The 144,179-nt window shown below is 46.1% G+C and overlaps 7 protein-coding genes, 1 non-coding gene and 3 pseudogenes across 9 annotated transcripts; 9 read left to right on the top strand and 2 right to left on the bottom strand.

The window, feature by feature from the left end:
- Positions 1-54,592: 54,592 nt before the first annotated feature.
- LOC136462035 (small nucleolar RNA R71) lies at positions 54,593-54,701 on the top strand. The gene has a single exon (XR_010760562.1). It is a non-coding gene; the product is annotated as a small nucleolar RNA R71 (small nucleolar RNA).
- A 4,841-nt stretch (positions 54,702-59,542) lies between these two features.
- LOC136460882 (LEAF RUST 10 DISEASE-RESISTANCE LOCUS RECEPTOR-LIKE PROTEIN KINASE-like 1.2) lies at positions 59,543-61,390 on the top strand. Its single transcript, XM_066460417.1, has 2 exons — positions 59,543-60,323; positions 61,347-61,390. The coding sequence occupies exons 1-2, from the start codon at positions 59,543-59,545 to the stop codon at positions 61,388-61,390; spliced, it is 825 nt and encodes a 274-aa protein (XP_066316514.1).
- Positions 61,391-67,093: 5,703 nt separating this feature from the next.
- Positions 67,094-68,011, top strand: LOC136460880 (LEAF RUST 10 DISEASE-RESISTANCE LOCUS RECEPTOR-LIKE PROTEIN KINASE-like 1.2). Its single transcript, XM_066460416.1, has one exon. It carries the CDS (start codon positions 67,094-67,096, stop codon positions 68,009-68,011), a length of 918 nt encoding a protein of 305 aa, XP_066316513.1.
- Positions 68,012-70,150: 2,139 nt separating this feature from the next.
- On the top strand, positions 70,151-71,475 carry LOC136460879 (LEAF RUST 10 DISEASE-RESISTANCE LOCUS RECEPTOR-LIKE PROTEIN KINASE-like 2.5). The gene is made up of 2 exons (XM_066460415.1): positions 70,151-70,985; positions 71,402-71,475. Exons 1-2 carry the CDS (start codon positions 70,151-70,153, stop codon positions 71,473-71,475), a joined length of 909 nt encoding a protein of 302 aa, XP_066316512.1.
- On the top strand, positions 71,021-77,987 carry LOC136456399 (LEAF RUST 10 DISEASE-RESISTANCE LOCUS RECEPTOR-LIKE PROTEIN KINASE-like 1.2; annotated as a pseudogene).
- Positions 77,988-78,304: 317 nt separating this feature from the next.
- Positions 78,305-81,919, bottom strand: LOC136456402 (uncharacterized; annotated as a pseudogene).
- Positions 81,920-89,289: 7,370 nt separating this feature from the next.
- Positions 89,290-90,207, top strand: LOC136460878 (LEAF RUST 10 DISEASE-RESISTANCE LOCUS RECEPTOR-LIKE PROTEIN KINASE-like 1.2). Its single transcript, XM_066460414.1, has one exon. The coding sequence runs from the start codon at positions 89,290-89,292 to the stop codon at positions 90,205-90,207; it is 918 nt and encodes a 305-aa protein (XP_066316511.1).
- A 2,139-nt stretch (positions 90,208-92,346) lies between these two features.
- On the top strand, positions 92,347-93,672 carry LOC136460877 (LEAF RUST 10 DISEASE-RESISTANCE LOCUS RECEPTOR-LIKE PROTEIN KINASE-like 2.5). Its single transcript, XM_066460413.1, has 2 exons — positions 92,347-93,181; positions 93,599-93,672. The coding sequence occupies exons 1-2, from the start codon at positions 92,347-92,349 to the stop codon at positions 93,670-93,672; spliced, it is 909 nt and encodes a 302-aa protein (XP_066316510.1).
- Positions 93,234-100,138, top strand: LOC136456400 (LEAF RUST 10 DISEASE-RESISTANCE LOCUS RECEPTOR-LIKE PROTEIN KINASE-like 1.2; annotated as a pseudogene).
- A 297-nt stretch (positions 100,139-100,435) lies between these two features.
- Positions 100,436-104,696, bottom strand: LOC136456401 (uncharacterized). The gene is made up of 5 exons (XM_066456250.1): positions 103,666-104,696; positions 102,022-102,058; positions 101,678-101,914; positions 101,553-101,600; positions 100,436-101,222 (listed from the first exon to the last, which is right to left on the bottom strand). The coding sequence occupies exons 1-5, from the start codon at positions 104,040-104,042 to the stop codon at positions 100,824-100,826; spliced, it is 1,098 nt and encodes a 365-aa protein (XP_066312347.1). The 5' UTR covers positions 104,043-104,696; the 3' UTR covers positions 100,436-100,823.
- Positions 104,697-133,736: 29,040 nt separating this feature from the next.
- Positions 133,737-137,383, top strand: LOC136458748 (uncharacterized). Of its 2 annotated transcripts, XM_066458687.1 has the most exons (5): positions 133,737-133,922; positions 135,098-135,158; positions 135,237-135,355; positions 136,373-136,422; positions 137,040-137,383. In XM_066458687.1, exons 1-5 carry the CDS (start codon positions 133,752-133,754, stop codon positions 137,080-137,082), a joined length of 444 nt encoding a protein of 147 aa, XP_066314784.1. In that variant the 5' UTR covers positions 133,737-133,751; the 3' UTR covers positions 137,083-137,383. The 2 variants fall into 2 exon arrangements, with proteins under 2 accessions (XP_066314784.1, XP_066314785.1); XM_066458688.1 differs by lacking the exon at positions 136,373-136,422.
- The last annotated feature ends 6,796 nt before the right edge of the window (positions 137,384-144,179 follow it).

Here is a 144,179-nt window from a genome sequence, read left to right as displayed (position 1 = left end):
GTAAATATTTAAACTTATTTTTGAATTAAAACAATTAAAATTCTGAATTTAAATGGATTTTGGACTGAGCGTACTATTTCTAGAAATTACAGGGTCCTAAACGAATAAAAATAGGGCCTAAAAGAAATTATTTTGAACTGATTGGATTGCGGGTTGATTACTGGAAAACGCGGGGGCTTTTCTGCAAAATGTCTGTGGCTTTGATTGCGGGTTGACTGCGACGCTGACTGGGCGACATGCGGTAGGACGTGATTGGTGTGGTGCACCACACGGGTGTGGGCCAGCGCTGACGCGTCGCTGTGGACCGTGTCCACGGGTCCACGGTGGACCGGTTACTTAACCCAAAGGGGTATCTAATCCTAACCGCTCAATCAAGATCTGACGGCGCTGGTGGGATCGGGTGATTACCCGTCGCGGCACAACGCCTCCGACGAGGGCGCCATGGCCGGCGGTGAACCGAGCTTGGCGGTGGGCGTCGGAGGGGGCGTTCTAGACCTCCCCGGGTCAGACCGAGCACACCGGAACGATCTATGGGCAATCACGAACACGTGCGGATGCAAACCGAGGGCGGGAATAGCGCATTGGGATGACAGCCCGCGGCGGTGCCATGGCCGATGTGCCAGGAGCATGTTAGCACGGCATTCTAGGGCGTTAACTACCAAAATGGGGGCACAGGGAGGTGGAGAATCTCACCGCGAAATGTTAGGAAGGGAGCTTGGCGTCCGGGAAGGCTCCGAGGGCATGGGTCGTCGACGGCGGCGATCTAAGGAGAGACAGAGGGCGCGGGTGAGATGGAATCGAAGCAAATCAGGGCTAAAACGGCGAATTGATGATACCTAAGGCTTCGGGGGAACACGGCGGAGCTTCAAGGCGCATCGGCGACGAGGTTCGGGCATCGAAGCAGCGACTACGGTGCGGCGGTGGCGAGCTTCGAGCGTAGCCGGGAAAAAGGGAGAAGGAAAGGGGGTTTGGCTCGGCTTTATAGGCCGGGGATGCTGCATGGATGGAAGGGGAGCGGGGCACGCGGGCGAGATGGGGCGCTTGCCTTGCATGCTCGATGGCGGCGGTCGCTTTCCATTCGGCGTGCGCCATTGCCGGGACGGAGGAAAGGAAAGACCAGGGGAGAAAAGGAAAGAAGGGAAAGGAAGGGGACGATGGGCGTGCGGCGGCTGACAGGCGAGACCAGCATCACAGCGGGGAGAAGGAAAACACGTGCGGGTGTGCGCTGACGAGCGGGACCCGCGAGGCAGTGAGGGAAAAAGGGGCGGTGAGTGGGCGGCTGACGTACGGGCCAATAGCGCAGTGAACGCTTGCGCGTGCGGCGTCTGACCGAGCAGGCTAGGGCATTGAGCAGGCCGCAGCGCCGAGCTGGGCCGGTGACGAGCAGCAGGTGCGTGCGGGTGAAGCCGAGGCGGGCCGCGGGGAGCTGGGCTGCGGTGCTGAAGTAGAGGCAGGCGCGGAGCAGGCCGACGCGGGATGGGCCGCGTGTAGGAAATGAGAAAGAGGGGAGGAGCGCGGCTAGGCCGCCGAGCAGCGGGTCGAGGCTAGGAAGAGGAGGGAAGAAGTGGGCCGGTTCAAGGGATGGGCTGAAAATGAAGAATAGGATATTTTTCAAATAAAAATCATTTTCTATTTCTGAATTCTATTTCTTTTCTTAATTCAAAACCATTTCAAATATGAACCAAATCAAGCATAAATATGATTTAAAATATACTTTCTAATTCCAACATAAATGAACCAATTTTGGGTAAGTTTTCCAAAAATAACTTTTTAAATTCTTTCATTTTTCTAATTCCTTTTCTATTTTTAGTTTTCAAATCCTAAGCCAAAATCAATCAAATTCAAATATGTTCTCAATATACTTTTCATCTCAAATATAAATGAGCAATTTTGGTAAGTTTCCAAAAATAGACTTTTCCATTTTTTTTTAAATCCTCTTATTTTCAAATTTTCTTTTCTTTTATTTCAAAGCCATTTTCAATTTCATTTCAAAAGCATTTTAACCATTTTGACTTTTCAATTAAAGTCACTCAACCAATAAAATCAAATGCAATGGCATGTATGCTCATACATGTTGCTACCTTATGATGTATTTTAATTTAATGAAATTTTTATTTTCTATATTTCTTGTGCACAAAAATTCCAACTTAAATCATTTTAACTCTATTTCAAAAGAGGCAATTTTTAGGGTGTTACATTCTTTGTCCATGGTCGCACTCGAAAAGCGGCCCTGGGAACCATCCCCTGGTGGGGGCAGCCACCAGTGACGATTTCATCCCATGCTACTCCAAACAGTCCAGTGAGTCATTTGCCTTCTCAATCAGATCGCTCTCCCCCTTATCCTGTGGGCTTAAACTTGGCTTGCATTGTGCAAAGAGACGTCCCATCGTCGCACGCCATCGCCAATCCCATTTGATCCTGGATAGTCTTCTGGTGATGCATCGTCAGACCACCAAGTCCCGTCTAACCCCGAACAGTCTTCGGGTGATGCATCGTCAGACCACAAAGAATACTTTAAGTTAAAGGAGGCTTACCTTAAGGTCACAAACTTGTACTCAGGGGCCAGTCTAGACGTCGACAAGCTACGTGATGAGCTAAAGGCCGCGCGCACCGCACTTGGCGTCACCCAACTAGAAGCCGCCCAGGTGCGAGATGAGAAGACAGCCACTGAGGCAGAGGTCGAGAACATGCTTGTCGACGCTACTGCCGCCTGTGACGTCGCCTTCTCGGTGCAGATAGTGGACGATCTGGTCACTGCACCAGAGGAGCGCCTCCGAGCCCTGCCGGCCTGCATTCAGGTCGTGGCATCCGAAGCCGTCCGTCAAGGGGCTACCACAGCGCTGGTCGCTGCCTAGCTTGAGTTTGGCGCAGTGGTGAAAGTCCGGGTGGTACAATAGGCTTTTCCACCGGCACCAGAAGACGAATATTATATTGATGATATGTTCAAGCGCGTCGAGCCGGCCGCCAACGCCATCTTAGTGAAGGTGAACGTAGATGAGATCCTACACGACTGCCTCAACCATTGATCTATGGGACATATCAGTAGCACAAGTCATGACTAGGTTTGGTCTATGGGACGACCGTATATGAAGTCTTAATTATTTGCATGCATGTGTATGTTAACTTTTGGTGAACTTCGTATTAGGTCTATTAAACTCTGTTGAGCATGGTGTAGCTCAATTCCTTTGGTTATTTGGTAACTTGTTTATAGCCCCTGTTGGTTGCTTTTGCCTACAGATTTCTTTTAGGTTCTCTTTCTGATCTGTAATATACTAATGGTGTTCGCTCTTTCTGATCGGAGGACGTGGGTGTATAGATGTTGAAATTTTCTTTGATAAAATTTGTTGAACTTGAAAGAACCATGCAGCGAGGAGTTCATCTAAACAAGTCTTGCCTTGATCTAATCCATAATAGATGAGCCATAGTTGTTGACTTTTACTACAAACACAAGAAAGTTCATCTGATGTGTATTTGATCTCATAGGACAGTATAAAGTGTCATAGCAATCAGTTTACCCATCGACTACTGTCACTGCTTGGATTGTAGTGAAATAAGTATAGAAAAGACATATCACAACCACACTAGGCATTCAAGTGTCAAGCGTGTCATGGTGGTCAAAAGCTCTTTTTCTTGATTCACTTCTTGTGTCCAGCTTTCCTACCGCATTCGCTTCACTCTCGTCGGCCATGCAAGGTCTATATGAAAGGAGCATCCCCCTTCCCTCATTCGATAGCGCGCATTGTATCAATCGCCTACCTTCTGGCTCCCCCTTCCCTCACCCGTTTGCATTTTCCCAACTGTGCTCCATGCTGGTTTGAGGATCTAGGTAAAGGTAACGTGCTTCATATCAAACCATACTATTTGTACGAATTACTATTGCATTCTATGCTGGTTTGAGGATCTCGATTGACATTTATTCTAACCGAAACCATGCTTACAGATGGAAACTAGTTACCATACCGGGGATGTGTACTCTACAACTATCGACCACAACTTTTCCCCGACCACGTCCCTCTAGTATATTAGATGAAATGACATTTACCTATTTCTTGTAAACCATATGCTCGCCTGATAGTCCAAGCAGCTTAAATTTGAACAGGCTAGGCATGTAACTCTTGTATAGCTATGAGTAGATCTTTTGCCTGATCGGTTGTGCTACAAACAGGAGCTGCACCGTCTGTGGCTGCAAGCATGAATCTTGAAGCGACAGCTTCAAACACAGCTGAGGGAGTGCAGATGATCAGAACCTATGAAACCATGTAATGTGGCCATCTCTAGCTAGCTACTGCCCCTCGGCTGCTGTGAGCCTACGATTGCTTGGATAGGACTGCACTATTGAAAGGTCCTAGTTGTAACACCTCTGGTGTTTTGACCTAACACTAAAATTTGACATGTCATCATGTGCATTGCAAAGCATTCATAAAGTAGAAAATTTTGAATGCATTCACTAAATAAGCTTTATTTCACAATGTTGTTATTTCATGTGATGTGATTCAAAACCCTAAGTAAAGATCATGACTACAAGGGTCAAAATTCATGTGATCATGTGAGGTCATGTGTTATTTGACTCAAATAACCCTAATGGGCCATGTTACTGGTCAAAAATCAAAATTTAAGTAAAAGGAAGACAAATCAAATTTGAATTCAAATTCAAATTATAAAAGTCCTTTTTGCCCCTTTTGACTAATTCAAAATCCATGTGGAATTTGGGGTTGAGGCAAAAAGCAAAGTTGGAGATTATTTTATGTGGATCAACTTTGGTATTCAAAGTTTTTCAAGTTTACATATAAAATTTGGAGTAATTTTGAAATGATTCAAATGCTCAAATGCACCCCAAATTCAAATTTCAAAATGGAAGCAGAATTTGAAAATGTTCCTAGAAGCAAAGTTGTAGAGTTTGAAAAATTGAGCAACTTTCATTTTTGGAGATTTTCAACTTCTTTAGAAAATTTGAGAGTAATTTGAAAAATGGACTCAGTGGCAGTTCTGTAAATATTTCCAAAATCAAAATTTCTATTCCTGTTGCCACCGGCGACACGCCGCTGTTCGCCGCCGACCTTCTTCGCCGCTTTCACGCGCGGTGACACGCCGATGCCTCCGTGGCGAGCTCGTGCGTGTGCTGTCGACACCGCACGCCTTCTTTCTTTCTATAAATAGGAGCACGCCGTCGTCGTTCCTCAGTTTTCCATCGACTGCTCGCCGCCGGTGTCCTGACCGCGCTCGCGAAATTCGTCCTCGCCGTAGTACCTAGGGCCAATTGCGTTGGCCAAAAGCTTCGCCTCGCCCTGCCGCTCATTCCTGACCTGCTCGTCTCGCCTTTAGCCGGTCAGCGCCACCGCGCGACGTCGTCTTCTTCGGAGCCGGCCGGAGCTCCGCCATCATCGACCTCACCGTGGTCCCGTCGATCCAGTACGTCTCCGCCTTCACCGAGTCTACCTACGTGATCACGGTGAGCTCCTGAACATGATGATCGTTTCGCTTTAGTCTCTACTGCAATGTCGCCGTGGTTACGCCGTACGCCGTCGTGCCCAAGCCACCATGCCCGGCGTGGAGCTATCTCCAGTGCGCCTTTTGCCTTTCTGAAAGCTAGGATCGGTTCGGGGAAAAGAGTAGGTCATGTAGGTGCGGTCTGCTTCGCCGGAGCGTCGCCGCCGGCGCGTTTTGCCGATCGGAGCAGACAGCGCCGCTGTGTGTCCTCTTTGGGTCACTGACGAGCGGAGCCTGGCTATCAGTGAGAGAGAGGAAGAAGAACAGTGCGATTTTGTATTTTCTGAAATTATAAATAGTGCTGAAACTTTGGGAATTTGTAGGAAAATAATAATAGCTCCAAAAATTCTAAAAATTTTTGTGTAGCTTATGTACATGCTCTAGTATGGTTTAAAAATTTTAAACTTGAAATTTGAATATATTTTTAATGTTCAAATATTCAGTCCATTAATTACTAAATGTAATTTCCATGATTTTTGTAGGTCACTGAATAATTCCAAAAATTATGAAATTTGTTTTGGTACACTAATTTGTCATGATGAAGCTTACATAAAATTTTCAGGTCATTTGGAACAAGTTCATTTTTGGACTTATTTCCAAATTAATTCAAAAATAAATAAAAGCAAACCCTAAGTGCTTGATTAGTGTTGAATCTTGGTTTGGTCATGTTTTGTGACTAGTAGGGTTTCAAGATTCATTTGGTCAAGTCACATGTGTGGTTCTTGATGGTAGGATTACAAGTTAGTTTTGTTGGCTTGCAACTATACCGTGACGGAAAATCGTATTCGGGGTGTTTTTACATTTCATGTACCGTGAAAGCATCATGTTTACATTATCATCATGTTAAAGCATATGTTATCATTTCGTGTAGAATCCGAGAGTGAAACGATTCTAGTTGAACAAGTTCTAGAAGAATCCCCGGCTGTCATGGGGTTCGATAATCGTGATACTGATCCGGAACCTGAGATCGTCAACGAAGGCAAGCCCCGGTTTATGCATTAAACCCTTACCTTGTTTACTTTGAAAAGTTTATCACCTATGTTACCTATTGCATTAAGTTGATTTATTCAAATGTTACCTACTTGATGCATTGCCTACCTTGTTAATTGTTTACCATCCTTGAAGATGATTTCTTTTACAAAGGCGTAGAATGCTTAGTATGCTTTATGATAGGCTTTCAAAATAAAAGTTTCGATACAATCAAAGATGGCATACTGGCCAAAGAAAGAAAGAAGATAGAATGAACTAGAGACTAGTCGGGTGACTTATCTTGAATTTTGGGTAATGTTGCCGACTATGTCGCTTAAAGGCCACTCATTGTGGATCTTCTGAACGAGACACTTTGTAGTACTGGTCACATACTCCGGTAAGCCTACTTCGGCTAATCCGATACTAAGACGAATGCCCATGCACTGGGAGTGGAGAGATGGTGGGAGTAGCGTGTACCCTCGTGGCTAGAATGTGGCCGGATTTGAGGTGTGTTGTGCTCTCGGGTGGCGTGGAGACGGCTTAGCATAGGAGGATCTGGTAGCGAGGTTGATATATGCCAGATTAAGTTCTACATATGTCATGTGATAAGGAATCCCCAGCTGGGACTTGAATCAATTTGAATTGCTGGTGCTCCATGGATATGGAGACTCGATTCATTACAGAAGCAATGCAGGACTGGTGAATTACTAAAATATGAGAAAAAGAATGGAATGAGAAGGAATGGAATATGGGAAAAGTACATTTAGTTTAAGATAATGAACTAAAAGGACTTAGGGGTAAAATTTGAGAATAGGATAAATATAGTAAGCTTTTGGCAAAGGACTTTGAATTTTGCTACATCCTTACCTTGTCCCAAACCCCTACATCTCTAAAGTCTTACACCCCGTTATGTCGGGTTAGTCTTGTTGAGTACTTTTGTACTCAGGGTTTGTTAACCCTTGTTGCAGGTGAGTCACATGCGTAGGCTTGTTTTGGTCCCTGCTGCATGTCGGTGTTTGAAGTCAACGACGATGAGGAGTAATGAATGACCTTTGGACAAGGCACTAGTTTGTATGATAAATAAAGTTAATGTAATATTATCCCGCTACTATGGTTGTATGACACTTATGGTATTGCAAGTTTGAAAACAACTAGTTTGTAACTATGTTATCTTAAGACTTCTGCTATCTTTTACTCTGGTATATATCTGAATAAACTATTGTAATCTGCAATGTCTGTGATTGGGATCCTGTTTGAAAAGAGAATCGTGGATGATTCGGGTTTCCTGAGGACACTCGACAGACCTGTTGAGTTGTTGGGAACTCATGTACGCTATCCGAGGTCTGTTAAGACAACGATAGGTGCACATGGGCCCAATTCCTTAGGAGGTTCTGCCACACTAATATGGCTAGAAGGGGGTGAATAGCCTATTTAAAAATCTACAAGATCACTAGAGCAATTTGATTAGTATGATAAATAGCGAAATGCAAACTTGCTCTAGCTCTACAAGGGTTGCAAGCCACCATCCTACAATTCTAGTTACTACGATCCTTAGGCACACAATTGGCTAACTCACTACTCACTAAGAGATCTCACACTTGCTACACTAAGGAGCTCCACTAGAAGAACTTAAGCTACAAAGCAAGCTCTCAATTCTAGCTACACTAAAGAGCTTGCTATAACTAGTTTGCGGGAATTTAAATAAGTGAGTAGGGTGATTATACCGCCGTATAGAGGAGTGAACCAATCACAAGATGAATACCAATTCAATCACCAGGAGAATACCAAAGGGCAAGGGACAACCAATTTTTCTCTCGAGATTCATGTGCTTGTAGGCACGCTAGTCCCCGTTGTGTCGACCAACACTTGGTGGTTCGGTGGCTAAGAGGTGTTGCACGAACCTCATCCACACAATTGGATACCGCAAGAACCTACCCACATGTGAGGTAACTCAATGATGAGCAATTTACTAGAGCTACCTTGCGGCTCTTCACCGGGGAAGGTACAAGACCCCTCACAATCACTGGAGCCAGCCATGAACAATCGCCAACACATGCCGAAGCTCCTCCACTGCTCTAGGCCATCTAGCTGGCAGCAACCACCAAGAGTAACAAGAAATCCATAGCCCCAACAATACCTAAGTGCCACTAGATGCAATCACTCAAGCAAATACACTTGGAATCACTCACAATCTCACTATAATGATGAATCAATGATGTAGATGAGTGGGAGGTGTTTGCCTAGGCACACAAGGATGTCAAGTATGTCAAAGTGTCAAGTGAGTGAGCCAAGGGATGGCCAAGACCTTTAAATAGGGAGCCAACCACGAAAGAGTCATTGGCCCCCTGCTCCCTGTCTTCACGGCCTGACCAGACGCGCAGGTGGTTCATAACTAGACGTATGCCCAAGCGTCCAGTCAACCACTGTCATCCATGTGTCACCTCCCTTCAAACCTTAGCTGTAGATCTTCAATGGTCAAGTCGATTGCTCACGCTATTTAGTGATGACCGGACTCACTGCTGACGCCATGCGACCAGAGTCCGGTTAGTTCTAGTAAGCTCCTAGAGCAAAGAAAAGTGATCAGACGCATCAGGTCAACGCCGACCTAACTCGCCCTAGCGTTCGGTCCCTTCACTGTTCCTTTGTGCGTGCAAGCCAGGGTGACGTTAGTGTATGTCACACGCCACCTGATTCAACCTCGGTGCGTCCGATCACCACTCATGCCACCTCTACAAGAGATGACCAGACGCGTAGGTGCCTGAAGCCCTGCATCTGATCACTCTCTGCCCCTCTCAGCCAGCTTCACACCAAAGTTTAAAAATGTTCGGACTCACCTGGCCAGCGTCTGGTCAGGACGAAGCTTACGTCCAGTCACAATGCAGCTCCTCCTTTTATTTTTCTAAGTCCACAACCACTTCACCCTTGCTTCTAACTTGCTAACCACAAAGTGTAGAACTTGTGTGCACATGTGTTAGCATTTTTCAAAGAATTTTACAAGGGTCAAAGTTAGCACACTATTTTCCTAAATGCATATGCAAAAGTCATGTCACCTAGTGGCACTCGATAAACCATTTAGCCAAAGATTTCCCCTCTTTATAGTATGGCTATCGATCTTAAGTCACTCACACCCTCTATAGTGTCCTGAGTGCAAAAACAAAACCAATCATATACCTTTGCCTTGATCATCTCAGTTTTTATTTTTCTCTTTCTTCTTTTTTAAGTTGAGCTTGATCATCATCAACACATGTCCATCTCCATCTCCATGGACTTCATCACCATGCTCCATCACTTGGTATGTACCAACCTTGCTCACATGACACTCTTAACAAAGGTTAGTACTTAGGTTTCATCAATTAGCCAAAATCAAACTAGGGCTTTTAATCTCCCCCCTTTTGGTAATTGATGACAACCTATTTACAAAGATATTCAATTGAAATCTTTTTGGATTTATGTTGCTTGCCCAAGCATATTACCATGTGTAAAGATTATGGACAAGTTTCATCAACCTAATTTGGTAGTATTAGCTCCCCCTACATATGTGTTAAGAGTTTGGATTTGAAAGCTTGCACATATGCATGGATTAGAAGTTTGGGAGAGTAATAGCTACCAAATGATGCTAAGGTGTAAAGAATGGACCTTTGAAGCATGATACCAATTGGAGTTTCCATTTGAACACCATCCTTAGCACCATGATTTGCTAGATACCACTTGAAAAGCAAAGATGAACTAGATACCTCATGAGATCAACATTAGAAGCAAGGCTCTAATACCACTCATAAAAGATCAAGGTATATCTAACTATCCTATGCATGCTAGTTTTCATTTCATCAATCATTTTCTACAATCTAGCATACACCACACAAGCATGGATATAGAATTAAAGAACTTGTGCCATGCAAGTAAACATATTCATTACTCGAATACTAGTAATGATGAATGTGGTGCGCTCACGATAGAAGCCTATTCCAGCCCTGGCGTCCCTGTGTGTATAAATCCTAGCCTCACTCCCATTGTTTGACTCCTACTGTTGCCCCCACTCAGAGGCCTCCCCCGCCTCCTCCTCAATCAATGTATGTTATGCCACTCCGCCTCTCCAGCCCTTTGGCTCGCTGCCATCCACATGTCGTAGCTCGATCCACGAGGCAATCATGTCGTTGATGGCACTAACTACCTAGGTGCAAATTGTGATCATGGGACACCTCATTGTGACCTTGGAGTGGCCCATGGATGACCTCCGTAGCCTATGGGTGACCTACTCGTCCATGCACCTCATCTGCAGTGACCTCACCATCGGTCGGTGTCAGGGTTATAACCCCAGGGTATCTCAAGGCATCGACTAGATGGCGGGCCATGTAGCTCACAACACAACAGCAGACAAGGGCCCAAATAAGAGGTCCAACAAAGCCGAATAGGCTAGGCCAGGCACTGAGGTTGGGGTTATCCACGACCCCTTCCACCTGCCTTGGTCTCACCATGCTTGTAAGGCATACGATCTCTCTCCATCGCGACCTCTGATAGAGATAGAAAGAGGTCATGCCTTACCAAGTGAGCCTACCCTAACAGGGGCAAGCACGCCGCACTAACCTGTAGCACCCGGTTTTAAAGACAAAACCAGATACACACTATATGTGAGCCTAGGAAGTCAAATCTCACATATAGCCACAAATAAGGGTAATATCAAAAGACAATACTTATTACATAACGTATTAGTAAAAGAAAAGTACCCTCAGAGTATAGACAGCGAAAAGTTGACTCCGATCTTCTGGTGAAGACTCCAAATTCACAGGGACGACTGACTGGTTGACCACATGCCTAACTCCTCCAAACCAGCGATCTAGTACCCATCTGGGATTTTTATCCAAAGTATAGAAAAATAAAAGCAAGCGTAAGTACATGTCGTACTTAACAATTATATCATGGGGTTCATGAGGCTCAAAAAGGGCTAACACTGGTTTACTGCGATTAGCTTTAATAGATCATCTTTTTAAGCAGTTGGGTGGCAAAGGATTTATCATTCCCTTAAACACATGATCAGGTAAACATGATTAATGTATAGCATAAACAATCAATTATTAGAACCATTATCCATTAGTGATCATCTCTATTCCATAAGGGTCCAAGGCCGCTCGTGTCCGTGAGCACGGCTGTTATAACAGTTTTATACTCTGCAGAGTTTGTACACGTTCACTGTGAGTTGTGATTTACCCTTTTGCCCGAGGTAGCTATTCTCTTGACCCACTTCCAAGGAAGGTCGGCAGGGTTCACTATGAAGCCTTTCAAAGAATTCGTCTAACATGTTAGGGCCACCAGGTGTATGTGGCCCATCTCTAGGAGTGGCATGCGTGGGCATCGCAGCACGGTACACACTTCCCAGCAGCAAAGGAAACATACCCTGCGCCTGAAAGGTAACCACTAACAAGTTAGAAAAGATCCTCATACTGAGCTAAAGCCAGAGCCATATGGCCCTCATAGCTGTACTGTAAGTCCCGGATGATCGCTTATAGATAAGTCCTTAGGGAGAGGAATCTGAAGCATATAAACACTCTAGCCCCCTGATTCCATGTTACTAAAAAGTCATGTTTTAATGTTTATTGCATATACCATTAGTCAAGTTACAAGATCATGATTTTGATTAAGCACTAGCAAAAACTATCCCAATGCATTATCCCAAAGGTTTTCAAGGAACAAGATATCAAATATCTAGGATATCCTTATTGGCAACCAAGGTAGACACATACAATATGAATTAAGTGGTTAAATGTGAATAGGTAACAAGGATAATCCCATGCTATACTTGCCTTAACTTGCTTTTCCCCCAAAGCAATACGCTCAAAAGCCTTTAGTATTCCACTTTCAATCTTCTGCTTCCAATTCTCAACTTCTAGTCTTCAGAGAACAGCTTCTTAATCACCATGTAAACCTCACCGATTGACTAAACCATATATCACCACACAAACATCCATACATGGCATACAAATAAAAATATATGAGAACAGTACATCAACCAATAAAATAAGCAAAACGGCATATCGCTACGAACACACAAACGCAAAAGACACGCTATATGCGATTCAACGAAAAAGCGACTATCGAAGCAACGGAAAATAAAACCTATCCATTTAACTTATTTTAACGGTAGAAACACATGTAAATATTCTCATTAATCAACTTGTTTCATTGCTTAAGAAAGAGCGTAGTACAAAACCTATATTGACTTTATATTCTGAAAATGATGCAAGTGATAGTATTAATACAATTAACTTTTTAATTGCCAAAACACATTTGAGTAACATGAGAACCACTAACGCCACTGCGTCGAACATGCCAAAACAAAAGTAACGCGACAAGAATTGCTCGATGCTAGGGTTATGAGATGCAAGAGACACTAAGAAAGGAGCTACGGTTAAAAGAAAACCACTATCAAAAGATTTATATTATATTATAAAAGAAACAACTACGAGCTTGTTTTAGATTAGCTAAGAAAAACTATATGAGCAATATTGATTTAGATTAATCACAACATATTTAGTTTTAAAAGTCGAGTTAAAGCTAATCATGTATTATTTATAAATGTTATCACATAACAATTAAACTTTACCTTAGCAAAGGAATTAAGCATGTGACTACATCTACTCGTACTTATCACATATGTATCCTGTTCAGCTAATCAAATTATATTCTAGAAACACTTTTAAGTTAACAATTAATCATATTAACTTTTAGGTATAAATCATCAAAGTTAAGCACCTATATTGCTTTTAATTCCAACCTGTGTGCAAATATACTAATCAATTTAATATTTAGCTATATATGGAAAAACATGTGACATGAAAAACAGTGCCCCTAACATATAGTTCACGTCAGCACGAACCAAACGCAACTTAAACGGTGCAAAACGGAATTAGAACTTAAATTGCTTTTAATACGAAAAACGGTGTGAGCAATAATATTAACCGATTAAGATTTATGTTGAAAACCATAAACATGGACATGGTGCATAGCATACAACGTTATGAAACAAACGCGGATGGAAAGCGGAACTAAAATCTAGATTGATTTTAGTTAAAAGGCCTAGCACTGGTTTGCAGAGCTGGTCGTATGGAGTGTCTGTCTGCTCCAACGCTCCCCATTAAAGGTAATGTTCATTTATCTATCTATACATGGTTCTGACAGTACCTTACGCGTACTATACGTTCATAAATACTGCTAGTACATGGCTTTATATATGATAGTACCTAAACACTAGTGATATATATAATTATATATCAGAAAGTTCCAGCTATATATCAGGTGTATAAATATTGTAATGTAGCATCCCAAAGTCAGAGATTTGGGAAAATCTTACGATTGTAATTGATGACGAATCATCATTAACACGTATCAAACGTTGCGATGCAACTAGCGCAATTAAAAACCTAAATCGATTTTTCTTAAACAGCGATTAATTAATTATAGCACAATTAATATTTTAATAAAATAAATTCATAAACATGTGACATATAAACTAATAACTCTACTGTGTAGATCTCGACGACACAAATCTAACGCAACTGGAATGAACTAAAACAGAGTTAAAACGGTTAAACGGCGGGAATTAACAGCAAATGGCAAAATCGTAATTACTCGCATCTTCTACCTTGGGCTTCATTCATCTTCACGAACGTTCTGGACATGAAGATGGCCTACTGCTGCTCACGCGCTGGGCAGGGAGGGGGCTCGGCTGGGGCTTGCTGGCCGACCAGCGGTGCAGTACCGGGACAGGGGCAGCGCAGGTCCACGGTAGCGCGGGATGGGCTGGGCCCGCTCGGCATGCGCCAAGGCAGCGACGCAAGGCACTCCTGCATGGCTTCAAGGCCGGCGGTGGCCCTGCTCGACTGTGAGCAGGAGCATGCACGCGCGATGGGTGGCGGCATGGGAGTCGCGGGGCATAGGGCGCTCGGCCCTGGCTACGGTGGTGGATGGCCAGAGAACTTGAAGAATAGGGCTGGCCATGGTGCTCTCACCAGAAAACTTCACCGAAAACAAAGAAACAAATTGGAAACGGTCAAACGGTGATGGATTCAATAAAAGGGATACACTATGGTATAGAGGACGACGAGATCTACCTTGTGGTGGTGGTGGTTGACGCCAGAACATGACGGTTTGACCGAAAAAGCTCACCGAAGAGTTCGCCGGAAACCTAGCTGTGGAGAACTTCGGCGTCCGATCTGCGGGGCTACGAGTGGCGGCTCGAAAAATGGGCTGTACTTCTGGAATCCTCGCGTCAAGGTCTACACCAGCATATATATATAGATACACAGGGTTTGTCGATTTTGGAAAGTCGAGATATTTTAGCCATTATTGATTTTCGGAATTAAAATAATTACAGAAAATTGGGAATTACTATTTAGGCTCCGAAAAATATCTCTGAGCTCCGAAAAATTCTATAAAAATTCCTAGGGGTAGATGGAAGGGTAAGGAACACAACCAAAGTGGTTTCAGCTCCTGAAAAGACTTTTGGATTAATCGAGAAAAAAAGACAAGGCTCCAAGAAATAAGAATTTAATTCCGAAAAAGGTCGGAAAGATTCCTGGAAAGAGATGCATCGTTCTAACGCGTCTTAAAACCTTTTCCAAGCCTTTGAATTTTGAAAACAAGACATCTTATCTAACTTTTGTTTTTACAAGTTTTCAAATTCTTTTTATACCACTACTTGAAAAATAATATTTTAAAGATTGAGATTTGAATTTACTTTCCAAACCACTCATCACAAAAGTACCATTGTAACGGCATCCAAACCACTCATCACAAAAGTACCAATGCAACTGCATGTATGCGCAAATATGTTGCTACCCTTATGTTGGATTTAATTTAAAGAAAGTTTTCTTTTACCTATATTTTTATGAGCACAAAACAATTAACAGAAATCGTTTTACTCTTTTTAGAAAGTAGCTAATTTTAGGGTGTTACAATTCTACCCCCTTAAGATGAATCTCGTCCCCAAGATTCGGAGAAGAAGAGCAAAGAAGAGAGGGATACTTCAACTTGAGATCTTCTTCACTTCCTTGAGCGACACCATCTTGATACTCACTTTGTGTTGTATGATAATTCATCATGTGGCTACTCTTGCAGATTCTTGTTCCATCTTATTTCAAGTCCGATCTTGTTGCTTCTCTTAATTCGTTCCAATGAATCTTATTATCCTTATGTTAAGCTTCCAAAAGATCTTGCTTAGCTTGAATCAGAACTTTGAATTCTATAGTTCATTTTTATGCATTTTGAAATGTTTTACTTTTCAAAAGGAAGACTTTAAATCAAAACCGAACAAATTTTCTTTTTCAACTCCTTTGAAATAGCTTTCAAAATATGTTTTATATTTAGAACTCAAGAAAATATTTCAACCATGTTTTGAAACTCTTTTGAATAAATGTTTTTAAGATTTTGAAATAAACCCAACCATTTTCAAATTCTTGGAAATTTAGGAAAACATACTAACCTTTGTTCTTCAAACTCTTTCGAAAACTCGACTTTATAATCAAATCTCAACTAAAGAGCAGACAAATCAACTCAGGTTCTTTTGAAATATGTTTCAAACAAGGGATTTTCAAGATTTTAGAAAACAAATGAAACATTCGAACTTCATTTTCAAATCATTTTGAATGAACTCTTTTGGGATTTCTGAAATCAAACCAAATCAATTTCAAAACTAATTTAGAAATAAAGAGAGTAAGTTTTCAATTCCCATTTTCTTTTGAAGTCAAACAAAAGACTTAATACACATGTTCAAGTTCTTTTTGGAATAAAACTTTTGGGGAATTAAATCAAATCAAATAGTTTTCAACCCTTTCAAACCATTTTGGAAGACTTCTTTTAGAAATACACTTTTGAAAGCAACTCAAACCTTTTCTTTTCAAGCTTTGTTTTGAAATCAAACTTAGTTCTAATTTAAAGCCAAAAGTGCTCCATTTCCAAATGCAAATTGTTGCAAACTTTTGAACCAAATTTTTCAATCTTTTGTAAAATATCTTGAAATATTTTGAACACCTTTCAAATAAAATTTGAACTAAGACAACTCAAGTTGTTTTTTTTCAATCGGTCTTTTCCAAACAACACATTTTAAAAACACTCTAGAGTCATTTTCAAAGTGTTTTAGAATAAAATGGTTCAAAAGTGTTTTTTTAGAATAACACTTTGAAGAGTAACCGAATACATTTTATTCTTTTTGAAATTTAGTTCAAAGCAAAGTGGGTTTTCAAATCTGATTTCACTTTGAAGTTTTAGAAATAAGATACTTTTAAACTTTTTATGAATATCTATTTTTAAACTAAAACCTTGAGTGAAGCAGTTCAAATCAAATTGTTTTCTTTTGAATGAGTTTTAATGCAAAAGAGTCTTTCAAACTTCAAATCAAAACTTTTGAATGTCTAAAATATAGTCTTTAGCAACTCTTTTTGAATCTTTTAAACTTTAATACTCTTTTCAAATCAACTCTTATTCTTTGGTGAAATACTTTTGAAATTAAGTTTCGAATACCAACTCTTGAAAATGAGAAAACAAACTTAAACCCTTTTTGAACTTAGTTCAAATCAACTTTTGAAGAAGTTTTTCAAAGTTCTTGAATCCAAAGGTTGTTAATTCATTTTCCAACATCTTTTGAAGATTTTATTTCAAGGAAAGAGCTTTAAATAGAAATCAAAACCAATCCAATTATTTTCAAGAGTTAATCTTAGTCTTGAGCATTCTTGCAACTCTTTGTATACGTCTATATCCTAGGTACGTGAAGATCGAACTCCCAACCATAGCTAGCTCGAAGATCAATCTAGACGTAGATCTGAACTCCTTGTGGTTCACCAACTCACAACACTCTTAGCTTGGCTACCCCCCTTAAGAAGAGATGAGATAGGGGCACCAACATCCAACATGTAACTTTCTTCAAGGTGTATTATCATCCTCTGACATCCTAGAGAGCTTGTGGACATAGATAAGAATAAGAAAAATCGATCCTTCCCGTAGATTGAAAACAGCAGCGCAGAAAAACATCCATATTTCGAGTTCCATTTATCCAATAAAGTTGCATCTTGAACCGTTGGAAATCTTATAAAATTCCCCACAACTTTCTTTTAGACCACTTCTTCAGATTTTGCAGTTAACTTGGTCGAAATCTTTGCTCAACAGAAACTATTCCAGATTCCAGACAGCACAGATGTATCTCCTTGTGATTTTCATATCTCCCAAACCAGAAATGCTATCAAGGTGACTCTTGCGGGAAAAGAAATATCTTGAAGTCTACTTTCACCCAGAATTTTCTCAGAATTTTTGGTTGCCCAGAGGTTGGAGACATAGGCCATAGAAGACAGACTGCTCTGGAAGACCGAAAGCAGGAAACAAGAGAAAGAGAACCCAGACTATTTATTTCCTTATCCCTTATACCTTAAACCTTTAATGAAATTGTGAGCATAACCCACAAATTCATTGCCGTCATTACAAAGATCCAACTCAACCATGATCATTAGGACAAACCACTCAAACACGAAATACAAGCTCGTTGCTAATTGTTCCTTCTAGCTACTTGGTAGGCATTCTTAAGGGAAAACTTTCTTATCAGGGCTTTGGTAATTTGAATAGAGGTGAGACTAGAAAGTTTTGCAAGAGATCAAGAACAACAACTCAAGGAGATAAGAAGGTATAGCTCAAAGGAAGCTATCAAGGAGTGGAGACAATAGGACAAGGATTGGAAATATTCAATTCAATCAGTCAAGGAGGTGGAGAAATAGTTTTATAGTAAAATAGGTTTTTAGAAACGACCAGTGCTAACTAGGCTTGCGTCCTACAGTCAGTATTGCTCTGATACCACTTTGTAGCACCTGGTTTTAAAGACAAAACCAGATACACACTATATGTGAGTCCAGGAAGTCAAATCTCACATATAGCCACAAATAAGGGTAATATCAAAAGACAATACTTATTACATAACGTATTAGTAAAAGAAAAGTACCCTCAGAGTATAGACAGCGGAAAGTTGACTCCGATCTTCTGGTGAAGACTCTAAATTCACAGGGATGACTGACTGGTTGACCACATGGCTAACTCCTCCAAACCAGCGATCTGGTACCCATCCAGGATTTTTATCCAAAGTATAGAAAAATAAAGCAAGCGTAAGTACATGTCATACTTAACAATTATATCATGGGGTTCATGAGGCTCAAAAAGGGCTAACACTGGTTTACTGCGATTAGCTTTAATAGATCATCTTTTTAAGCAGTTGGGTGGCAAAGGATTTATCATTCCCTTAAACACATGATCAGGTAAACATGATTAATGTATAGCATAAACAATCAATTATTAGAACCATTATCCATTAGTGATCATCTCTATTCCATAAGGGTCCAAGGCCGCTCGTGTCCGTGAGTACGACTGTTATAATAGCTTTATACTCTGCAGAGTTTGTACACGTTCATTGTGAGTTGTGATTTACCCTTTCGCCCGAGGTAGCTATTCTCTTGACCCACTTCCAAGGAAGGTCGGCAGGGTTCACTATGAAGCCTTTCAAAGAATTCATCTAACATGTTAGGGCCGCCAGGCGTATGTGGCCCATCTCTAGGAGTGGCATGCGTGGGCATCGCAGCACGGTACACACTTCCCAGCAGCAAAGGAAACATAGCCTGCGCCTGAAAGGTAACCACTAACAAGCTAGAAAAGATCCTAATACTGAGCTAAAGCCAGAGCCATATGGCCCTCACAGCTGTACTGTAAGTCCCGGATGATCGCTTACAGATAAGTCCTTAGGGAGAGGAATCTGAAGCATATAAACACTCCAGCCCCCTGATTCCATGTTACTAAAAAGTCATGTTTTAATGTTTATTGCATATACCATTAGTCAAGTTACAAGATCATGATTTTGATTAAGCACTAGCAAAAACTATCCCAATGCATTATCCCAAAGGTTTTCAAGGAACAAGATATCAAATATCTAGGATATCCTTATTGGCAACCAAGGTAGACACATGCAATATGAATTAAGTGGTTAAATATGAATAGGTAACAAGGATAATCCCATGCTATACTTGCCTTAACTTGCTTTTCCCCCAAAGCAATATGCTCAAAAGCCTTTAGTATTCCACTTTCAATCTTCTGCTTTCAATTCTCAGCTTCTAGTCTTCAAAGAACAGCTTCTTAATCACCACGTAAACCTCACCGATTGACTGAACCATATATCACCACACAAACATCCATACATGGCATACAAATAAAAATATATGAGAACAGTACATCAACCAATAAAATAAACAAAACGGCATATCGCTACGAACACACAAACGCAAAAGACACGCTATATGCGATTCAACGAAAAAGTGACTATCGAAGCAACGGAAAATAAAACCTATCCATTTAACTTATTTTAACTGTAGAAACACATGTAAATATTCTCATTAATCAACTTGATTCATTGCTTAAGAAAGAGCGTAGTACAAAACATATATTGACTTTATATTCTGAAAATGATGCAAGTGATAGTATTAATACAATTAACTTTTTAATTGTCAAAACACATTTGAGTAACATGAGAACCACTAACGCCACTGCGTTGAACATCCAAAACCAAAGTAACGCAACAAGAACGGCTCGATGCTAGGGTTATGAGATGCAAGAGACACTAAGAAAGGAGCTACGGTTAAAAGAAAACCACTATCAAAAGATTTATATTATATTATAAAATAAACAACTACGAGCTTGTTTTAGATTAGCTAAGAAAAACTATATGAGCAATATTGATTTAGATTAATCACAACATATTTAGTTTTAAAAGTCGAGTTAAAGCTAATCATGTATTATTTATAAATGTTATCACATAACAATTAAACTTTACCTTCGCAAAGGAATTAAGCATGTGACTGCATCTACTCGTACTTATCACATATGTATCCTGTTCAGCTAATCAAAAATATATTCTAGAAACACTTTTAAGTTAACAATTAATCATATTAACTTTTAGGTATAAATCATCAAAGTTAAGCACCTATATTGCTTTTAATTCCAACCTATGTGCAAATATACTAATTAATTTAATATTTAGCTATATATGGAAAAACATGTGACATGAAAAACATTGCCCCTAACATATAGTTCACGTCAGCATGAACCAAACGTAACTTAAACGGTGCAAAACGGAATTAGAACTTAAATTGCTTTTAATACGAAAAACGGTGTGAGCAATAATATTAACCAATTAAGATTTATGTTGAAAACCATAAACATGGACATGGTGCATAGCATACAACGTTATGAAACAAACGCGGATGGAAAGCGGAACTAAAATCTAGATTGATTTTAGTTAAAAGGCCTAGCACCGGTTTGCAGAGCTGGTCCTATGGAGTGTCTGTCTGCTCCAACGCTCCCCATTAAAGGTAATGTTCATTTATCTATCTATACATGGTTCTAACAGTACCTTACGCGTACTATACGTTCATAAATACTGCTAGTACATGGCTTTATATATGATAGTACCTAAACACTAGTGATATATAATTATATATCAGAAAGTTCCAGCTATATATCAGGTGTATAAATATTGTAATGTAGCATCCCAAAGTCAGAGATTTGGGAAAATCTTACGATTGTAATTGATGACGAATCATCATTAACACGTATCAAAAGTTGCGATGCAACTAGCGCAATTAAAAACCTAAATCGATTTTTCTTAAACAGCGATTAATTAATTATAGCACAATTAATATTTTAATAAAATAAATTCATAAACATGTGACATATAAACTAATAACTCTACTGTGTAGATCTCGATGACACGAATCTAACGCAACTGGAATGAACTAAAACGGAGTTAAAACGGTTAAACGGCGGGAATTAACAGCGAATGACAAAATCGTAATTACTCTCATCTTCTACCTTGGGCTTCATTCATCTTCACGAACGTTCTGGCCATGAAGATGGCCTGCTGCTGCTCACGCGCTGGGCGGGGAGGGGGCTCGGCTGGGGCTTGCTGGCCGGCCAGCGGCGCAGTACCGGGACAGGGGCAGCGCAGGTCCACGGCAGCGCGGGATGGGCTGGGCCCGCTCGGCATGCGCCAAGGCAGCGACGCAAGGCACTCCTGCACGGCTTCAAGGCCGGCGGTGGCCCTGCTCGACTGTGAGCAGGAGCACGCGCGCGCGATGGGTGGCGGCACGGGAGTCGTGGGGCATAGGGCGCTCGGCCCTGGCTATGGTGGTGGACGGCCAGAGAACTCGAAGAACAGGGCCGGCCATGGTGCTCTCACCGGAAAACTTCATCGGAAACAAAGAAACAAATTGGAAACGGTCAAACGGTGATGGATTCGATAAAAGGGATACACTACGGTGTAGAGGACGATGAGATCTACCTTGTGGTGGTGGTGGTTGACGCCAGAACGTGACGGTTTGACCGGAAAATCTCGCTGAAGAGTTCGCCGAAAACCTAGCTGTGGAGAACTTCGGCATTCGATCTGCGGGGCTACGAGTGGCGGCTCGAAAAATGGGCTATACTTCTAGAATCCTCGCGTCGAGGGCTACGCCGGCATATATATATATACATAGGGTTTGTCGATTTTGGAAAGTCGAGATATTTTAGCCATTATTGATTTTCGGAATTAAAATAATTACAGAAAATTGGGAATTACTATTTAGGCTCCGAAAAATATCTCTGAGCTCTGAAAAATTCTATAAAAATTCCTAGGGATAGATGGAAGGGTCAGGAACACAACCAAAGTGGTTTCAGCTCCCGAAAAGACTTTTGGATTAATCGAGAAAAAAGACATTTCCTAGAAATAAGAATTTAATTCCGAAAAAGGTCGGAAAGATTCCCGGAAAGAGATGCATCGTTCTAACGCGTCTTAAAACCTTTTTCAAGCCTTTGGATTTTGAAAACAAGACATCTTATCTAACTTTTGTTTTTACAAGTTTTCAAATTCTTTTTAAACCACTACTTTAAAAATAATATTTTGAAGATTGAGATTTGAATTTACTTTCCAAACCACTCATCACAAAAGTACCATTGTAACGGCATCCAAACCACTCATCACAAAAGTACCAATGCAACTGCATGTATGCGCAAACATGTTGCTACCCTTATGTTGGATTTAATTTAAAGAAAGTTTTCTTTTACCTATATTTTTATGAGCACAAAACAATTAACAGAAATCGTTTTACTCTTTTTAGAAAGTAGCTAATTTTAGGGTGTTACATAACCTCGAAAGGACCAAGGTGGCAGTAGTCACCATAGCCCAGTCAGACGCCAACCCTGTGCCACGAGGTGGTAACGGCGGGTACGATGACCGCCGACTGGGTATGGCCCACCAGGCAGGTATACGGCCCTATCCACCATGGAATGGAAGCCATGATAGGGGTGTCAGCATAGAGACCGACCATGCCGGATGAAAGCCCTGACCCCAATGATTGGGGTCATGGCCCTTAGCCCCATGAAGCGACCAGGCAATGCAATGACCTAGAGGTGGCTACCTACTATGGGTACGATGCCCCCAGGGGACCTGGAGACAATGGCAGAGACCATGATGGATACCGCATTGCACAGGACAACTGACGAACAAACACCATGGCTACAGTGCTGCCATGACCAGCATAGTGGCACCACGTCAGACCTAGCTGTGATGTGGCCATAAGACCATGATGATAGCCACGCCCAGGCGTGTATTAGAAGATGGCGTAGCTTGCAAGCCAAGTTAGCTAGGACCTCCCTCAGGCTCTCAACCCTTTGGTCAGGAGAACCTCTTCTTTTGTAATGAGCCCTGGCCCCAAACTCTATATAAGGGCAGCCAGGGCTCCCACATTCACACATTCTCATTGATCATCCTCTACCACTCCATCCATTCACCATAGCAGTAAGGCTCCTAGAGTTTCTCTTCAGGCTGCCCCTCGGCTAGCATAGGTTTTACCACCTCTTTCACCATTCTTGCACCCCCCATTGTAAGAACTTCAGAGCATTCAAGCGAGGAACACGCACTCAATCTTCTTTGAGACTAGACGTAGGGCTCCGGCTTGAACTAGTATAAATCCTCGTGTCTATTGGATACTACTATTGTCTTCCTAGAGCAGTATGGCAATCGTATAAGTTTACTAGTCCAGTTTATGAAACACTGACAATCGGCTTCTGGCACTGGGGAGGACATGGGATGACCCCATCGACTATGAAGCCCTCCTTGCTAGCCTAACCCAAGTCGACAATCTGGAGGCTTGCTTCCTCACCGGAATACAAACCATATTCATGGAAAAGCATAGGCCCAGACATGCCTCGATGATCTTGCCTGTGCTACTGATGGCGGGCATAATCTGGCAGCCTATCTGGTCGCCGTATTGCTCTATAGGCACAATGGCGATGTCAGCGATGATGACACTATGAGGTGGTACATAAGACGGGTTGAGGGTGAGGAAGTATTACAGGCGGTGGTGGTGGGCGACGGTGGTGGACCAACGAGTAGGTGGCTAAGGAACAAGGGGTGTGTGCTATGCCGCCTCCTAGCCACTGAGGTGGTCCTTCGAATGACGTGGGGCAAGTTGTCGCTGCCATCGTAGGCACAGGTTGCATCTACGGCTATGTAGATAGATGGGAAAGAAGGGATCTGTATTGCAGCGAGGACTGTAGGCTTTGCCAAGAAATCCATTTTTTGAATGGGAAATTGGATTAAGAAACTAGTAATTCACTCTTTTCAAATGTAGTGTATTCTGGTATTTGAAATTTGTCCTCAAATATAGTGGATTGAGATGAATACATGCGTATCTAAACAAGGCCTTAGGGATTCAACGAAAGTACTAGTACAAAATAGGTTTCCCTGTATAACATGAGACGTATCTGGCCCAATTAGATTTATAATGCTTGGACTTTCTTGTGTGTGCAGTAAACTTCGAATAGCTCTATGGCTCCTCCGTTAGGCATTAGATTGACGAGAGACTTGATTGGATGAATTCCGTTATGCATATTTACCATACTATAGATCAGAAAGAGAACCAGAAAGAAACTAGCAGGAAAAACCAACCAACAAGGGCTAGAAAACAGCTACCAAATGACCAAAGGACCTGATCTACACCACACTCAATAGAGTTTAACCCACACAATCGCTATGTCTGCGTTAACTTTTGTTGAACTTTGTATTAGGTGAGTTAAACTCTGTCTAGCCCCTATTGGTTGGTTTTGCATGCAGTTATCTTTCTGGTTCTCTTTCTGATCTATAGTATACTAACGGTGTTCGCCCTTTCTGATCGGAGGACGTGGGCGTATAGATATTGAAATTTTTTGGAGCCTAAGATAGTATGACCCTAGGAAATATAGACAATCTAGATCACTGAGTCGATGAACAACAAAATACAGTGATGGAAACTATCAGGGGCCATCCAACTAGTCCATAGAACCCAATAATTAGTTCATGATACAAACAGGTCTAGACTAATAAAACAACTAATTGGCTAATTTTTAGCCATGGCTAACTAGTCGCAGTTCATCCAAACAGGGCCTAAGACAGTCCGGTACTTAGAAATCTTGACAAGCCTGATAATAGTATTGATGAAACAACAAAATACAGATTGTGTCAACTCTTGCACTGAGTTCACCACCTCCATCCACCATTTGTCTTGCGCACCTCCACCTTCAGCTTAGCTTCATCATCCTCCAGCTCCTCCTCTTGTTCCTCATCGTGTTATTACTATAGGTGGCCTCACAGATCATGCTAAAGAAACAGGTGTCGTCGACATTGAGGTTGTTGTCAGCACAGAAGGTGCCCCACCCATACTTGAATGACACTCACAAGACTTTGTTCGTGTGGGTCCTCTCCAAGCCCACAAACTAGGACTACCTAGCCATCTGTAGCTCGACCATGCATCGCTACTTGTAGTCGTGCGCTCGCTCGAAGTCCATTGGCACATTCTTCACCTCGCACAAAAAAAGACTGATGACAAAGAGGACAATGGTAACTTGCGACATCCTCGGTACACTCTGCGTCTCACATGAGTGCTCACTAGATACTTCACTTTGAGGTGGTACTTCCTCAGGATCACTTCAAAACTCCTTGGCTCCACAATGGGTAGGGAGAACTGACTACCGTCGGCCTCGAAGTCATGCGGGTCTTGCTTGTGGCAAGTGGTAAGGTCAAAGACCTTGACGTTAATCTATGACCAGCCGTCATACCACAACACAAGAGAGAACCTGTCTTGGAGGTTGAGGGCATGGGTGAAGTGCTTCCATCCCTGGTGGAGGTACAAGTGACCACCGTCGGGGAACACCTCCACCTTCCACCAGGCCAGGCTCTACTCGTTGTCCAGACAAAGCTTGAGTTTCCGGTGACCTCTGATGGCTCGAGCCATTGCAACCGGTAGTTTCTGCATGCACAACGATCAACATAGCTAGATAGAGGGACAAGTTCATTCCCAAAGGCAAACCCCAGCAGATTAGATTCAGCACATAGAAAATGGGCACTTATCAATGTTTCTACATACAATCTAGGAAGAAGGATCTTCATGCACTCTAGGTCACTATGGCTCAGTCCTGCCATGTCTTGCAGCCCCGCCGTGCCAACTAGGGAACTTGATAGTCTTAAGGAATCCTTGCTGGTATGTCTCTGTTCTTGTTCTCCTCTCATGGTGGTGGTGGTGGTGGGGCTTTTCTTTTTCTGTGTTTCTGGTGTTGTCACAAACGCAACGAGTGTCCACACTATTGGGGCATTAGTGGAGGAGCTAACATGTAGTAAAAACTAGCGCTGAGACTGATGCCATCTCATCGGCATAAATGGAGGAGACATGCTCTGTTTCATCAGTGTATGCTTGGAAACATCAATACTCCAGCATCTTTGGTCGAACACGCCTTCTATGGTATGACTGGTTGAGGTTCCCGAGGGAGTATGATAGCACCCGAGGCAAAGCACACCGGTTGGAAAAAATATTTATCTTGCCTTGTCCTAGAGTCCCTCTAATGGTCTGAGCATTGTAAATCTGACCGAGCTGGACACACCTTCAGTCCGCCCCTCGACTGTTGTGACTACTTGGATTGAAATCAAATAAGTACAGAAAAGACCTATCACAATAGCAATAGGCATTCAAGTCTCAAGCATGGCAAAAGCTCCTTTTCTTGAATCACTTCTTGCATCCAGGTTTCCTAACGCATTTGCTTCACTCTCATATTTTACTACGCTCGTAAGAATGTCCAAATATGGCACATTTGATCTCGTCGGACACTATATAGTATAGAGCTATGAGTAAAACTATTGCCTTTGGAGTGCACTCGGTCACAACATTTGTATCAGTAGTAGTTGTAGTCATGAGTGGCTTTGATCTGTGTTGAACCCAACTCATCTTATTTCCGTGTATTTGATAAGATTTGTTAAACTTGCAAGTCAAGGATTATTTTTATTCAGAAATTTTATACTTTACAGGATCACACAAGGTCCGGCCATCTAAAATCTTGACTACCCGGACGACGTGCTCCTACATTTCCGCGTAGGCGCGCGTGCGTGGGTGGCATCAGTAGCATGTTGCAGCAGGGGACATCGCCTCCTCGCCCATCACATTGACATGACAGGGCAAAGCCCGGCGCCCACCCACACAAATGTCTCGGTCGTGGGGTGATCAACGGCACCCAAACTATAATAGCAGAGACAAGGGGCAAGAAGGAAGGTTATACCTGCTGCATTCTCTCTCCAGATCTCCTAATTCCATCCCAAAGCTTTTGCCTTCCACCCTACTGTGCCGCTGATGCCTCCTACTAGGACCATGGCAGAGCGGATGAGATCATCTATCAATGTGAAGTCCTCGGAGGCCTTCAACGTCGGCAATCCTCCACCGACAGACGGATCTCTCGTCGGCCTGCTCTCTAACCCACCAGTTCCCCCTTTGGAGGTGGATCATCACCGCTCTTCATGTTATTTATCTTCATTTAACCAGAGTATGCAAGTAATGCTCACACTTATTTGTGTTCATGCTGTTTAATTTAACTAGTATTTGGAATTTGCCTACCATCTCAATAGGTGTTCATGGGCATGATGGTGTCTCAAGCCTTGTTCGCCCTGGTGCCCGGTTCTTCATCCGTAGTCACACTCAGAAAGTGGCCCTATGAGGCATCCCCCGATGGAGGTAGCCACACGCGATTCCATGCCATGCTATGCTGGTCAGTTCGGTAAAAGTCATTTGCCTTCTCAATCAGATCGCTCTCCCTCTTATCCTATATGGGCTTGAACTTGGCTTGCATTGTGTAGCGCTTCCTCCAATGGCGATGCCATCCTAGGTCATGGGGCTTTCCCCTGGTGGTGCCGAAGAGTCATCACGTCGCCGCTTGCCACCGCTGAGCCCATCTGTCCCCGCATAGCCCTCTAGTTCTGAAGTGGGTGAATCATCATAAGAGCATGAATCCTTAGATGATGTAGAGTATTGTCAATTATTGAAGGATTACCACGAGGTCCAAGCGGATTTGTCATCGACCAGGCTGAACACTGAGATGTTGCGTAGTGAGCTAGATGTCATGCGCGACGCACTTCAAGCTTCCAAGAATCTGGCCTCCCAAGTGCGAGCCGACTTGGCGATAGCCCAGCAACAGGCCCAACACATGATGAACCTTGTTGTGGTACTGAGCATGCAGGTCAACACCCTGCAGATGTCCGTGCTAGCCACTTGTAATGCGGCCATCCCCATTGGAAGAGTGGATAATCTGTTGGCCACAGAGGAGCACCTCCGAGCCCTACTGACCCGAATTTGAGCTGTGGTGATCGAAGCCAATTGTCAGGGGGTTGCCATGGCACTAGCTGCTACCTAGTTTTAGATTGGCACAGCGGTGAACCTAGGAGTGGTGGAGCAGGGTTTTCCACCGTGTTCGACGAATGATGCCATCGCCGATCTGATCGAGAGTTTTGATCTAGCCGCCAACATCGTCTTACCGAAGGTGGACGTGGACGAGATCCTACATGCCAACCTTGACCCTTGATCTATGGGACATATCAGTAGTATTAGTAGTCATGAATAAGTTTGATCTACAGGACACCCTTGCAAAATATGTGAACTCTTATTTGCATGTTGGTGTTAACTTTTGTTGAACTTTGTATTAGGCCTTGTTTGGATGCATGTGTATACACATCAATCCACATGTATTGGAGTGGAATGGAATGGAATTTAGTTTAATTTCACTCCAATCCACTTCAACACATGTGGATCAAGATGAATACATGCGCATCCAAACAAGGCCTTAGGTGGGGTTAAACTCTGTTGAGCATGGTGTATCTCAGGTCCTTTGGTCATTTTGTAGCTGTTGGTTGCATTTCGCTGTAGATTTCTTTCTAGTTGTCTTTGATCTGATCTATAATATGCTAAACATTCATGAGTGCCTTTGATCTCTATTGAAGCCAACTCGTGTCTTTGATAAAATTTGTTGAACTTGAAAGAACCATGAAGCAAGGAGTTCATCTGAACAAGTCTAGAATATTGTTTTTGCTTTTTCTGTTGTTTTGTTTCAATTTTATTTGTTTCTTTTAGGGATTCAACGAAAGTACTCGTACGAAATAGGTTTCCATGTATGTTGATGAAATCTAGTCGGTGGTCTACCAAGGGGAATACCCACGGTAGTAGATGAATTGGTGGAGGTGCGCGTTGTGGGGGTATTAACCCCTATACCCTTACGGCTAGGCTTGGGCCGGCCCAGACCAGGGGGTTTGGCCCACTAGAAGACGACGTGTGGCCTGGCCAATCTGTTCGGAGTCCTGCATAAGGAATCAAGGCAGATTTGGAGATCAAGCAAGATCCTGGTCGGTTAGAATAGGAATCCTTATCCGGCCACCTATGGCAATTGTAACTGGTTAGGATTAGTTTCCAGATCTGTAACCCTGCCCCTCGGACTATATAAGGTGGGTAGGGGACCCCTCTAAAAAACATCTCTCATTGACATACAACAATACAATCAGACGCAGGACGTAGGTATTACGCCTTCACGGCGGCTGAACCTAGATAAAACCTCATGTTTGTCTTGTGTCACCATCTTGTTTGTAGCTTGCGCATCTGTCTGCCGATAATCTACTACCTTGGGCATACCCCTAGGTAGACTGCCGATCATATTTTGTCGACAGTGGCGTGCCAGGTAGGGGGTGTGCGTACTGCTCTCCAGGTGAACAAGATGGTCATCATCCCTGGTTCCATGGCTACGCTGAACGGCCTCACGTTCACCATCAGCCAGATCACCTAGACCACTGGCTCCGACGACTTCATCGCCATGACCACGGAGGAGGCACGCGTCGACCACTGCTTCACCTACATCAGCTACGGCTCTGACCACGGTGGATCTGGCTTTGGCCACGCCAGCATCGTCTTCAGCCATGTCGACAACCCGTCGTCCGCTTCCTCGCTACAAAGGGAGGCAGATCGACAACACCGACCTGCTTGACTCCATCGATCAGGTCAGCACCAAACTTACTGAAACCTTAGCTCTGGTAAGTTCGATTCAAAGTCAACCTAATGAACAGGTAACCACTACCCACAATAGATCTACCCGACCAGCTCGGGCCAGTCATCCTATACGACTTGGTACGGATCTCGTGGTCACATCTACTCCTGAAGGGCGCTCTGTTTGTCGCCGGCCAGCCCCCATGATGGGTCTCTGGCTCTCCGAGTACGAAGCCTCGATGGAGAACTACCAGGCCCAGCCCTATGGCCTGTGCAACTTCGTCAACATGGTCCGGATTGAGGATTATCAAGAAGGATTGGTCCACACAGTTCAAGAGGGTGGCTCAAGCTCCTCGTCCGGCATCGCATCTAATGCCTCTATCTACACCGAGCTCTAGCATCATGACAATGAAGGCGTTGAATATAATCTAGATATCCCAGACCATGCCCCGGGGTTCCCACGATTCCCATCCTTCCCACCAAGGCGAGGAGACTTGATCAATGTTGTCAGTAATGATGAACCACCGGCAGTTGGTGAAACAGAACAAGAAAGGCTAGCACGCGAAGCACGCAATATTGACCGGTTTAATCGCCAACAAATCGAAGCCGAGGCAGAAGATGAGGCCTGACGCATAAGGGTCCAGCCACGCGACCTTAATAATGCCTTTGACAGGGTGGGGGACAAGTAGGTCTTCAGGACTCCAAGCGCCAACGTAGCTATTGCTATGGCGACAATGCAACGACTACCCAATACCCCGGAAACCCAGGCAGTTCCTGATGATATACAAGCTTACCTGACAGCTGCTATGGCCTAGACCGTAGAGATTGTAAATCAAGCCCGGGCTCCATCCGTCTCAGTCGAATCAAGCCACAGCCGCCAGTACTAAAGTCGCTCACAGCCACCCAACCAACGTGGCTCACGCAACAACGACCCATCAGACAACCGTCAAGGCGGAAACAGTGGCCATGATGGTGGTCAGGACGACAACCGCCGCGACTATCGGGACGACAACCACCAAGACAACCACGACAATCGTCGTGATAACCGTGGTCGCAGGGTTAACCAGGGTGGCAACCGGGATCGCCGTGATGGCAATAACGATCTCTGCCATTACTTAGGAGAACGCGATCTGCGCGATCGCATTAACCAAAGAGCCAACGATCGTGCATCCCACGAAAGCTATCGCCGTATGGAATATGATACTACCCATGGCCCTCCGAGTTTGAAGCAGTTTACTCCACACCTTCACCAAGTTATATGGCCCAAGAACTTCAAGCTCGAAAAACTTCAGAAGTACGACGGCAAGGAGAACCCCGAATTATGGGTCATGCTCTACGAAACCGCATGTAGATTAGCCATGGCTGACGAGCACGTCATGTCTAATTACTTCCTAGTCGCCGTCGGCCATGCAGGCCACCAATGGCTGGTCAGCTTGCCGGTGAACTACTTTGATTCTTGGCAAGAGCTCAAGCAAGCATTCATCGACAACTTCATTGCTACTTCTGAGCAACCCAGCAACAAATATGATCTGAAGCGGATTCGAGATCACAAAGATGAGCCACTGCGCGAGTACGTCTGGCGCTTTTCAGAGATGCGCATCAAGGTCCCGTCAATCTCCGACAACGAGGCAATCGAGGCTTTCATCACTGGTCTCCACTTCCATGATGCCCTAAGGGATAAGCTCCTCCGCAAGAGACTTGAATCAGTCACAGCACTCCTGGCCACTGCTAAAAAATATGCAGATGCCAATGATGCTAAAAAGATAATCATCGAAGAAGCAGCAAGGGTTCCACGCTCTGACCACCCCCCACACCATGATGACTACCGCAACAACTGTGGTCGGAACGACAATTTTGATCGCCGCAACCAGCGCAATGATTCCCGCGACCACTGCAACCAGCGTAATCAGCGGCATAATTGCCGTGATGATTACAGGGGCAAGCGTGCTCAGGAAGACGACGGCGAGGTCAACACCGTTAAAAAAGGTGGCGGACGTCGCAACTATGAAGAAGACTACGCCAAAGCATTGAAAGGACCCTGCCAGCTCCATCCCAAGTCAAACCACACCATGGAGAATTGCCGTGTTCTCAAATCTATCTACACGCATCAACAGGCTCCGGATACATCCGACAAGCCTAACGACACAGGGGAACAGCGCAACAAGGACAACGATGATGAAGACACAGATCCCCGTCACAAGTACGTAAAGCCAACCGATCGCGTCCACACCATCATTGGGGGCAAAGTGTCCATCGAGACCAAATGAGAATGCAAGCTGCTCGCCCGCGCTTGCTTGAACATGGCCAACACCGACAACCTCATCGCCAATCCGTGGCTCCCTCCTTGGTCTCATCGCGAGATCTCCTTCAGTAGAAAGGACTAATGGGCTGCTATACCTGAGCCAGGGTGTTTTCCCCTGGTTCTCGATCCTTGTATCAACAAGGTTTAGTTCGACAGAGTGCTGGTTGACGGCGGCAGTTCCATCGATATACTATTCAAGAACAGTTTTCTAGCCCTGAAGATAACCCAGGCTGATCTCAAGCCATACGAGGCATAGTTCTGGGGTGTTCTCCCCGGACATAGCTCTACACCTCTCGGGTAGATCACGCTACCTGTGCAATTTGGTACCCCAGACCACTTCCGCACCGACTATGTCAACTTCGTGGTCGCCGACTTTGAAGGCACCTACCATGCTATCCTTGGTCGACCAGCGCTCACTAGGTTCATGGCCATACCTCACTACAGGTATTTGGTGCTCAAGATGCCTACTGAGAAGGGGGTTCTAACTCTCAGGGGTAATGTGTACGCAGCTTACACCTATGAGGATGACAGCTTCAAAATAGCAGAGGCTCACGACCTCTCTATTCGCATGGCCGAGACCACTTTCGACACCAAGAAGACCCTAGCCGATCACCTAGAGATCCCAGAGCTTGAGGCCCCATGCAAGAACATCAAGTCTAAAGAGCACAAAGAGATCCAGCTGATCGACGGTGATCCCAGCAAAATGGCCCTTATCGGGGCCAACCTGGATCCTAAATAGGAAGACGCGCTCGTCAGGTTCTTGAGAAGCAACATGAGTGTGTTCACATGGAAACCCACCGACATGCCCGGTGTACCTCGGAACTTGATCGAGCACTCCTAAAATGTCGATGGCAAGGCCAAACCCATCAAGCAGAACCTACGACGGTTTGCTCGCGACAAAAAGGAGGCTATTAGGGTAGAAGTTACATGGCTTTTAGCAGCCAGATTTATCAAAGAAGTGTATCATCTGGAGTGGTTAGCCAACCCAGTTCTTGTACGCAAAAAGAATAAGGAATGGAGAATGTGCGTTGATTACACTAATCTCAACAAACACTGCCCTAAAGACCCCTTCGGCTTACCTCGCATAGACGAGGTCATAGATTCAACTGCCAGTTGCGAGCTACTTTCCTTTCTCGATTGCTACTCTGGTTATCACCAGATCGCTCTCAAAAAGGACGACCAGATCAAGACAATCTCCATCATGCCCTTCGGCACCTACTGCTACACGACCATGTTGTTCGGGCTCAAGAACACCGGGGCTACCTACCAACGCGCCATACAGCCCTGCCTCAAGGATGAGATAAAAGACGACCTCGTCAAGGCTTACGTTGACGATGTAATTGTTAAAACCAAGGAAGCACACACCCTTGTTGACAATCTCGAACGTACCTTTGCAGCTCTTAACACATTCCAATGGAAATTAAACCCAAAGAAGTGTATCTTTGGTGTTCCATCTGGTATATTGCTCGACAACATCGTCAGTCACGATGGCATATGCCCTAACCCAGAGAAGGTAAAAGTTGTCTTGGACATGAAGCCACCTAAAAAGGTGAAGGATGTTCAGAAGCTCACCGGATGCATGGCTGCCCTTAGTCGTTTTATATCAAGATTAGGTGAAAAGGGACTGCCATTTTTCAAGCTGCTCAAAGCAACCGAGAAGTTTGAGTGGTCAGAGGAAGCAGACGCTGCCTTTACACAGCTGAAGCAATTCCTTACATCACCTCTGGTCCTCACTGCTCCTAGAGAAGACAAAACCCGCCTGCTTTACATTGTGGCAACTAATCGGGTGGTCTCCACTACCATGGTGGTCGAGCGCGACAAGCCCAGCCATGTCTACAAGGTATAGCGACCAATCTATTTCATCAGTGAGGTACTCAATGAATCCAAGACCAGGTACCCACAGATTCAGAAATTGATCTACGCCATACTGATTACATCCCGAAAGTTGAAACATTACTTCGACGAATATCGTGTGGTGGTCATGACCAGGTACCCTCTGGGAGACATCATTCGCAACAAGGATGCGAATGGGCACATCGTCCAATGGGCAATGGAGCTATGCCCTTTCTCCTTGGAATTTGCAAGCCGTACTACAATCAAGTCTCACGCACTTGTCGATTTCATCATCGAGTGGATAGACTTAAGCACACCTGCCTCTCAGGGGCCTACCGAGTATTGGAAGATGTACTTCGACGGCTCTCTCAACATCAATGGCGCATGAGCAGGAGTCCTTTTCGTATCACCATCCAAGAAGCAGCTCCGATATGTCCTCAGGATTTATTTCCCGGCGTCTAATAACGCCGCCGAGTACGAAGCATGCCTACATGGTCTGTGCATTGCGGTCGAGCTCGGTGTCAAATGTCTCTATGTCTACAGAGACTCGGCTCTGGTCATCAACCAACTCAACAAGGACTGGGATACGACCAGCGAAAAGATGGACGCATACTACAAATCGATCAGAAAGCTAGAAGGCAAGTTCTATGGCATCGAGTACATACATGTGGTTCAGGACAAAAATCAAGCAGCAGATGCGCTATCAAAGTTAGGATCATCCCGAGCCAAAGTCCCACATGGCGTATTTGTTCAAGACCTGCTCACGCCTTCCATCGAAGAAGAAGATCCAGCAGTCGACAAGCCTCCAGACCAGCTACTGGTGGCTACGGTTCTGGCGTCAAACACCACCGAACCACCCCTGACCACTAAGGAGCCTGACTGGAGAGTACCTTTCATCAAGTACCTAACAGATGGCAGCGGTTACACCGATCGGACAGAAAACGAACGCCTGATGCGCCGCAGTATGCAGTATCTGCTCGTCGATGGCAAATTGTGGCGCAAGAATGTGAAGGAGGAAATATTGATGAAGTGTATAACCCAGGAGGATGGTGAACATCTCCTAGACCAAATCCACTCTGGCTCCTGCGGCAACCACGCGGCCTCGAGAACGCTGGTTGGCAAGGCTTTCTGAGCAGGTTTCTATTGACCGTCAGCCGTAGCCGATGTAGAGAAGCTGGTCCACCATTGTGAAGGTTGTTAGTTCTTCGCCAAGAGAATCCACATACCCACACACAAGATTCAGACAATACCAACCTCTTGGCCCTTCGCATGTTGGGGACTGGATATGATCGGGCCTTTCAAACCGGCTCCTAGGAAATTTACATGCGTCTTTGTGCTGATCGACAAATTTTCCAAGTGGATAGAGTACATGCCCCTAGTCAAGGCATCTTCAGAAAAGGTTGTTGCATTCATTGACTAGGTCATCCACCGCTTCGGCATACCCAACAGCATCATCACTGATCTGGGTACTCAGTTCACCAGGAACGCTTTTTGGGACTTCTGTGATGAAAGGAGCATAGTAGTAAAATATGTCTCGGTGGCGCACCCTAGAGCTAATGGATAGGTCGAGCGGGCAAATGGTATGATCTTGGACGCACTTAAGAAGAGGATGTACAGAGAAAATGACAAAGCTCTCAAAAGATGGCTCAAAGAGTTACCAACCGTGGTCTGGGGCCTCAGAACCCAGCCCAATCGCAACACCAGCGTATCACCATACTTTATGGTTTATGGCACTGAGGCAGTGCTCCCAGCAGATATAGCCTTTAGATCAGCACGGGTAGAGAACTTTGGTGAAGACAAGGCCAATGAAGTACGGGAGCTAGAAGTGAATAGTGTAGAAGAGAAGCGGCTCGATTCTTGCGTACGTACAGCCAAATACCTTGTTGTTTTGCGCAAGTACTACAACAAGAACGTCAAGGAACGATTCTTCATGGTTGGGGACCTGGTCCTAAAGTGGAAGATGAATCAGGCTAGTGTCCACAAACTCGCAACCCCATGGGAAGGGCCCTTCATGATCAAGGAGGTTACACAACCAACGTCTTACAGGTTAGCTCACCTGAACGGTACAGACGTACCTAATTCATGGCACATCGACAAGCTTAGGCGTTTCTATGCTTAACTACTAAGATATGTACTCCTCTTATAATTTCGATTTAATTCAATAAAGCTATTATGATTTCTCCGACCACTCTAATGTGTCACTTTGAAGTCTATTGTTATTCTAACTCAACCAGTTAAAACCGACCACCATTCCTTCTCGGGTTTTCGGAGCAGGCCCTGTCTCCGGTTCCTCCCAACGCGTGCATGGGATCTGCTCTCTATGCTACAGGTGATCGACAGGTCCCCTCTGGTTTGACTTGTGTGTGTCTATGTGTGCACAAGCTACGCATCTCACACTCCGACCACAAGACAAACCAGGGCCATACAAACCTTTTAGGATAACGTGTCGACTAAACTGGTACAACTAAACAAAACGCTAACATGTTCTCACTTAGTTACACCAACACGATATCCAAGCTTAAATACGTTTTTTTACAAAACAAACAAGCTTATGCTGATCTACAGTTACGTTATTACAAGCTTGCCTGAAAAGGTCCAAGTTTACAATAACACAACTACATCTTCTTCCACAGCTATAGCCTATACTATTGGCTAGTCGGGGCACATGGCACCTGCTGCTCGCTGGGCCTAACATCGTGCAAGGGTCTCAGGGACTCTGGCATTGATTGAGCTGAAGAAGATGGCCCCACCGATGCCTGGCTGGTCGAGACCGTAGGCTTTGCCGATTGGCTTAAAAATGATAGCGCTTCCAGCTGACTTGTTGATGGCATTCCCTATACATGTGGTGTCATGCCTCCACACAGGTTAATGTCACCAATTATTTTCGCTGACAAGTCCAGCTAGGTCATCCATAGCTCCTTAGCCTTGTCTAGATCTACCTCCTTCGGGTATCCAGCCTCCAGGCGCTTGAGATCGATCAAGGGGTAGTGAGCACATACCATGCTTAGCACATGTGCGCCTGTGTACTCACCCGCTTCCTTCATGAACTCCTGGAACCATCCCCATGCCCTTCGGCATCTCTTGATCAATCCTAGCTGCGGCATCCTTGGCACATCCTCTGTTAGCGCCGGATCGATGAGGTTAAGGACCGGCAAAATGCCTGTTGCCACCTCATGGCACTGGTTTTTCTAGGTGTCACGATCCTTGGTGATCTCTTGGCACTGCGCCTTCCAGCCGTCACGGTCTTTTATCACGGCCTCCAGATGCTTCTTCGCATTGATTTTTATAACTGCAAACCGTACATGCTGTTAAGACGCTATATTACGCCAAACTATGGTAGGCAACAAAAATGAGCAAAGGGGTTTGGAAAACTTACTTTTTAGCTCCTCTGTCATCTTGGTCATGTGGTCCTAGAGCTGCGACTGGTCTTGCGCCAGTTTTCTGTTGTCCTCTTTTAGGCGATCACACTCCACGACCGCACGACTGTTCTCCTCTCGGAGATGGACCACTTCGGCTTCTAAGCCTGCACTACAGCTGTTACTACCAACAACGCAATAGCACTTGTCAGTAGTCGTTGTGATAAAGTGGCTACTTACTTGTTCTTTCCTGCTCTTTATTACTAAGCTGGATGACCAGGTTCTGGTTCTGGGACTCTTGCACCGTCTTTTCATGGTTGGCGGCTTCAAGTCGCTGGCGCAAGCATTCCACCTCCAATGTTAGCTCCTTGTTGCTAGCAGCGATCCCCTCAATCTGGTCGAAGCATTTCTTGCAGTACCTTGCGGTCTTCATTAAGTCTTGTGTGTAGATTGCTAAGTAAGATAGCTGCGACTAGACAGCGAGATCAGGAGGTGAAGCGAAGCTTACCTGCACTTCTGTCACCAGCCGTTTCGCCGCCCGTTCAACTTTCTTGGTCTCTTCGACCTCTGGGATTTCCTCATGGACAACCCATTGGTCGTTCCGCCAACACAACACATACACATGTTGTCGCTTGTCCTGCAGATGGCCCAGGACCTCCTCCACTTCATCCTCTTCGGGCTCTTCTTTGGGTTTCGGTGCTGGTCCAGCATTAGCAGCTTCTGCGGTCACTATGGCCTTCCCATGGGATGTAGCATCAACAAACGTGGTCTATGCTCTCACCTTCAGCCGCTGCTCCTTGGTCTGTTCCGTTACCCTTGACGCTAAGGTGTTGCCCTCAGCAGGTTTAGCGCTCGGAGCACTCGTGCTCGGCTCAGCTCTTCCCTTGACCCCCTGCTTAGGGACTGTTGTCTGACTATTTGTTTGCTAAGGCCCCGACAGATCTTCTGCTATGGGTTCCTCGATGGTCGGCCGCTGGGCAGTCTGCTCTGCACTTATTGGCGGCGCCACACTGCTTCTAGCTAGCTGGTTCGGTGGACGCCGAGCTAGTACATCCGAGATAAGTTTAGAAGGCAATCATATTCAATGCAAATTGCTAGCTTACATCAAGGTTACAAATACTTACATGTTGGAAGCACGGAATGATGTGGCGAAGGCACGTCTCTTTGGCCACGCTTGTTCCATGTGCTGTGCGGGTGACTCCTGGTCTCCCTCTACATCCAGCACTGTCGCTGGGCCTTGGTGCTCGACCCCTCCACCGCTTGTCCTTTGTGCTGCAGTGGCCGGTGGCGTGCTTGGTCGAGTTGTTGCTCCCGTCGCCGGTCGCGTTCCTTGCCCAGGTACTCCCGAGGTCGACCCAGCTGCATCCTTCACCGCCGTCGGCAATGTGGGTCCCATAGGTGCGGAGGAGACACCTTGCTCCATCGACTCTAGTTGTTTCCTCCTCTTTCGAGGGACAAGTCGAAAGGTGTCTGCATCCTCTCCCTCCACTACGTCATCGTCCGACCAGGCAAAAATCGCCTATCGACGCTTGCTGGCCGGTTTCTCCTTCGGGCCCCCCTTGGGCTCATTGATACTTAGCGCCACCCCGGTGAGCAGGGTGGTTGCTGATCTCTTCTTCAGCTGTTTGGGGTAGCCGGCTGCTTACCAGCGGCTAGGGCCGCTGCCTCCTCTCCAACTCCGAGCACCGCCCTGTTGATGTCCTTGTTTTCGATCTCGATGCTAGTCTGGGTGGTGGGACTAGCTCCTTGTGGCCACTCCACTCCAGGGGGTGGCGACACAAACACTGACGCTCTATCCTGATCATTAACCTGGGTAACAAAAATGGGTGAACACAGTAAGTTTCCACTTATCCTACCATAATATAAAACTACAGGTACAGGGCAAGACGAGTTACCTTTGGGGGAGGTCGGGCAAGCTTGAAAGCATGCTCGATGTCGTTCAATCTGGCATAATTTGGATCAGCTAAGTCAAATAGCTCTCCAATCCTAGCTTTGACTTTGATTTTGTCAAGCGCCTCCTGCCTCGTCCTCGTCGGGTCTGCGCTACCTTGATATTCATAGCCAGGATGTACTCTCCTCTGGCAGGGCTAGATCTATCGGCTGATGAAGTTCCCAACCACGCTCGGACCATCCAGTTTTTTCCATGGGATCATTCCAAATATTTTTGGAATTTGTTCTAGGTGCTCGGGCTTTTCTGACCAGCTTGTCCTCTTCTCCGAAATGTACCCCACGTCACACACAGTGTAATCGTGTTCGGCTCTTCATGGATGTAGAACCATTTCTTGTACCAGTCGTCTAGCAACGTGTTCCATGGGCAGTGTAGGTACTAGGCTTTCATGTCATCATGGAGGTTGGGGTACACACCCCTGGCTATCTTCGAACTACCACTTCCTTTCTTCCGCAGACAGAAAAGATGGCGGAAAAAATTGAAATGGGGCTGGAAGCCGCCATATGCTTCGCAAAGATGTATGAAAGTGGCGACAAGGAGGATCGAGTTGGGATGCAGATTGCAAATCCCAATCTCGTAGTAAAGACATAGCCCCTGAAGAAAAGGATGTACCGGAACCCCAAATCCCCGCTTAAAGAAGTCTTCGAACACCACGATCTCACCCGGTTGTGGATTGGGGAACCCCTCGCCCTCCGGTGCACGCCATCCTGTGAGCTCCTTGTTGTGGAGTACCCCCATGGCGACAAGGTCTTCAATGGTCTGCTCGTTGCTTCTTGATTTCCACCACTCCTTCGCCATGACTCCTCCTTTCTTCTATGTGTCACTTTTCTCCATGAATCTAGCCTTGCTGATGAACGAGGAAATGGCGGAGGATTGATTGGTGGTGATTTTGGAGGTATTAGGGTTGGCGAGAGGAAGAAGATGGCTACGGCTGTGAATGGCAATGGGTTCAGTAAAAAGTAACTTACCTATCCTATACTGTATTTAACCCAAGAGTTATGCCGTTTTGTCTGCCCAAGATTCTTGGGAGACGTGCACACGCGCCGCAGACGGTTGTTTTCACAGCCTCGAGATCTATGCCAATATATGTGCCTCTTCGTTGCCAGTGTATGCGCCTCTTCGTTGCCAGTATGAGAGGGCCCACACTGACGCACCTACTTACATGTGCCACGCAACTGTTTGCTTGAAAAGACAAAAAGGCAGTATGACGTGCTATACCCGTCTACTTTTTTGACCAGATGTGTCAGATTGGACTTGACAGAGCAAGTAAATAAATAAATACAAAAAATAATAGTACAAGTAGCATATGGTTTTTCGCGACTATCCTTGTGCTTGGGGACTGTCCAGACCACCATTGTGCTCGGGGACTGTCCAGACCACCATTGTGCTCGGGGACTGTCCAGAGCACCATTGTGCATAGGGACTGTCCAGACCACTATCATGCTCGGGGACTGTTCTAACCACTCTCATGCTCGGGGACTGCCCCGACCACTCTCCAAACATTGCTCGGAGACTGCTCTCCTTGGCTACATGTGATTTGTACTCACATACAGTTGAGAGGCATTTATTTAGACCTTGCTACAAGGCTGATATCTCACCTTCCAGCAAGCTCGGGGACTACATCGGTACGATGCACCTACCGGTGCATCTCGTATTGCTTGTACGACGATTGGATTCTCAACTTCAGTGGGAATTCTTTTTAGACCCTGGCACCACGTGCCTACGTCACCTACTACCAAGCTCGAGGACTAAGTGGGCACACTTCACCTTGCAGTGAATGTGCTTATTTTATCGACCCCTATGCTCTGACTGTTGGCCATAACTACTATTGTCCAAGGGTCACTTACATTTCTTTTTAGAAATACAAGTGGGCACACTTGATCAGGAAAGAAATCTTTTTCTTTTTTCTTTAGAGCACCATGCATTCTTCAGACAACTGGAATCTTCAGCTATAATCGTGGTCTACTGCTCTCTATTCTGACCAGAATACTGGCACATTTGATTGGTCAATGTTTCAACCAGTTGGAGATGACATGAAGACGGATCGCATTAGCCGAAGGAGATCGAACAGCGTGTCGCAGCATAATACATGGTGCTCGGGGACTAGCTGTGGGGGTATTAACCCCTATACCCTTACGGCTAGGCTTGGGCCAGCCCAGACCAGGGGGTTTGGCCCACTAGAAGATGACACGCGGCCTAGCCAATCTGTTCGGAGTCCTGCGCAAGGAATCAAGGTAGATTTGGAGATCAAGCAAGATCCTGGTCAGTTAGAATAGGAATCCTTATCCGGCCACGTATGGCAATTTTAACTGGTTAGGATTAGTTTCCAGATTTGTAACCCTGCCTCCCGGACTATATAAGGCGGGCAGGGGACCCCTCTAAAAAACATCTCTCATTGACATACAGCAATACAATCAGACGCAGGATGTAGGTATTACGCCTTCACGGTGGCCGAACCTGGATAAAACCTCGTGTTTGTCTTGCGTCACCATCTTGTTTGTAGCTTGTGCATCTGTCTACCGATAATCTACTACCTTGGGCATACCCCTAGGTAGACTGCCGACCATATTTCGTCGACACGCGTGATACGAACCAGATGGTAACAGAGACACAAGACACAAGATTTGTACAAGTTCAGGCCGTCAGCTTGACATAACACCCTACATCCTATGCTCTGTTATTTTGTATTGATTGTGTATCTAATTTGATATATCATCTAGGGGACCCCTACCTCTCTTTATATACTCTAGAGGGGTAGGCTTACAAGAAAACTATCCTATTTGGTATTATACAATAAATCACATCTTCATGTAGTCTTGCGGTGCATGACTTGATCTTGTGGATTGGGCCATGTTTAGAGCATGGCCCATGTCTTGTCTTGTGGATACCGGGGGGTATATCCCCCATAGCTAGTCCCCGAGCACATTGTATCCTTTGAGCAACGCTGTCTTGAACAAGTCTGAGTAGTTTGACGTGAAGTCGACCAGTTTAACTGGTGATCCGAGCGGTGGAAGTCAAAGCTGACCAGTTTAACTGGTGACCTAGGCGGTGAAAGTCTAAGCCGACCAGTTTAACTGGTACATAGATCTCAGACTTAGCCAAGTAAGGCTTACCAGAAGGATGTAAGGAGCTCAAGGTAAAAAATTAAAAATTCTCCAGCTTAGGCAAAGTGTAGCCACTTAGACTCTGTTTGCGAGATCAGAGTGTAAATCAGGAAAAAAGGCACTACATTCACCGCTAGGTGAAGTGTAGCCACTTAGTCCCTGAGCCTACTGGAAGATGAAGAATGAATCTTGTAGCAGGGTCAAAGAAAATAAGCCTAAAAGCTTGCCAATGTCATCTGTCATGTGCGTATCAAGACCCCAGACATGCTACCCAAGATCAGCACCCTGAACCAAACAACATGAAGCAAGTTGATAGCATACCGATGAGAAGTAGCAAGATCTGATCACCAAGGGAGTCCTCAGCTTAGCTGGCGACTCTTGCACGAAGAATTCGAACGCCGAGGAGTCCCCAGCTTGGCTAGCGAGCCCCCAACGTAGCTGACGATAAAACGATGGACAATCTGACCAGTTGGTTAGTGAAGAATTGAGCACCGAGCAGCCCAACCAACTGGTCGGTGACGAAGTGAGCGCCGAGCCATAGGGAGTGCCGAGCAGTCTACCAACAGTGCCGAGCAGTCCGACCAACCGATTGAGCCTAACGATCCAACTAGTTGGTCAGCAGTGAAGTCCAAGTGCTAGGTGGTGCGACCACCCAGATGATGATCCTCTTGTCCATCCCGACTGATCCAGTCCCCGAGTGTAAAAAATAAGCTCATCGACTGAACCTGGCCTCTGTAATATAAATATGTAGAATGGGTAGTAAATGATGTAAAAATATATGAACAACATATGTGACATTATGTTTGTTTTTTGTGTATAAAGTGTTCAAATTTAAAAAATAAACAGAGTCTGACCAGTTGGTTCTTTATCGAGTCACCATCCCTAGCTAGCCCATACCCCATGGCGTAGAGCGCTACTGCCCATGCACACTTAAGGGTACAGGCATCGCCAAGGAGCCACTATCGACCGCCCATGACGCAGAGCGCTACTGCCCATGCACGTTTAGGGAGAAATCAAGAACAGGGCCGTCTCTAGATAACACAAGTGAGAACATGACTGGTCGATGAGTTTACAGAGAATATGTTCAAGATATTGCATTATGGAGCATCTTAAACATAGAGATATTTAACGTGGAGATATTTAATTTTGGAGAATAACTGAGAAATAATAATTGAAGAAGCATGGCAAAAACTCAGAGAAAATAATTGGAGAAAGTTGTATTAAATGCAGATATAGGAGAGGTACTTATCTTTAGTCATAATATCTGATTGGCGGCATATGATGTTATCTAGTCGACGTCGATGAAATTGCTCGGCCCTCGAGCTTTCTAGTCTATCGTCATGGCAGCGGTCGTGGTCGTCATAGCGTTGTTCTACGCGGCAATCACTGCAACATGATAGGCGATCGAAACAAGTAGTCCAGGCGATGTCATCATTATGCCACTGGTTGGCCTTAGGCAGATCAGATATGGAGAGATCGTTGTTGTAGCCGCATTCAATCTGGTCAGAGAAGCGATGTTGCATGGCGGGCTCAGACTGCTTGATGCAGTCAGATGAACGCGCGGAATCATAACGTGAGATGTGTCTGGCCCGGTCAGATTTACGATGCTGGAACTTTCTTGTGTGTGCAATAAATTTGAATACCTATGTAGCTCCCTAAAGGAAACAAATCTGAGGAAGGTACATGTGACAACCATTACAATTTCAGCACCAGGAGCCAGTCTCGCACTTACAATCTGTTGAGCGTAGTGTAGCTCAGGTCCTTTGGTTTCTGTTTGTTTTTTATTGCCTTGGTGTCTTTGTCAATCTTTGTTGAACTTGCAAGAACCTTGCAGTGAGGAGCAAGTCTCACCTTAGTGTAATGCAGAGCAGAGGAGCCATTGGTGTTAAAATGTTATTGCACATGTAAGAAAGTCCCACCGCAAGTCTTGCCTCAGTCAATGTTATTGCACATGTAAGAAAGTCTAACCTCGATACATTTGAACGTGTCTAACAGTATCCTCCGTAGTTTTCCTCATCTTCCTGTGATGCTTGTTATTGTGTCATTTATGATTTTAAGTTTGGCAAACTTAATAGTAGCATAGCCTAGTAGTACAATATGGAGGGTGCATTGTAGTGCTTTTGAAGTGTCATTTTTGTGTATTTTGGAGTGCCCTCATCAGCATACCCCATGTACCCATGACATTAGAAATTAATATAAGTATTGTACTATAGCTGAATTAATGGATGAAACAACAACGGGAGCTATAACACCACCATAACACATGTGCGCACCAAACAAATAATTCAATTTGCAAACAAAATAAAGATGGCACTCTAGTTTAGCTGAAATAATGACAACATCCATCATTGAGGAGATTCACATGTCCATAGACAAGCAAACAACATTGGTCTATTTAAAATGCATGACAGAGAGATGCATCAATTGCAGCTTTATTTACTGCTCTGCTAATGAATCCAAGAATAAGGGAACATAAGGAAGATAGTATGGTCTGTAGATGAACTTTTTTTAACGGTGCGTCTACCATACCAAAAGACACCGACAGCGATGACATGAACTTTTTTGTGGTCCATGTTATATGCGATGATTGTTCCATCCTCCCTATCAAAGAAAATCAAATTCCATTCTAGGTGAACTGTGATCACTATGTCCTCGTCATCAAAATCTAGGTAACCAAATCTAATATTAATCCTTCCAAATAGGATCCGTATGGTGAGTGTATGCTTCATGTCTAATTATCAGTACCATAGTCTTTAAGGATCCAGATTGAAAGCTTGGAATCATTAGGACCATCAACAATACATACACACAAGTGACCCTAAGCTTGATGCATGGAGTGGTGAAGACCATCTGGCCTATCAGTTTTCCTCCATGTGTTTCCATCCATATCCACAGCAACTATCATAGAGTACCCCCTAGAGTGCCCCATAATGTGCAGACAACCGTTAAGAAACACACTTGGTTGTCTGTAAAATGTCACATTAGTTTGCTCGCCACATTCAGATTCCTTATAGATCCATGCTACAGTTTGAGATGAGTAGATCTCCACACATGTGCACACAGCGTTGACATCCACATATTCAATCACATGAAAGTGCGAGGAGGCTATCGGATCGAACGCCAAGCGAGCCTCACCAACAACATGGCCAACATCATGGGTGCTAGGCGGTAGAATTTTAAACTTTTGGGTCATTGGATTGTAGACGACATAGCGGTATCCATCAGCCCCAAGGCACCAGCATAGGATGAGGCCATTGTAGTAATCTGATAGAGCTACATTGTCAATGTTGAAGGGAAAGAATTCCAAGGACCGAGGGCGTACACCACGGATGATGCTGGTGAAGTTTTGATTGCCGTTCTCACTGTCATAGAAGAATCCGGCCATAGTCTAGGGCAGCTTCTTATGGTTGTTAGGGTCTGAGATGAGGTTTTTCTAGGAGTGATAGACACATTTGCAGCAAAACAAGGAGCAGGTGGGGAGGTGGTGAAGGATCTCGAAAATGACATCCTCCGTGAGGCTGGCCAGTGCGTTCCTCTTGTTGGGTGCCTCCTCCATTTCATCAATGTGCAGTATGATGAGAGCTTCCTCAGTAATGAGAGCTTCCTTAGTAATGAGACAGAATGTCCAAGACCTATGAGCTCAATGGACGATCGCAAAAAGCCTCATGACCACGAAGGAAGAGGTCGAGAAAACACTTTCTCGCGCTAAACCAAAAACCGCGACCCCAATCTCGTGACCTAAGGGCTCATCCTAGGTGCGAACGGAACATACAGAAAGGGCCATTCTTTTCACCCAACTCCGGGCAGAACAAGAGTAGTCAAGCCGCTTGAGATGCACTGAACCATGACACCATTGCCAAGGTGGCATTATCGAGGGCCTCGAAGGCACCTGCTACAGGTGCAGGAGGAAAAGAGGCGATAAATCGCCTCCCACTCCTCCCCGTAGCACCCCATCCTTACAGGCAGGGGAGCATAGGGAAGAAAGAATGGGGCGAGAACAAGCCCTCAGGCCACCACCATCATGCTTCAAAAAGCCTGAAGGGGACACCATGGGATGGCAACACCTCCCCTGAACTTAAGGCGGCTTTCCAAAGCCGCCTACAAGTGCGGGGAGAAACTAGAAGTTGTCCTTGGTGCTCATGCTCTAGCAACCTGAGACCTATGGGTCCAGGTAAGCATTTGAATCACAAAGCCATATGGTTAGCCCGAGCACCGCCCTAGTCCTTCCATGCTCGCAAATTCCCTTCTAGCACCAGTTGTTGGGAGGGCAACGCCAGCTCCAACCGCCATAGGAGACCCCCAAAGGAACACCCAACGGGAGCCATGCGGTCCCCCTTGAGTTTTTCTTTCTCACTTTCTCTCTCTTAGCACGAAGGAGGGAGAAGACTTGTAAGCGCAGCGATGTATGATTCAAACGATGGGGGGACCAGTACTTATATGCCCAAGGTGGAGCCACGAAAGCCACAACCAATGCCATTTGCCCACATAAGGTCAGGAGGATCGAGGCCCTCACAAAGGTGGACTAGTACAAATGTCGATAAGACTGCTCGGTTTCGCTTGGGTCATAAACCCCGATGCATGGCGCACTAGCAGGGCAAGGTTCAGCGGTCATGAACCACAATGCTAGGACATCCTGGCAAAGCGGAGCACAACGGCCACCCACCACATTGAATGTGTTAGCCTATAAGGGATTGAGCAATGAAGCTCGAGTGGGCCACGACCATGAGCCCATGTTTCATACAAGCACGCACATCAGCGCTTTCATGATCACTTCATGATCGCAAAAACGCTCAGGGGCTACTGTCGGGGTTATGACCCTAGGGTGTCTCAAGGCACCAATTAGTTGGAAGGCCACATGGCCCACAACCCATCGGGTTAACAATGGCCTGAATGACCGAGGCCTAGCTAGGATGAGCACGCCAAGCCAATGCCTATGCTAGGGTTAGCCATGACCCCTTCTCCTACCTTAGCCACATGGAAGACGTGTGACCCCTAGGGTAAGATGGGGAGAGATCGAGCGTCGCACAGTATGTCTACTCTAACAAGAGTAGGCACGCTGCATTGACCTCATAAGGACTGAGGGGACAGCAGTCACCTCGGTCCAAGAAAAGGTTTCCTAATCATGATGCGAGGTCATGGATGCGGAGGGTGGCTCAGCGTGTGAACCTAGGGGTTGTCGACCTCTCTTGGCTACATCATGTCTTGGCGGTGCCCTCTTGTAAATGGTCATGCGCCATAAATCATAGGCGCGTGAATTAAAAGATAATGAAGACAAAAGGTTCGATGCTTACTTGGGATATGTTGTCGTGCTGGCGCCCACTACTCAATCTTTTGCCTGGCCGCCTCCCCTGCGCTGCGAGAAGATGGTTAGTACTTGGCGGATCAAACATGCACATTTGATATACCTCCTATGACCGTTGCTGGGTATTATGCCGCCTAGGAGGCTAAACTGCCGCATCTTCTGCCTCTTGATCGCGAGTGCGTCTTGGGGTTTGCGCCCGTCTTGAATGTCGATTGTCGCCTTCTCTGCCTTCATCTTCATGCCACTTATTTAAGTCGAGGGAGAGGAGGGTGGTGCGCCTCATCCCCACTTCTCCCTTGTCTTCCGAGTTTTCCCTGACATCCAATCTGAGTGAGAGAACGGCTATCCCCATCAGGCGTCATGGTTCGTGGTCCGTCCTGGCGGTGGGAGATCAGGCTCCACCGTACCACACCGGTGTTCGTCCTCCATAGATGTTAGAGGGAGTTCTGCGAAGATGGAGAGGAACATTGCCATGGGGGGGCTTAGGCCACTAGGTTCCTCCATGGTTGGTGAGCATGCGGCTCCTAGCTCTAGGTCTGGGAGCATTCGAGCATCGACTCGATGGCCCGCTCGCTGGCTCATCATTGGGCATTCCTCCCCTGCTCTCTCAAAAGCGGTAGCAGGGCGGTTCCTAGTGGGCTCCTCTTCCTTAGATGTTAGAGGAAGCTCCGCAAGGTGGTCATACCCGAGGCCTCTTTTGATAGTCCTCTCCTACTCATGGTGCACCTCTGAAGGCTAGAGACACCATGTACCGGTCTTTCCACTTCATGAGATGTCCATCGCGAGTGAGAGGGGATCCAACAATTATTGTAACCTCAGTTCCATCTAGTCCTGTAATGTGCTAGACTAGGTGTGTTTGTTCGTGGCTTTAGAAGCTGATGATCCTAACATCTTAGGACAGTGTTGTAATCGGCAAGCACATGAGTCCTTGAGGCTTCAATCTATGCGTTGCTCTTTTAGATTTCCCTCTTGTCATTACCAATGTCAATTTTATCTCAGTGATCCTTGGCGTGAAGGGTTTTTTGCCCAAGTTATTCGCTCTTTGTGTTGTCGATTCTCGTGGATCATTCTATCTAGCTAGGCTCATTGTGGAGCCATTGTCAGACTATGGGAACTCATGTTCATGCGCCGCAGCATGTTTGCATTCCCCACTAGGCCTCCTTTTGGAGGAGCAGTTGACGCAGACCTAGATGAGGTGGCCTTAGAAGATCGTTCAGGTGTGCACCGAGGCGCTCGGTGTTCTCGAGTGGGTCATGTTTCTTAGAGCCATAAGGAGTCCTCAATAGTTTCGTTTGACTAGATGACGTGTCCGCTGTGGTTGTTCGGGCAAGCGCAAATGCTCCGTAGGTGAATCATGTCTGCTGACTCAGGCCTTGTCGAGCTCATCGAGCAGGGTTTGCTCTTTCCAAGGTCATTTGCTCGGTCTTCTTTTTCTTGAATGTGCGGGGTCAGCCATGAGCGACTATGTGCTTTCAGCTCGGGGTAGGCTGGCTTTCTCAAGCGCTTTGCGCGCTGAGGGTTGCCCTATTGTTGTGGTGCTTGTCACTTCCGCATGTGATGTTGCTAGCGTGTGATCCCACCTTGTCGTGTTGCCACCAGCGTCCCTCTTGTTCAGGTTAGAATGTGCTCCTTCTCAGTTAGCCTTGTGAATGTGGGTGCATGTTCTAGCCTGGGGGCTGGCCCATAGAGCTAAACGTTATGCGGCCCGATGTGGTAGTCGGGGCATCGGGGTCAGGTCGTCGATCCAGTTTGATGCAAGGGGAAAAAGCGAGCAGAGGGCGTAGGGCTTGATTTTTCCTAATCCACCTGCTCGGGCAGAGCGGCGCTCTATTTCCTTTCACTCCCTATCCATGTTAGTGCCTGACTTTGCCATGGAGCTGGTCCAGGAGGCTTGGTCTGAGAGGCATCTTGCTGTGGTGAGAAGTTTGGGGAACAGTTCGTCGTTCTGTCCTACCGTGGATACACGTGGAGAAGCTCGAAGCAGGTCTCTCGTTTGACGACAGATGGTGCTTGGGGTCTCTGCACCTAGAGTGCAATTGGCATATTCGCTTGTCATTATGCTGTTCTTTTACTTGTTTTCCGTTCAAATTGGAATGTGCTTCGTCCCCCTAGGTCTATGCCTATGAATGCACATCTTAGCCTAAGGGCTGGCCTACGGGGCTAAAATGTGAGTGATCCATTAGAACGATAGGACGGCGGAGGATGATCGTAGATCTAGCATGATGCGAGAAGAAAGCAAGAGAATGATATGAGCCCCCCTTCCTTTCGCTCCCCTGGTCCTAAGCGAACGGGTTTCCTATTTCCTCTCAGGCTCGTGCATAGGTGCCTGGCCCTATCCAGGAGCTAGTCCATTGGGTTGGCTGGGGTGTCCTAAGCGAGAGGTCAGGACGTGGGATACCGGCTCATCGTGGCCTGGGGAGCGATCAGAAGATGCTCGGGAAAGGGGTCACTGGGACGATGATAAGCAGTGCTACATCATGGGACACATATATGTGTCCTCGCGCGTGTCCTCCTCTGGTGACTTGTGTCTGGCCACCAGCCCAAGCTAGAGCGGGTCACTTGGGGATCTAAGTGGCTCCTGGATAGAGTGCCCGAGCGCATTGTTCTATGGTTTGCTCCATGAGTTGGTCGTGGTTTTCTAAAGCAAGGGGTGAGCCTACATGAGTATGTGGACGTGTTTGGGTACAGTGGCTAGAGCCAGAGATAATGTTACTGACTGATGTGTCGGAAGCCATTGTGGATCTAGTTGTCATAACTCAGGGTGCGTTGAGCCCCCAAGCATCTATTCGCGGTGGAGTTCATGCTTGAGGAGCTGCGAGCTCTTGAGCGTTTGTTTGCACTGGAGCTATCGTGGTCCCTAGGCCACAAACCGATGAGGTCATTTCTCCACCACTCTGAGCGGTCATAGCTAGCAAGGATTGACCCCTCAGGCAGCCTTGGGCCGTTCCTTGCTGGCTCGATATCCTTGATGGGCCCACGATCCCCCGAGCAGGGCCTCTTCATGTCCAACTTGATGTAGTTTCTGGCCAAGGGAGCTCGTGCGCTTCGGTTCTCGAACCTTCCCAGCGTGATGATGTTGTTGTCATCGCATCCCCACCTCTAGGCATAGTTTCTGCCCTCGATGAAGAGCCATCGTGACATGTCGTTGTGGGAGCTAGCTTTGAGTGCAACACTATTCGATCCGCTCGTTGCGACACACGGTGCATTCGGAGAGCTTGCTTCATCGGATGCAGGCGCACCCTAGTGATGGCTGACATTTGTAGGGGTGTGTCGTGTGGCTTGTCTATTACACGAGGTCAGACCTAGGTTTTGGGTTCGGCCCTACGTGGCGTGGCGCCGGTTGGCCACCTAAACACTTATGATGCCGCCGAGCGGTGGTGGTTGATTCTACTACTCGTGCACCCACCGGCTAGCTGTGTCCTGCTAACAGCGGAGGCGTTGTCCAGGGTGTGTTTTTACTATAGGATCTAGTTCCACCATGTGGCATGTCCATATCGGGTAGGAGCCGGTGACGGGCGTTGTTCTGCTGGTTTTGGGCAATCTTGTGGTACCCTGAGAGGATGTGGCCATCATAGGCTATTCCTCGAGCGAGGTCGCCAGTCGCCATGAGCCATGGACATCTAGCTCCCTGGGTGGAAGTCTTGATCGCGAATGGTGATGAGAGAGGGCCCCAAGCCCCCTATGTAGGTAAACTCTAGGATGCAGCCCCTATATGTAGTTTTGAGAGAACTCCTGCCATAGGCCACGGGACCCATATCCCTGAGGTGGAGGTCTCAGTCATGGCGAGGGGTGGACATGGGCGCTGTCCCTTTGGCGCCGATGAACCTGTAGTTTTTAGGGTGAATATGATCATCGTGGGCCATTCCACCTGTGAGTCCACCAGCGGTGTGAGGAGCCATCGCTTCCTTCCTCAATCAAACAAGAGTGCGTGATTGTCCCCTACCTGGTGCGACAACTATTGGTGTTTCATAAGCCTGACTAGTAAATTTATGCGATTGTCGTGCTGCTCTAGGAAGATGATGGTAGCATCCAATAGAAACAAGGATTTATACTAGTTCAGGCCAGAGCCCTACGTCTAGTCTTAGAGAAGATCAAGTGCATGTTCCTCGCTTGAATGCTCTGAAGTTCTTACAATGGGGGTGCAACAATGGTGAAAGAGGTGGTAGAACCTATACTAGACGAGGGGCAGCCCAAAGAGAAGCTCCAGGAGCCCTACTGCTATGGATGGAATGGTAGGGGATGAAGAATGTGAAGATGTCCCGAAGTGGGTGCCCTGGCTGCCCTTATATAGAGTTCAGGGGCCAGGCCTTGTTGCAAAGAGGAGGTTCCCCCGACCGAAGGGTCATGAGCCTAAGGGAGGTCCTAACTAACTTGGCTTGCAAGCTACACCGTATTCTGGTGTCAGTCTGGGTGTGGCCATTGTCATGGTCTTGTGGCCACGTCGCGGCAGAGCGAGACATGGTGCTACTATGCCGACCATGGCTGGCACTGTAGGCACATCGGTGGCTCATCAGTTGTCCTATGCAACACGGTGTCTATCATGGTCTTTGTCACCGCTTCTAGGTTCCCTGAGGTGTCATACCCGCAGCAGGTAGCTGCCCTAGGTCATCGTTCATCTGGTCATTTCTCGGGGCTGAGGGCCATGACCCCGATCGTCGGAGTCAGGGCTCTCCACAAGTCGGAAGGTCTCTAGGTCGAGACCCTTGTCATGGGTCCCATCCCGTAGTGCGTGGGGATCGTACGCATGTCCTATCGGTCTATATTCGGACGGTGGGTTTTGTACCCATTGCCACCGTTGTGTGGTGCTATCTCACTAGTGCGGCGTGGCACAGGGATGGCATCTAACCAAACCGAGATGACTGTTGTCCCCTCGGTCCTTGTGAGGTCAGTGCAGAGTGCCTACTCTTGTTAGAGCAGACATACTATGCAACGTTCGATCTCTCCCCATCCTACCCTAGGGGTCATGATGGGGGAGAGGTCACACGTCTTTCGTGTGGCTAAGGCAGGAGAAGGGGTCATGGCTGACCCTAGCCTAGGTGTTGGCTCGGCGTGCTCATCCTAGCTACTCCTTAGTCGTTCAAGCCATTGTTAACCTGATGGGTTATGGGCTGCGTGGCCTGCCAACTAATTAGCGCCTTGAGACACCTCGGGGTCATAACCCCAATAGTACCTTTTCTCTAGGGAATTGGAAGTGGACTTGTCCAGATCCGATGTAGATGATTGCACTGGTGGTGTTGAGGAACGGCCTTCTAAGGATGATGAGTGTATCATCTCCTTCTTCACCCATGTCTACAACTATGAAGTTGGTAAGGGCAAAGTGATCATGTATTCTTACCATGACATCTTTCGCTATTCCCTTCGGAAATTGAATTGATTTGTCCGCCATCTGCAATTGCATATATGTAGGGAACAAAGGTTCGTCACCAAATAAATATTCATTCATTACCTTGGACATTATATTGACACTTGACCCAATGTCGCGGATGGTCTTGTGGAATATTCTTTGTCCAATGGTACACTCGATCGTTGGTACACCAGGATCATCCCTCTTAGCAAGGAATGGTGAAGCAAGGAGGTGGTCGTACTCTGATCTGAGTGTGTTGATCATGTTGACTAATTCTTCTTGTGGCTGCCTAACCTTGTTCTTCCTCCTTCTCCTATTGTTCTTCTTCTTGGTCACTGTTGTTTTTTCAGGCAGGTATGGTGTTTGTGGATGTCCAGGAGATTGCAAGATACGGTTCTTGAAAGAAAACTTTTCCTTTTTATCCTTGATTATGAAGCAGATCTTAGCACTGTCCGTGTAGATGATGGCTTTTGCGGTGCTTAGGAAAGGTCAACCCAAGATAATGGGTGCCCTTATATCTCCTCATGTTTCCAAAACCACAAAATCTATAGGAACATATGATTGTCCCACTCGAACAATGGCTGATCTGCAAACTGCAAACGCATATTTGTGTACAACAAAGTATCTCCATTAATTTGATCATAAATTACTTTAGGCATGATGTTGACACTTGCTCTGAAGTCACAGATAGCTTCTTGGAAAATTTGAGGTCCAATAGCGATGAGGATGACATGTCTTCTTGGATCGCTCTTCTTTTCAAGCAAGGTATAATCTATCCACCTTCCCATCGATGGTTGTATACAGTAATATGTTGCATTGTGAATATCAACAAGATTTATAGTTTCTAGATCTTTCAGTTGCCCTAGAATTTTACCTTTGTCGGTCGGAGGAACAGCAACAGCCAGCTGAGCTATTTGTGATTCTATCATTTTATTAAAGCTATGCTGGTTTTAAATGGCAGAGGAGAAGCTATCCATTATATTGTTTATGTTTTCTAGAATTTTATCATTAGAAGCTAATTTTCTAGATAAGCCCTCCATAATTTTAGCTTGGCCAGAAATCAACACTCTCAAGGGTGGTTGATTGAAATTATTGAAAATATTACCTTGAGGGTTACCTTAGTAATTACCTTGGTAGTTTGGCCTCTGTTGCTGATTCCAACCTTGATTCTGTTGAGGATGAAAGTAGTTGTTGTTGACGAAGTTCACATCCTCATGAATTTTAGGGCAATTGCTCCCTGAATGCCAAGTGTTTCCACACTCTTCACATGTTATGCGGGAATCATAAATATGCATGACTTCTTGCTTCTCATTGGCTCGATCTTTGAGCTTCTTCATCAGTAGGTCCATCTAGGAAGACAACATGTCTAATTCCTTGAGTTAATGCATACCTCCCTCTCTCTTATGGGTCTAAATACGTTCTTCATTCCAACCCTAGTTGGAGGCCATCTTCTCCACAAGAGCTGTTGCAGCTGGTATGGTGAGTGATAGGAATGCACCCCCAGCAGCAGCATCCATAGTTTCACGGGTACTGTTGGTCAACCCGTGGTAGAAAGTCTGCATGAGTAGCCAATTATCCATCCCATGATGAGGACATTTTGCTATGTAGTCTTGAAAGCGTTCCCACGCCTCAGGGACAGATTCATCATGTAGCTATTGAAAGCTTGAGATTCTCCCACACATGGCATTGGTCTTGCCTATGGGAAAGACCTTTGCTAGGAAGGCAGTGGAGCAGTTATCCTATGTAGTATTTCTATCTTTGTTGGTGTAAAACCAATGCTTTGCCTTCTCCAAGAGTGAGAATGGAAAGAGGCGAAGTAGTATGGCGTCGTGGGTCACTCCTTTGATGGTGAAAGTGCTACAGATCTTCAGGAAGTGTTAGAGATGTGCACTCGCATCTTCATGTGCCTTTCCATAAAACTAGCTTGCTTGCACCATGTTGATGAGAGCTGGCTTGAGCTCGAATCCATTGTCTCCAACATTGGTTGTTGGTCTAGTACGGATGTTGGCTGTACTTGGAGCAGAGAATTCACAGAGAGTCTTGTCAGCCATAGCTTTAAATTCAGGTGCTAAGCTTCGCCTTATCTAGTTGTCTTCTGACTCTAAAGCTGAAACTTTCTTGAGTTTAGCTCTAGTTCTCTTAAGTAATGCTTCTGGATTGTTAATGTAGTTTGTCGGAAGGTCAAAATTGGTCATACATTACCCTGCATAAGATACAAAAGTAGACAAAACAAGGGTAAGCCTGTTTGAGCAGAGGTCAATGGTTATCTCGATCACATCAATAAGTATAAGTTTATGAATACTTCTTTTGCCTAGCTACCTTCCCTGGTAACAGGGCTAGAAATGATTGTTGGTATTTATTAACTTGTCACTTGTTTTAGTAGTCACCTAATATATGTCTACATCTCTTAACATTACTTTACCAGGTTGTCATCCCTAGTGATGATGCCAGAGATGCTTGTTGGTACTACCTAGCATTACTACTAGAGTAGTTCTTTATTATTTCATGTGACTAGGAAGAATATATAGATATATATATGAATGAAAGGAATTTGCAAGCGCACAGATAATATACCATTATAGCACTTCACCCAGGAGTATTCTAGGTATCATTATTTATATTTTTACCACATGGAAGGTCTAGCAAGGACATGTATTGATAATTTATACTATTGATGGAGAAGTAAATCATAACCAATATTCTACTCACAACAGGGGTAAGTCAAGAGGTAAATGTATATATGAATAGTGCATAATATCTAATCATTGATCACTCAGAGTACTCATTTCTATGGCATTAGCATGGTCAAGTAGAATATTAGAGGAATAATTCCTAAGTCATTCTTAATTACAAGTCAAAGCATACATTGATTAGTGCAATTAGACCTAGTAGTCATGGCTAAGATCAACTTCATACCGACACATAAGGGATATTACTAAGGAAGATTAAGAATAGAGCTTGTCTTCCTTCGTAACTAGATCCTACATGTATACCTATATTCAGGGAGTGGACTACAAAGGACTAAACGGGAGTGTCACATCCATGATCTACCACATGACCCAGAATATAGGGTGTATCCGTAGGTAAACAACATATAAGCACCATGCTTACACGATGTCGACCACTCACCCCTGGTACCTTAGAGTGAGCGCTATACGAACTTATGCATAAATATAAGGATAATCTAGCTATACTAAGTATATAATCAAAGTAGACCAAGAATATTATAACTAGGAATATGATAAATATGAAGATGAATGTCATAACAATTGTTGCAAACATATAAAAGTAATGAGAGATACAAAAGAGAGGGGGTACAAAGATTATACCAAACCACGCTCTTAAAACGATCAGGAATCTAAGCGAAATCTGCTTGCCTCCCTCTAGACCTAGCCTAACTAGCTATGCCCTAAAATATGGTGGAGCTCTGAGGATGATTAGATTTTCTATCTTCTCTTGAATGCAATGCCTGAGGGACGGGGGTAGGGGCAGGTATATATAGGCCAGAGCATCAATCCTGAGCCCTTGGATCAAACCGACTTGAATAAATGGCGTAGATGCAATCTAGGAGGTGATAGAGAACCGACATAGCAACGGTGGGCTGACATGTGGGCCCTAGGGGCTAGCCGGCCCCACCTAGCGGCGTCTCACCCCCCTGCTTCGGTATGGAGTCCTCTCGAGTCTTCTAGAACCTTCTGGTGTCCATTTTGTTGTGAGATAGCGCAATTAAGTCTGACATCTAGGTCCACTTTGGCGGTTTTCTGGATAAACCCTGCAAAAAATACAGATTCACCAAAACTCGTGGAATTTGTTAGTTTAAACCCCTAGACCTTTGTTGGTGATTATATCTTTGCCCTTATACATGTTATATTGATGGTTTATAATGATTGTTTACTACCGTCAACAAACTCCCCTAAGCTTAACCTTTGCTAGTCCCTGAGCAAAGCTAAACTCAGTAAATGGATCAGGAGTTGCTTCAATGCTTTCACTCCACAAAAGTACACATGCGTTCAAACAAGAATTCTCCTCTAGATTAGAATAAACCGATCTAACTTTCAAACTTACCCATATTACCTTCAACCATGGGGCTTCTTAGCCTTTACATGGGTCTTGAGCAATTGAAAGATAGAACGATCAAGTCAAGCACTATATCTCAAGTTCTTTGCTCAACCATTACTCCGGAGTTTTTATAAATTTTTTAAATAAAACTCAGAGCTTCCTTTGTATGACACTCTCAAGTCTCTTAATATATGTGGTTTTTATGGATCCTCACCAAGGCAATAGTGATGCTATGCCTTTCTCTTCCTACAACTAAGGCTTATGTGAGGTTATAGGAGTGAAAAAAGCATGAAAGAGCATACTTGTAATACATATATTGTAAAGTCAAACCTCGGATCCAAAGAGAGTTGAGTCATACAATCAAATCAAGATGTGCATGTGTAGGGATGTATGATGGATATATATATGGTGGCTAACCTAATTCTACTATACTCCTTGAAAACATGTCTCTTTGAAACTTTGGAAAATATTTTGCAAGAAAACATGGACTATCTTATTCATCTCTCTCTTTTTTAGGCGGGCATCTGAGTACCCATTGTTTTAGCAACGGGGGGCTGACATGTGGGCCCCAAGGGTCGGCCGTCCTACAGGTGGGGCTGGCTGGCCCCACCTGGCGGCGTCTTGCCCTCCGCTTCGGTGTGGAGTCCTCTTGAGTCTTCTGGAACCTTCTGGTGTCGTTTCGCTGTGGGATAGCGCGATTAAGTTTGACATCTAGGTTCACCTTGGCAGTTTTCTAGATAAGCCCTACAGAAAATACATATTCACCAAAACTCGTGAAATTTATTCGTTTAAACCCCTAGACCTTTATTGATGATTATATCTATGCCCTTATACACCTTTGTTGATGATTATATCTATGCCCTTATACATGTTATATTGTACTGTACGTGCTGAATTTATTCGTTGAATTTTTAGTGCCTACGTAAGAAAAATTTGTTATTGTTCCTAGACTTATACATCAAAAACTGGGAAACATGTAGTAATGACGGAAAGGCTAGCGCTCGAACATCTGACCGTAGGACTCGTCAATATGCTGCTCCCGTACATGCTCCCGTATCGCATCCCACACCCCCGCGCCCCGCATCCCATCCCATGCCGGCGCCTGCGTCCAAACGCAGCACCCTCGAAGACCACCACCCCAACGCCAACGCCAACACTGAGGCGAGACAGAGAGAAGGGAAGGGAGGTGAGGGAGAGGAGAGGAGAGGGCGAGGCGTGCCACGCGAGGTTGGAGCCGAAGCCTTGCGGCAGGCCGCTGTCCGCCAGCCACTGGCTCAATTGCAACATGTGCAACACACGATCTACTTTGAAACGTCCAGATGAAACATTTGCAATATACGTCTATCGACAAATAAAACACTTGAAACATGCATCTGAAACATTTGCAAAAACACCTGAAAACATATGAAAAGGCATTCCAAACATATGCAACATCTAGATAAACACACTTGCAACATATGTTTGAAACATATAGCGTTCAAATAAACACACTTGCAACATTGGTCTAAAAAACAGACGAAATATTTGAAACATACACTTACAACATACATGTATAGCTATTGTCATATGTGCAACATTTCAATCTACTTTTGCAACATCAAGATGAAACACATGCAACATCTAGATGAGATATCTGAAACACTTAAAACATATGCTTGTAACATGTGGTTTCAGGCAATATCACCTTGCAGCTTGTAGGAATGGAGGCTCGTCATTGCGGAGCTCGATGCTGGCACGAAAGTCGACGGTGGCACATGGAGCTCGTCGGTGCGGCACCGGCGCGGGCAACTCGCCTGTGGGGCGGCGTCACATGAAGCTCCTTGATGCGGCGGCGGCGGCAGCACCTCGACGTGGCGGGGGACGGGGCACGGCACACAACGGCAGGGAATCGGGCATGACGCACAGGGGCGGAGACGGGGCACGGCACAGCGCGGCGCGACGCAACGCAACGCAACGCGGGATGGGAGTGGTGCGGCGGCGAGGCGGCTTGGGGTGGGCGGCGCGGCGAGCCGCGACGAGCGAAGCGAGGGAGAGTTGGGGATTTATCAGTTGTTGCAGTGTAGAGATGGGAAAGAAAGCGTAGATGAGCAGGCCCGTTGGCTAATGTGCCCGATCGCTGCACAGACTCGGGGACGGGCATATAGACCCTCACCGGAGCATTAGCGTAAGAAAAACAAAACCTGTCCAATCCAGTGATTACTCATCACCGGCAAGCCACTCGCTGAAGCTGGATGGCCATCCGACATGAATAACTGGAGATGCAAGGACGACAGGCCGTGCCAAGGCGCGATCAGGTACCGGTTGTCGCTTGCGGTCCAGTACTCCAGTGTCGTCAAAATTTCCACATCCAAGTCGAAGAACAGGTCGTTGTCACCCTAACTTCCGTCACTTGACTCTCACGCACAGCCTCGCCGAATAAACCAGAACAACCCTCCGGGCCTCTCCCTCTGCTCCGCATTCACACACGCGATGGCTCCTCTGCTCCTGCTCCTGCTCCTGCTCCTGCTCCTGCTCCTCCTCACCGTAGCCGATGCCGTCCCCGATTCCTGCGCCAGAGCCACATGCGCCGGCCAGGACATCCACTACCCGTTCTGGCTCAGCTCCTCCGCGCCCGACTGCGGCTACCCCGGGATCGGCCTTGTCTGCCAGGACAACTCCACGCTGATCCTCCCCTTCAAGTCCCACAGATACAGAGTACTCCGCATCGACTACAAGACGCATACCGTCCTAGTCTCCGACGCCGACATCGTCGACGAGTACGCGGTCGGCTGCCCGCGCCTCCACGTGAACCTCACCATCGACACCGTCTGGCTGCGGCTGGCGCCCTCCGATTCCAACATCACCTTCCTCTACAGCTGCAAGAAGAGCATTACCCTGTCATCTGCCGTGGAGCTGAGTGGGTGCGGCCAACCACAACAACAAGACGGCAATCGGTCGTACGTGCTGCGGGACGGTGGGATCACGGGTGCCGAGGCGTACGAGTTCGAGTGCGAGGAGGTGGTGGTGGCGCCGGTGCTGGATGTACACAAGAAGGCAATCGTGGGCGCGCCTGACGGTCCGCCTCCGGCGAACGGATCGTTCCGTGAGGTGCTGCAGGGCGGGTTCGAGCTGAACTACGACACCAACAACCACCAGTGCGACCGATGCGAGGGCTCCGGCGGATGGTGCGGCTACCAGCGCGACGAGACGCACGCCGGCGGCTTGGCGTTCACCTGTTTCTGCGATAGCGGCCCGAGCTCGGATCGATGCGGTACGTGTGTCTCCTCTTCGCTCTTCCCCAGCGTTGGAATTTACTTCTCTTTGATTTTTTTTCCTGCTTTGGGTTATGGAATGTGGTGTGTCCGTTGTTCATTTGAGTTTGCGGGCGCATGTTTTTGTTTGTTTGTTTGTTTTGTGCTGCAACAATTTGTGGACTACTACTAGCAACAGAGCAAGTTCAGATGGAGAAAACTAGCCTTCTCCATGTTTTAGTCAGCCACCAGAATTATCAGCTGCTTTGTTCGGCAGTTAGGTGCGCCGCGCTCAGTTGTTGCCTGGACAGGACAGGACCTCTGTGGAAAATTAGTTCAGTGCGACATCACCCGACTGCCGGTTCCGTCAAAACCAGAAGCGGCGGCGGCGGCCCAGTGTTCTCCAGTGCATAGCAGCCTGGAGAGTGGGCACGGGCAAACCTGAAGCCAGGTGCCGCTCGCCTGCTCTGCCTTCGGTTATCACCATTCAGGAAAACGACTGACCGAGTGACGGCCTGACGGGACTGGAGCACTAAACGCGCGTCATTCGGATCATGTTTCAGAACGAAAAAATCTCGCCTGGAAACGTAGAATGCTCGCGAGGTTGGTTTCGTTTCACGGTAGCTGAAGAAACTGGCGGGAGAAGCTTACGGCCCTACGTACGGGTCCTCAGTCCATTGGTCCTTCAACGGTTGAACCCCGTGTTGAATGCATCTCCGACCAGTCGTTGCTTGTTAACGTTTGGGTTGGTAGTACTGAGACTTCAGCTAGTTTAGCGGACTAAACTCAGGTTACGGCACCTCGTTACGTCTCCCGTGATCTTCTCTCGGGCTGGACTCCACAGAAGTCAGCAGATCGAGGGATGAGCTCTCATTGGTTGGATTGGCATGGATGGTCTACAAAGGTTGTTCCGTTCATACTGAAGAACGTCACCTCCGCCAGTGACATGTTCAGAAATCAGAACTTCTGATAGAAGTGATATGTTCAGAGAAATCGGAGTTCAGAACCTGGACTTTGTTTTCTGCGATTTTCCTTTTTTTCAGAACTAGCTCTTCAGCCTGTTGGATGGGTCGTATTGGGCTTATAAGCCATGACTTATCAGCCAACGAACAATATTTTTCTCTCACACCAAACCAGCTAACAGTACTTTCAGCTATGGCTTATAAGCCAAACCAGCCCAAACGAATAGGGCACTTATGCTTAGAGCATGACCAGATCATCAAATAAACTACGCACACGTCGGTGTCATATTAATATTAGTAGGTTGCGAATTGCGATCCGCTGTCAGAAAAGTAGCTTTTGCGAACCTCCAATGCATACTGTTCGCAGAAAGGCCTAATTTCTCCGGTTCTGATTAAAGGCTCGTTCGGTTATCGGATTCCTGCCCAGGAATCATTCCTGTTTATCCACGGTTATATAAATTAGACTATCATTCCTAGCCGGATTCATTCCAGTTCACTATTTCACAGCAACCGAACGGGGCCTAATAGGATAGCGGAAAGATAGTATCGGTATTGCGCTGTGCACCTCAACTTGTACGAGTTGGACTCTAAGAGCATCTCTAGCCGTACCCCTAAATCAAGACCCTTTGTTTTATGAGTTTGGTTCTTTCGCTGGGACTCTTTTTTGCCTAGATCAGAGGGTGGTTGTACCATCTGAATTGGACTAAAATTCGATGAGATAGGTACAAATGCTGCAACTTATATTGTTTGTTTGAGTTGTACCAAATAGATCAAACAGGTCTTGGATTTATTTACCTGCATCAACCTTGGGCCCAGGCTCCTACACTCACAAGCAGCTTCTTCACGTGGCCCAAGGCCGCAGCATGCAAGCTAGGCTAGGGGGAAAATGAGATCCAATTTCGTTTCCCTGGGTCTAGATTTTTGGACACTTTAGAAAGCGTGCGGCCTAGCCCACTACTCCATTCAGGCAAACAAACAAAAGAAGATGCCTCCCAAAGGCTAGTTTCCGAATTGGTATAGACAAACAAACACACCACCATTGTCTCTAGCGGTACCTCTAAACTAGAGTTCATGTTCTTTTTTCTCTCCAATTTCAGCATTTTGACTATGTATTTGCATCATTCTGCCTCCACAATTAAAAATATTTTAATGCATAGATTTGAATTTGAACACCACAATTAAAATTTGAAGTCAAATTTAAATTTAAAGGATGTAGAACAAATATAAAATAAATAAAGTTTAAAGACAGTTTGTTCCACATGATAAACAAAAATCAAATAGATGCATCACCACCGAATCTATTATCAACAGCAACTCGACCACCACCATAGATGAGCTCGGGGCGGCCTGGGATCTACCAGGCCTGCCCACTTCTCTTCCAATGTTGGAGACTGCAAGTGGGGCTACAAAATAGTCAAGAGGGATGAAACATTTTGGAAGGAGGGGTGGATCTAGCCGATGGCAGGCCGAAGAGGCTAGTGAGGATGGATCTGCCACTTTCTCTTCCAACACCGACAAGCGCGTAGGAGGCTGCTAACCTCGTCGCCCCATCCAGCGTGCCGCTGAAGACAACCACTTTGAACCAATGGAGTTTGAAGACAAGGGCAAAATAAAAGTCGTTTCCCACAAGTTTATCTCCACAAGTACGAGAAATTAATAAAATAATCAGCGGGACGTGTTTTCGAAAAAATACACGCTTTCGACAATTTTTTGAGTTGACGGTGCCCATCAGCAAATACCATGTTTCTCCGATGTCGCTCAACAAAATTTTCTTTTTTTACTAAAGATGGACATGAAAAAACAGCTTGTCCCAGCTCCTTTCTCGCTCTCATGAGCCCCATCATGACCATGGTCAGATTTGCTCTCACGGACACAGACATGGGTTGCCGATGTGCACAGGCGTGGCCGCCAGGGCACGCGAACGTGGTGAGCTTTCGGGGTGGGGGCACAGGGCTTAGGCCCTGGAGCATAGGAGCGTCGGGAGAGGTATGGGGAAGAAAGAGAGGTTGTGTGGAAGAAAGACGAGAAAAAAATAAATAAGGAGAAGAAAAGATAAGGGCATTATGATCATTTCATTCTTTATGAGAAGTTGTTTTGCCAAACATTTTATCAAAACAGCTTCAACTTTATTAGTGGAGCTATCTTGCAACAGAATAAAAAAAACTACTCCGCCTGTGAAGTACTCCCTCTATCCTATAATATAGTGCATTCAAGGAAATTAAAGACAAATTAAGAGAGAACATAAAAGACGCATATACCCTCATTTTATTTTCTAATCATACACTATCATCAACGTGATTAATAGTGATTGATCGATAAATGGAAAGTATTTAATGCAAAACTAGATTTTGTTCTCTCGAATACCTTATATTTGAGGATAAATTTTGACGCATATACCCTCATTTTATTTTCTAATCAAACGCTATCATCAACGTGATTAATGGTGATTAAATGTAAAGTATTTAATGCAAAACTAGATTTTGTTCTCTAGAATACCTTATATTTGAGAATAAAATGCACTAGCTGTGCTAAATGGGCCTTGACACTCCCTCTGGGATCATCAATTGGATCTGGGGAAAATGGCCCAATTCGGGACTGGCTGTAGTTTGGTCCGTCAAGTCTAACCCGTTGGGGCATAAAAAAAGCCAACCTGTCGTATACTATGGGCAGGTTTATGCCAAAATTTAAAGCCTAAACCAGGCATGAACTAAATTTGGCTCAGATTGTTACATGTATGTAAATTTAGTTGGGTTACTTTGCCTACTCCTGGCGTATTTGGTTTAGTGCCGAAGCTAGCAATCAAATTTAGGGCCCATTTGAATACTAAAGCTGGGTCCTAGTTACGGCTAAAAAATAGCTAAAATCTATTTGGTTGGCTAGCTAGTTGGCTAATAGTTAAAGATTTGTTAAAAAATTAGCTCACCTATTAACTTTCCTGTCGAGACATATTTGAGCTAATTTTATTTTCTAGCTAGCTAGCAATTAGCCTAAATAGGCTCTTAATCTGAAGCCCATGCATCCGGGCGAGGTTGTTCTGTGGACAATGAAGGCTTGACTCGAAGGAGGAGCTAGCATAGCTGATAGCTGTGCCAATGAAGTCACGGTGCGATCGGTGACTAACAGAGAGGTGACTCTGTCCATCCCGGTCCCGGGTGAACGTAGTTTCGTGGAAAGGGCGAGGATATCCTACTAGTCGAGTAGACAAACAATAGAAAAGTGTGCAAACACGGAAACACCTACCGCACAAGCGCTGTCATTTTAAAAGTCGCTGGTGGCATTACGAATCATGAAGACCACTAGGTTTTTAATGTGAAAACAGAGACCTCTTAGGTGGAACAATTTTTTTCTTACAAATTGATATCACGAAATTAGGTTCTGGATAATAACCATCACTAACAACAGAGATTAGAGCCAGTGTTAACCAGCATATTACGATTTGTTCAGATGAAAGCGACTGTGTAACGTTAAGAGTCTATTTGAGGGAACCTGTAGAGCAGTTTACAGCTGTCGGGTCCATAAACCCGGGGTCCCTCGGGGATCGGCTTCTGCGCCAAGGCTCGGCCCAAAAGTCTAAAAACAACAGGGCAAGGGGACGGTCCAGCAACCGACCGGAAGGCCAGGCTCAAGAGCAACGCCCGCTCGTCGGCTACTTCAGCCCACCTATCCGACCGGGTCGCTCGATTCGGGCTCGAGCCGGCCTCCGATCGGAAGGCCTGCCCCCAGCCCTACTTCCGACTCCGACCCCGTGACCGGGGCTCGTGGAAACCCGGCTCACCGCTCTTCTCCGACCGGCGCACTCAGAGCCGACTGGAGCCATCCGACCGGGGGCGCCCCGTTCGGTAGGAACCAGAAGACGTGTGGAGAAAGGCAAGGCAAAGCTCACAAGTCAAAACCACTGTACCAGGGACCATACCCTGCACGAAACAGTACTCTGCAGCCACCCTGACACAAACAGTTTTGTAGACGCCGACATCTCCCCCTACAGTATTGTAGGGGCCGCTAAAACTCCCATACGGTAAGCCCCCCGCGTGTCTCTGGACATCGATCGCGGTATGGGCACCAGGATTTGCCATACCGTATGAACATAGGGTGACTCCTCACATGCCACTAGGCATCAAATAGTATTTGTAGGTATCGACGTCCATCCTTCCTGAAGAAGATAGCACGACCTCCCGTGCGCATCTGACGTTCTACAGCGACATCAACAGTGTTGGGGGCACCTACCATTATCCAATCCTCATCGACGTGGGCAGCAAGGCTTAAAGACATCCGTACCCTCTCCCTCTCACCTGTAGAGCCGTCCCCTTCATCTATAAAAGGGGATGTGCTCCCTCCAACAAGGGGACCGATTCAAGGAAGCCAGAGTTCCTTAGATCCACATCGACACCTCACAACCGTAGAACCACCAAGTTTCGACCGCAAGCACACGCTCGAACACCTAGCTCGTAGCGAAGTTCCTGTCACTCTCGGCCCTTCCGGTCGGAGCCGACCGGACCTCTTGTACACCCCATCTTTCTTTCTCTCGTTTGTAACCCCACTGCAAACTTCGAGCATCTGGGCTCAGGAATAAAGTCACCGACCGACCCCGACTGGACGTAGGGCACGTTGCCCGAACCAGTATAAATCATGTGTCATTGAGTGCTAGGCCACCTCCGATCACAACGTACAACAAAACTACAAATATTCACTAGTTGGCCACTTTCTGCACCAACAACAGCTGAATTGATCTGACCAACACCAAATCGGGTTAGGCCGAGAAAAATGATTAGATCGAAATGGTTGGTCCAAAATTCGACCCAATGCACCGACGGGTTGGGTCGGGCTACTTCTTAGAGTTTTTCTACTTTGGGTTGAGCCATGTGTCGAAAATCATGGCTTGAATCTGACCCGACACACTAGCTGATTAGGTTTTTTTTGAACAGGAGGTGTGAAGTGGTTTTTCGAAATCAATAAAAAAAGTTGTAAGCTGGAAAATGAATTGCTCCTGATTCATGTTTTTCCTCCACGGAATTTATCCAAAAAAAAAACTACTCACACACTTTCGGACAGATAATTGTTTCTCTCCGAAAGCTCCTAGGAAACCCAATTTGCAGCGCCGGTTCATCAATTAACAAAATGTGATTCTTGAAAAGGAATAGAAAAAACATCGTGAGCGAAGACTTTCATTATATACTGCTATATCCCTTTGATTGGCATACGGTCCAAATGGAAGTCAACTAAAATCATACTCCGTACCGAGCAGTAGTAGGGGCATGTTTAGTTGCCTGAATTTGGCGCCGCCAAAAACACCGTAGCAAATTGTAGCTACACTGTAGCATTTCATTTGTATTTGATAATAATTGTACAATCGTTGACTAATTAGGCTCAAAACGTTCGTCTCGCAGAGTACAATCAAACTGTGCAATTAGTTTTTGATTTCGTCAACATTTAGTACTCCATTCATGTACCACAAATTTGATGTGACGAAAAATCTTCTTTTTACATAGTGTCAAAGTTGGGAATTTAGGGTGAACTAAACGTGGCCTAGGTTAAGATCGTATCTTGCCTGACTGGACCAACAAGCCTAGGGAGGACGTAGCAGGCAGCCCACGATCAGTGATCAAACGGCTTGGCACGGACCGGGAAGACCGCCAAGTCCACGGCAAGTCTCAATCCGTGTTATCTCCTGCCCCACCTCCGGGCCCACCAGCAATCAACCTTCGCCGAAACCCGGTCAAGTCCATGGCACCTATAAACGGCGGCGGCCGCAAGTCACAAGCAACTGCGTGCCCAGTTGGAGCTAACAAAACAGCCAGATGAGCGCGAACCCACCTCGTCTTCTCGCCACCATGGCTGCTCACCTACCAGTACCACGTCTCCCCGTCCTCCTCTTCGTCTTCCTCGCCGTCCATGTCCATGTCCCTGCTTCCCATGCCATCTCTCCGTCGCTCCCGACCACCTATGACGGTTCGATTTGCTCGGAGTCGATCAACTGCGGCGGCGTCAATATCAGCTATCCCTTCTACCTCGCCGACGTGACCATAGAGACCGCCGATTACGGATACAGCTACTCCTGCGGCTACACCGACCTGAAGATTTTCTGCCAAGCCGAAAGGCCGACCGGGATCCCGGTCCCGGTCATCAGTCTCGGCGGCGAGAACTACTTCATCCAGAAGATCTTCTACGACAATCACACCATCATTCTGGCGGACAGCGACGTGTTCGTCGGCGGCAGCTGCCCTGCAGTCAGCCACAACGTCAGCTTCAACGAGACATGGCTGTACAACAGCAGCGCCTTCCACAACCTCACCTTCTTCTTCGGCTGCCACCTAGGCGATTCCATGACGCTTGACTTGGACGCATACAAAATCAAATGCGCGGATTTCAAGAGTCCGCCAGATGCTGGCCCAGGAGACTCCTTCGTGGTCATGACTGATGAGCATGAGCATGACTGGTATCCGGAGCAAGAATTGGCGATGAACTGCAACATGATTGTCACCGTGCCAGTGAACCACGATGTTCTGATGGCACCAAGTAACCAGCAATACCTCAGAAGCGGCGGGTATGGAGACGTGCTCAGGCGTGGGTTCGAGTTGGAATGGGAACGTCTCACAGCGTATGGGTGTCACCTGTGCGAGGAGTCGAACGGGCGATGCGCCTATAGCCAGCACAGGGACTTCCTGGGCTGCTTGTGCCACGGAGGGAAGGTGGGCAACCCGGACTGCGAACACATCAGCACCGCAACTGCATCACGTAAGTCCTCCTGAACCAACCCTTTGTTTTTTGCAATCACCAGAGCAAGCACCGGTTCCGTCAGTAGCTTGCAACCTCGTAGCTAGCTGCTAGCCCCGCAATGTCCCGTGTGTGCGCGTCCCGCTGCTCCTTCTTGCCTCGTGCTGATGGTGAATGCTTTGACTTTGATCTAGTCTACACTTCGTCGGGGTTTGCCTGGGAAATTAATGCTTGGGTAGGTACAGAGCTGGAAATTCTGGCTCCTGCTTGCATCATTCGACAAGGATGTTTACAGCCTCGCGACCCTCGTTCTGCTTTTTGCACCAAATCCGTCCTTTTCTCGTGAGCGAGATTCATCAGGCGGCCCGGCGGCCTGCCGTGTTCCACGAGCAGAGGCGGTATTGCCCCTGTTTCACTGTGGAACAAGGACCACGATGCTAAACGGCAGACGCAGCCCACAGGCGGACAGCCGGACAGGCCTGGTTCGCGTTGCCAAATGGAGAGGTTTGGTAGCGCTGGCTGGCTCTAGCTGTCTAGCAGGCGGGCAAACATTGTTTGGTTTTCGTTGCTGTTGGATCTTTGTTCCGTACGTATAAGCCATGTTTTAGTCCATCCGAAGACGTGTTTCCAGGGTTGGAGTTGTTAGTGAGTGTATGCTTTCTATTCGCTTTGATTTCAGTGGTTCACAAAAGAGGACTGACAACAGGAGGCAATAATATCCCCAGTTTACCTACCGAGTAGATGAGTGGGTTCAGACTCCACCACCTAGTTTCGCAAAGTAGAGTCGAGGTTTGAAGTCACGTTGTCCAAGTTGTACGAAGTTTTTGTTTTTGTTTTGTTTGTACAGTTCCATTTTCTTTTCTATCATCTAGACAAAGTTTTTGCCGTTCTTTCGGGGAAAAAAAAAAGAGGAGTAGGTCCCTGCTCTTTGGTACTCCTATGGTTATGAAGTGCTGAGCGCTGACCACTTTAGAATATTATAAAGCTAAATTTTCTTCTACGGTAGTAGAAGGCTTAGTGGAAACAATCATTAATTCTTCTAAGAAAAGGGATTATCAAGCGGAGATCCAAGACCACGCCCACGCGCCTTTGCTTCTAGTGACGGATGTAGAATGAAAGTTCAGTGAGGTCTGAAGTCGTCATTTTTAACCTTCAACCTCTTCTCTCCAAAGCAGCCATTGGCAAAATTCTTAGAGGGTTCTAGGGGACCCTATGGAATTAGCGACGGTATGGGGGCTTGAGCCACCACCCACTCGCCGCTGGATCCATCCCTGCTTGCTTCCATGACATTGTTGTTGTGCAAGCTTTGTATTGGAGCGACAGCAAACCGGTAGTGAGAGTGGAGACTGTCGTATGGAATCCTCTAATTGCTAGGAGTGTTTTTTTCATGCAAAGACGTGGTTCTTGGTCTTAGTCGTGATTCGTGACGTCATACTTTTTGTTTACTCCAATTTCATGGTTCCCAACCTTAGCAGCCGTGTTACTGGAACAGTGTTTTTCTATCATAATATTTTAGTATAAACTAAATTTCAGCATAAGCGGGCGGAGGGACGTGGAATAAGAAATGTGGTACTACATCATGTTTTTTAACATAATAGGAACATGAATAGTTTTTCCTGAACGAGCAACTTTCCCCGACACTTTTCCTCAAAAAAGTTCCCATCACTGCATGACAGAGGGGATCAGAGGACTGGGTCCTGACTAGGATCCTGAGTACCACTGCATTATGTAGTCGCTGACCATGTACATCACTGCATGACAGAGGGGATCAGAGGACTGGGTCCTGACTAGGATCCTGAGTACCACTGCATTATGTAGTCGCTGACCATGTACAAGTGTTCAACGCTAAACGCAAATTTTTTTTTATTATGGTTTGGTGTGGGAGAAAAATAGTATTCTAGTTTATAATTCATGATCATTTACGACCCAGCCAATAGGGGAGGCAGGAGTCATAAGCCGTAGCCGACCTTGCGTGGCAAGCGATTGGCATTTCGCGACACCCAGGTGGCTGGTCAACCACGGCTCTTCCGTCTGGTGGCGCCCTCGTCTGCCACCCAACCTTCCGAGAAGACTCCCCAGCCCCTTGTTGCCTTATAAACAGAGAGAGCCGAGGCCGGCGGCCACCGAACTAACGGGGAGGGAGAAAGGAAAAAAAAAACTCGACTTATTCAGCCATGGCCCTCTGCTCGCTTCGGCACCGACTGCCGCTGCCGCTTCTCCTTGCCGTCTTATTTGTCGCTTCCCGTGGCGATCCTTCCGACGACGATTACATGTACAACACCTCCATATGCAAGGTGCAGCCATACACATGCGGCGATGTGAATATCAGTTACCCGTTCTATCTTTTCGATGAGACGGCAGATGTCCTGGGCAACAACTCCTCCTCCTGCGGGTACCCTGGGCTGGCCATCGACTGTGTGGACGACAAGTATCCCATCCTGCAACTCGGCAGCGGCCCAGACTACTACTACAACGTGACGGGCATCGACTACACCAACTCCACCATCTCCCTCGCCGATCCCGATGTCCTCGACGGCGATGAGAGCTGCCCGGTCGACCACAACGTCACCGTGCCGCCCGCCGTGTGGCTCAACTTATTGCCAGAGTACACTGTTGGTTACCTCCTCTTCTTCGCCAACTGCTCCATCTCCACTATCCCTGGGCAGCCTTACATCAACCCGATCACATGTCCAAGTTCTTTGGATGGTTATTATTCTTTTGTGATTCCTTCGGAGGTGCCCCACCAAACTTTGTCACGGGAGTGCAAGCAAGTTATCCAAGTGCCGGTGCTTCAGAACGACTCCCTGACGATCGATTCGCAATGGAGCACCAACGGGTACCGCAACGCTCTTAAACAGGGTTTTCAGTTGGGATGGAACTCGAGTAGGAAGTCCGAGCTGTGCACCGACTGCGAGGGATCCAATGGACGTTGTGCCTACAGCAGATATGGGGAATTCGTGGCTTGCTTGTGTACCAACGGCCGAGTGAGCAACCATGAATGCACCAAAGGTAAGCCCTTTCTGTCTTGTAGTACTACCTTTTCTCCTTCCTTTTTTGGTTGAAACCAAGCCTTTTCTCCTTCCTTGGTGTCAAATTGCTAAGGGGGTCCATTAGCTTGCAGCTTCATCAACTGTAAGTAGGCAGGTAGCTCCTAGTTGTAGCTTCAGTAAAAAAAAAAAGTTTTTGTTTCAAATTTTACCTTGGAATCAAATCTTTGCTTGGCCTGAACAAAGAACTTCGATTGCTTTTTGAAAATAAAAGGTGTCGAAATGGATCTAAATTAAAGGATGAAAAATCTGTAAAAATCAATCAACCATGTAGCAATTTTAGACCTGTCCTTAACAGGACCACCAGCAGAAGCCTGCCACCAGCTTGCCATATTTTGGACCATCTGCATCTTATTCCCCTTGGGCCTTCAATGTCAGTTTCCTTCCAACCCAAAAATCTGCAGCCGCCGCTCCCTCGTGCTTACCACTCTGTAATGTTTTACATGAGTTAGGTTTAAGTTCGAAGTCGCATCATCAACTACCTGATTACAGTAAGCCGGCAGCTGTATGTGGGATGGAATGTAATAATGGCACGATTGGTTCGCTTTCAAAATTTGTCATACCACTGATCAATCTCTAATTTTGGCTAGTATTTGGTTTGCTACCAAAACTTGCTAAAGTCTTACATTTGTCTTGACAAATCTATAGCAATGATTTTACCCAACTTTTGGCTTGTCAAATCTTTAGCATGACAAATTTTAGATGTTAACCAGGCTGAAAGTAATAGCCGAACACGACCAGGACCAGCCACTCTGACCGATTCTTCCCTCTGAACGCGATGTGTTGTTGTGGACCGCTCTGTTCTCCTGAACGTCCACAACTTGGACCGCGCATGCTCTTATATTTCTCCACGGCTGCCGTCGGCGGGAATGAGACAGAACTTTTACAGCCCATCGCCGGCACATGCCTGCTGCTGCTGGAAGCCACACCGCCAGTGATAGGAGGAAGCGGCTCAATTTTCTCAAGCTGTCTTTCACGGCCATAGACTCGATCTTCAGGAACCACTGACCGAAGCATTTCTGCCGTAGCATACATACGGCATCGTTGAACACGCGCAGGAGAATAGGGCAACCATTCCAAAACGAAAATTGGAGGGGGGAAAAACAGCCACCTGCACAAGGATAATACCAGTATAGTAATAAAAAAAATAGACGACCAATAGCTCTTCCTTTTGACGCCAATTTGGAAAAGTGACTAGCCACGCCCCACTCTTTCTTTAGTTTGTCTGTTTTGTACTTGTACTTGTGTTTTACTGCATTTCATTAATTTGATCAGTAGGGGCTCCTTGACCCTCCTGTTTTTTTCAAAAAAAAAAAGCTCTGGAGTCGCCATGGGATAGGGACATGGGTCAGGTAACGCAGCGACTCTGGCAGTGTGGCGCGGTAGGCTGGCAACGTCGCGACTCGCGAGTCCGCTACTACGAGCAGGCAGGCCCCTCCTCAAGCCATAGTTTGCCCGTGTGTCCTTGCCCGTCGTCAGTGTCAGCCACCCAACCTTCGCCGGTACTGCACGGCTAGCTGCACTTGCCACTACCAAAGCGAGGCTTAAAACATCGCTTGACCAAAAAAACCGGAACCTGCCCGCCGTCCACCAACCAAAACTGCGCGCCAGAAATTCCTGAGACCTGAACAGAGCTGCCAGCTTCCCCAGCTGCCATGCTTTCCCTGAGCCACCACGACCGAGGCCTCCTCCTCCTCCTCGTACTCCTCCTACTCGCCGCGGCCGTCGCGTCGCGCGGCGATGACGACACGTACGCCGTCTCCGCGTGCCGGTCTCGGCCGTACCTCTGCGGCGGCGTGAACATCAGCTACCCGTTCTACCTCGCCAGCGACGACGCCAAGGCGGTCCCGGACCACGACGGCGAGTCCTACTGCGGCTACCCGGGCCTCGCCGTCATCTGCGACGGCGCCAACAACAAGCCCGTCCTGAAGCTCGGCGACGACAACTACACGGTCTCGGGCATCGACTACGCCAACCTGATCGTCTCGCTCGCCGACGCGGACGCCGCGGGCGCGGGCAACGGTGGATGCCCCGTCGTGGACCACAACGTGACCATCCCACCGGCCGTCCGGCTGTCCCTTATTCTCCACAGCGTCGACTACCTCTTCTTCTTCGTCGGCTGCTCCTTCGGCCCGGAGGCCGAGCCCGCTCCCAAACCGCCGAAGCCGCCGACCATCAAGCCCATCACCTGTGGAGACATGGACAAACCGGCTTCCATGACGTCTGGTGCTCCCGCGCGGCGAGGTGCCTCCCGGCGACTGGTCGAGCGCGTGCCGGCAGATATTCGAAGTGCCGGTGCTCAAGAGCTCCATCCCGCCCGACGCTCAGGACCCGGTGTGGAGGAAGGACGGGTACGGCAAGGCCCTCCGCGCGGGGTTCCAGCTGGGCTGGGACCGGAGCTCCGGCGGTCCGTGCGGCCAATGCGAGCAGTCCAGCGGCAAGTGCGGGTACAACCGCGCCGGCGAGTTCCTGGGCTGCCTCTGCCCCGACGGCCGCGTGGGCGACGGCGGCAGTTGTAGTAAGATCTCTGCTGACTCCTCCGCTCTGTCTTGGCCCGGTACGTAACAGCCATGCTTTCACCGTCCAAATCGCCATAGAAATGGTCGAGCCATTAGCCTTCGATGGCGTGCATTCATTCTATCAGGCTGTCATTACTACCTGCATAATTACACACCATATCGCTGCTAATAATCCATGGTTTCCTCTGCACGCTAACGCTTTCTTCTCTGTCCGGAGAAAACACTGTCGCGTTAGAAATACAGACAGACACTATCAAATATCTGGGTGTGAAACGAACCAGAGCTTAAAGCGCGTCAGTCCAATTAGTCCGGGCTCTGCTGCTCAGTAACCCGTCCTCTCTCGATAGAGATGTGTCATAGACTCATAGATAGCTTGAAAGCACCGCTCCGATCCGATGGCGCAACGGCACCTCGCGGCTTGTTTTCCAGTGTCTGTCGCCGGCGGGGCTGTTGGGACGAGTCGGCCTCCGAGATTTTATCCAGGACCACCGAGTTCGGTCGCGTCGCTCTCAGCACGACCACGCGTTGAGGAAAATCGATAGAGCCACAGCGACGGGGCTCCGTCTCGCCCAAGACTTCTTGTGTCTCGTCGTACGGCCAAGGAGCGGTTGAGAATTTGGAAGTACTCTTTGCATCCATCTCTCCTACCTTCCGTACCCTATATGTTAGCTGCTCCATGCAAGGCTGCAGCACCAAATCATGCGACTTCAGTACTGCTCTCTAGGCACTTATACATAATTAATTGCTTAAAAAGGACGGGGTTCCTTTGCTACGATCGATTGCCACATCACGGTTTGCATGACAGTAGCTTACCTTCATGTACAAGACTCGTAGGTGCAGCCTGTAGGCTGTTGCTGATTAAGCCTTACGACGTTTATGGCCGAAAACCCCACCTAACAGAGAGGCCCAAACAACGCTCCCCGGCAAGAGCTACTTGCGGAATTAATGGTTGCGCGTCTAATGACTTAAAGAGAGATCCATGCCCACCTGTCGATGTAGGAGCACAGCAGAAACTGATGCGCACCAGCGTAGTCTTGTTAATTTCAGCGACAGACATCTCGTCGCTCTAACTGAAAACCGCGACGCTTCAGTTTTTTTTGTGGTTGCATGAATCGCTGGTGTTCACATTAATTGGGACCGTTGATGCCTGAGATAGCAACTTCATATAGTAGGCATTTTCACTCACATTATTGGTAACTGGATATACTGTAGAATCACTGTACTACTTTGGAACAGTATGAGCCATGAGCCTCTAGCCTTAAAATTTCTATGTTCAAGACTTCAAAGATTATTGTGTTCTTCAACTAGCAGGTTTAGAGTGGTAGCTTTACATTTCAAACCTTCTTCATTCAAGACTTTGATTCCCTGGTTAGCCTTTTCAAACTGCTCTGATTTGTTTGAGATGTTGATGAGGATATAATCTCAAAAACTAGTACTGGTAAAAATTGCTTCTTCTTTGATTTGATGGCTTTCAACTGCTCTGATTTCATATTGAGATGTTCACTTTTGGCTATTCAGAAAGCTTAGGAATATTTCAGATGTCTGTCTTGCAACGATATTTGTTGCCCACCTTTATTTTGATGCCGACCTCCTACCTATAGCCCTGTGTCCTGAGTCCTGAGGGACATTATGATTACGACTTTATATAATAATATATATACAAAGACCAAGTTATTCACCAAAGGCGAATTGATTACTTGCCTCCTGCAACTTTTCCCTGTATCGTAGCATTTTTCTATGTTATTACATGATGCATCGTATCTTCCTAAAGAGGAGCAAGTTTCAGCAAAATAAAAGAGAGGACAGAAGGAAGATCTTGCATCATGCTCCACTATTACTACAAGATATAGATTATTCAAAATGCAGGATCTGCCTATCTGGTCAAAAAGGACACTGAACTTGTTTTACATTTTGGCCTAAGTTACCAGCAGGATCTGGATCCGTTGCCTTATTGACAAGGAGAATTATGTCTGCGAATTTCAACAGAGGAAGGAAACAACAATAGAAAGTTACTTTTGCTGCTTCTAGCTCTGCTACGCATCATATAATTCAATTGAGTTTATACAAATGAAACTCCATATCCTATTACTGAACTACTGAATTTTAACAAGTGCACCTGATCAATGGAATGAAAATAACCACCAAAATTTCTCGGTTTGCAGTTAATTTTTCTTACATTGTCTTCCTTGCATGAGTTTTCTTTTGGGGCAATTTCTAGTGGAGTCTGCCTTGTTATTTCGAGTAGCATGTACTACTTTTGTTTGATGTAAATTTCTCGGTTTGCAGTAATACTTTTGTACTTTGTGTTTCTGTTTAATGTAAATCAGCTTAATCTTGCTCAAATCTGACACAGTCTTTTGTTCGTTGGCATACAGGATCAAAAAGGAAAACGGCAATTATTGCTGGTAAGCACTACGCAGCCTTTATCTACAATGTTTCTTAAGTGGTCCACTGTTGGCTTTCTACATAAATATATCCCCTTTGTTCCCACACATTTTGCTGCAATCCCTAGTATTACGTATATCATTTTACAGCTAATTGCAAATACCTGTTTCTGGAAGTACGCAGCTTTCAGCGATACTAGAAGATTAATATGACTGTAATATTAACTCACGCAACCTTTTCAGGTGTCGTGGCTGGTGGTGCTGGTGTTGCAGTACTTGCCGCTGCAATATTTTTGTTCATGCGCAAGAGGAAGCAGAAGAAAGTGATCAACTCATCTTCGAAGCTCCTCAAGTACAGCGGCTCTGGTGGGACCCCGCGTTCACGGCTCGGCGACATGGAGTCCGGCAGCATCGAGGACCCGCCGACGCACCTCTTCACCTACGAGGAGCTCGAGGAGGCGACCAACTGCTTCAACGAAAACAGAGAACTCGGTGATGGTGGCTTCGGCGCCGTCTACAAAGGTACTCCTAGAAATGATCTCTTACAAAGCCATGCTCCCGCCTTTGGATTTGCACTTAAGTGCCAATTGGCATTCTACATTGTTCAGCAAACCATGCGACTGTCAGTTCGTTCCAAGATGTTGGTCATTGCGTGGCACTATTCATATAGGCAAACCAAACTACGCAAAGGCAGCACTAATAACACCAGGCTCTGGTTCTTTGTGCTCACTGCTCAGGGTACCTCAAGGACGGGCGCGTGGTGGCGGTGAAGCGGCTGTACAACAACAGCTACCGGCGCGTGGAGCAGTTCCAGAACGAGGCGGCCATCCTGTCCGGGCTGCGCCACCCGAACCTGGTCATGTTCTACGGCTGCACGTCCTGCCAGAGCCGCGAGCTGCTGCTGGTGTACGAGTTCGTGGCCAACGGCACGGTGGCCGACCACCTGCACGGGCCGCGAGCCCCCGAGCGCGCCCTCTCGTGGCCGCTCCGCCTCAGCATCGCCGTGGAGTCCGCCGCGGCGCTTACCTACCTGCACGCCATCGAGCCGCCCGTCGTGCACCGCGACGTCAAGACCACCAACATCCTCCTCGACGCCGACTACCACGTCAAGGTCGCTGACTTCGGCCTCTCCCGCCTCTTCCCCCTCGACGTCACGCACGTCTCCACCGCTCCCCAGGGCACACCAGGGTATGTCCATGTCGTTGTAGTTTGCCACATGGTGGCATCACGCTGTGATACATCCACCAGTTTACTGTTTGCCCAAAAGGTAGTTCCGTTGATCTCAACAGAGAACATTTTGTGTTTTTGCACATGGCTGGCAGGTATGTAGATCCAGAGTACCACCAGTGCTACCAGCTGACGGACAAGAGCGACGTCTACAGTTTCGGAGTGGTGCTGGTGGAGCTCATCTCGTCGAAGCCCGCCGTCGACATCACCAGACACCGCAACGAGATCAACCTGGCCGGCATGGCCATCAGCAAGATCCAGAAGTGCCAGCTGGAGGAGCTCGTCGACCTCGGCCTGGGCTACGAGACCGACCCGGCCACCAAGAAGATGATGACCATGGTCGCGGAGCTGGCCTTCCGTTGCCTGCAGCAGAACGGCGAGATGCGCCCGCCGATCAAGGAGGTGCTCGAGGTGCTCAGGAGCATTCAGGGTGAATGCCTGATGGCAGAAGGATAGAGACAAGAAGAACAAGGACGGGCCCGTGTCTCCCTACCACGGTTCATGCTCCGTGGGACAGCAGGGCCACCACGCCCAACACCAGCAAGGACTAGATTAGTTAGTGCTCGAGGACTGAGACCGCCCGAGATTTATTTGTGCTTCATGTTTGTATTTAGGCTTCCGCATAGAGAACTGCTTTGCTGCTGTGACTGAGCCATGTCAGATTGCCTGTCATTTGTTTTCAGGCTTCGTGGTCCCTGGTGATGTAAATATTTGTTTTGTTGGTGCTGTCAGGACAGAGGGAATGTACGTATATGTGTAAGAGTGGTGAATGGTATATACACATACATAAACATGAGTACTAGTACCAAATAGATGCCCCATTATCTAACAAAAGTACTAAATAGATGTCGTTTGGGACTAGCCTGACCTTTGACAAATGTGATGTGCGTTTCACCCGTCAGTTTCCAATTGATACGTGGAGCATAATCTGTATAATGGCTCTGTTCGCTGGTTGGTTTCTGGACTGATAAGCCCGGTTGATGCTAGTTCGTTGTGAGAGAAAAACATTGTTGACTGACTAATAAACCCTAACTGAAACCAACCAGCGATAAGGTTGGAGTAGATCAGTATACAGGGTAAAGCTCACAAGGTTCCACAACGCATGTGAACCCGATACCAGTGCACCCAGAATAGGACTATGGTGCTCGTGATTCCGTTAAGGCTTTCAGACTTTGCACAGAGGGGAGGCAAATGTTTGTATTGGTCCCCCGTGATTACAGACAATAATGGTACACTTTTACATGATGGAAACCCTAAACGATGCTGCAAAACATGTTGACGGTGTAAGTGTTAAATTAACTGAGAAACTACCAGTTTTCAGTCAAGTAGCTGTGCCTTTGATGGATGATGGTGGTAGCTTCCTGGTTCTTTTTTTTATTTAACAGGTCTTTCCTCTCCACTGCAGGAACCGCTGATGCCGTTCCTCGCAACATGATGTAACTACAGTTGCTTGATTAGTTGATTTCCATGCTATAGTATCCTCACTCAGGTACTGTTCCACAATTTGTGCAGAATATGGCATCACCAAACCAAGCATCTTCTCCTCCGGAACTTGTCAATGTCATCTGAGCTCATCCGTGGTTTATCAGGAACATCCACTGTTTTGGATTTCCCAACTAGGCTATCTAGGCTCTTCCGTGAGATCTGTGAGCACTTTGTAGCCACTTGAGGTTTCTCCGAGTATGTTTCCTCTGTTTCTTTACTGGTAGTGCCATCCTTTGCCGTTATCTCTTTTGGTTCAGGTTTTGGTGTTTTTTTGCTAACGCTTGACACAAACTTCTTCAAGTGCTTAATGTAATCTGGATATAGCTCTAGATTGCATGTGGCCACCACCACTCAACCACAGTGGAGAATACTTTACTTTGCAATGCTCCCATAGCTGTTTTCCGTGGGAGCAGTCAACGACATCATCTGAAGTACCCTGGTACAGGAAAGTATCAGGTTATGTTAGTCAAAGAAGCAATAATCTACCAAAGCAACTATGATACCGAATTAACAAACATTAGTTTCTTAAGATTAACATGCCCACTTGATAGCTGTCTACAACTTTGACAAATCTGAATGGTCGTTATTAACATACTTGGATTGGGGTGAGTAGTGATTAGCGAGTATTACTCATTCTACTGTGTATACCCTTATCACAGACTGAGGAATCACCCATTTTCAGTGCTCAATCTACTGTATTGTATCAGAAGTTAATTCCACCAAGGACCCTGGGGGGAGAGGATTGGGAGATAGGATATTAGAACTCACATGAATGACAAGCACCGGACAATTTACCAAGCCAATTTTGTCGATGTTCTACAGCAAGGAGAGAAAAGATATCAGTTATTTAGCAACCAATCAATAACTCCAGGAAACAAAAGAACCAAATATACCTTGTAAATGTCGAACCAAAATGTCCGTTTGACTGGATATAGTACTCTTAGTCCAGATAAAATAGGACTATGCAAAACCACTGCTCGCAAGTCTGGCAATCGTGAAGCAAGATCAATGGTTGGACCACTTCCAACAGACTGACCATATAAGATCATATCCTCATCTGCAACACCATATTTTTCCTTGAGGCAGTTATATGCTGCTTTCAATGTCTGCATATGTATTACACTCAGTGGGCTGTTCAATGGAAGAATAAACTGTCTATTAAGATATGGTTAGGGAGAAGATTCTAGTTGCTACATAAGTTATTAGTTAAGCAGTCAAAATAAAAGAACAAAAGATACCTTCCCTGTAGATCTCCCGTAACCAGAATAATCATACCTGCAGCAATATATAAGTATATTAAAATCACTTTCAGGGAAAAAGACTAGGGAACCAACTGTGGCCACAAATTAAGCATCAGTCTAGCGGAGAACTAACTGTGGCCACAAATTAAGCATCAGTCTGGAGGAACTAACTGTGGCCACAAATTAAGCATCAGTCTAGAGGAGAAGCCTATTTAGCAAAGAGGTACATTGTTCCAAATGAAACTCAAGACAGACAGAAACCAGGCACTTTAAAATGCTATGATGCAGATATCAGGTTAATCATATTTCCTTGGGATGGAAGAGCAAGAAATGCTGGATATGCTTTGCAGAAAGAATATGTAAATGATGCAGATAGTGATTATGCTGTTCAGCAATAAAGTTAAAAAAAACATGTTTTAGTCTCAGTCTAACATAAATCTTTGGAGTTACCAAAGCTTTTCATGATTACAAATTACAACCATGAAAGAATTTTCTTTAGCAGTCACAAAGTAAATCTCCATGTCCTACAGCAAAATTATATACGAGAAAGGGAAAAAAAAAATGATCCCTTGGAATCCAAATCCGACGCACATCTGACATCTCCCTGCATAATGTAATCCACCTAGAAAGATCCACTAATCATGCCTCAAAATGCAAGGCACCACCTCATCAGCATCGAAAAAGTTCAAGGTGTAAAGTCCAAGATACATCCACAAAATATATTATCTTGCCTCTGGCACACCTACAATGTTGGTACAGTCCCTATCTAGTGCATAACTAATAATCTATATAGCCTGTTGTTTTTTTCTTTTCATGCCAAAGAAATTACTCTTACATGAATCATACGGGACCCCACCAATTAGTCAATTACTCTTGTACTCCCTCCATCCCAAATTGTAAGTCATTCCAAGAATCTTGGAGAGTCAAAGCTTCTCAAGTTGACCAAAATTATAAAAAAAATTACAAAGATTTATGACATCAAATAGGTATACTATAAAAATATAATTAACAAAGAATCTATTGGTACTTAGTTGGTATCATAAATGTTATTATCTTATTATATAAACTTGGTCAAACTTGAGATGCTTTGACTCTCCAAGATTCTTGGAATGACTTACAATTTGGGATGGAGGGAGTATTCAGCAGTCAAAAGCCCTACCTATTTCTTTCGTTGAACAGGATCTGTAAGCAATGCAATAGATGCAAGTGTCTTGTTAAGGTGTTCAATTGAATTTGGGGGGAATCTGTAAATCAAGGGTTTACTGGTATATGGCTGCTAGGGCAAGCTAGTAGTTGTTTGCGACTATAAATACAGGTTAATTTTCCACATCACCAAACATAAATGGGGTGTGTGTGATCCAATCTTATCTCCTATCAATTATCAATTCCATCTGCTAACATGCAGTTGCCGCTACAGGGTCCCAAAATTAGAGCGAACCCACCACTTTGCATAATCGAAGCACCTAGTTAGGAGATATGAAGCCCAACAAATCGAGCAATAATAAATGCATGGGAACGCCAGAAATCGAACAACTCCTGCAACCTTTCCCAAAACCCTCCCGTAAGTTGCCCCCAACGGAAAAGCCCTCCAGCTCGCAGCAAAATTGGCAATCGCGCGAGCTGAAGTGGCGGGGGCGGAGCATTTACCCGAAGAGGTTGACGCGGAGGCGGCGGCTGAGCTCGACGAAGAGCCCGTACATCTGGCCGAGGTCGGCGGCGTTGCCGTGGGAGTAGAGCATCGTGGCGGAGGCCCGCGCGTGGCGCACGTACACCCCCACGATCTCGTTCCCCGCGGCGGGTCCGGAGGCGCACCACCTCCGCGCCGTCCTCCTCCTCGGCGGCCGCCGCGACGGAGGAGCCCCCTGCCCCGGCGCCGTCCCGCCTCCGTCGGCGCGAGGGGGCCCGGGAGATCTCCGGGATGGCGAGGCGGCCGGTGGCGGCGTCGGCGACCACGACGGTGTAGGACGGCGGCGTGGGCGGGAAGAAGGCGAAGCGCGCGGCGATGGTGGACGTCACGCCGCCCATTGCCTGCCGTCCGTCTGTCTCTCTCCCGGGCGGGTCAAGTGGGGTGGTCAGCTGCAGCGCCGCCGCCTCGTCGCGCTCGGAGGCATGCGGCGCAGCGCGAGGAGGGTTTGGATCGGAGGGTTCGGCGGTGGTGCGAGCGCCGAGCGGAGAGAGAGAGAGAGAGGGAGGGAGGTGGGAGCTCACTTCTGCGAGTTTTTTTCCCTGTCCTGTGTCCTGATTTTAATTCGGGCGTTGCTTTGCTTTTGGTTTGCGGCTCGGCTGGACTGGATCGCCTCGCCGGTTTACCGAGAGCAGCGAAGCGGTTGGCCTCACCCGGACAGGAATGTCACGGATCGGCTGAGGCCGGTGGCCGCCATGGCCGATGCTGCGGTGCGGTTGCCGCTGCCTTGCTGGACTGGTGGAGACAGTACGTGCCGTGCTACTAGTTCAACTGTACTGTGGTTGGTGTAGGTTGGTGGGTGACTTTTATCAGGTTTTTAATGTCCTTCAGATAGGTGTACCAGGAAGTTCGTTAGAAAACTTGACTTCGTGCTCACGTGCTCGCTGAAGTGAAATTTCGTCTTCCAAAATAAAGGGCACACAAGACCACAAGTAGTACTAGTTAATTAGCTTCACTGATTTACCTACGTTTTATGGTAAGTTCCATCGTCACTTAATTTTCTTAGGATTAGGACTATAGTATAGTGATGATGAATGTAAGATTAGAAGAGAAGCAACCGGTTCGCACCAATGATTCGGGGTCATTATTGTGTTGACGTAACAAGAGAGTGTAAAACGATAATAGAAGAAAATGAATGCACACTTGTGCTAATTTGAAGCATCATGAGATGAGAATTAAATGGTTTAACACACGTGTCTACTTTTTTTTTTTCATGTTCGGCTTATCCTATATTCGACTTGTTCGGCTTCTTTTTTCAGCTGGAACAGTGTTTTTCTCTCACAACAATTCAGTCAGAACAGTGTTTTCAGCCAGTTTCAGTCAAGTTTCACACCAGCAAACAGAGCCTTTATCTTGCACAATAATTAACTTTGAGAAAAGCATGAGGTATGGTTTGCTTTCCTCCTGTGGATAGGAGGGCGAAAAGAAGTGCCAGAAAGTAATGGTTTGAGGCCGAGCCCAACGCACCAGCGTTTACAGCTGCCCCGCAGTGACACGCAGGCTCGGATGCCATCCGGGATAGCAGCCCGAATTTTTATTTTTCAATCTTTTTTAAAAATATATTCACAAATAGATCAGATTGGTTCGATTTTTGTTTAGGGACTCTGACCTCGGCGTCATGGCTTTTGGCGCCGAGAAAACACGTTTTGGCGCCATGGCCAATGACGTCGAGGTCTTGGCGAGACGTTGAACGTGGCGGTGACCTGGCGCCGACGTGGACAAGGCTTCGTCGCCGTAGATCTTGACACCGAGCTGTTACCCTATAGATCTTGACGTTTGAAATAAAACAAGTATAATTATTTTGAAGAACATGCAACAACACCATTATGGTTTAGCTGGTTAGGACGCGCGCGACTTAACTCAAAGGTCTGGGTTTGAACCCCAGTGCTGAATCTCAGCCCATAGACCTAGGTTCGAACCCAAGCAACAAATATTTTTTGTTAAATTTTTATTTTATAAGCAATTAGTCTGTTTGCTTGTTTGTTTCAGCCAGGGCTTATCAGCCAGCCAACAGTGTTTTCCTCTCACAACAAACCAGCACTAGTCGGACTTATCAGCCCAACAACTAACCAGCGAACAGGCTCAATTACAACGAGAGATATTATTCCTTATTATTAGCGTCCTGGCTTTCACCGCACACTGTATATTATTGTTCAATTGTTTCACCGTACACTGTATATTTAATTTATTTTTATTTGATTTTGAAACATTACGTACCTTGATCAAGTTGAGTTGAGTCACGTGTTTATATATATCTTGTTGCTTGGCCGTCCTTTTACTTACGTGCATATGGCTTTTGTCATCGTATATAAGTTGAAGGCTTTCGAGACAGGGAGTAAATAAATAAAAGAATTTATTTTATATTAAGTAAGTGTAATTTTCTTTGTCCCCCCTATTTCAGTGTTGAGCTCTTTAATTTGCATACCTCCATATTTTACATAAAATAGAATTAACAAAAAGAATGGGCTTAATGTATTAACTAAGAGCTTCGTATTATCATCATTTGGACTGTTCAACTAAGTTTGATGAGGAACGGAGGAGGATCTCCCCCTCATGAGAAAAACACTACTACCCGAGGTATATAAACTAATAAATAAATAAATACATCCATGATTATGATAATATATGGAGGATTTGGATTTAGATAATATATAAATAAATGCACCTTGAGATGTATCCTTCGTTCAAAACAAATTACAAATTAGTGAATAGTGTTCTCTCATGTTAATAATAACAAAATTTGGTGGAACCCAGGACGTTCTAAGTAAGCAAAAAAATGATTAATAAATACAACAAATAAAATTTGTCTGTTGGATTTAAACCTAGGTCTCATGTTAGAGCCAAGCATCTAACCAACTAAAGTACAACCGAGATATATTGCTTACAAAAATATAGCAAAAATAGATTCAATGGCGGGGTTCAAACCCAAGCCTTTGAGCTAAGTCGTGCATGTCCTAACCAGCTGAACCACAATGACGGTGTTGCATGTTCCTCGGAACAATTATACTTGTTTCATTTCAAACGTCAAGATCTATAGGATAACAGTTTGGCGCCAAGATCTATGGCGTCGAGATCTTGTCCACGTCGGCGCTAGGTCACCGCCATGTCCGACACCTCGTCAAGACCTCGCCGCCATTGACCATGGCATCGAGACGTGTTTTCTTGACCCCAAAAGCTATGGCGTCCAGGTAGGCTTCATAAACAAAAATTAAAACCATCAGAATCTATATGTGAATATTAAAAAAAAGCTGAAAAATAAAAAAAAATCGGGATAGCAGCTCCGCAGTCTGTCAGTGTGTCTTACAGAGGAGTCGACGACTTCCTCAGAAAAGCGACGGTTTCTCTAGAAAGGAGTCAGAGAACGAACGGTATTGGCTAGTACGTACTCCGTAGACTGCAAAAGCAAGTCCTTGAAAGCGACGTTCGAAGTGAGAGAGGTAGCAGTGGGGCCATGTTTAGATTGCAAAAAATTGCAAACCCGATGAATAGTAGCGCTTTCGTCTTATTTGGTAAATATTGTCCAATCGTGGACCAACTAAGCTCAAAAGATTCATCTCGTGATTTCCAACTAAACTGTGTAATTAGTTATTTTTTTTACCTACATTTAATGCTTCATGCAAGTGGCTAAAAATTGATTTGATGGAGAGAGAGTGAAAAAACTTGGAATTTGAAGGTAATCTAAACAAGGCCTGGGTGAGAAAGTAGATAGGGCAGTGTTGTCTGCGTTGTAGAAATTACAGTCTCAACTAGCACGCCTTCGTGGAGCACGACTTTTCAGACGGGACCAACGTTTGTGCTGCCTGCGTTGGGCTTGGCCTGATGCGATTCTTGAAAAGGGTTCGCTGGCTCTTTTTTAACAACCACTTATATTTGAATTACTTTTTTTTTCAAAATATCACTTATATTCACATTTCGTAGTTTTTTTAAATTACACAGTACAACATAGATGTCCACACCACACGCACACTCACCCCTATGAATACACGTACGCAAACCCTACCTTTATGCGCACCTCCGAAGGACTGAGCCGGCACATCTGAAATTCACGTAGTCACCACAGGTGCCTCGCTGTCGACGGGGACATCGCCTACCACTAAAAGCATAACGCCATTAAATCCTGAAATAAATCCAAGAAAATACGAGCACTCGTAGCAAATTAAAAATTTAAATCCAGATGGACATATTTCACTACAAAGAACCCAACCAATCAGTTCGCATTCACATTTAAGTAGTTGATGTTGATTTAGCTCGTTCACAAAACCGAGCCTCCTTCATAATGTGGATAGTGTATCATGTTAGAATGATCTCAATCCCGAGTTGGGCCCAACGGCCCAACTCGGGCCCCTTGACCCACGCGCCCTGATCGGGGGCGCCCAGCCCACTATGGCTGGAGGGCCCCTGTCACCCTGCGCTATAAAAAGAAGGTGGGGGCCGGCGGCTCAAGGCACGAGGTTCACCGTTGAGCCGCCAACACCCATCTACAAACCCTAACCCGATCCTAGGGGCGCAGCCAGTGACGGGAAAGCACCTCCGCCCGCCGCCACTTGCACTGCAACATCGTCTACTACTTCACCGATCGACGCACCTCCCCTCTGCCCCGGCGCGCGGGTCAGAGGGCAGCGCCGCCCTGTGTGCGGTTGTGCGCATGCGCCTGCTACTGGGCACCGTCGCGAGGCGGATCGTACGTCGGCGCGCCTCCGTCCTAGGAGCGAACGCGCGCGCCGGCGATGAGCCACGCGGTGGCGCCGGTCTTCATCTCTCGGGCCGCCATGGCCGCTGCTGCTGCTGCTGCCGCGCAGAGAGAGAAGAAGAGAGAGCGCGCGGCGCTTGAGAAAGGAAGGAGAGCACAGGGAGCCGCCGGCACCTGCCCGGCCGGGCCGCCGGTGAGCCGGCGGCGGCGACCCGCAGGCGGCTGCCATGGGTGCTCGCCTCGCTCCTGCTGCTCGGCTGCTGCGCTGAGAAGAAGGAGAGGATGGAAATGAGGAGTTAGGGTTCCGGGGCGCCGGCTCGCTGTTTTTGATCCGGCCGAAATCGGCGCTCGTGCACGTCGGATGGTTTTGGGCGGGGCCGAGATCGCTCGGGCCAACTTTTGGCCAGGCGGGCAGAGGCGGCAGGCCGATTAGCCGGCCCAGGCCCACGTTAGGGCCTGGGACCGGTCGGCATGTGGCGCTGGCGGGAAAGGCCGGCTGGGCCGGGCGAATTCGGGTGTCTTGGGCCGCAAACAACAAAAAAAAAAGCGGGGGCCGCTGCGCTGGCCGGGCCGCCGAGCTGGGCTGGGCCGCCAGCAGGCAGCAGCGCGCGCGCAGCGTGCGGGAGGCCGTGGGCCGAGGCTCCGCGTTGTGGGCCGAAATGGTTTTTTGCCTTTTGGAAATTACAGTTATGGTTTTTCTATTTTCCAGAATCATTTTGATGCATATTTGACATGCATTTGAATTGAAAGATGATAATTTTTCTGCACAAATTTGTCCAAACGATAATTTGTTCAGACAACAGTAAAGTTATTTTCCAATGTTTCTGGAAAATTGATTATACAAAAGTTAAAGTTTCCGCTGCGTATTTAAATTGTTATCGTTTTCATTATTAAATTCGAACCAACGGGAGAGTTTAATATTTGAAAATGGATAATTTTACTGTGATTATAATGTTGTTATTATTCTGACCAACGTTGATTAATAGCAATATTATGATGTGGATTAATAGTTGTTGCCTACATTAATTCTATTTCTGCCCAACGGTGATTTAGAATTATTGCAAAGTAAATTTTATATTATGTTCTCACCTCATATGAATTTGTAATTTCAGGTAGTTCCTCCTGATGTCTACAGTACTCTGCAGCCACCCTGACACAAACAGTTTTGTAGACGCCGACATCTCCCCCTACAGTATTGTAGGGGCCGCTAAAACTCCCATACGGTAAGCCCCCCGCGTGTCTCTGGACATCGATCGCGGTATGGGCACCAGGATTTGCCATACCGTATGAACATAGGGTGACTCCTCACATGCCACTAGGCATCAAATAGTATTTGTAGGTATCGACGTCCATCCTTCCTGAAGAAGATAGCACGACCTCCCGTGCGCATCTGACGTTCTACAGCGACATCAACAGTGTTGGGGGCACCTACCATTATCCAATCCTCATCGACGTGGGCAGCAAGGCTTAAAGACATCCGTACCCTCTCCCTCTCACCTGTAGAGCCGTCCCCTTCATCTATAAAAGGGGATGTGCTCCCTCCAACAAGGGGACCGATTCAAGGAAGCCAGAGTTCCTTAGATCCACATCGACACCTCACAACCGTAGAACCACCAAGTTTCGACCGCAAGCACACGCTCGAACACCTAGCTCGTAGCGAAGTTCCTGTCACTCTCGGCCCTTCCGGTCGGAGCCGACCGGACCTCTTGTACACCCCATCTTTCTTTCTCTCGTTTGTAACCCCACTGCAAACTTCGAGCATCTGGGCTCAGGAATAAAGTCACCGACCGACCCCGACTGGACGTAGGGCACGTTGCCCGAACCAGTATAAATCATGTGTCATTGAGTGCTAGGCCACCTCCGATCACAACGTACAACAAAACTACAAATATTCACTAGTTGGCCACTTTCTGCACCAACAACAGCTGAATTGATCTGACCAACACCAAATCGGGTTAGGCCGAGAAAAATGATTAGATCGAAATGGTTGGTCCAAAATTCGACCCAATGCACCGACGGGTTGGGTCGGGCTACTTCTTAGAGTTTTTCTACTTTGGGTTGAGCCATGTGTCGAAAATCATGGCTTGAATCTGACCCGACACACTAGCTGATTAGGTTTTTTTTGAACAGGAGGTGTGAAGTGGTTTTTCGAAATCAATAAAAAAAGTTGTAAGCTGGAAAATGAATTGCTCCTGATTCATGTTTTTCCTCCACGGAATTTATCCAAAAAAAAAACTACTCACACACTTTCGGACAGATAATTGTTTCTCTCCGAAAGCTCCTAGGAAACCCAATTTGCAGCGCCGGTTCATCAATTAACAAAATGTGATTCTTGAAAAGGAATAGAAAAAACATCGTGAGCGAAGACTTTCATTATATACTGCTATATCCCTTTGATTGGCATACGGTCCAAATGGAAGTCAACTAAAATCATACTCCGTACCGAGCAGTAGTAGGGGCATGTTTAGTTGCCTGAATTTGGCGCCGCCAAAAACACCGTAGCAAATTGTAGCTACACTGTAGCATTTCATTTGTATTTGATAATAATTGTACAATCGTTGACTAATTAGGCTCAAAACGTTCGTCTCGCAGAGTACAATCAAACTGTGCAATTAGTTTTTGATTTCGTCAACATTTAGTACTCCATTCATGTACCACAAATTTGATGTGACGAAAAATCTTCTTTTTACATAGTGTCAAAGTTGGGAATTTAGGGTGAACTAAACGTGGCCTAGGTTAAGATCGTATCTTGCCTGACTGGACCAACAAGCCTAGGGAGGACGTAGCAGGCAGCCCACGATCAGTGATCAAACGGCTTGGCACGGACCGGGAAGACCGCCAAGTCCACGGCAAGTCTCAATCCGTGTTATCTCCTGCCCCACCTCCGGGCCCACCAGCAATCAACCTTCGCCGAAACCCGGTCAAGTCCATGGCACCTATAAACGGCGGCGGCCGCAAGTCACAAGCAACTGCGTGCCCAGTTGGAGCTAACAAAACAGCCAGATGAGCGCGAACCCACCTCGTCTTCTCGCCACCATGGCTGCTCACCTACCAGTACCACGTCTCCCCGTCCTCCTCTTCGTCTTCCTCGCCGTCCATGTCCATGTCCCTGCTTCCCATGCCATCTCTCCGTCGCTCCCGACCACCTATGACGGTTCGATTTGCTCGGAGTCGATCAACTGCGGCGGCGTCAATATCAGCTATCCCTTCTACCTCGCCGACGTGACCATAGAGACCGCCGATTACGGATACAGCTACTCCTGCGGCTACACCGACCTGAAGATTTTCTGCCAAGCCGAAAGGCCGACCGGGATCCCGGTCCCGGTCATCAGTCTCGGCGGCGAGAACTACTTCATCCAGAAGATCTTCTACGACAATCACACCATCATTCTGGCGGACAGCGACGTGTTCGTCGGCGGCAGCTGCCCTGCAGTCAGCCACAACGTCAGCTTCAACGAGACATGGCTGTACAACAGCAGCGCCTTCCACAACCTCACCTTCTTCTTCGGCTGCCACCTAGGCGATTCCATGACGCTTGACTTGGACGCATACAAAATCAAATGCGCGGATTTCAAGAGTCCGCCAGATGCTGGCCCAGGAGACTCCTTCGTGGTCATGACTGATGAGCATGAGCATGACTGGTATCCGGAGCAAGAATTGGCGATGAACTGCAACATGATTGTCACCGTGCCAGTGAACCACGATGTTCTGATGGCACCAAGTAACCAGCAATACCTCAGAAGCGGCGGGTATGGAGACGTGCTCAGGCGTGGGTTCGAGTTGGAATGGGAACGTCTCACAGCGTATGGGTGTCACCTGTGCGAGGAGTCGAACGGGCGATGCGCCTATAGCCAGCACAGGGACTTCCTGGGCTGCTTGTGCCACGGAGGGAAGGTGGGCAACCCGGACTGCGAACACATCAGCACCGCAACTGCATCACGTAAGTCCTCCTGAACCAACCCTTTGTTTTTTGCAATCACCAGAGCAAGCACCGGTTCCGTCAGTAGCTTGCAACCTCGTAGCTAGCTGCTAGCCCCGCAATGTCCCGTGTGTGCGCGTCCCGCTGCTCCTTCTTGCCTCGTGCTGATGGTGAATGCTTTGACTTTGATCTAGTCTACACTTCGTCGGGGTTTGCCTGGGAAATTAATGCTTGGGTAGGTACAGAGCTGGAAATTCTGGCTCCTGCTTGCATCATTCGACAAGGATGTTTACAGCCTCGCGACCCTCGTTCTGCTTTTTGCACCAAATCCGTCCTTTTCTCGTGAGCGAGATTCATCAGGCGGCCCGGCGGCCTGCCGTGTTCCACGAGCAGAGGCGGTATTGCCCCTGTTTCACTGTGGAACAAGGACCACGATGCTAAACGGCAGACGCAGCCCACAGGCGGACAGCCGGACAGGCCTGGTTCGCGTTGCCAAATGGAGAGGTTTGGTAGCGCTGGCTGGCTCTAGCTGTCTAGCAGGCGGGCAAACATTGTTTGGTTTTCGTTGCTGTTGGATCTTTGTTCCGTACGTATAAGCCATGTTTTAGTCCATCCGAAGACGTGTTTCCAGGGTTGGAGTTGTTAGTGAGTGTATGCTTTCTATTCGCTTTGATTTCAGTGGTTCACAAAAGAGGACTGACAACAGGAGGCAATAATATCCCCAGTTTACCTACCGAGTAGATGAGTGGGTTCAGACTCCACCACCTAGTTTCGCAAAGTAGAGTCGAGGTTTGAAGTCACGTTGTCCAAGTTGTACGAAGTTTTTGTTTTTGTTTTGTTTGTACAGTTCCATTTTCTTTTCTATCATCTAGACAAAGTTTTTGCCGTTCTTTCGGGGAAAAAAAAAAGAGGAGTAGGTCCCTGCTCTTTGGTACTCCTATGGTTATGAAGTGCTGAGCGCTGACCACTTTAGAATATTATAAAGCTAAATTTTCTTCTACGGTAGTAGAAGGCTTAGTGGAAACAATCATTAATTCTTCTAAGAAAAGGGATTATCAAGCGGAGATCCAAGACCACGCCCACGCGCCTTTGCTTCTAGTGACGGATGTAGAATGAAAGTTCAGTGAGGTCTGAAGTCGTCATTTTTAACCTTCAACCTCTTCTCTCCAAAGCAGCCATTGGCAAAATTCTTAGAGGGTTCTAGGGGACCCTATGGAATTAGCGACGGTATGGGGGCTTGAGCCACCACCCACTCGCCGCTGGATCCATCCCTGCTTGCTTCCATGACATTGTTGTTGTGCAAGCTTTGTATTGGAGCGACAGCAAACCGGTAGTGAGAGTGGAGACTGTCGTATGGAATCCTCTAATTGCTAGGAGTGTTTTTTTCATGCAAAGACGTGGTTCTTGGTCTTAGTCGTGATTCGTGACGTCATACTTTTTGTTTACTCCAATTTCATGGTTCCCAACCTTAGCAGCCGTGTTACTGGAACAGTGTTTTTCTATCATAATATTTTAGTATAAACTAAATTTCAGCATAAGCGGGCGGAGGGACGTGGAATAAGAAATGTGGTACTACATCATGTTTTTTAACATAATAGGAACATGAATAGTTTTTCCTGAACGAGCAACTTTCCCCGACACTTTTCCTCAAAAAAGTTCCCATCACTGCATGACAGAGGGGATCAGAGGACTGGGTCCTGACTAGGATCCTGAGTACCACTGCATTATGTAGTCGCTGACCATGTACATCACTGCATGACAGAGGGGATCAGAGGACTGGGTCCTGACTAGGATCCTGAGTACCACTGCATTATGTAGTCGCTGACCATGTACAAGTGTTCAACGCTAAACGCAAATTTTTTTTTATTATGGTTTGGTGTGGGAGAAAAATAGTATTCTAGTTTATAATTCATGATCATTTACGACCCAGCCAATAGGGGAGGCAGGAGTCATAAGCCGTAGCCGACCTTGCGTGGCAAGCGATTGGCATTTCGCGACACCCAGGTGGCTGGTCAACCACGGCTCTTCCGTCTGGTGGCGCCCTCGTCTGCCACCCAACCTTCCGAGAAGACTCCCCAGCCCCTTGTTGCCTTATAAACAGAGAGAGCCGAGGCCGGCGGCCACCGAACTAACGGGGAGGGAGAAAGGAAAAAAAAAACTCGACTTATTCAGCCATGGCCCTCTGCTCGCTTCGGCACCGACTGCCGCTGCCGCTTCTCCTTGCCGTCTTATTTGTCGCTTCCCGTGGCGATCCTTCCGACGACGATTACATGTACAACACCTCCATATGCAAGGTGCAGCCATACACATGCGGCGATGTGAATATCAGTTACCCGTTCTATCTTTTCGATGAGACGGCAGATGTCCTGGGCAACAACTCCTCCTCCTGCGGGTACCCTGGGCTGGCCATCGACTGTGTGGACGACAAGTATCCCATCCTGCAACTCGGCAGCGGCCCAGACTACTACTACAACGTGACGGGCATCGACTACACCAACTCCACCATCTCCCTCGCCGATCCCGATGTCCTCGACGGCGATGAGAGCTGCCCGGTCGACCACAACGTCACCGTGCCGCCCGCCGTGTGGCTCAACTTATTGCCAGAGTACACTGTTGGTTACCTCCTCTTCTTCGCCAACTGCTCCATCTCCACTATCCCTGGGCAGCCTTACATCAACCCGATCACATGTCCAAGTTCTTTGGATGGTTATTATTCTTTTGTGATTCCTTCGGAGGTGCCCCACCAAACTTTGTCACGGGAGTGCAAGCAAGTTATCCAAGTGCCGGTGCTTCAGAACGACTCCCTGACGATCGATTCGCAATGGAGCACCAACGGGTACCGCAACGCTCTTAAACAGGGTTTTCAGTTGGGATGGAACTCGAGTAGGAAGTCCGAGCTGTGCACCGACTGCGAGGGATCCAATGGACGTTGTGCCTACAGCAGATATGGGGAATTCGTGGCTTGCTTGTGTACCAACGGCCGAGTGAGCAACCATGAATGCACCAAAGGTAAGCCCTTTCTGTCTTGTAGTACTACCTTTTCTCCTTCCTTTTTTGGTTGAAACCAAGCCTTTTCTCCTTCCTTGGTGTCAAATTGCTAAGGGGGTCCATTAGCTTGCAGCTTCATCAACTGTAAGTAGGCAGGTAGCTCCTAGTTGTAGCTTCAGTAAAAAAAAAAAAGTTTTTGTTTCAAATTTTACCTTGGAATCAAATCTTTGCTTGGCCTGAACAAAGAACTTCGATTGCTTTTTGAAAATAAAAGGTGTCGAAATGGATCTAAATTAAAGGATGAAAAATCTGTAAAAATCAATCAACCATGTAGCAATTTTAGACCTGTCCTTAACAGGACCACCAGCAGAAGCCTGCCACCAGCTTGCCATATTTTGGACCATCTGCATCTTATTCCCCTTGGGCCTTCAATGTCAGTTTCCTTCCAACCCAAAAATCTGCAGCCGCCGCTCCCTCGTGCTTACCACTCTGTAATGTTTTACATGAGTTAGGTTTAAGTTCGAAGTCGCATCATCAACTACCTGATTACAGTAAGCCGGCAGCTGTATGTGGGATGGAATGTAATAATGGCACGATTGGTTCGCTTTCAAAATTTGTCATACCACTGATCAATCTCTAATTTTGGCTAGTATTTGGTTTGCTACCAAAACTTGCTAAAGTCTTACATTTGTCTTGACAAATCTATAGCAATGATTTTACCCAACTTTTGGCTTGTCAAATCTTTAGCATGACAAATTTTAGATGTTAACCAGGCTGAAAGTAATAGCCGAACACGACCAGGACCAGCCACTCTGACCGATTCTTCCCTCTGAACGCGATGTGTTGTTGTGGACCGCTCTGTTCTCCTGAACGTCCACAACTTGGACCGCGCATGCTCTTATATTTCTCCACGGCTGCCGTCGGCGGGAATGAGACAGAACTTTTACAGCCCATCGCCGGCACATGCCTGCTGCTGCTGGAAGCCACACCGCCAGTGATAGGAGGAAGCGGCTCAATTTTCTCAAGCTGTCTTTCACGGCCATAGACTCGATCTTCAGGAACCACTGACCGAAGCATTTCTGCCGTAGCATACATACGGCATCGTTGAACACGCGCAGGAGAATAGGGCAACCATTCCAAAACGAAAATTGGAGGGGGGAAAAACAGCCACCTGCACAAGGATAATACCAGTATAGTAATAAAAAAAATAGACGACCAATAGCTCTTCCTTTTGACGCCAATTTGGAAAAGTGACTAGCCACGCCCCACTCTTTCTTTAGTTTGTCTGTTTTGTACTTGTACTTGTGTTTTACTGCATTTCATTAATTTGATCAGTAGGGGCTCCTTGACCCTCCTGTTTTTTTCAAAAAAAAAAGCTCTGGAGTCGCCATGGGATAGGGACATGGGTCAGGTAACGCAGCGACTCTGGCAGTGTGGCGCGGTAGGCTGGCAACGTCGCGACTCGCGAGTCCGCTACTACAAGCAGGCAGGCCCCTCCTCAAGCCATCGTTTGCCCGTGTGTCCTTGCCCGTCGTCAGTGTCAGCCACCCAACCTTCGCCGGTACTGCACGGCTAGCTGCACTTGCCACTACCAAAGCGAGGCTTAAAACATCGCTTGACCAAAAAAACAACTGCGCGCCAGAAATTCCTGAGACCTGAACAGAGCTGCCAGCTTCCCCAGCTGCCATGCTTTCCCTGAGCCACCACGACCGAGGCCTCCTCCTCCTCCTCGTACTCCTCCTACTCGCCGCGGCCGTCGCGTCGCGCGGCGATGACGACACGTACGCCGTCTCCGCGTGCCGGTCTCGGCCGTACCTCTGCGGCGGCGTGAACATCAGCTACCCGTTCTACCTCGCCAGCGACGACGCCAAGGCGGTCCCGGACCACGACGGCGAGTCCTACTGCGGCTACCCGGGCCTCGCCGTCATCTGCGACGGCGCCAACAACAAGCCCGTCCTGAAGCTCGGCGACGACAACTACACGGTCTCGGGCATCGACTACGCCAACCTGATCGTCTCGCTCGCCGACGCGGACGCCGCGGGCGCGGGCAACGGTGGATGCCCCGTCGTGGACCACAACGTGACCATCCCACCGGCCGTCCGGCTGTCCCTTATTCTCCACAGCGTCGACTACCTCTTCTTCTTCGTCGGCTGCTCCTTCGGCCCGGAGGCCGAGCCCGCTCCCAAACCGCCGAAGCCGCCGACCATCAAGCCCATCACCTGTGGAGACATGGACAAACCGGCTTCCATGACGTTCGTGCTCCCGCGCGGCGAGGTGCCTCCCGGCGACTGGTCGAGCGCGTGCCGGCAGATATTCGAAGTGCCGGTGCTCAAGAGCTCCATCCCGCCCGACGCTCAGGACCCGGTGTGGAGGAAGGACGGGTACGGCAAGGCCCTCCGCGCGGGGTTCCAGCTGGGCTGGGACCGGAGCTCCGGCGGTCCGTGCGGCCAATGCGAGCAGTCCAGCGGCAAGTGCGGGTACAACCGCGCCGGCGAGTTCCTGGGCTGCCTCTGCCCCGACGGCCGCGTGGGCGACGGCGGCAGTTGTAGTAAGATCTCTGCTGACTCCTCCGCTCTGTCTTGGCCCGGTACGTAACAGCCATGCTTTCACCGTCCAAATCGCCATAGAAATGGTCGAGCCATTAGCCTTCGATGGCGTGCATTCATTCTATCAGGCGTCATTACTACCTGCATAATTACACACCATATCGCTGCTAATAATCCATGGTTTCCTCTGCACGCTAACGCTTTCTTCTCTGTCCGGAGAAAACACTGTCGCGTTAGAAATACAGACAGACACTATCAAATATCTGGGTGTGAAACGAACCAGAGCTTAAAGCGCGTCAGTCCAATTAGTCCGGGCTCTGCTGCTCAGTAACCCGTCCTCTCTCGATAGAGATGTGTCATAGACTCATAGATAGCTTGAAAGCACCGCTCCGATCCGATGGCGCAACGGCACCTCGCGGCTTGTTTTCCAGTGTCTGTCGCCGGCGGGGCTGTTGGGACGAGTCGGCCTCCGAGATTTTATCCAGGACCACCGAGTTCGGTCGCGTCGCTCTCAGCACGACCACGCGTTGAGGAAAATCGATAGAGCCACAGCGACGGGGCTCCGTCTCGCCCAAGACTTCTTGTGTCTCGTCGTACGGCCAAGGAGCGGTTGAGAATTTGGAAGTACTCTTTGCATCCATCTCTCCTACCTTCCGTACCCTATCTGTTAGCTGCTCCATGCAGGCTGCAGCACCAAATCATGCGACTTCAGTACTGCTCTCTAGGCACTTATACATAATTAATTGCTTAAAAAGGACGGGTCCTTTGCTACGATCGATTGCCACATCACGGTTTGCATGACAGTAGCTTACCTTCATGTACAAGACTCGTAGGTGCAGCCTGTAGGCTGTTGCTGATTAAGCCTTACGACGTTTATGGCCGAAAACCCCACCTGACAGAGAGGCCCAAACAACGCTCCCCGGCCAGAGCTACTTGCGGAATTAATGGTTGCGCGTCTAATGACTTAAAGAGAGATCCATGCCCACCTGTCGATGTAGGAGCACAGCAGAAACTGATGCGCACCAGCGTAGTCTTGTTAATTTCAGCGACAGACATCTCGTCGCTCTAACTGAAAACCGCGACGCTTCAGTTTTTTTTGTGGTTGCATGAATCGCTGGTGTTCACATTAATTGGGACCGTTGATGCCTGAGATAGCAACTTCATATAGTAGGCATTTTCACTCACATTATTGGTAACTGGATATACTGTAGAATCACTGTACTACTTTGGAACAGTATGAGCCATGAGCCTCTAGCCTCAAATTTCTATGTTCAAGACTTCAAAGATTATTGTGTTCTTCAACTAGCAGGTTTAGAGTGGTAGCTTTACATTTCAAACCTTCTTCATTCAAGACTTTGATTCCCTGGTTAGCCTTTTCAAACTGCTCTGATTTGTTTGAGATGTTGATGAGGATATAATCTCAAAAACTAGTACTGGTAAAAATTGCTTCTTCTTTGATTTGATGGCTTTCAACTGCTCTGATTTCATATTGAGATGTTCACTTTTGGCTATTCAGAAAGCTTAGGAATATTTCAGATGTCTGTCTTGCAAGATATTTGTTGCCCACCTTTATTTTGATGCCGACCTCCTACCTATAGCCCTGTGTCCTGAGTCCTGAGGGACATTATGATTACGACTTTATATAATAATATATATACAAAGACCAAGTTATTCACCAAAGGCGAATTGATTACTTGCCTCCTGCAACTTTTCCCTGTATCGTAGCATTTTTCTATGTTATTACATGATGCATCGTATCTTCCTAAAGAGGAGCAAGTTTCAGCAAAATAAAAGAGAGGACAAAGGAAGATCTTGCATCATGCTCTACTATTACTACAAGATATAGATTATTCAAAATGCAGGATCTGCCTATCTGGTCAAAAAGGACACTGAACTTGTTTTACATTTTGGCCTAAGTTACCAGCAGGATCTGGATCCGTTGCCTTATTGACAAGGAGAATTATGTCTGCGAATTTCAACAGAGGAAGGAAACAACAATAGAAAGTTACTTTTGCTGCTTCTAGCTCTGCTACGCATCATATAATTCAATTGAGTTTATACAAATGAAACTCCATATCCTATTACTGAACTACTGAATTTTAACAAGTGCACCTGATCAATGGAATGAAAATAACCACCAAAATTTCTCGGTTTGCAGTTATTTTTCTTACATTGTCTTCCTTGCATGAGTTTTCTTTTGGGGCAATTTCTAGTGGAGTCTGCCTGGTTATTTCGAGTAGCATGTACTACTTTTGTTTGATGTAAATTTCTCGGTTTGCAGTAATACTTTTGTACTTTGTGTTTCTGTTTAATGTAAATCAGCTTAATCTTGCTCAAATCTGACACAGTCTTTTGTTCGTTGGCATACAGGATCAAAAAGGAAAACGGCAATTATTGCTGGTAAGCACTACTAAGCCTTTATCTACAATGTTTCTTAAGTGGTCCACTGTTGGCTTTCTACATAAATATATCCCCTTTGTTCCCACACATTTTGCTGCAATCCCTAGTATTACGTATATCATTTTACAGCTAATTGCAAATACCTGTTTCTGGAAGTACGCAGCTTTCAGCGAATACTAGAAGATTAATATGACTGTAATATTAACTCACGCAACCTTTTCAGGTGTCGTGGCTGGTGGTGCTGGTGTTGCAGGGCTTGCCGCTGCAATATTTTTGTTCATGCGCAAGAGGAAGCAGAAGAAAGTGATCAACTCATCTTCGAAGCTCCTCAAGTACAGCGGCTCTGGTGGGACCCCGCGTTCACGGCTCGGCGACATGGAGTCCGGCAGCATCGAGGACCCGCCGACGCACCTCTTCACCTACGAGGAGCTCGAGGAGGCGACCAACTGCTTCAACGAAAACAGAGAACTCGGTGATGGTGGCTTCGGCGCCGTCTACAAAGGTACTCCTAGAAATGATCTCTTACAAAGCCATGCTCCCGCCTTTGGATTTGCACTTAAGTGCCAATTGGCATTCTACATTGTTCAGCAAACCATGCGACTGTCAGTTCGTTCCAAGATGTTGGTCATTGCGTGGCACTATTCATATCATACGGCAAACCAAACTACGCAAAGGCAGCACTAATAACACCAGGCTCTGGTTCTTTGTGCTCACTGCTCAGGGTACCTCAAGGACGGGCGCGTGGTGGCGGTGAAGCGGCTGTACAACAACAGCTACCGGCGCGTGGAGCAGTTCCAGAACGAGGCGGCCATCCTGTCCGGGCTGCGCCACCCGAACCTGGTCATGTTCTACGGCTGCACGTCCATGCCAGAGCCGCGAGCTGCTGCTGGTGTACGAGTTCGTGGCCAACGGCACGGTGGCCGACCACCTGCACGGGCCGCGAGCCCCCGAGCGCGCCCTCTCGTGGCCGCTCCGCCTCAGCATCGCCGTGGAGTCCGCCGCGGCGCTTACCTACCTGCACGCCATCGAGCCGCCCGTCGTGCACCGCGACGTCAAGACCACCAACATCCTCCTCGACGCCGACTACCACGTCAAGGTCGCTGACTTCGGCCTCTCCCGCCTCTTCCCCCTCGACGTCACGCACGTCTCCACCGCTCCCCAGGGCACACCAGGGTATGTCCATGTCGTTGTAGTTTGCCACATGGTGGCATCACGCTGTGATACATCCACCAGTTTACTGTTTGCCCAAAAGGTAGTTCCGTTGATCTCAACAGAGAACATTTTGTGTTTTTGCACATGGCTGGCAGGTATGTAGATCCAGAGTACCATCAGTGCTACCAACTGACGGACAAGAGCGACGTCTACAGTTTCGGAGTGGTGCTGGTGGAGCTCATCTCGTCGAAGCCCGCCGTCGACATCACCAGACACCGCAACGAGATCAACCTGGCCGGCATGGCCATCAGCAAGATCCAGAAGTGCCAGCTGGAGGAGCTCGTCGACCTCGGCCTGGGCTACGAGACCGACCCGGCCACCAAGAAGATGATGACCATGGTCGCGGAGCTGGCCTTCCGTTGCCTGCAGCAGAACGGCGAGATGCGCCCGCCGATCAAGGAGGTGCTCGAGGTGCTCAGGAGCATTCAGGGTGAATGCCTGATGGAGAAGGATAGAGACAAGAAGAACAAGGACGGGCCCGTGTCTCCTACCACGGTTCATGCTCCGTGGGACAGCAGGGCCACCACGCCCAACACCAGCAAGGACTAGATTAGTTAGTGCTCGAGGACTGAGACCGCCCGAGATTTATTTGTGCTTCATGTTTGTATTAGTAGAACTGTTTTGCTGCTGTGACTAAGCCATGCCAGATTGCCTGTCATTTGTTTTCGGGCTTCGTGGTCCCTGGTGATGTAAATATTTGTTTTGTTGGTGCTGTCAGGACAGAGGGAATGTACGTATATGTGTAAGAGTGGTGAATGGTATATACACATACATAAACATGAGTACTAGTACCAAATAGATGCCCCATTATCTAACAAAAGTACTAAATAGATGTCGTTTGGGACTAGCCTGACCTTTGACAAATGTGATGTGCGTTTCACCCGTCAGTTTCCAATTGATACGTGGAGCATAATCTGTATAATGGCTCTGTTCGCTGGTTGGTTTCTGGACTGATAAGCCCGGTTGATGCTAGTTCGTTGTGAGAGAAAAACATTGTTGACTGACTAATAAACCCTAACTGAAACCAACCAGCGATAAGGTTGGAGAAGATCAGTATACAGGGTAAAGCTCACAAGGTTCCACAACGCATGTGAACCCGATACCAGTGCACCCAGAATAGGCTATGGTGCTCGTGATTCCGTTAAGGCTTTCAGACTTTGCACAGAGGGGAGGCAAATGTTTGTATTGGTCCCCCGTGATTACAGACAACAATGGTACACTTTTACATGATGGAAACCCTAAACGATGCTGCAAAACATGTTGACGGTGTAAGTGTTAAATTAACTGAGAAACTACCAGTTTTCAGTCAAGTAGCTGTGCCTTTGATGGATGATGGTGGTAGCTTCCTGGTTCTTTTTTTTATTTAACAGTTCTTTCCTCTCCACTGCAGGAACCGCTGATGCCGTTCCTCGCAACATGATGTAATACAGTTGCTTGATTAGTTGATTTCCATGCTATAGTATCCTCACTCAGGTACTGTTCCACAATTTGTGCAGAATATGGCATCACCAAACCAAGCATCTTCTCCTCCGGAACTTGTCAATGTCATCTGAGCTCATCCGTGGTTTATCAGGAACATCCACTGTTTTGGATTTCCCAACTAGGCTATCTAGGCTCTTCCGTGAGATCTGTGAGCACTTTGTAGCCACTTGAGGTTTCTCTGAGTATGCTTCCTCTGTTTCTTTACTGGTAGTGCCATCCTTTGCCGTTATCTCTTTTGGTTCAGGTTTTGGTGTTTTTTTGCTAACGCTTGACACAAACTTCTTCAAGTGCTTAATGTAATCTGGATATAGCTCTAGATTGCTGTGGCCACCACCACTCAACCACAGTGGAGAATACTTTACTTTGCAATGCTCCCATAGCTGTTTTCCGTGGGAGCAGTCAACGACATCATCTGATGTACCCTGGTACAGGAAAGTATCAGGTTATGTTAGTCAAAGAAGCAATAATCTACCAAAGCAACTATGATACCGAATTAACAAACATTAGTTTCTTAAGATTAAGATGCCCACTTGATAGCTGTCTACAACTTTGACAAATCTGAATGTTCGTTATTAACATACTTGGATTGGGGTGAGTAGTGATTAGCGAGTATTACTCATTCTACTGTGTATACCCTTATCACAGATGAGGAATCACCCATTTTCGTGCCCAATCTACTGTATTGTATCAGAAGTTAATTCCACCAAGGACCCTGGGGGGAGAGGATTGGGAGATAGGATATTAGAACTCACATGAATGACAAGCACCGGACAATTTACCAAGCCAATTTTGTCGATGTTCTACAGCAAGGAGAGAAAAGATATCAGTTATTTAGCAACCAATCAATAACTCCAGGAAACAAAAGAACCAAATATACCTTGTAAATGTCGAACCAAAATGTCCGTTTGACTGGATATAGTACTCTTAGTCCAGATAAAATAGGACTATGCAAAACCACTGCTCGCAAGTCTGGCAATCGTGAAGCAAGATCAATGGTTGGACCACTTCCAACAGACTGACCATATAAGATTATATCCTCATCTGCGACACCATATTTTTCCTTGAGGCAGTTATATGCTGTTTCAATGTCTGCATATGTATTACACTCAGTGGGCTGTTCAATGGAAGAATAAACTGTCTATTAAGATATGGTTAGGGAGAAGATTCTAGTTGCTACATAAGTTATTAGTTAAGCAGTCAAAATAAAAGAACAAAAGATACCTTCCCTGTAGATCTCCCGTAACCAGAATAATCATACCTGCAGCAATATATAAGTATATTAAAATCACTTTCAGGGAAAAAGACTAGGGAACCAACTGTGGCCACAAATTAAGCATCAGTCTAGCGGAGAACTAACTGTGGCCACAAATTAAGCATCAGTCTGGAGGAACTAACTGTGGCCACAAATTAAGCATCAGTCTAGAGGAGAAGCCTATTTAGCAAAGAGGTACATTGTTCCAAATGAAACTCAAGACAGAAACCAGGCACTTTAAAATGCTATGATGCAGATATCAGGTTAATCATATTTCCTTGGGATGGAAGAGCAAGAAATGCTGGATATGCTTTGCAGAAAGAATATGTAAATGATGCAGATAGTGATTATGCTGTTCAGCAATAAAGTTAAAAAAAACATGTTTTAGTCTCAGTCTAACATAAATCTTTGGAGTTACCAAAGCTTTTCATGATTACAAATTACAACCATGAAAGAATTTTCTTTAGCAGTCACAAAGTAAATCTCCATGTCCTACAGCAAAATTATATACGAGAAAGGAAAAAAAATGATCCCTTGGAATCCAAATCCGACGCACATCTGACATCTCCCTGCATAATGCAATCCACCTAGAAAGATCCACTAATCATGCCTCAAAATGCAAGGCACCACCTCATCAGCATCGAAAAAGTTCAAGGTGTAAAGTCCAAGATACATCCACAAAATATATTATCTTGCCTCTGGCACACCTACAATGTTGGTACAGTCCCTATCTAGTGCATAACTAATAATCTATATAGCCTGTTGTTTTTTTCTTTTCATGCCAAAGAAATTACTCTTACATGAATCATACGGGACCCCACCAATTAGTCAATTACTCTTGTACTCCCTCCATCCCAAATTGTAAGTCATTCCAAGAATCTTGGAGAGTCAAAGCTTCTCAAGTTTGACCAAAATTATAAAAAAAATTACAAAGATTTATGACATCAAATAGGTATACTATAAAAATATAATTAACAAAGAATCTATTGGTACTTAGTTGGTATCATAAATGTTATTATCTTATTATATAAACTTGGTCAAACTTGAGATGCTTTGACTCTCCAAGATTCTTGGAATGACTTACAATTTGGGATGGAGGGAGTATTCAGCAGTCAAAAGCCCTACCTATTTCTTTCGTTGAACAGGATCTGTAAGCAATGCAATAGATGCAAGTGTCTTGTTAAGGTGTTCAATTGAATTTGGGGGGAATCTGTAAATCAAGGGTTTACTGGTATATGGCTGCTAGGGCAAGCTAGTAGTTGTTTGCGACTATAAATACAGGTTAATTTTCCACATCACCAAACATAAATGGGGTGTGTGTGATCCAATCTTATCTCCTATCAATTATCAATTCCATCTGCTAACATGCAGTTGCCGCTACAGGGTCCCAAAATTAGAGCGAACCCACCACTTTGCATAATCGAAGCACCTAGTTAGGAGATATGAAGCCCAACAAATCGAGCAATAATAAATGCATGGGAACGCCAGAAATCGAACAACTCCTGCAACCTTTCCCAAAACCCTCCCGTAAGTTGCCCCCAACGGAAAAGCCCTCCAGCTCGCAGCAAAATTGGCAATCGCGCGAGCTGAAGTGGCGGGGGCGGAGCATTTACCCGAAGAGGTTGACGCGGAGGCGGCGGCTGAGCTCGACGAAGAGCCCGTACATCTGGCCGAGGTCGGCGGCGTTGCCGTGGGAGTAGAGCATCGTGGCGGAGGCCCGCGCGTGGCGCACGTACACCCCCACGATCTCGTTCCCGCGGCGGGTCCGGAGGCGCACCACCTCCGCGCCGTCCTCCTCCTCGGCGGCCGCCGCGACGGAGGAGCCCCCTGCCCCGGCGCCGTCCCGCCTCCGTCGGCGCGAGGGGGCCCGGGAGATCTCCGGGATGGCGAGGCGGCCGGTGGCGGCGTCGGCGACCACGACGGTGTAGGACGGCGGCGTGGGCGGGAAGAAGGCGAAGCGCGCGGCGATGGTGGACGTCACGCCGCCCATGCCTGCCGTCCGTCTGTCTCTCTCCCGGCGGGTCAAGTGGGGTGGTCAGCTGCAGCGCCGCCGCCTCGTCGCGCTCGGAGGCATGCGGCGCAGCGCGAGGAGGGTTTGGATCGGAGGGTTCGGCGGTGGTGCGAGCGCCGAGCGGAGAGAGAGAGAGAGAGGGAGGGAGGTGGGAGCTCACTTCTGCGAGTTTTTTTCCCTGTCCTGTGTCCTGATTTTAATTCGGGCGTTGCTTTGCTTTTGGTTTGCGGCTCGGCTGGACTGGATCGCCTCGCCGGTTTACCGAGAGCAGCGAAGCGGTTGGCCTCACCCGGACAGGAATGTCACGGATCGGCTGAGGCCGGTGGCCGCCATGGCCGATGCTGCGGTGCGGTTGCCGCTGCCTTGCTGGACTGGTGGAGACAGTACGTGCCGTGCTACTAGTTCAACTGTACTGTGGTTGGTGTAGGTTGGTGGGTGACTTTTTATCAGGTTTTTAATGTCCTTCAGATAGGTGTACCAGGAAGTTCGTTAGAAAACTTGACTTCGTGCTCACGTGCTCGCTGAAGTGAAATTTCGTCTTCCAAAATAAAGGGCACACAAGACCACAAGTAGTACTAGTTAATTAGCTTCACTGATTTACCTACGTTTTATGGTAAGTTCCATCGTCACTTAATTTTCTTAGGATTAGGACTATAGTATAGTGATGATGAATGTAAGATTAGAAGAGAAGCAACCGGTTCGCACCAATGATTCGGGGTCATTATTGTGTTGACGTAACAAGAGAGTGTAAAACGATAATAGAAGAAAATGAATGCACACTTGTGCTAATTTGAAGCATCATGAGATGAGAATTAAATGGTTTAACACACGTGTCTACTTTTTTTTTTTCATGTTCGGCTTATCCTATATTCGACTTGTTCGGCTTCTTTTTTCAGCTGGAACAGTGTTTTTCTCTCACAACAATTCAGTCAGAACAGTGTTTTCAGCCAGTTTCAGTCAAGTTTCACACCAGCAAACAGAGCCTTTATCTTGCACAATAATTAACTTTGAGAAAAAGCATGAGGTATGGTTTGCTTTCCTCCTGTGGATAGGAGGGCGAAAAGAAGTGCCAGAAAGTAATGGTTTGAGGCCGAGCCCAACGCACCAGCGTTTACAGCTGCCCCGCAGTGACACGCAGGCTCGGATGCCATCCGGGATAGCAGCCCGAATTTTTTATTTTTCAATCTTTTTTAAAAAATATATTCACAAATAGATCAGATTGGTTCGATTTTTGTTTAGGGACTCTGACCTCGGCGTCATGGCTTTTGGCGCCGAGAAAACACGTTTTGGCGCCATGGCCAATGACGTCGAGGTCTTGGCGAGACGTTGAACGTGGCGGTGACCTGGCGCCGACGTGGACAAGGCTTCGTCGCCGTAGATCTTGACACCGAGCTGTTACCCTATAGATCTTGACGTTTGAAATAAAACAAGTATAATTATTTTGAAGAACATGCAACAACACCATTATGGTTTAGCTGGTTAGGACGCGCGCGACTTAACTCAAAGGTCTGGGTTTGAACCCCAGTGCTGAATCTCAGCCCATAGACCTAGGTTCGAACCCAAGCAACAAATATTTTTTGTTAAATTTTTATTTTTATAAGCAATTAGTCTGTTTGCTTGTTTGTTTCAGCCAGGGCTTATCAGCCAGCCAACAGTGTTTTCCTCTCACAACAAACCAGCACTAGTCGGACTTATCAGCCCAACAACTAACCAGCGAACAGGCTCAATTACAACGAGAGATATTATTCCTTTATTATTAGCGTCCTGGCTTTCACCGCACACTGTATATTATTGTTCAATTGTTTCACCGTACACTGTATATTTAATTTATTTTTTATTTGATTTTGAAACATTACGTACCTTGATCAAGTTGAGTTGAGTCACGTGTTTATATATATCTTGTTGCTTGGCCGTCCTTTTACTTACGTGCATATGGCTTTTGTCATCGTATATAAGTTGAAGGCTTTCGAGACAGGGAGTAAATAAATAAAAGAATTTATTTTATATTAAGTAAGTGTAATTTTCTTTGTCCCCCTATTTCAGTGTTGAGCTCTTTAATTTGCATACCTCCATATTTTACATAAAATAGAATTAACAAAAAGAATGGGCTTAATGTATTAACTAAGAGCTTCGTATTATCATCATTTGGACTGTTCAACTAAGTTTGATGAGGAACGGAGGAGGATCTCCCCCTCATGAGAAAAACACTACTACCGAGGTATATAAACTAATAAATAAATAAATACATCCATGATTATGATAATATATGGAGGATTTGGATTTAGATAATATATAAATAAATGCACCTTGAGATGTATCCTTCGTTCAAAACAAATTACAAATTAGTGAATAGTGTTCTCTCATGTTAATAATAACAAAATTTGGTGGAACCCAGGACGTTCTAAGTAAGCAAAAAAATGATTAATAAATACAACAAATAAAATTTGTCTGTTGGATTTAAACCTAGGTCTCATGTTAGAGCCAAGCATCTAACCAACTAAAGTACAACCGAGATATATTGCTTACAAAAATATAGCAAAAATAGATTCAATGGCGGGGTTCAAACCCAAGCCTTTGAGCTAAGTCGTGCATGTCCTAACCAGCTGAACCACAATGACGGTGTTGCATGTTCCTCGGAACAATTATACTTGTTTCATTTCAAACGTCAAGATCTATAGGATAACAGTTTGGCGCCAAGATCTATGGCGTCGAGATCTTGTCCACGTCGGCGCTAGGTCACCGCCATGTCCGACACCTCGTCAAGACCTCGCCGCCATTGACCATGGCATCGAGACGTGTTTTCTTGACCCCAAAAGCTATGGCGTCCAGGTAGGTTCATAAACAAAAATTAAACCATCAGAATCTATATGTGAATATTAAAAAAAAGCTGAAAAATAAAAAAAAATCGGGATAGCAGCTCCGCAGTCTGTCAGTGTGTCTTACAGAGGAGTCGACGACTTCCTCAGAAAAAGCGACGGTTTCTCTAGAAAGGAGTCAGAGAACGAACGGTATTGGCTAGTACGTACTCCGTAGACTGCAAAAGCAAGTCCTTGAAAGCGACGTTCGAAGTGAGAGAGGTAGCAGTGGGGCCATGTTTAGATTGCAAAAAATTGCAACCCGATGAATAGTAGCGCTTTCGTCTTATTTGGTAAATATTGTCCAATCGTGGACCAACTAAGCTCAAAAGATTCATCTCGTGATTTCCAACTAAACTGTGTAATTAGTTATTTTTTTTACCTACATTTAATGCTTCATGCAAGTGGCTAAAAATTGATTTGATGGAGAGAGAGTGAAAAAACTTGGAATTTGAAGGTAATCTAAACAAGGCCTGGGTGAGAAAGTAGATAGGGCAGTGTTGTCTGCGTTGTAGAAATTACAGTCTCAACTAGCACGCCTTCGTGGAGCACGACTTTTCAGACGGGACCAACGTTTGTGCTGCCTGCGTTGGGCTTGGCCTGATGCGATTCTTGAAAAGGGTTCGCTGGCTCTTTTTTAACAACCACTTATATTTGAATTACTTTTTTTTTCAAAATATCACTTATATTCACATTTCGTAGTTTTTTTTAAATTACACAGTACAACATAGATGTCCACACACACGCACACTCACCCCTATGAATACACGTACGCAAACCCTACCTTTATGCGCACCTCCGAAGGACTGAGCCGGCACATCTTGAAATTCACGTAGTCACCACAGGTGCCTCGCTGTCGACGAGGACATCGCCTACCACTAAAAGCATAGCGTCGTTAAATCCTGAAATAAATCCAAGAAAATACGAGCACTCGTAGCAAATTAAAAATTTAAATCCGGATGGACATATTTCACTACAAAGAACCCAACCAATCAGTTCGCATTCACATTTAAGTAGTTGATGTTGATTTAGCTCGTTCACAAAACCGAGCCTCCTTCATAATGTGGATAGTGTATCATGTTAGAATGATCTCAATCCCGAGTTGGGCCCAACGGCCCAACTCGGGCCCCTTGACCCACGCGCCCTGATCGGGGGCGCCCAGCCCACTATGGCTGGAGGGCCCCTGTCACCCTGCGCTATAAAAAGAAGGTGGGGGCCGGCGGCTCAAGGCACGAGGTTCACCGTGAGCCGCCACACCCATCTACAAACCCTAACCCGATCCTAGGGGCGCAGCCAGTGACGGGAAGCACCTCCGCCCGCCGCCACTGCACTGCAACATCGTCTACTACTTCACCGATCGACGCACCTCCCCTCTGCCCCGGCGCGCGGGTCAGAGGGCAGCGCCGCCCCTGTGTGCGGTGTGCGCATGCGCCTGCTACTGGGCACCGTCGCGAGGCGGATCGACGGCGGCGCGCTCCGCCTAGGGCGAACGCGCGCGCCGGCGATGAGCCACGCGGTGGCGCCGGTCTTCATCTCTCGGGCCGCCATGGCCGGCTGCTGCTGCTGCTCCGCGCAGAGAGAGAAGAAGAGAGAGCGCGCGGCGCTTGAGAAAAGGAAGGAGAGCACAGGGAGCCGCCGGCACCTGCTCCGGCCGGGCCGCCGGTGAGCCGGCGGCGGCGACCCGCAGGCGGCTGCCATGGGTGCTCGCCTCGCTCTGCTGCTCGGCTGCTGCGGCTGAGAAAGAAGGGAGAGGATGGAAATGAGGAGTTAGGGTTCCGGGGCGCCGGCTCGCTGTTTTTGATCCGGCCGAAATCGGCGCTCGTCCGTCGGATGGTTTTGGGCGGCCGAGATCGCTCGGGCCAACTTTTGGCCCAGGCGGGCAGAGGCGGCAGGCCGATTAGCCGGCCCAGGCCCACGTTAGGGCCTGGGACCGGATCGGCATGTGGCGCTGGCGGGAAAGGCCGGCTGGGCCGGGCCGAATTCGGTGTCTTGGGCCGCAAACAACAAAAAAAAAAGCGGGGCCGCTGCGCTGGCCGGGCCGCCGAGCTGGGCTGGGCCGCCAGCAGGCAGCAGCGCGCGCGCGCGTGCGGGAGGCCGTGGGCCGAGGCTCCGCGTTGTGGGCCGAAATGGTTTTTTGCCTTTTGGAAATTACAGTTATGGTTTTTCTATTTTCCAGAATCATTTTGATGCATATTTGAATGCATTTTGAATTGAAAGATGATAATTTTTCTGCACAAATTTGTCCAACGATAATTTGTTCAGACAACAGTAAAGTTATTTTTCAAATGTTTCTGGAAAATTGATTATACAAAAGTTAAAGTTTCCGCTGCGTATTTAAATTGTTATCGTTTTCATTATTAAATTCGAACCAACGGGAGAGTTTAATATTTGAAAATGGATAATTTTACTGTGATTATAATGTTGTTATTATTCTGACCAACGTTGATTAATAGCAATATTATGATGTGGATTAATAGTTGTTGCCTACATTAATTCTATTTCTGCCCAACGGTGATTTAGAATTATTGCAAAGTAAATTTTATATTATGTTCTCACCTCATATGAATTGTAATTTCAGGTAGTTCCTCCCTGATGTCTGCCCTGAGAGAGATTCCACCACTGAGGGGAGATAACTACCTTGAGTGGAAGAGGAAGATTGACTTCACTTTCACTATAGCTGAGGTTGACTGGGTGCTCACTGAACCGTGTCCCACAGTGCCTGTGGAACCGGTGCGGGAGGCCAGTGAAAGTAATGAAGCATGGGACAAAAGGGTGAAAGATTTTGGACCCATAAAGATGGCTTATGACATAAAGCATACTCGATGGGTCAGTGACAACAAGAAATGTTGTGCTGTCATTGAGAATACAATTGACCCAGCTCTTACAGGGTCAATTGAAAAGTGTGACACTGCTGTTGCTTACTTTGAGAGGATCAAGAACCAGTTCACTGGTTCCTCCAAAGTGTATGCTACCCATTTGTTCAGGCAATTGACAAATGAAAAGTTCAAAGGAGGTAGCATACGTGACCATATCCTGAAAATGAGTCACTTGGCAAATAAGCTGAAAGGAATGGAACTGGAGATACAACCACAGCTCCTTATCCATTTTGTTTTAGCTTCCTTGCCTAGAGAGTATGAGAATTTTGTCATAAGCTACAACATGCAGCCTGAGAAATGGGACTTAGACAAGCTCATTGCTCAGTGTGTTGATGAGGAGCTCAGGATCAATGGCCAACCTGGTGGCCAAGCGAACCTGGTCAAAGGGAAGGGCAAAAGGCCCTTCAATCCTGGCTCCCCAGCAAAGAAAGGTCCTATGCAACAGAAACCACACTTTCAGCAACAGGGCAAGCCACAGGCAGGTGAAAACTTGTGCTGGCACTGTGGAAAGGAGGGGCACAAGAAGACTGACTGCCCTGATTGGTTAAGAGAGCTCATGAAGAAAAAGGGTGAGAATATTATTTCATTTGTAAATGAATCTCTGTATGCAAAGTTTTCAAAGTCAACATGGTTTATTGACTCTGGTGCAACTATTCATGTTGCAAACTCTTTACAGGGATTCATTTCGACGAGAACTACGCTAAAAAGAGAAGAGGCCATTAGCGTTGCGAATGGCGTACAGGCTGCAGTAGAGGCAATTGGAGATGTAGCATTAGATTTACCTAATGGCTATAGTCTTACTTTGAGAGATGTTTTTTATGTTCCTACACTGCAGCGCAATTTGATAAGTGTAATAAAGTTGGATGATTCAGGTTTTACCTGTAATTTTGGACATGGCAAATGTGTCATTTGGTTTAATGATATTTGTGTTGGTCTTGCCTTCCGACAAGACGAATTATATATGTTATCGCTATGTGAAAGTGTGAATTCCATATGTAATGTGAATGATAGCGTTTCCTCGTCTACAAATGAGAAAAGAAAAAGAAAGCGAACTACAAACGCAACGGCGAAATTATGGCACTGTCGTTTAGGCCATATTTCGAGGGGGAGAATAGAAAGACTAGTAAAGAATGAAATTCTTCCTCCTTTGGAGTTCGCTGAATTAGAGCAATGCATCGATTGCATAAAAGGAAAATATGTAAAGCAAATTAAAAAGAATGCCAAACGAAGCACAGGAATATTAGAGATCATTCACACTGACATTTGTGGTCCCTTTCCTGTAAAGAGTGTGGATGGCTATGACTCGTTCATTACATTCACAGATGACTACTCCCGGTTTGGCTATATTTATCCAATTAAAGGAAGAGATGAAGCATTGGATAAGTTTAAAATATTTAAGGCTGAAGTGGAAAATCAGCATAGTTTAAAGATTAAGCTAGTCCGGTCCGACCGTGGGGGGGAGTACTATGGTCGGCATACCCCATATGGTCAAGTTCCTGGACCTTTCGCAAGGTTCTTACAGGAAAATGGTATAGTTGCCCAGTATTCCATGCCGGGTGAACCTCAGCAAAATGGAGTAGCTGAAAGGCGTAACCGTACCCTGATGGATATGGTGCGCAGTATGATGAGTTACTCTGATTTACCATTGAGTTTATGGATAGAGGCATTAAAAACCTCCATTCATATTCTCAATAGAGTGCCAAGTAAATCGGTGCCCAAAACACCGTATGAATTATGGACAGGAAGGGTACCTTCACTAGATCACTTGCGTGTGTGGGGGTGTCCTGCTGAGGCTAAAGTGTTTAACCCAAATATTGGGAAACTTGATCCCAAAACAGTGAGTTGCCATTTTATTGGCTATCCTGAAAGGTCAAAAGGTTATCGTTTCTACTGTCCCGATAGACTCACAAAGTTTGTGGAAACGAGACACGCTATATTTTTAGAGGATGAAATGATGAGGGGGAGTATGGCTGCTCGGAAAATTGATCTTGAAGAGAAGCGGGTGTGTGCACCCAATCCTGTGATTCAGGAGCCATTTTTCGAGCTACCTATTGTTCCTGCACCAATAGTGCAAGACACTGTGGAGCAAGAACCTGTTGTTGTTCCTCCTGTGGTAACAACAGAGGAAAATGAGGAACCTGTTCAGCAGGAACCCATTGAAAATGTTGCCACAAATGAGGGGGAGCAATCTCAGCCTCCAATAGTAGATGTGCCAAATGTAGAGGCCCCTAGAAGGTCTCAAAGAGAAAGAAGGCCAGCTATCTCCAGTGATATATATGAGTTAAATAATATCACTGAAGAGTATCAAATGGAGGGTGATCCCACCTCATTTGAACAAGCCATGAGAAGCGATCATTCATCCAAGTGGTTTGAAGCCATGGAAGATGAAATGAGATCGATGAGTGCCAACGATGTTTGGGACTTGGAAGAAATTCCCAAAGGAGCCAAAACAGTAGGCTGTAAATGGGTCTACAAAATAAAATATGACTCCCAAGGGAAGATAGAGAGATTTAAAGCGCGACTTGTGGCTAAAGGTTTCACACAAAGGGAGGGAATTGATTACACTGAGACCTTTTCTCCAGTCTCATGTAAAGATTCTCTCAGAATAATAATGGCATTGGTGGCACACTATGATTTAGAGTTGCATCAGATGGATGTGAAGACGGCATTCCTAAATGGGGATTTGGAGGAAAATGTATACATGGCACAACCGAAAGGTTTTGTCGTGGAAGGCAAAGAAAAGATGGGATGTCGCCTAAAGAAATCGATTTATGGGTTAAAGCAAGCTTCAAGGCAGTGGAACTTGAAGTTTGATAAAACTGTAAAGAATTTTGGGTTTAAAGCAAATGTCGAGGACAATTGTGTTTATACAAAGTTTAAGAATGGGAAATACATTTTCCTAGTCCTGTACGTAGACGATATTTTACTTGCAAGTAATGATATGGTCTACTACAGGAGACAAAAAGATTTTTGTCCTCAAAGTTTGAGATGAAAGATGTTGGTGAAGCTTCCTATGTTTTGGGCATAGAAATTCACCGAGATAGAAGAAAGGGGGTATTAGGACTGTCTCAAAAGGCATACATTGAAAAGGTCTTGGAGAAATTCCAGATGCATAAATGTAGTCCTTCACCTGCACCTATAGTCAAGGGCGATAAGTATGGGGATTTTCAGTGTCCCAAGAATGAGTATGAGCTCAACCAAATGAAAAGTGTTCCATATGCTTCAGCTGTTGGACATTTACAGTATGCTCAAGTATGCACACGCCCTGACTTGGCTTATGTAACCGGGTTGCTTGGCAGATTCCAAAGTAATCCAGGTGTTGAACACTGGAAATTGGTAAAGAAAGTTTTGCGATATTTACAAGGTACAAAAGACCTGATGCTAACATACAGAAGATCTGAATCCCTAAAGATCGTGGGATACTCAGATTCTGATTATGCGGGAGATGACAGAAAGTCCACATCTGGATATGTGTTCACTCTCGCAAAAGGAGCTATATCATGGAAAAGCTCAAAACAAACAGTTACTACAAACTCTACTATGTATGCCGAGTTTGTGGCATGTTATGAGGCATCAGGGCAGGTGAATTGGCTAAAGAAATTCATACCCGGTTTAAAAGTGGTCGATGACATCAATGGACCAATGACTCTATACTGTGATAATAATCCAGCTATAGAGTATGCTCACAACAATAGGTCAAGTGGTGCTGCCAAACACATTGACATAAAGTACTATGTTGTGAAAGAGAAAATCCAGGATCGTGTTATAAATCTTGAGCACATAAGCACTGAAAAGATGCTCGCGGATCCGCTTACAAAAGGCTTACCACCCAAAGTGTTCGTTGAACACGTAGCCGGCATGGGTTTAAGGAGAAGCCTATAATTCCTGGATAATAATAAGGGCCCAAAGATAAAGTATTTATTTATTTCAAACCAGAGATGTGTATTGTAGCTGTGAAATCCAACGGCAACAGACTGTGACGATGAAACATGTTCTATGCACAAATCTGAGATGGAATAAGTAAAATGAAAAGGTTAAAGTGAAAGAGTAAAGTTAAAGATAAAGTTAAAGATGAGATCAAGGGGGAGAATGTTAGAATGATCTCAATCCCGAGTTGGGCCCAACGGCCCAACTCGGGCCCCTTGACCCACGCGCCCTGATCGGGGGCGCCCAGCCCACTATGGCTGGAGGGCCCCTGTCACCCTGCGCTATAAAAAGAAGGTGGGGGCCGGCGGCTCAAGGCACGAGGTTCACCGTGAGCCGCCACACCCATCTACAAACCCTAACCCGATCCTAGGGGCGCAGCCAGTGACGGGAAGCACCTCCGCCCGCCGCCACTGCACTGCAACATCGTCTACTACTTCACCGATCGACGCACCTCCCCTCTGCCCCGACGCGATGGCCGAGGGCAGCTCCTCCGCCGCCGGATCCTCTTCCTCCGCCCCTGTCAAACCCTCTGGTAAACTCCTCCCACTCTTCCTCTACTTCTCTCTGTCACTGTCTACCGATCCCAAAGTTGTACCCGCTAGATCACTGCTAGACGATCCTAAAGTTATAACATTGTTAGAATGATCTCAATCCCGAGTTGGGCCCAACGGCCCAACTCGGGCCCCTTGACCCACGCGCCCTGATCGGGGGCGCCCAGCCCACTATGGCTGGAGGGCCCCTGTCACCCTGCGCTATAAAAAGAAGGTGGGGGCCGGCGGCTCAAGGCACGAGGTTCACCGTGAGCCGCCACACCCATCTACAAACCCTAACCCGATCCTAGGGGCGCAGCCAGTGACGGGAAGCACCTCCGCCCGCCGCCACTGCACTGCAACATCGTCTACTACTTCACCGATCGACGCACCTCCCCTCTGCCCCGACGCGATGGCCGAGGGCAGCTCCTCCGCCGCCGGATCCTCTTCCTCCGCCCCTGTCAAACCCTCTGGTAAACTCCTCCCACTCTTCCTCTACTTCTCTCTGTCACTGTCTACCGATCCCAAAGTTGTACCCGCTAGATCACTGCTAGACGATCCTAAAGTTATAACATTGGTATCAGTGGCCTACCTAGTCAGTGGATCTCGAGTTTGGGTATACAAGAATCAAATCAAAGTTGTTGACCCGATTTCAATCGGATCAAGAAAGTTGAACCCTAACCCTAACGGATCTGGGAATGGGAAAGGAAAAGAAAGGAGACGGGAGGTCCTACCTGGGCCTACCTGTGCTCACCGCCACCGGCACCACTCCCTTGGTCCGGCGGCTGACCGCCGCCGTTCGCCGGCGCGCGGGTCAGAGGGCAGCGCCGCCCCCTGTGTGCGGTGTGCGCATGCGCCTGCTACTGGGCACCGTCGCGAGGCGGATCGACGGCGGCGCGCTCCGCCTAGGGCGAACGCGCGCGCCGGCGATGAGCCACGCGGTGGCGCCGGTCTTCATCTCTCGGGCCGCCATGGCCGGCTGCTGCTGCTGCTCCGCGCAGAGAGAGAAGAAGAGAGAGCGCGCGGCGCTTGAGAAAAGGAAGGAGAGCACAGGGAGCCGCCGGCACTTGCTCCGGTCGGGCCGCCGGTGAGCCGGCGGCGGCGACCCGCAGGCGGCTGCCATGGGTGCTCGCCTCGCTCTGCTGCTCGGCTGCTGCGGCTGAGAAAGAAGGGAGAGGATGGAAATGAGGAGTTAGGGTTCCGGGGCGCCGGCTCGCTGTTTTTGATCCGGCCGAAATCGGCGCTCGTCCGTCGGATGGTTTTGGGCGGCCGAGATCGCTCGGGCCAACTTTTGGCCCAGGCGGGCAGAGGCGGCAGGCCGATTAGCCGGCCCAGGCCCACGTTAGGGCCTGGGACCGGATCGGCATGTGGCGCTGGCGGGAAAGGCCGGCTGGGCCGGGCCGAATTCGGTGTCTTGGGCCGCAAACAACAAAAAAAAAAAAAGCGGGGCCGCTGCGCTGGCCGGGCCGCCGAGCTGGGCTGGGCCGCCAGCAGGCAGCAGCGCGCGCGCGCGTGCGGGAGGCCGTGGGCCGAGGCTCCGCGTTGTGGGCCGAAATGGTTTTTTGCCTTTTGGAAATTACAGTTATGGTTTTTCTATTTTCCAGAATCATTTTGATGCATATTTGAATGCATTTTGAATTGAAAGATGATAATTTTTCTGCACAAATTTGTCCAACGATAATTTGTTCAGACAACAGTAAAGTTATTTTTCAAATGTTTCTGGAAAATTGATTATACAAAAGTTAAAGTTTCCGCTGCGTATTTAAATTGTTATCGTTTTCATTATTAAATTCGAACCAACGGGAGAGTTTAATATTTGAAAATGGATAATTTTACTGTGATTATAATGTTGTTATTATTCTGACCAACGTTGATTAATAGCAATATTATGATGTGGATTAATAGTTGTTGCCTACATTAATTCTATTTCTGCCCAACGGTGATTTAGAATTATTGCAAAGTAAATTTTATATTATGTTCTCACCTCATATGAATTGTAATTTCAGGTAGTTCCTCCCTGATGTCTGCCCTGAGAGAGATTCCACCACTGAGGGGAGATAACTACCTTGAGTGGAAGAGGAAGATTGACTTCACTTTCACTATAGCTGAGGTTGACTGGGTGCTCACTGAACCGTGTCCCACAGTGCCTGTGGAACCGGTGCGGGAGGCCAGTGAAAGTAATGAAGCATGGGACAAAAGGGTGAAAGATTTTGGACCCATAAAGATGGCTTATGACATAAAGCATACTCGATGGGTCAGTGACAACAAGAAATGTTGTGCTGTCATTGAGAATACAATTGACCCAGCTCTTACAGGGTCAATTGAAAAGTGTGACACTGCTGTTGCTTACTTTGAGAGGATCAAGAACCAGTTCACTGGTTCCTCCAAAGTGTATGCTACCCATTTGTTCAGGCAATTGACAAATGAAAAGTTCAAAGGAGGTAGCATACGTGACCATATCCTGAAAATGAGTCACTTGGCAAATAAGCTGAAAGGAATGGAACTGGAGATACAACCACAGCTCCTTATCCATTTTGTTTTAGCTTCCTTGCCTAGAGAGTATGAGAATTTTGTCATAAGCTACAACATGCAGCCTGAGAAATGGGACTTAGACAAGCTCATTGCTCAGTGTGTTGATGAGGAGCTCAGGATCAATGGCCAACCTGGTGGCCAAGCGAACCTGGTCAAAGGGAAGGGCAAAAGGCCCTTCAATCCTGGCTCCCCAGCAAAGAAAGGTCCTATGCAACAGAAACCACACTTTCAGCAACAGGGCAAGCCACAGGCAGGTGAAAACTTGTGCTGGCACTGTGGAAAGGAGGGGCACAAGAAGACTGACTGCCCTGATTGGTTAAGAGAGCTCATGAAGAAAAAGGGTGAGAATATTATTTCATTTGTAAATGAATCTCTGTATGCAAAGTTTTCAAAGTCAACATGGTTTATTGACTCTGGTGCAACTATTCATGTTGCAAACTCTTTACAGGGATTCATTTCGACGAGAACTACGCTAAAAAGAGAAGAGGCCATTAGCGTTGCGAATGGCGTACAGGCTGCAGTAGAGGCAATTGGAGATGTAGCATTAGATTTACCTAATGGCTATAGTCTTACTTTGAGAGATGTTTTTTATGTTCCTACACTGCAGCGCAATTTGATAAGTGTAATAAAGTTGGATGATTCAGGTTTTACCTGTAATTTTGGACATGGCAAATGTGTCATTTGGTTTAATGATATTTGTGTTGGTCTTGCCTTCCGACAAGACGAATTATATATGTTATCGCTATGTGAAAGTGTGAATTCCATATGTAATGTGAATGATAGCGTTTCCTCGTCTACAAATGAGAAAAGAAAAAGAAAGCGAACTACAAACGCAACGGCGAAATTATGGCACTGTCGTTTAGGCCATATTTCGAGGGGGAGAATAGAAAGACTAGTAAAGAATGAAATTCTTCCTCCTTTGGAGTTCGCTGAATTAGAGCAATGCATCGATTGCATAAAAGGAAAATATGTAAAGCAAATTAAAAAGAATGCCAAACGAAGCACAGGAATATTAGAGATCATTCACACTGACATTTGTGGTCCCTTTCCTGTAAAGAGTGTGGATGGCTATGACTCGTTCATTACATTCACAGATGACTACTCCCGGTTTGGCTATATTTATCCAATTAAAGGAAGAGATGAAGCATTGGATAAGTTTAAAATATTTAAGGCTGAAGTGGAAAATCAGCATAGTTTAAAGATTAAGCTAGTCCGGTCCGACCGTGGGGGGGAGTACTATGGTCGGCATACCCCATATGGTCAAGTTCCTGGACCTTTCGCAAGGTTCTTACAGGAAAATGGTATAGTTGCCCAGTATTCCATGCCGGGTGAACCTCAGCAAAATGGAGTAGCTGAAAGGCGTAACCGTACCCTGATGGATATGGTGCGCAGTATGATGAGTTACTCTGATTTACCATTGAGTTTATGGATAGAGGCATTAAAAACCTCCATTCATATTCTCAATAGAGTGCCAAGTAAATCGGTGCCCAAAACACCGTATGAATTATGGACAGGAAGGGTACCTTCACTAGATCACTTGCGTGTGTGGGGGTGTCCTGCTGAGGCTAAAGTGTTTAACCCAAATATTGGGAAACTTGATCCCAAAACAGTGAGTTGCCATTTTATTGGCTATCCTGAAAGGTCAAAAGGTTATCGTTTCTACTGTCCCGATAGACTCACAAAGTTTGTGGAAACGAGACACGCTATATTTTTAGAGGATGAAATGATGAGGGGGAGTATGGCTGCTCGGAAAATTGATCTTGAAGAGAAGCGGGTGTGTGCACCCAATCCTGTGATTCAGGAGCCATTTTTCGAGCTACCTATTGTTCCTGCACCAATAGTGCAAGACACTGTGGAGCAAGAACCTGTTGTTGTTCCTCCTGTGGTAACAACAGAGGAAAATGAGGAACCTGTTCAGCAGGAACCCATTGAAAATGTTGCCACAAATGAGGGGGAGCAATCTCAGCCTCCAATAGTAGATGTGCCAAATGTAGAGGCCCCTAGAAGGTCTCAAAGAGAAAGAAGGCCAGCTATCTCCAGTGATATATATGAGTTAAATAATATCACTGAAGAGTATCAAATGGAGGGTGATCCCACCTCATTTGAACAAGCCATGAGAAGCGATCATTCATCCAAGTGGTTTGAAGCCATGGAAGATGAAATGAGATCGATGAGTGCCAACGATGTTTGGGACTTGGAAGAAATTCCCAAAGGAGCCAAAACAGTAGGCTGTAAATGGGTCTACAAAATAAAATATGACTCCCAAGGGAAGATAGAGAGATTTAAAGCGCGACTTGTGGCTAAAGGTTTCACACAAAGGGAGGGAATTGATTACACTGAGACCTTTTCTCCAGTCTCATGTAAAGATTCTCTCAGAATAATAATGGCATTGGTGGCACACTATGATTTAGAGTTGCATCAGATGGATGTGAAGACGGCATTCCTAAATGGGGATTTGGAGGAAAATGTATACATGGCACAACCGAAAGGTTTTGTCGTGGAAGGCAAAGAAAAGATGGGATGTCGCCTAAAGAAATCGATTTATGGGTTAAAGCAAGCTTCAAGGCAGTGGAACTTGAAGTTTGATAAAACTGTAAAGAATTTTGGGTTTAAAGCAAATGTCGAGGACAATTGTGTTTATACAAAGTTTAAGAATGGGAAATACATTTTCCTAGTCCTGTACGTAGACGATATTTTACTTGCAAGTAATGATATGAGTCTACTACAGGAGACAAAAAGATTTTTGTCCTCAAAGTTTGAGATGAAAGATGTTGGTGAAGCTTCCTATGTTTTGGGCATAGAAATTCACCGAGATAGAAGAAAGGGGGTATTAGGACTGTCTCAAAAGGCATACATTGAAAAGGTCTTGGAGAAATTCCAGATGCATAAATGTAGTCCTTCACCTGCACCTATAGTCAAGGGCGATAAGTATGGGGATTTTCAGTGTCCCAAGAATGAGTATGAGCTCAACCAAATGAAAAGTGTTCCATATGCTTCAGCTGTTGGACATTTACAGTATGCTCAAGTATGCACACGCCCTGACTTGGCTTATGTAACCGGGTTGCTTGGCAGATTCCAAAGTAATCCAGGTGTTGAACACTGGAAATTGGTAAAGAAAGTTTTGCGATATTTACAAGGTACAAAAGACCTGATGCTAACATACAGAAGATCTGAATCCCTAAAGATCGTGGGATACTCAGATTCTGATTATGCGGGAGATGACAGAAAGTCCACATCTGGATATGTGTTCACTCTCGCAAAAGGAGCTATATCATGGAAAAGCTCAAAACAAACAGTTACTACAAACTCTACTATGTATGCCGAGTTTGTGGCATGTTATGAGGCATCAGGGCAGGTGAATTGGCTAAAGAAATTCATACCCGGTTTAAAAGTGGTCGATGACATCAATGGACCAATGACTCTATACTGTGATAATAATCCAGCTATAGAGTATGCTCACAACAATAGGTCAAGTGGTGCTGCCAAACACATTGACATAAAGTACTATGTTGTGAAAGAGAAAATCCAGGATCGTGTTATAAATCTTGAGCACATAAGCACTGAAAAGATGCTCGCGGATCCGCTTACAAAAGGCTTACCACCCAAAGTGTTCGTTGAACACGTAGCCGGCATGGGTTTAAGGAGAAGCCTATAATTCCTGGATAATAATAAGGGCCCAAAGATAAAGTATTTATTTATTTCAAACCAGAGATGTGTATTGTAGCTGTGAAATCCAACGGCAACAGACTGTGACGATGAAACATGTTCTATGCACAAATCTGAGATGGAATAAGTAAAATGAAAAGGTTAAAGTGAAAGAGTAAAGTTAAAGATAAAGTTAAAGATGAGATCAAGGGGGAGAATGTTAGAATGATCTCAATCCCGAGTTGGGCCCAACGGCCCAACTCGGGCCCCTTGACCCACGCGCCCTGATCGGGGGCGCCCAGCCCACTATGGCTGGAGGGCCCCTGTCACCCTGCGCTATAAAAAGAAGGTGGGGGCCGGCGGCTCAAGGCACGAGGTTCACCGTGAGCCGCCACACCCATCTACAAACCCTAACCCGATCCTAGGGGCGCAGCCAGTGACGGGAAGCACCTCCGCCCGCCGCCACTGCACTGCAACATCGTCTACTACTTCACCGATCGACGCACCTCCCCTCTGCCCCGACGCGATGGCCGAGGGCAGCTCCTCCGCCGCCGGATCCTCTTCCTCCGCCCCTGTCAAACCCTCTGGTAAACTCCTCCCACTCTTCCTCTACTTCTCTCTGTCACTGTCTACCGATCCCAAAGTTGTACCCGCTAGATCACTGCTAGACGATCCTAAAGTTATAACATTGTTAGAATGATCTCAATCCCGAGTTGGGCCCAACGGCCCAACTCGGGCCCCTTGACCCACGCGCCCTGATCGGGGGCGCCCAGCCCACTATGGCTGGAGGGCCCCTGTCACCCTGCGCTATAAAAAGAAGGTGGGGGCCGGCGGCTCAAGGCACGAGGTTCACCGTGAGCCGCCACACCCATCTACAAACCCTAACCCGATCCTAGGGGCGCAGCCAGTGACGGGAAGCACCTCCGCCCGCCGCCACTGCACTGCAACATCGTCTACTACTTCACCGATCGACGCACCTCCCCTCTGCCCCGACGCGATGGCCGAGGGCAGCTCCTCCGCCGCCGGATCCTCTTCCTCCGCCCCTGTCAAACCCTCTGGTAAACTCCTCCCACTCTTCCTCTACTTCTCTCTGTCACTGTCTACCGATCCCAAAGTTGTACCCGCTAGATCACTGCTAGACGATCCTAAAGTTATAACATTGGTATCAGTGGCCTACCTAGTCAGTGGATCTCGAGTTTGGGTATACAAGAATCAAATCAAAGTTGTTGACCCGATTTCAATCGGATCAAGAAAGTTGAACCCTAACCCTAACGGATCTGGGAATGGGAAAGGAAAAGAAAGGAGACGGGAGGTCCTACCTGGGCCTACCTGTGCTCACCGCCACCGGCACCACTCCCTTGGTCCGGCGGCTGACCGCCGCCGTTCGCCGGCGCGCGGGTCAGAGGGCAGCGCCGCCCCCTGTGTGCGGTGTGCGCATGCGCCTGCTACTGGGCACCGTCGCGAGGCGGATCGACGGCGGCGCGCTCCGCCTAGGGCGAACGCGCGCGCCGGCGATGAGCCACGCGGTGGCGCCGGTCTTCATCTCTCGGGCCGCCATGGCCGGCTGCTGCTGCTGCTCCGCGCAGAGAGAGAAGAAGAGAGAGTGCGCGGCGCTTGAGAAAAGGAAGGAGAGCACAGGGAGCCGCCGGCACCTGCTCCGGCCGGGCCGCCGGTGAGCCGGCGGCGGCGACCCGCAGGCGGCTGCCATGGGTGCTCGCCTCGCTCTGCTGCTCGGCTGCTGCGGCTGAGAAAGAAGGGAGAGGATGGAAATGAGGAGTTAGGGTTTCGGGGCGCCGGCTCGCTGTTTTTGATCCGGCCGAAATCGGCGCTCATCCGTCGGATGGTTTTGGGCGGCCGAGATCGCTCGGGCCAACTTTTGGCCCAGGCGGGCAGAGGCGGCAGGCCGATTAGCCGGCCCAGGCCCACGTTAGGGCCTGGGACCGGATCGGCATGTGGCGCTGGCGGGAAAGGCCGGCTGGGCCGGGCCGAATTCGGTGTCTTGGGCCGCAAACAACAAAAAAAAAAAAAAAAAAAAAAAGCGGGGCCGCTGCGCTGGCCGGGCCGCTGCGCTGGCCGGGCCGCCAGCAGGCAGCAGCGCGCGCGCGCGTGCGGGAGGCCGTGGGCCGAGGCTCCGCGTTGTGGGCCGAAATGGTTTTTTGCCTTTTGGAAATTACAGTTATGGTTTTTCTATTTTCCAGAATCATTTTGATGCATATTTGAATGCATTTTGAATTGAAAGATGATAATTTTTCTGCACAAATTTGTCCAACGATAATTTGTTCAGACAACAGTAAAGTTATTTTTCAAATGTTTCTGGAAAATTGATTATACAAAAGTTAAAGTTTCCGCTGCGTATTTAAATTGTTATCGTTTTCATTATTAAATTCGAACCAACGGGAGAGTTTAATATTTGAAAATGGATAATTTTACTGTGATTATAATGTTGTTATTATTCTGACCAACGTTGATTAATAGCAATATTATGATGTGGATTAATAGTTGTTGCCTACATTAATTCTATTTCTGCCCAACGGTGATTTAGAATTATTGCAAAGTAAATTTTATATTATGTTCTCACCTCATATGAATTGTAATTTCAGGTAGTTCCTCCCTGATGTCTGCCCTGAGAGAGATTCCACCACTGAGGGGAGATAACTACCTTGAGTGGAAGAGGAAGATTGACTTCACTTTCACTATAGCTGAGGTTGACTGGGTGCTCACTGAACCGTGTCCCACAGTGCCTGTGGAACCGGTGCGGGAGGCCAGTGAAAGTAATGAAGCATGGGACAAAAGGGTGAAAGATTTTGGACCCATAAAGATGGCTTATGACATAAAGCATACTCGATGGGTCAGTGACAACAAGAAATGTTGTGCTGTCATTGAGAATACAATTGACCCAGCTCTTACAGGGTCAATTGAAAAGTGTGACACTGCTGTTGCTTACTTTGAGAGGATCAAGAACCAGTTCACTGGTTCCTCCAAAGTGTATGCTACCCATTTGTTCAGGCAATTGACAAATGAAAAGTTCAAAGGAGGTAGCATACGTGACCATATCCTGAAAATGAGTCACTTGGCAAATAAGCTGAAAGGAATGGAACTGGAGATACAACCACAGCTCCTTATCCATTTTGTTTTAGCTTCCTTGCCTAGAGAGTATGAGAATTTTGTCATAAGCTACAACATGCAGCCTGAGAAATGGGACTTAGACAAGCTCATTGCTCAGTGTGTTGATGAGGAGCTCAGGATCAATGGCCAACCTGGTGGCCAAGCGAACCTGGTCAAAGGGAAGGGCAAAAGGCCCTTCAATCCTGGCTCCCCAGCAAAGAAAGGTCCTATGCAACAGAAACCACACTTTCAGCAACAGGGCAAGCCACAGGCAGGTGAAAACTTGTGCTGGCACTGTGGAAAGGAGGGGCACAAGAAGACTGACTGCCCTGATTGGTTAAGAGAGCTCATGAAGAAAAAGGGTGAGAATATTATTTCATTTGTAAATGAATCTCTGTATGCAAAGTTTTCAAAGTCAACATGGTTTATTGACTCTGGTGCAACTATTCATGTTGCAAACTCTTTACAGGGATTCATTTCGACGAGAACTACGCTAAAAAGAGAAGAGGCCATTAGCGTTGCGAATGGCGTACAGGCTGCAGTAGAGGCAATTGGAGATGTAGCATTAGATTTACCTAATGGCTATAGTCTTACTTTGAGAGATGTTTTTTATGTTCCTACACTGCAGCGCAATTTGATAAGTGTAATAAAGTTGGATGATTCAGGTTTTACCTGTAATTTTGGACATGGCAAATGTGTCATTTGGTTTAATGATATTTGTGTTGGTCTTGCCTTCCGACAAGACGAATTATATATGTTATCGCTATGTGAAAGTGTGAATTCCATATGTAATGTGAATGATAGCGTTTCCTCGTCTACAAATGAGAAAAGAAAAAGAAAGCGAACTACAAACGCAACGGCGAAATTATGGCACTGTCGTTTAGGCCATATTTCGAGGGGGAGAATAGAAAGACTAGTAAAGAATGAAATTCTTCCTCCTTTGGAGTTCGCTGAATTAGAGCAATGCATCGATTGCATAAAAGGAAAATATGTAAAGCAAATTAAAAAGAATGCCAAACGAAGCACAGGAATATTAGAGATCATTCACACTGACATTTGTGGTCCCTTTCCTGTAAAGAGTGTGGATGGCTATGACTCGTTCATTACATTCACAGATGACTACTCCCGGTTTGGCTATATTTATCCAATTAAAGGAAGAGATGAAGCATTGGATAAGTTTAAAATATTTAAGGCTGAAGTGGAAAATCAGCATAGTTTAAAGATTAAGCTAGTCCGGTCCGACCGTGGGGGGGAGTACTATGGTCGGCATACCCCATATGGTCAAGTTCCTGGACCTTTCGCAAGGTTCTTACAGGAAAATGGTATAGTTGCCCAGTATTCCATGCCGGGTGAACCTCAGCAAAATGGAGTAGCTGAAAGGCGTAACCGTACCCTGATGGATATGGTGCGCAGTATGATGAGTTACTCTGATTTACCATTGAGTTTATGGATAGAGGCATTAAAAACCTCCATTCATATTCTCAATAGAGTGCCAAGTAAATCGGTGCCCAAAACACCGTATGAATTATGGACAGGAAGGGTACCTTCACTAGATCACTTGCGTGTGTGGGGGTGTCCTGCTGAGGCTAAAGTGTTTAACCCAAATATTGGGAAACTTGATCCCAAAACAGTGAGTTGCCATTTTATTGGCTATCCTGAAAGGTCAAAAGGTTATCGTTTCTACTGTCCCGATAGACTCACAAAGTTTGTGGAAACGAGACACGCTATATTTTTAGAGGATGAAATGATGAGGGGGAGTATGGCTGCTCGGAAAATTGATCTTGAAGAGAAGCGGGTGTGTGCACCCAATCCTGTGATTCAGGAGCCATTTTTCGAGCTACCTATTGTTCCTGCACCAATAGTGCAAGACACTGTGGAGCAAGAACCTGTTGTTGTTCCTCCTGTGGTAACAACAGAGGAAAATGAGGAACCTGTTCAGCAAGAACCCATTGAAAATGTTGCCACAAATGAGGGGGAGCAATCTCAGCCTCCAATAGTAGATGTGCCAAATGTAGAGGCCCCTAGAAGGTCTCAAAGAGAAAGAAGGCCAGCTATCTCCAGTGATATATATGAGTTAAATAATATCACTGAAGAGTATCAAATGGAGGGTGATCCCACCTCATTTGAACAAGCCATGAGAAGCGATCATTCATCCAAGTGGTTTGAAGCCATGGAAGATGAAATGAGATCGATGAGTGCCAACGATGTTTGGAACTTGGAAGAAATTCCCAAAGGAGCCAAAACAGTAGGCTGTAAATGGGTCTACAAAATAAAATATGACTCCCAAGGGAAGATAGAGAGATTTAAAGCGCGACTTGTGGCTAAAGGTTTCACACAAAGGGAGGGAATTGATTACACTGAGACCTTTTCTCCAGTCTCATGTAAAGATTCTCTCAGAATAATAATGGCATTGGTGGCACACTATGATTTAGAGTTGCATCAGATGGATGTGAAGACGGCATTCCTAAATGGGGATTTGGAGGAAAATGTATACATGGCACAACCGAAAGGTTTTGTCGTGGAAGGCAAAGAAAAGATGGGATGTCGCCTAAAGAAATCGATTTATGGGTTAAAGCAAGCTTCAAGGCAGTGGAACTTGAAGTTTGATAAAACTGTAAAGAATTTTGGGTTTAAAGCAAATGTCGAGGACAATTGTGTTTATACAAAGTTTAAGAATGGGAAATACATTTTCCTAGTCCTGTACGTAGACGATATTTTACTTGCAAGTAATGATATGAGTCTACTACAGGAGACAAAAAGATTTTTGTCCTCAAAGTTTGAGATGAAAGATGTTGGTGAAGCTTCCTATGTTTTGGGCATAGAAATTCACCGAGATAGAAGAAAGGGGGTATTAGGACTGTCTCAAAAGGCATACATTGAAAAGGTCTTGGAGAAATTCCAGATGCATAAATGTAGTCCTTCACCTGCACCTATAGTCAAGGGCGATAAGTATGGGGATTTTCAGTGTCCCAAGAATGAGTATGAGCTCAACCAAATGAAAAGTGTTCCATATGCTTCAGCTGTTGGACATTTACAGTATGCTCAAGTATGCACACGCCCTGACTTGGCTTATGTAACCGGGTTGCTTGGCAGATTCCAAAGTAATCCAGGTGTTGAACACTGGAAATTGGTAAAGAAAGTTTTGCGATATTTACAAGGTACAAAAGACCTGATGCTAACATACAGAAGATCTGAATCCCTAAAGATCGTGGGATACTCAGATTCTGATTATGCGGGAGATGACAGAAAGTCCACATCTGGATATGTGTTCACTCTCGCAAAAGGAGCTATATCATGGAAAAGCTCAAAACAAACAGTTACTACAAACTCTACTATGTATGCCGAGTTTGTGGCATGTTATGAGGCATCAGGGCAGGTGAATTGGCTAAAGAAATTCATACCCGGTTTAAAAGTGGTCGATGACATCAATGGACCAATGACTCTATACTGTGATAATAATCCAGCTATAGAGTATGCTCACAACAATAGGTCAAGTGGTGCTGCCAAACACATTGACATAAAGTACTATGTTGTGAAAGAGAAAATCCAGGATCGTGTTATAAATCTTGAGCACATAAGCACTGAAAAGATGCTCGCGGATCCGCTTACAAAAGGCTTACCACCCAAAGTGTTCGTTGAACACGTAGCCGGCATGGGTTTAAGGAGAAGCCTATAATTCCTGGATAATAATAAGGGCCCAAAGATAAAGTATTTATTTATTTCAAACCAGAGATGTGTATTGTAGCTGTGAAATCCAACGGCAACAGACTGTGACGATGAAACATGTTCTATGCACAAATCTGAGATGGAATAAGTAAAATGAAAAGGTTAAAGTGAAAGAGTAAAGTTAAAGATAAAGTTAAAGATGAGATCAAGGGGGAGAATGTTAGAATGATCTCAATCCCGAGTTGGGCCCAACGGCCCAACTCGGGCCCCTTGACCCACGCGCCCTGATCGGGGGCGCCCAGCCCACTATGGCTGGAGGGCCCCTGTCACCCTGCGCTATAAAAAGAAGGTGGGGGCCGGCGGCTCAAGGCACGAGGTTCACCGTGAGCCGCCACACCCATCTACAAACCCTAACCCGATCCTAGGGGCGCAGCCAGTGACGGGAAGCACCTCCGCCCGCCGCCACTGCACTGCAACATCGTCTACTACTTCACCGATCGACGCACCTCCCCTCTGCCCCGACGCGATGGCCGAGGGCAGCTCCTCCGCCGCCGGATCCTCTTCCTCCGCCCCTGTCAAACCCTCTGGTAAACTCCTCCCACTCTTCCTCTACTTCTCTCTGTCACTGTCTACCGATCCCAAAGTTGTACCCGCTAGATCACTGCTAGACGATCCTAAAGTTATAACATATCATGCATTATGATGCATATGTACTCACGTGGTTGTCTGGCACTCGATGAGGACATGTCATACAAAAGCAAAAGTTATACACCTAAGACGGTATCAACAACCCCGACTTAAAATATAAGACATATTCGTTTTTTTTAGTGCTACGAATAAAGGGTTCAATACTTTTTTTTGTCTTCTCCAACAACAAGATCCAGAAGACAACCTTTTCTGCAAATTGATCTTCAGGAGAGAGAGGATACTTATGTTTGGGTTATGCCTCTCCTAACACGTAAAATGGGTTTTCCATATAGGTACTCTGTTGAAGGCTATAGTTATTATGTTGGAGACCTATTTTAGGTTTGGATTCCGCAACGGGTCTCCTGTTGAAGACACAACAGCCTAACTATTGAAGTTACAGGAGCAGGAACAACCAACGATATCTTTTATAATGGTTGCAAAAGTGGACCTCATGGTACTTTCATCTTTTTTATTTTCTAAGTAATTAATTGAAAAATGTATTATAGAGAGTATTTTAGTAATTCTTTTCCTCTGTGACATGTTCCGCTCGGCCTCAATAGGGCGCTGTCGGCCCTGCCGCCGGCGCCGCTAAGCCCTAGGCGCCGCCGCCCCAAAGTCTAAGGCCATGTTTAGTTACTTCAAAACTCCCAACTTTAACACTATGCAAAAAGAAGATTCCCCGTCACATCAAATTTACGGTACATGCATGAAGTACTAAATGTAGATGCAATCAAAAACTAATTGTATAGTTTGGTTGAACTTTACGAGACGAATCTTTTGAGCCTAATTAGTCAATGTTTGGATAATAATTCACAAATACAAACGAAAGCGCTACAGTGTTCGCCGTCACATCGAACACTGTACAAACGCCAACTTTGCCACGAACTAAACGAGGCTCGGCCTTGTTTAGATCACTCCAAAATTCCAAGTTTTTTCACTCTCTCTCCATCACATCAATTTTTGGACGCATGCATGGAGCATTAAATGTAGGTAAAAAAAATAACTAATTGCACAGTTTAGTTGGAAATCACGAGATGAATCTTTTGAGCTTAGTTGGTCCACGATTGGACAATATTTACCAAATAAGACGAAAGTGCTACTATTCATCGGGTTGAAAAAATCTTCAATCTAAACGAGGCCGAGGCCTAAATACGGCGCTGCCGACCCCGCCGCCGGTGCCACTAGGCCCTAGGCGCCGCCACACAGCTGAGTACTGCACCATGTGTTCTGCGCTCAGTGGAGCAGCATGCATGCAGTGCAGCATTGTACGGCCATGCGTCGTCACCGCGGCGCTGCCGACTGCCAAGCGACTAAGCGAGACCGGCCGGGGCAGGATACGCGCAAGAGCTGCGACTTCGACGGAGAGGCATCGTTTTCACGGACTTCCACTTATCCGTGGCATCGTCCATCGACGCGGTACATATACGGAAAAAGAAAACAAGAACAGAAAGAGTACAAGGGGAGAAGACCAAGAACAACTAGCTCCCATGAATGATGAATCGATGGAGCACGCCAGCCTACCAAATCGTTGTCTCCGCGCAACAATCCTGTGAACTCTACGGTCTCTGTCCCGGCTCGATAGGCGTCTCCTATGTCAGTGTGTTGCAGAGACCTGGCGGCTTGCCGTCGGGGGGCGACGGCAGCGGCGCCCCATATCTCGGCCATGTTTGGGAAGTAGCACGCCGAGGTGTTCAGTGGGCGTCCACGCACCGTCCAGCTGCGCGACTGCCGGGGCACGGGCGCGAGCTCGGTCCGCGGCGCGTCGAAACCTATGAGCCTCCGGAGCACCTTGGTCTCGCGGCGTAGGCCGGTGCCGAATTCGGCGAAGACGTAGACGTAGGCCTCTTGCGGGGGACGGCGACGGCGGCTGCGGCGCTTGTGGGTGCCGCGCTGGGATGGCACTATGGCAGCCACCGAACACAGTTCAGATTCAGATAGAGATGACATTGAAAATCTCATTTTTGCCCTTGAATGATAGTAATAAAATAGCTGATTTACCCTTATTCAAAAATAAAATAAAAAATAGATAATGCTCCACATATTTTGGTACTGGCCCTATCTAATTTGGTACTATCCCCACCTATTTGGTACCTTCAGGTACTTTCAGTTGCATACCTTATATTTTTCCACTGTCCGATTTCGTCCTATGGATGGTCTATGTTTTTTCCGACCATCGTAAAATTTCTCATAACGAAATTGTGCAAAAGCAAATAATTAATCGTGATCTCTTCCTGCCAAGAGAAAAAAATAGTGCAAGCATAAAAATGATGAACTACATTCGGACTAAAACCTATATGTATGACATATTGGTAGTTAAATGAATGCCTTAAGCTTCTTTTCTTGTTAAATGTTATATATTATTATGTTTAAAAAACTTTTCAACCTCCCATGGATGAGCTAATTAAATGAGTACCTACTTATAATAAACACCACGACACAAATTTTAACCCAAGGTGTTAGGACATTTGAAACCGAACCAACTCGTACTTTTGTTGGAACATCAAGTTCATCAAGTGTTTTTTCTCTACCAAGGAGGCATTCGTTCTTTGTTTTTTCTTAAAAAAAAGGCTTGTATCGGGCATGCATATGAGGATCGTTACCAAGAACTACAGTGATGTCTGAATTTAATGAAAATAGCATATGGTTACTTCAGCAGTTTATTGACCCTGTTATTAAAGGATAAAATGCCATATAGAAAATGGATCAAGGAGCAACTTTAAGCCATGTTTGGTTGGATGCCATAATAAAAAAAATAGGCAATATTAGACAATAACATTGCTCAATCCATGCTATCTGTGTAAGGACTCAATGCGCTAAGACGAGTGGTGGTGAATTGGTCTCTAAAAATTAAAGCAACAACCTTAGTCTATGCAAATACTAAACCCCTTTAGCACCTAACACCTAAGAGCAGGTATAATAATTGACTTATAGCCAAGTAAATGCTGATGTGGAGGAAAGAAGGAAGGAGAGAGAGGAGAGTTTGGCTCTCATGCAAGCAACAAGCTGGGCACAGATGCATATGTAGTGGTGGGTCCATACACCAAGTGAATATGAGAACGATTATGAAAGAGAAGGTGAGGCATGGGTAAAACTAATAATAAATTTTTTTCTTATAGACAAATAAGATATTATTATTGTATAGCTTGGCTCTTGCAACTTAGCTAATAGCCAAACACTTGGCTCTATTATTGGCCTTGCTCTAAAATGGCGTTAGGTTCATCACAACGTAACATAATCACATCACAGAGGGGGATCAGCTGGCAATACAGCTGCTTTGTTGATCCAAGTCCGTTATGACTTATGAGGTACCCACAATCAAATGACGGACCATCCATGGCCGATACCGCCCCTCCACGAGTCCAACCGCATTACGCTACTGCTACCAAAGTTTGTTTCCCTTACTATTAACCAAACAAATTGCCAAAATCAAGACCCCCGTGCATTCCCTGCATGACATGTTTTCTTTACCATTTACGTTACCCACCAACGAACCAAGAGCGTTGTAAGTTCCTAAAGAATAATCTAAGAAATCCTTAGTGCCATCACGGTAACCATTTCTTTAGCAAATGTTCACACAAAAAACAGGGTCTTTAGTTTGTAAGAATGAAACATATACTAGACACACCAACAAGCAAATCATAGTTGTCACTCAAGGAACTTGCAAGCAACAGGACGTAAAGCAAGTAAAGAGCATGCACAATCTAAGATTAAAATCGAAATCATACTCAGTTATTGTTGGAGCTGCCCTTAGAGCACTCCTAGTACAGAAACCATGATAGTTTTTATATACATTAAATACACTGGCAGGTAAGCATTTTACTGAGGTAGCACACTGTTTATTGAAGAGAGAGGGAAAAAAAAAGAAACGGAGTCTAAATAGGAAACGACGTCTACGCACACCCCAAGATCGAAGAAACTGCTCTGTATCGCGTTGGGATGGACATCGTCGTTTCTACGCAAATCTTGCAGATCCCGTGCGCTAGCTTCCTCTAGAGTGTGCGTGGCCATCTGCGCCGCTGCGGAGCTCGCGGCTGGGCGTCCCGGCTCGCACGCGGCCGCGCCGTTGCGTGCGGAGCTCGCGTATGGCCGCCCGGCGGCGCCGCCTGCAGAGCTCGTGGCCGCCTCGTCTCGGCTCGCCGCGTCCACCCCGGATTCTGCAGCCCAGCCCTGCGGCCTTTGTTTGCCGCCACCGCGAGCTATCACGTCACGTGCAAGGCCTTGGTCTCCCCAGCGTACTTCGACAGTTTGGTCATTGGTGGCCATCGCCAAGGCCACACCACACGGTGTTCGTCTGCAACCGTGCAGCTGCAACCAGCAGGGAGTTCGTCGCACTCCCGTGCGCTTGCTTCCTCTCAGTTTTGACCAATGGCACAACAGCCGCCCGTGGTGCTCGAGCCGCTGGAGCCGAGGCAGCAGGTGCTCGAGAGATTGCCGCGCCCGTGTGGCGGAGTGTGGGGAAGACAGTGAGCGGGAGCAGAAGATCAGGGGAAGTAGGGATCGATGATTGGCCAGATCCAAAGCCAGAAAAATTGCATCGTAGAGAATAGTTTCATGACACGGTGTCATATGGTTTCTGTGAGTGCCGTTTACCCACTGGACAGGACCGACCAGGTCTGACTTTTCCGTTTTCCACGGTAGGATTCTAGGTGGCCAGACACACCGCGTCTAGGAGCAAACGGCTTCGAGGAAGCACTGATCCAAGTCCGCGTTCCACCGAGCTGCGGATAGGTGCCCCACCAGTGGCTCCTTGCGAGAGCTCAGCCCCGCCGATCACGCGCACTCGCGAGCAACAGGAGATTCGGCACCATCAATCAGCATGGGCGTGACCGTGATGGGCCGTCCAGCATGCCAGGCCAGCAGGGTATAAACTCGTCAGTTTGACGACCGGCGAGTTTGGCCGAAAGCCCCACATAGTAGCTGATAGCCCCTTCACATGTCCGCTGGCATTTTGCAATCACCGATCTGTGCTTCTCTTCCGCTGTTCTTACGTACTACTCCAGTACAAGCCGTTGCTCACCGGCAGGTAGCAGGAAACAGTTGATACATGCCTTTTTGCACTTCTGCAAACATCAACACGATGCACGTGAAAGATCTGGTTTTATAAGCGTGACATTCTTATCCGTTATAAACATCAAATGGGCGATGGAAGACTTTGACCTGGTCGAAGATTCATTATGCAAGCGTGCAATGTGGCTCTACGCCACTGCTGTTTCGTGCAGAAGAATGACTCTTTTCTCATTGAGGCTAATATTTTTTTCTGAGGGAAATCATGCGGCGCACTTTATTGATTATTGAATAAATTTGCGTTGTTTACAAGGCTTTCAAGAATAAAATCAGGGTTCGTCAACCCAAATACAATTTTCTTTTGTTCACCCTGTTCGCTTGTTGGTTTCAGCCAGCCCAAACCATCCAGCCAACAGTATTTTTCTCTCACAACAAACCAGCACCAGCCAGCTCAAACCAGCCCAGAAACCAACCAGCGAACAGGCCGGTTGACAACGCTACTTTAGCTAACTCATGCGCCACTTTATTGGCTTCCCGATCGCACTGATCTAGAGAAATTGCTTCAAAATTATGTCATAGCTAGAAACATTCATCAAAGATTGGCGCTCCTGCTGTAGACGAGATACCACTTTTCATGGTCTCCACAATCTCCATACAATCTGAATGTACAATGAAACCATTGCATCCCATCTGTAAGCTAACAATTTATAAAGAGAAACAAAAAGAAAAACAGTTTTATTAATAGGATTCTTCACGGGCCTGGCCGCACCAGTTTTTTCGGCCTTGGGCCATGGCTCAACCCAACAACAGGCCACTAAGCCCAACCCACCTGCTCCCTCTGGGGCTCGGGCTTTCTCGGCCATGGAGGCCACAAGCAATCAGGAGGCGGTGAGATGCGGAGGCGCAGGCGATGGCGATGTCGACGGCGACGACGAGGCGAAGAAGAAGGAGGCGGCGCTTGCATCAAGCAGGCTCCTCGACCCGGGGTTCAAGCCCTCCAAACTATCCCAGGACCGGCTCGACAAGTTTAAGGTGCCCTTCTGGCTTCTGGTGCTGCATTTCTCCAAACGGTCGATAGTGATCTTTTGCTGCTCCTGATCCACACATAGGGATGATTGTTCTAAATTTTAATCTTTGTAAAGTTCGTGGATGTCAGCAGGCTGAGTTCGTTAGGTCGGGGTAAATTGGTCCCGCTACTTAATTTTCGACGCATAGATGAACACGTTGGGGATGTTGTAGAGTTGCTGGTCGATGATATGTTTGGGTTGCTATTGTTCAATAAATCACTAAACTCTATACTTCAGTGAAGTATAGGTTTTGTACCATAGGCATGAATCTGTTGCCTGGTTATGCAGTGTGTATGGTGTTATGGTCTGCTAGCAATTGGGAAGTGTACCCTACTGTGCCTGTTTGCATGACGGAGAATTAGATCTAAATCCTTACGATTTGGTACAGATTTGAAGTGAGTCCCAAAAATTCTGCTCCCAAACAGTAGCCTGGTGTTTTGTAATTTATGGAAACCCAGATGATCTTAACGGTTAAGGTTGGGGGGTTTTGTTTTTATTTTTTTTGGGTTGTCAAGCAAATTCTGATTCTGCAGCCAATGGAGCAAAAGTTTGAGCTGACATATTTTTATAACTTCAAAGTGTCTTGAAGAGTTCAGATACAGCAACATAGGAATGAATTGATTATATTCTTTAAGAAACCTAGGGATAGTTAATTTTATTTAATTCAAAGTTGCTTTGTAGAGGAAAAAAAGGCTGATACCAGCTATATACATAAAAGCACATTGAATCTATCAAATCGAAGAGACACCCAACTGAGAAAAATGTAGCAGTAGCTCTTCTAGACTTCTTTTCTTTTCGAGGCTTTTAGAAGCGTTGAGTGTAATCCTTATCTCGTCAAGTCTAGGGACCTAGATTGGATGTGATAAACGTTCCATGGTTCACTTTTTGACCTATTTAGCTGTCAAACCAAAGTCTTCAGCCCATTGATATCAGTTCAGTTTCGTGAGAAATCTCAAATCCGTAAGTACAATTTGTGGGTCTCTAGAACCTCAGCCTGAACGAAATGACAAATATTCAGACATGTAATGTGTGTTTTCTTATGGCATTATGTTCTCCTTCATAATATCCATTTTTCATATAATTGATTATTTTATTCTGAATTTACTAGGTTACAAATACTTAATATGTCATGTGATGCAGGAATTACACAAGAAACGGTTACAGATAACTGAAAAGCCAAAGTATAAAAGAAAACTGAAAGGTACCTGTCTCTCCTGCATGTCTTCTTGTTTAGCCATGCTAGTTTTCTACTCACCAATCAGAGGATCTAATTCTTTAGGAACCACTGGGAGAAGTATCAAAGTAACCAGCGATTATAAATTCACTGATAAGGATGCATGTGCTGATAGTTCTCCAGGAGATGTACATCATATGTCATCAGTTACAGGAATCCAAGGGGTATGCCTGTTTATACTGAATGTTGGGCACTATTTTTTGACTTAATTCTGTAATCAATGCTTTTTCTTGAATCTTTCGACAACAATAAATAAACAGCCAAAAAAATGGGACTACAGTAACGATGATCTCTATTACTGTAGCATTGCTTCATCGTTTCCAGTACCCTTCGGATTGGTCTTAGGTATTGCAAGTTGTTCCAAGCAAGGCAACAAACTACTTTATTGGAAGTTCTAGCCATTTTTGTGGCAAAGCACAAACGATTTGCATAATATATTTCATAGGTATCACACGATGATAGTTACCACTTTAATGGCAGTCGAGCAATGAACTAAGAGCCTGCTTGGTTGGGTTCCAAAACTTTCCCAACCAAAAGCATGGCAAGCCAAAACTTAGGCTAAAGTGTAGGCATGCATTTGGTTGAGTGCCAAGACATGGCAGCAGCACTCTTCTCTCCTGTGAGATTAAAGAAGTTCCTAGTGACTTGCCAACATTTTGGCTATAAACATTGGTATGCCGTGTGCCATTTTTTGGCAATGAACCAATTGATAGCCAAAGTTTTTAGTCATGCCTTAATTTTGGCTGGGCATGTTTTGGAACCCGAACAAGCAGGCCCTAAATGGTAAAGTAACTTAGTGGTTCAGTTTAGTTTTTTGGCACAAGATGCAAAAAGTCTAACAGCATCAGAATGCCATCAAGCAATTGTTCAATGATTACATAGAATTGCATACAGATAATCTTTTCTTATGCTATTTTTTCCCGGTGCTCTTTGGCTGTCTGACACTCAGATATTCATCAACATGATATGAGAAAACATTAACATTTCCTTTTGTTGACTTTGATATCCATTGAGTAGATTTGGTTGCCTTTAAGTGGTGAGCCAAGTCAAATTCGCATCCTCAAAGATATTAATTTGACTACAGTTCAGATATCATTATGAACACTCATCTCCTCTAACCATACCTTACACTTGCGAGTTCATTCAATAATCGTGATGGTTTTACCGCCATATATTTACAGGATCCTGCATCAGGCCTGTCCTCGAGGAACAAAAGGAAGCTACATTGGGGGTATTTTTTTTTCATTATTGTATCATGCTTCTGCACTCTTATGTTATTCTTAACTTGTTTAGTACGGTGTTAACTCCACTGCTTCACCTTTCATTATTCAAAGGATTTGTTTGAATTGCACAATTCCCTTTAGGAACGCAAACCTTTTATATTTTTCAAAAGGTTTGATAGCACTGGTCCACCTTTCATTGTTATTAAAAAAGAAACACAGCTTGACTTGTCAACTTCGATATGTGGGGGAAAACTAAGACACAAAGGTTTCTTGCTGCGATTTGGTGATAGATATAATCTATCTGTGTTGGTAACTTTAAGATTTCTATCAACTTTGTCTGCTGAGCATGACTGCATGAGGTCTCTCAGCCGTCAAGAAATTTATGCGATTTGAACCACGAGAAAGTAAAGTTTAAAGCAGAATTATCTTGCTTCTAATGGCCACGAGAAAGTAAAGTTTAAAGCAGAATTTTCTTGCTTCTGATGAAATGTGTGGTGATAACAGTCGAGCATCGTGTGACGTTATTGTGACCACATTTCAGCAATGCTGAAATGATAGTTTGTTTATCACTTTCACTTCCTGTGAAAAGCGCCAATGGTAACCTCATGTGTCTCATCTATTTCAGGCTTGATATTAAAGAACGATGGGAAAGGAAGGCAAACATGTAAATGTTTGAAGATCCAACAACAAAAGCATATCCACACCGCACTTGATTGAAATTTGAAAGCAGGAGGACAAAAGAAAGTGGCAGGCCTTTTCCACGGATCATCAGGTTGCTGGTAGGTTCGTGTTTCTGTCAGCAAGCAGAACACTGGAGCGTAAACAGGAGTCGCAGAACTGAGCAGCAAGTTATAGTATCTGATTTTCAGTGTTTTGTCTGATGTTTTCTCCAGATCTTTTGTTGGACTTTGCTCTGTTGTATTATCTGATCCAAACTTGCAATTGCGATGATAATTTGTTTATCGGTTTCGCTTGCTGTGTTTTTTTCGCGCGAAAGCACTGATGGTGCAACAGAGGCTCACGTGTAGGGTACAGGCTCCGCAACCTTTTGCAAGGCCTAGCAGGCCCGCGTTGATTTGGGCCCTTTTCCCTTGTAACTATTATTATGTTTATGATCAGGAGTGGAGCCAATCATGATCACAGATGTTGTTGTCGTGTAAACATTATTTCTCATATAGTACTTCTTACTTTGCTAAAAAAAATATAGTACTTCTTACAACTTGCTGGTGCAGCTTGTTTACAAAAAAAAATGAAGCAGGTGAAGGCAAAACGTGCAATAAGTTATCGATGGTTTGCATACAGATCGCCGCCAGGATTTGTCCCATTTCTAAACCCTTGGGCGCCTTCGGCCTGGTCAGCGTTATGGTTTCCGTTCGTACTATGATATCCTGTCAACGCAATAACATTGTATTAGGGGGGGGGGGGGGGGGGGGGAGGGGGATGGAAACGGTCCTGTACAATTGTATACATATTATATATATGTACTTGAAGTTGTATCTGCAAACTTGCAGCGAAATACTGGCGTAATTCTGTGTCATATCTATACAAAACAAAAGATTTGAGTTAAACGCTGCACGTTTGATAAAGAATGAAGTATATACGTGTAACGTGTCTTGAGAGAACGGCGGAAATATGCACGGAACGTTGGGCCGGAGCAAACCGATGGATGGCAAGAGGTCAACAGCTGTCATCATCACTCATCAGAAACTGTGGGCTCGTTGCTCGCCGCCGCTGATACCATTTTCAGTTTCATCAGCAATAAAAATATGACAAACTGCCCAAAGGTTATAGAGAGCAAAAGGAGAAACGAATTTTATTCGTACTACTACGAATAGCTTCTCGAGAGACCGAAGTACGTGGTAAAGAAAGGGGAAATGGCGTGTCAACGTTCGGGCTGGTCACGTTGGCCGTATGGAGCATATGCATAGCCGTGACGTTTTTTTATTTTTAACCTTTTTCTAAAACAAATTCCAAACCTAACGTCGTTGCTTTTTTTATTTTCAAATCTAATACTTTTGGCCACGCCAAAGTCCGTGGTGCGGCCAAAACACGTTGTCACGCCACATGCATCGGCGCGGCACGATCTACCACTTCGGACAGCGATTTTCACGTGGAAATCCTTGTGGCGCCACTGCCATTGGCGCGACAGCACTGTAGCACCACACCATCTAGACCGGCGTGGCAAGGCGCAATATTAGAAAAATTATATCTTTTTCATATGATTTTGGATGAAGATGATCTTTATATGAAAATTATAGCTCTCCACAAGATCTATAACTTTCTAGTTTTGACTTTTTTTTTATTTGAGCACGTTAAGATGCTCAAAACAATTAAACAACATTTCAGCAGTATATTAGTCGCGTACAAGCGCTTGTCGTCTTAGAAAAATCATATCGTTCTTATATGGTGTCAAATGGAGATATTTTCTATATGAAAGTTGTAGCACTAGATGGGATTTACAAATTTATAGTTTTGAGTTTTTGCATTTAAGATCATTAAGATGTTCAAGAAAAATAATATAAAGTTTCAGCGTCGTATTAATCGTGTACATGCACTTGTCGTCTTGGAAAAATTTCTTACATGGTGTCAAATAGAGATATTTTCTATATGAAAGTTATAGCTCTCGGGGGGGTCTACAAATTTATAATTTTGGGTTTTTGTATTTGAGATCATTAAGATGCTTAAAACATAATAATATAAAGTTTCAATATCGTATTAATCGCGTACAAGCGTTTATCGTCTTGGAAAAATCATATATTTCTTATATGGCGTCAAATTGAGATACTTTCTATATGAAAGTTACAGCCCTCGATGGGGTCTACAAATTTATAGTTTTGAGTTTTGCATTTGAGGTCGTTATCTTCGGCGTGCGATGTGACTGGTTACTAATCGAAAGTCGACTTGTGAATTCAAGTACAACCAAAAAAACGAATGAAGATGATTGATTTGTTAGGCTGATGGTAGATAGTTTAGTCACACACTATTACTATCTCACTACACTTTTGTCATCGCTTAGCATAAAAGTTTTATTCAAAGATGATGAAAAAAAGTTACGCAACAACAGACATTGTCAATTATAAAATTGGCGAGATCTAATAAACTTAGAAATTAAACTTTGATCTTAACATATTCCTTTTATCGCTTAGTGTAACCGTATTCTCTCGTCATATTTTCTTGTAACTAAAAAAGGGTACTTTTCTCTTTAACTAATGGTCAAGCACGTGTGACAAGCACCAGAAAAGATTTTTATGAGGCGTTAAGCTCAAGTACATAATTAATATACTGCTAAAACTTTATATTATTGTTTAGCATCTTAATGACCTTAAATAAAAAAATCAAACTATAAAATCGTAGATCTTATCGAACTTTCATGTGGTGAACTAGACTCAACTCTACCACAGGAAGCTCAATAATTTATTTAATCTAAATTTCTTTGGGTAGAATTTGAATTGTAAATTCGAGCATGTCACGTACCGTGGCAGTGCTGCATGAGAATTTAACACTTGTTCAAGTTTATTTTAAACATGCCTAGTCACGTCGTGCGCCTAAGATAACGACCTTAAATGATAAAACTTAAAACTATATATAAAGTTGTAGATCTCATCAAGAGCTACACCTTTTATGTAGAAAGTATCTCTATTTGACACCATATAAGAAAGATATGATTTTTCCTAAACGATAAGTGCTTGTACGTGATTAATACGATGCTGAAACTTTATATTATATTTTAAGTATCTTAATGATCTCAAATGTAAAAACCCAAAACTATAAATTCGTAGATCCCACTGAGAGCTATAACTTTCATATAGAAAGTATTTCCATTTGACTCCATATAAGAAAGATATGATTTTTCTAAGACAATAAGTGCTTGTATGCGATTAATACGATACTGAAATTTTATATTATTATTTTTTGAGCATATTAACGATCTCAAATGAAAAAAGTCAAAACTATAAATTTGTAGATCCCACCAAGAGTCATAACTTTCATATAGAAAGTATCTCTATTTGACACCGAAAGATATGATTTTTTCAAGACGATAAGTGCTTATACACGATTAATACGATGCTGAAACTTTATATTATTTTTCTTGAGCATCTTAATGATCTCAAATGCAAAAACTCAAAACTACAAATTTATATATTCCACCAAGGGCTACAACTTTCACATAGAAAGTATCTCTATTTGACACCATATAAGAACGATATGATTTTTCAAGACGACAACGCTGGTACGCGATTAATACGATGCTGAAACTTTATATTATTTTTCTTGAGCATCTTAATTATCTCAAATGCAAAAACTCAAAACTACAAATTTGTAGATCCCATCGAGGGCTATAACTTTCATATAGAAAGTATCTCTATTTGACACCATATAAGAACGATATGATTTTTCCAAGATGATAACGCTGGTACGCGATTAATATACTGCTAAAACTTTGTTTAATTTTTTTAAGCATCTTAACGACTTAAATGAAAAACTAGAAAGTTTAAAATCTTGTTGAGAGCTATAATTTTCATATAAAGATCATCTTTATCCGAGATCATATGAAAAAGATATAATTTTTCTAAGGTTGCACCTGGCCACGCCAGTTTGGATGGCGTGGCGCTACAGTGCTGCCACGCCAACGGTAGCAGCGCAGCAAGGATTTCCACGTGGAAATCGCTGTCCGACGTGGCAAATCGTGCCGCGCCGATGCATGTGGCGCGGCAGCGTGTTTTGGCCGTGCCAAGAACTTTGGTGCGGCCAAAAGTGTTAGATTTGAAAATAAAAAAGCAACGGTTTTATATTTGGAATTTGTTGAAAAAAAAGGTAAAAAATAAAAAAAATCTCCGTGACATCCTCTGCTGTCCAATCTCGTGACGATGCACGTACGTAGATGTAGGACACTCTCATGCCTTCGTCTGTGGCCCGCTCTCATGACGGTCTACATATGCGTATCCTGGTCTGAATGTGAGCATCAGCTACGTACACGGACACGACTGACCGCAGACCCAGGTTTGGTGGTAGTACGTACTCCTACGTGAGTACGTCGCCGGCTACAACAAGTCTGCACTGCACGACGTCTGCAGATGCAGGCAATGCGCAGGCAAGCAGGCCAAAGAGAGGATCGCGCGTGGACCGGCGGACAGCGCGGCTTGAGCGGTGACTGACGGCCGGGTTTGAGCAATGACGACTACATACGGATCAAGGAAACCAGGGCCGACTAAACCCATTCGTGTGAGTTAGCATTGATTTATCCGGTAACGGGGATCGGGATCAGGATCACAGAATAGACTCATTGAGGCCTGTTTGGTTCAGAGCCTCCAAATTCATCTTCAGGCATCAATCTCAGTCAGGCGTCTAGGATGGGTGCATGTGTCAGGCAAGGTTGCCTGGGTCAGAACCAAATAGACCCTGATTACCGGCACACTGTGGACCTGTTTACTTTAATTCCAGGCAAAGATGCACTATCCTGCGGCTGCTCTCATAAGTCCGATTTGAGAAGTTTGGGGCCAGGATGCATGCCTGGCTGGTGCTTTGCTTGGCAGGACATAAGCAAACAGAGGCTATGTGCCTCGTTGGTAGCACCGTGTTTTCGGCGTGGCTAACGCGGACGTCCAGACGCACGCGTACGGACGCCCACGCAGCCCGCTGTCCGTCTTCCTCTCGCCCCATGAGTGCACTCGGTCCCCGTCTCTACGCCTGCCGGTGCTTCCTCTGACCCCCTTATCTCTCTCCGACTCTCCGCGCAGACGACCCTCAGGAGCCGGGATGAGCGGCTGAGGGCGAGCACAAACCCAGTGCACCCCGACCCACAGCACCCCGTCCGCCGGCCCCCAGCGCCCCTATCCACCGCCCCTCGGGCACCGCGCCCCCCCCCCGTCCACACGACCCCGACTCACCCATGGCTGAACAACGTAAAACATTTGCAACATAAATATAACGTAAGACTGAAAACAGATGAAACATTTAGAACATGCACTTGCAACATGTGTGTGAAACACATGAAACATCCAAATAAAACACATGCAACTTGCAACATGAAACCACTTGCTGCAACATAAACAGCTGAAATATTTAGAACATACTGTTGCAAAATATGTGCGAAACATATGCAACATCCGGATAAAAACAATTACAACATGCGTCTAGAAAACAGGTGAAACATTTTAAACAAACGCTTACAACATGTATCTAAAACACTTGCAACATATACAACATGTGCAACATCCTCCGATCTACTTTTTCAAAATCAATATAAAACCATTGCAATATACATCCAAAAAATCTGAAACACTTGAAACATACATATGTAACATAGGAGAGTGAAAGGTTGGGCCGGTCGATTCCGACCGTCGGGGTGGGAGCCGGTAGCGAGCCACAGCGCGCGAGCACCACCAGCACCGGCCACACTCGTGGGTGCCTTTGGCTTCACCGGGGAAGACCTGAGGCGCCACGGCACGTGCGCCCTAACGACCATGGCGTGGTAACAATATTAAGCCTGTTCGCTTGTTGGTTTCAGTCATGGGTTATCAGTCATGGTACGGTGTTTTTCTCTCACAACAAATCAGCCGTATAAACTATCAAAAACGGCTTATCGAACCAGCAAGCAGGCTGATTAATACTCCATCCGTTTCCCTTTCGTTCTATAATTTGATTTTTTTTTAAATTCCTTGTCATTCTCATATTCCAAAGCATCGTCAACTCCCTACCATTCATTTAATGTAGCCACAACACCCACGCACCCCCTAGAACGCATGCGCCAGCCAACCATGGTGCTAGTAATCGATGATTGTGACGTCCTTAACGAGGTAATTGTTTCTCTCTTTTTTAACAGGGAATTGTTTCTCTCTTTCCTATTTTATGTGAGATTAGCTAGGAATGACAAATATTAGGAAAATAATGGAGTATTATTCGAGACAACATATATAGTTCTGGATTAGCCCTCAAATGAGAAAGACGATAAAATACACAGGAACTATCGGGCATCGGCCATGGTTGCGCGAGAAGCGAGAAAGAGGAGTTGAGGAAGAAAGGAGCGACAGGCCGACAGCACAGGAATCCATTTTTGTATTTTTAGCCATGAATCTTATTTACTTCGGCTTCCATTTCAACTTCAAAAATTGCTAGGAACGTGAATTTCCAAACCGTTGATGCATCCAAACACACAGGTTAAGGAAAGAGATTTCAATTATTTGATCCAAATAGACCTGTATGGAGATTGCAAGAATTATAACGGAAACTATGTAGTATTATATATCATCGTCATGATTAAATAGAAACCATAGCACCACTCGGGATTTAATCAAGGTTGTGTTTGAATTAGCTTATGAAAAGTGGTCTTGCTGCCAAAAAAACTGAATGCCAATCAAACAGGTAGAATCATAAGCTACTTTTTCATAAGCAGTCACTTTCACGTAGTATAATTTTCGTAGCATATCGGACCCTGCTTTTGGCTTTTAGCTTTTTCAAATAGGTGAAATAGAGAGATAGTATTTTACGGTTGTTTCAAAGGAGATAAAAATAGTGTGGGTAGGTTTCACGGTTATTTTAATAAACAGCTTACAATTTTTTTCACAACACATAGCTCGCGACAACTTTTACACAGCTCACAACAATTTTTTTCACGGTTCATAGCTAAACCAAACAAACCACAAAATCAGTTTGAACATATACATGTACCCGTGTCACCAAGACAAAGGCCATAACTATAACTAAAACATAAGGTGTCTCCACTGGTAACTTATGAAATAGCTCTAAGCATGTTATTTCATATTCT

The sequence above is a fragment of the Miscanthus floridulus genome, chromosome 6, assembly GCF_019320115.1.
Source record: "Miscanthus floridulus cultivar M001 chromosome 6, ASM1932011v1, whole genome shotgun sequence".
In the NCBI taxonomy this organism is placed as follows: domain Eukaryota; kingdom Viridiplantae; phylum Streptophyta; class Magnoliopsida; order Poales; family Poaceae; genus Miscanthus; species Miscanthus floridulus.
Note: the sequence above shows the minus strand (reverse complement) of the source record. Positions and strands in the feature narration are given on the sequence as shown.

Bases quoted from the DNA above. Each gene is read 5' to 3' on its own strand.
- LOC136460882 (XM_066460417.1), top strand. From the start codon at position 59,543: ATGGCTCCTCTGCTCCTGCTCCTGCTCCTGCTCCTGCTCCTGCTCCTC. The intron at 60,324-61,346 runs GTACGTGTGTCT...CCTTTTTTTCAG, and splicing joins CCCGAGCTCGGATCGATGCG to AACTAGCTCTTCAGCCTGTT.
- LOC136460877 (XM_066460413.1), top strand. From the start codon at position 92,347: ATGGCCCTCTGCTCGCTTCGGCACCGACTGCCGCTGCCGCTTCTCCTT. The intron at 93,182-93,598 runs GTAAGCCCTTTC...CTTCAATGTCAG, and splicing joins CAACCATGAATGCACCAAAG to TTTCCTTCCAACCCAAAAAT.
- LOC136456401 (XM_066456250.1), bottom strand. From the start codon at position 104,042: ATGGGCGGCGTGACGTCCACCATCGCCGCGCGCTTCGCCTTCTTCCCG. The intron at 101,915-102,021 runs GTATCTTTTGTT...TCCATTGAACAG, and splicing joins ACGGGAGATCTACAGGGAAG to CCCACTGAGTGTAATACATA. The intron at 101,223-101,552 runs GTGAGTTCTAAT...TTCCTGTACCAG, and splicing joins GTCCGGTGCTTGTCATTCAT to GGTACATCAGATGATGTCGT.
- LOC136460879 (XM_066460415.1), top strand. From the start codon at position 70,151: ATGGCCCTCTGCTCGCTTCGGCACCGACTGCCGCTGCCGCTTCTCCTT. The intron at 70,986-71,401 runs GTAAGCCCTTTC...CTTCAATGTCAG, and splicing joins CAACCATGAATGCACCAAAG to TTTCCTTCCAACCCAAAAAT.
- LOC136458748 (XM_066458687.1), top strand. From the start codon at position 133,752: ATGGAGGCCACAAGCAATCAGGAGGCGGTGAGATGCGGAGGCGCAGGC. The intron at 133,923-135,097 runs GTGCCCTTCTGG...CATGTGATGCAG, and splicing joins ACCGGCTCGACAAGTTTAAG to GAATTACACAAGAAACGGTT. The intron at 136,423-137,039 runs GTATTTTTTTTT...CATCTATTTCAG, and splicing joins AAAAGGAAGCTACATTGGGG to GCTTGATATTAAAGAACGAT.
- LOC136460878 (XM_066460414.1), top strand. From the start codon at position 89,290: ATGGCTGCTCACCTACCAGTACCACGTCTCCCCGTCCTCCTCTTCGTC.
- LOC136460880 (XM_066460416.1), top strand. From the start codon at position 67,094: ATGGCTGCTCACCTACCAGTACCACGTCTCCCCGTCCTCCTCTTCGTC.